Source organism: Diadema setosum, chromosome 9 (assembly GCF_964275005.1).
Source record: "Diadema setosum chromosome 9, eeDiaSeto1, whole genome shotgun sequence".
Lineage (NCBI taxonomy): Eukaryota > Metazoa > Echinodermata > Echinoidea > Diadematoida > Diadematidae > Diadema > Diadema setosum.
The window spans coordinates 26,358,433-26,494,966 of NC_092693.1; the positions used below are offsets into that span (position 1 = coordinate 26,358,433).

The 136,534-nt window shown below is 38.1% G+C and overlaps 2 protein-coding genes and 1 long non-coding RNA gene across 3 annotated transcripts; 2 read left to right on the forward strand and 1 right to left on the reverse strand.

Moving 5' to 3' along the window:
- Positions 1 to 29,362: 29,362 nt before the first annotated feature.
- Positions 29,363 to 119,052, reverse strand: LOC140232569 (uncharacterized). The gene is made up of 3 exons (XM_072312663.1): positions 118,100 to 119,052; positions 45,028 to 45,172; positions 29,363 to 31,017 (listed from the first exon to the last, which is right to left on the reverse strand). Exons 1-2 carry the CDS (start codon positions 118,985 to 118,987, stop codon positions 45,050 to 45,052), a joined length of 1,011 nt encoding a protein of 336 aa, XP_072168764.1. The 5' UTR covers positions 118,988 to 119,052; the 3' UTR covers positions 29,363 to 31,017; positions 45,028 to 45,049.
- Positions 65,929 to 68,000, forward strand: LOC140232634 (uncharacterized). The gene is made up of 3 exons (XR_011901497.1): positions 65,929 to 66,104; positions 67,187 to 67,279; positions 67,862 to 68,000. It is a non-coding gene; the product is annotated as an uncharacterized lncRNA (long non-coding RNA).
- Positions 119,053 to 123,476: 4,424 nt separating the features above from the next.
- Positions 123,477 to 124,447, forward strand: LOC140233263 (uncharacterized). The gene is made up of 2 exons (XM_072313375.1): positions 123,477 to 123,652; positions 123,697 to 124,447. Exons 1-2 carry the CDS (start codon positions 123,477 to 123,479, stop codon positions 124,445 to 124,447), a joined length of 927 nt encoding a protein of 308 aa, XP_072169476.1.
- The last annotated feature ends 12,087 nt before the right edge of the window (positions 124,448 to 136,534 follow it).

Below are 136,534 nucleotides of genomic sequence, written 5' to 3' on the forward strand. Positions count from 1 at the left end.
GATAATGGATTTGTTATTGGGTTTCTGGGGGGGGGGGGTGTTAAAACATGACCAGAAGAAATCTATACAATTTTATTTCGGTAGTTAATCATCATGATACCCCACTTATTACTTTGATAACACTATAATTGATTTAGCAATGTTACAGTTCACTGAATTATGTTAATGGTAATGTTTCATCGATACATATTTTCTGATTTTGCTATTCATGTATTTGTTATTTTGTCAATTGTAAAAGTCATATTAGTTTGTTATTTTGAAAATTGTGAAAGTCATATTATTTCGTTATTTCCTCAATTATGAAAGTCATATACTATTTGTCGAAAATTTATTGTAATCCTTTTTGTTTGGATCAGATCAATAAATTGAATTGAATTGAACACATGGGCGCCGGAGCGGGAGACAGAGTGGGCCCTTGCCCTCCCCCCCAGAATTTTTCTTCGGGGGGAACGAATGTGCCCCCGGAAGGTTAAGAAATAATTGATAAATCAGTCAATGAAAGACAAGATTAAACAATACGGCACATTTGTTGTCTAAAACTTGTCAATAATATAACTGAAAACTGCAAAATTTTCGCCCCTGCTGGACGGGGCGCTTAAAATTAATGTATTTTAATTTTAATTTAATTTTTATTCCAATGCTGACGGTGTCGTGTTTGATGTTCTTAACTTTCATTTGTCGCTAAAGCAACTGTCGCTGGAGCATTTGTCTCCGGAGCAAATGTCGGAGGAGCAAATGTCGTACCTGTCTGTACCTTCAGACCTTATTTGCATCAAATATCCTTTGAGCAATTGTCATCGGAGCAAATGTCGCTGGAGAAAATTTCGTACCTGTGTGCACCTTCAGACCTTTATATCATATGACGTCGGAGCAAATGTCGCCGGAGCAAACATCGCCAGAGCAAACGTCGCTGGAGCAAATGTCGCCGGAACATTTGTCGTAGGAGCAAACGTCGGAAGAGCAAAGGTCGTACCTGTATCTGCAGACCTTTGCATCATATGACGTCGGAGCAAATGTAGGAGCAATTGTCGCCGGAGGAAATGTCGCTGGAGCAAATATCGCCGGAGCATTTGTCGCTGGAGCAAATGTCGCCGGAGCATTTGCCGGCGGAGCAAATTTCGGCAGAGCAATTGTCGCGGAGCATTTGTCGCATTTTTCGGAGCATTTGTCTTTGTCGCAACAAACGTAACTTCTGCCTATGAGTGCGTTTATCCTGCGTCACATTTCTATCTAAATATTTACAGCTAAATGGTTCCCACATGTCTTAGATTTTGATTATGTATTGTATGTATCACGCACAAACACACTACACACACATGTATGCACTGCATGTAATCTACTTCAACAGAAAACAAATACACACAAACCCCAGTATTTTCTTTTTTAATGTGTCTCATTTTAATCAGTGACAAAACTGAAATCGCCAAAATTGCTTTCTATATCTTCCTTAACAATCTCTGCAACATAAAAACCCTATGTGATGATTATTACAAAGTACATAATTGACAAAATCTAATAAAGCATGGTTTAATCATACAAGAAGAACTGCACAAACATATTTTATCATAGACTCGTAGGCACAGTGTGTTTCTTTTAACTATCAGCCATCTGTGTCTGATTTTGCCAGTTGCAGTTGTTGTGGTTTTCCAAGACGACATTAGCGGTGGGCCTGGTGGCCTCGTGCCACTAAAAGTCGATGTCGGGCCACCAAATTTCCTTCTAGGTAGCCTGATTGGGCGTCTAAAATTCAACAGGAATTTACATACTTCTTTTTATTTTCAGAGGATTATTTTTCTCTTTTGGGCTCAAATATTTCATAGTTGAGGATTTTACTGTCCTGAACAGGCAACCAGAGAAAAAAAAGTTAGTGTTGAACTCTGCTTTCTCACTTACTTTTTGACAAAATTTCATGGTTTAGAGAGGAGAGAATAACAATGACATGGCAAAAATAATTGGTGAAGAAGTAGTACCGGTAATCATTCCCTTGAGGGTTGTTGAGCACAAAAGACTGATAATAACAGACATCTGATTTGAAGACTACTTAACAATGTAAATATTCCTCGAGGAATGATAAACGCCAAATAAATTCAAATAACAACAACAAATGACATTTTCAGTGAAATTGTAGACAGCTGTGGAAAATGGATATTTGTGGTTTTAAATAGTGTGTGACCACACTGTGATAACATTGAAATTGGTGAAACTGCTTCCTAAAGAGTCATTCTAAACTAACAAATAACAAAATGCAGGTGAACTCATAATCACTATATTTCATATCTGTATAAAATTAGTTGGATTTTACAATCTGACATGATGACTACCATGTAAACTAAATTGGCCAAACCACAATGTCACTGAAAGGCATGACTATCTTTAATGCCAGTGTTTGGGGCAACAGTCATCTGTGACATGAAAAGATACAATACAAAAAAGTCATGTGACCTCACACCAGTACACACTACTTATATGACTGAACAGTAACATATTAAAAACAAAACAGAACAAAACATGTCATTTACAATCCAGCAGAGATAAAACGATATATACGAACAGCATTAGTGGTAGATAGTATGACCAATTTTGCAGTCTACAGTCACATCCTCAACTGCAAATGACTACAAGAGATCATGTGTCGAACAGTTCAGAAGCATCAGAGGTATCACCACAGCACATACTGTTGATTGTTCATGTATTTACAACCCTTCAATTGTTTCGAATTTTAGACCTACCAAGTCTCACACATCACCTTAAAATCTCATGTCAAGCTGCTTTCTGACATTGGTATTTCTGCAATTCATGCCACTGTTATGTTCTGCAAATAATTATAGAGTGTAAAACCATATCTTTCTTCAAATAATCACTAGCTGGTGAAACAATGCATATAATTTCATGACAATACTTAAATCTCTTTTCAAAAGATGGGGAAATTAACCTTTGACCGCATGGTCAAATCTTTCCCTACAGAATTGTTGTGCAGAAATGCATGTATAATACCTAATTTGATTAAGTTTATGTATTGAGTAATCTCTAAGGTATGAAGAAAAAGTGTAATTTAAGCATTAAATGATAGGATTTTAGCACTCTAACCTGACCTTTGATCATTGACTTTTGATCATTGCCAGGCAGTATCCCATGCATATGCACAAAGTTTCATGAAGATACCTTAAGCCATTTTTAAATGGAGAAACATGAGACATTATAGCATTTTCACTAGACCTCTGACCTTTGACCCAATGGCCAACTTTTTTCCTAGAGAATCTTTATCTGATAATACATGTATATGCTAAGTTTCAAGAAAAAAAACAAACCCTCAGGCATTGCATTGACATGGGGGAAATGGGGAAATAGTAAAATTTTAAGAATTTGACTCAGTGACCTTGACCTTGAGCATGTGCTCTCAAAAGTTGATACACACAATTTTGTCGACTCATACATAACTAAACAGGGTGGCCCAGAAAGAACGGAACACCTAACATCTTTAATTTCAGCAATATTGTTGCAAATATGTCATTGTTTTGCATACTATTCGAAAGGCCATTCCTTTTCCAATAGCATGACGCAAAGTTCTTTAATTTTGTTTAATGCGTTATTATTTTAAGACCATTTTTGTCAACCCTTGCAATTTTCAAAATGTGATAATTTTGCACTCTCAGAGATAATGAAACCAGTGAGAATTTGGCTTGCCATAAAACCAGTAGCATTCACAATGTGTGGAATGTGGGGCGGAAGGTGTTATTGTCATTGTCCGTTATCATTGTGAATAATGTGAATGTCATTGTGAATATCATTGTGAATGCTACTGGTTCTATGGCAAGTCAAATTCTCGCTGGTTATGGTATCTCTGAGAGTGCAAAATGATCATATTTTGAAAATTGCAAGGGTTGGCAAAAATGGTCCTAAAATCATAACACATTAACCAAAATTAAAGAACTTGGTGTCATTCTATTGGAAAAAGAATGGTCTTTCCAACAGTGTTCAAAATAATGACATATTTGCAACAATATTGCTGGAATTAAAGATCTTAGGTGTTCCGTTCTTTTGGGGCCACCCTGTATCTATATCAAATTTCATTGGGATACCTCAAGCAGTTCTTCATTTACGTTCTCCACAAAATTGATTAAGGATAGAAGGAAGGCAAATGGACAATTTTGAACCTGGATGCCAGAAAATGTGAATAATACAACTTTTCAAGGGTTTTCTATAATGAGGAGTCCATTTATAACAACATTTTCCATTTTGACATGATGTGAGCTAAGTGTCTTAATCATGAAAATTAGGATAATGAGCTAATTTACATATGTACACAGTCTAACAAATGATGGCATGACATACTACAATGTTGTATGTGTATGGCATGGAAAAGTTGTTCAGTAGGATCTTTGTTTAATCATGTTGTAGATTGTATTGAGGTAAATTAAGCTTGGTGGCCACCTTGGTAGCCTTGGGCAATTAACTTTAGAAATCTTATTGGCATATTCAGCTAATTAGCATAATATGTATTATGTTGTTAATTTCAATCAAAGAAGCCTGAAAACACAGATAATACAACTTTTCAATGATTTTCTATGACATGGAATCCATTTATACTGACAGTTGCCATTTTCAAATGATGTGTCTCAAACTTGTAAATTAGCATAATGAGCTAATTTGCAGACATACACAGTGTAGTAGATGGTACCATACATGTATATATGACATGGAAAAGTTGTTTTGTACAAGGTTTTTGTTGATTTATTTTCTACAATGGTGTTGAAGTAAATTAAGCTTGGTTGTCACCTAAGCAGCCTTGGGCAATTATCTTTATTAGTCTAATTAGCATATCATGTAATTAGCATTATGTGCCAAATGTTTGCTAATTTGAATCCAGGAAGCCTGAAACAACATGGGGCAGGAACTTATCATTGATAAGCTACCTCTGATGATAAGATTCGTCATGTGGACGCGCATAAAAATTAAGGGGACAAGAGCTTATCCTCGAAGTTACTGAACATAACTAGTGTTGGGTAAAGCCTAGTATTTGGCAGTATCTATAGAAAAAAGTTTATTAATGCATTCGATGCCCCACAATGAAATGGATGCTTCCACAAGAGTAAATTTATGAGCCATTAGAGTCACCTGGTCTACACAGGTTCATTCTTGCTTTGAACATGAACACCATAATTTGTTATGTTGGGCAAAGTTATGCATTATGTGGCCTTTGATGAATGAAGTGCCTAACCAACAGTGAAAACAAGGCAAGTGCCAAAATGTGTCTCGCCCATTCGTGTAGAAGAAATTAATGTTTTTCTAAATCCCGGAAATTCATTGACCCCGCCTATGACCTTTGACCTTGTGGTGACCTTCAACTCCCCAAGGGACATTTACCAGCCAAGTTTGGTCACAAACAGACAATAGGGATCAAAAGTTATGAGCCATAATCGAAACGCGCCGTAAAAACTTAACATTAGGCCCTAAAAGTTTGTTGACCCCTACATGTGACCTTTGACCTTGTGATGACCTTGAACTCCCCAAGGAACATCTACCATCCAAGTTTGGTCACAAACAGATATATGGATCAAAAGTTTTTGAGCCATAATCAAAACGCGCCGTAAAAAACTTAACATTGGGCCCTAAAGTTCGTTGACCCTGTCTGTGACCTTTGACCTTGCAGTGACCTTCAACTCCCCAAGGGACATCTACCATCCAAGTTTGGTCACAAACAGACATATACATCAAAAGTTATGAGCCATAATCGAAATGCGCAGTAAAAACTTAACATTGGACCCTGAAGTTCATTGACCCCTGCCTGTGATCTTTGACCTGGAGGTGACCTTCATGTTTGGTAAAATGTGTAACTTTGTATAACCACTCTTCTCTCCAAGTTTGATTGAAATTAAAGTCCTCAGTAGAGAGTTATTCAAGTTTTTGAAGCGTTACGGACAGACGCCGCAGGCGATCCCTTAGTCTCCCTGCACCTCCAGTACGGTAAGCTCGACAAAAAGGGCAATTGTTCAAATGTGCTTGTGAGCTAATTATTAGTTGGCTTATTGCCCTCTTACAGGTACAATAGAATGCCTGACATTCCCAAACAGGAGTTATATTTCACCTCAGCTCTGTACGTGTCTAGAAAATATTGTCTTTCATAAGAGAGGATATTATCTGTTATTTATTATTTATTATATGTTATTCCCAATGTAAGCATTAAGTGGTGATGAATAACAGTATTTGTATTCCTTCATTCACTGCAAACTAACTACATGCTTGTACTGGAAATTACAAAATTAATAGTTTATTCATTTTTGAATGAACATTACATCGCTTGCTGTCTTTGAAATACTGGGTTGTATGATGCACTCTATTGTATGCCAACAATATAGATGTTCACCATCACATCAGATACCATTTGTACACATCAGGCAATGTGCACGTTTGCATATGTGTGTGTATGTGTGTGCACTGCTAAATCAAAATCGGTTGAAACTATGCGAGAGCCTAGCCAGGTGTAACAAATAAATCATAGCGCAATTATAGTGATGAAAGTTTTTTAATTGTGCAATGTCTAAGCTTTATTACAAATATCACTATCACCATACATATTAATACCGAATTACAGTAAATTGGGATATTACCAGTAATTCCAATTTTGAAAATATAATGTGCATGGGCACACAAATTGCAACAGGATTGATGAAATTTCACCCACTGTCTGCAAACAACAACAATAACTTACCCAGTTAAAAAAAACCCAACAAACTTGAACAAATACTGTACAGGAACAAATTCACAGGAAAATGAACTACAAAAGTAAAGAGGTACAGAAAATGCAGTTAAGATAATTCTGCTCATATATCCCAGCCTAAGTATACCTGAGGCTACTCCTAAAGTAAAGACTTTCATCCTGGGTGACGTGAAAGGCACCATATGCACAGAAAATGTAAAATAAAAATATCATAAACACTTTTTACATACTCATCGCTTACCTAAATGCAGCTGTATCGGTAGCTGAACAAACGTTGAAATAATGAACTCTTTCAAAAGATGACATATTTGTGCACCTTTCAAAAACTTAATGATGAGATGATGTCTCCGACATTCCCTTGCCCATCTCCAAACACCTTGAGCAGTCTGTTAAAAATTAATTCACTGAGACTATATCAAAGCTCATGTAGTCCTGCTTGCATTTGCATCACATAATGTAGTTTTGTCAAAATAAAACCCTTGGAAGTAATTGAACTTTTCCAATCATTTCACAATAAAAGATATGGATATGTACTGAAACATCCAAAACTGACAATGACAGCAATCAACATCATCAAAACAAAAAATCAATCAGCAGAATCAAAATTTTTAAACCCACACAGGTGTACAGAGTAATGGTACTCAATACAACCATTTAAGTCGTTTCATTAGCCTTTGTACTTTTTATCCACACTTCAATGCTACACGTATGTTTGCAACATCTTTGAACTCAAAACAGTTTCTTATCTCTCCCTTTTCTTGAAATAAAAATAGTACACTGCAACCTAATCGACTCTACTTTTGCTATCCAAGAATTCAACTGAAAAAGGTGATGTGCCAACTGAGGTCCTGACCACATCAAGCCTGATACATGTGCAGCATCAATTTAATCATATCTTTCCTGGTACACAGTACACTTTGTTAGACTATAAATAATTCTTTTCTTTCCAGTTTAATATCTTGCCCATCACCTACCTTTGGTTATACATATCACAGCACTTCACAAAACCTATAAGTCAAAGTCAAATCTCTATATTTCTGACAATTTCTACAGATGGTAAACAAATTAAAATACTGTTCGAATGCTTCATGATGTAGTGTTCTGTTGTTTATCACATTAACTGGCACTTAAATGATGAATATTTCTATTGATATATATATGTATATGTATATATATATTTATATATTTACAAGAGGATAACAGTAAGTCAACTGCTGACTCTTTACATTGCATGGAGTTGACTTTGCAACTTTTCCTCTACTTTCATATATTTCTTTTTCAACATAATTGCTCTATTGCACACGCACACATGTAGAATAATATATATATATATATATATATATATATATATATATATATTATTTTTTTTTTGCTACGAGACCATCCTAGAGTTCTTTTTCCCTCACTGATATTTACATAAGTAAACATGAATGCCAATGCATACTGCAGACAATAACTAAGGACTTGCAAATTTGTGAATTCTTTTTTTTAAGCATCTACAAATGTTAAAAAGTGTGACAATTGAATATTCTGCACGCTGTCAAACCAAATGATGACCGAAGTAAGATACAATGCCTGCTCAAGTGATTAACACTGAGTTTGCCAGAGCAATTTATGAAAAACAGAGGTCATTGCCCTGCAGGCATGCAGAAAATTGACTGCATCTGTTTGTATTTAAGAACTGCTGGCCTTCCTAATAAATCTGATTCTATAAATCTGATGTAACCTTCACCTGACATTTTTCTTTTTTTTTTGTTTGTTTGTTTGCCCCTGACTGACAATTTCCATGGATTTTCCATAATCTTGTCAGCAATATTAGATACCACCCTACAATTTCACTTTTAAACTCTACTACGAGACAAATAAATGTGATTCCTGTTTCTCTCATATTGTCATTTTGTAGTATTCAAATTGAATGATCATAAGTCAATAATTTGCACACTCTATTCTGCACAAGCCAAGTATGTGTTTTCCACTTGGCAATGCATGGTTCCACTGATACAGTAAGTTGTCATGATAAAGTAATGAGCCCACATGTCATTTAGCCCATGAGTCATACAGCCCACAAGTTCGACACTAAGTGAACAAAGCCCATGGGTTCGACATCAAGTAAAATTGACTCACAAGTTGTACAGCCCTTGAGTTCTACACTAGGCAAATAAAGCCCACGAGTTCGACACTACACAAAAAAGGCTTGTATGAGACAAACACTACGCAAGAGGCTCATGAGACAACATTAGGCAGAGAAGGCCCACAAGACTGACAGAACGAATAGTGCCATCTATAAACCGATGAAAAGTGTGTAATTGTACAGGGAGTCATGATAGTGGCATACGGAAGAAATGAGTAATGAGAAAGGGGAGTTGCTAGGGTGTTGCCGCCTCAGTTGCCCTCCCTTACCCCATGAAATTTTCAAGATCTTTGTTTGTACATGTGCGAGTGTATGTGCAAAAATTAATAGAATTCACTTTAATAAAGTGTGCACCAGATCTTTCCACTTCATTTCCAAAAATGCAAAAGCACCATCATTTGTGTAACTCCTCTACCTTTTTAAGTATTCTTGCTCCCACTCCCTTACACACACACACACACACACAAAGATAAGTGTACAGCCATGGTTATGACAGTCTAGTGGGATCTTCAAAGAAAATGTGACTGCTATTAATATCAATTTTTTTTTTCATATAGCCTCATTATAATAATTTTTGGTGTGCTAGTTTATGACAGTTGTTTATGAAGTAAAAATTTAACCTTCACCATCCATCTTTATTCTTTATTTCAGGAGGTAGAGGAATTATCCCCAAAAGATGTCCTGTCCCTTCCTGCAGAACATACACTCAATCAGAGAGAGAGAGAAAAAAATATATATATATAATGATGTGCATATTCAGGTCAGCCTATAAAGAAAAATGTCCAGTAGTGAAATGAAGTCTACAAGGAAATCTTTCACAATATAGTCAACATCATAGGCACACCTGCTTTACATGATCTAGAGGGGCGTAGTCATCAGCAAAGGTGTCGATTTAGTATGAATTCACAGAAAATAATGTAATCAGCTATCAAGGTATTTGTTATGATCCAGGAAAAGAAGATGTATCCATGAAAACAGCTATTCATTCCTTCAAAAATTACCATTTTGAGGAGAATGATTACATTACAAACACAAGCCAACAAATCAGGGATGCATAGCTGCAACATAGTTTCATTAATTAAATTTCATACATTATAAATAGTAACAGAGACAAATTGCTTCTCTAAAACTTCTTAGTGGTTGGGTAGGATACCTAACACTTAAAGGTCCAGGGAAATCACACTATAAAGGCTTTTGTAAACATCCATATAACTGTAAATGTATGTAATCAACCCTTATATTCCTTGGGAAATCTCAGATTTGAGCAAAAAATGAACAATACCACCCAGATTTTGAGGATTTCATGCTTACATAGCCCCACCCCGAAAAGAACTAAATTGTGAAGGTGGCCTGTGACGCATCATTGTGATGTCATGTTGGGGATTCTTAGCCATTCAGCTGTGTGGTTAAGTCCTACAAATTGTGTGACCTTTCACAATAGATGTTGAAATGATGACAAACGGCACTGAATTCTTTTTTTGCATCAGTTTTCATGCAAAATTAAAATATACTTTCCATTTCGTATTGCAGTTTGGTTAGATTATGAGATTTTTAAGGGTTTCAGTGGGCAGATGATTTGTTTAGTAGACTGAGTACAGTCATTTCTTGAGTTTGGCTGGCGAGAGTCGAGCCAATCTTGCGAAGCTTTGTGAAAAAATGTCAAAAAATCATGACTGGTTTACAAGTCCAAGGTAATCTCCGTCCAGCTTGCTATGTACAGCCAATTTGTAAATTAACTTGCATATGTTCACACACTGCTACATAGTGTGCGCTTTATAGTATCACATGTTTGTTGTACACTGTCGATCTAGCTGGGTTGGCTAGCTGTGTCTGCACGTGTAAGGATCATTAATTTGTTCTGCGACCAGCCAAGTAGGTTGTTTTTAATTGTTGTAATATCCTGGGGTGATATTCTGAGGTCTTAATTAAGTGTGTAAGTTTGTAATCAAATCAGAAAGTTAATGGCTCCTTAATCACGGGCAATATTGGTATTCTGAGGACTTAATTGCCATGTGGTTAAGTCCCCTATAATCATCTTAGGTTCCTCCCATCTAATTTTTATTCCATCCAATCAGACGGGTTGTTAGAAGCCAAAATGATGATTATGCGCACAAATATGCTCTCAATGCGCATTCCTCCTCACCCACTGTAATTACAACCAAAGAACTTACTGTACACACTCCGGTCTTTGATAACAACCCTTCACTTATGCACAGAAAGATCTCATCCTCTTTGCTCACATAAAATGACCAAATTCCTCAAAGATTGCCTACATTTTTTTTTTTGTTCGGCACAGTCTGCTTGCAGTGCTTTTACTACTGCAAACACCAACATAAACAGTGCTTACTCAGTCGAGACACTGCAAGTATCAATTTCATTTATATTTTCTTCACATTAGATTTAAATTTTTTTTTTTCAAACTTCTGTTGTCAAGCTTTCTTACAACGTAGTTGTGATCCTTGGACAATTTTGGAACCAGCGTAGACTTTCTTTGTGACTCGCTCTGACTGCTGCATCAGCACAGCTTCTGACTCAAAATTGTATAAGGTCTATAGCCTCTAATCTAGGTCTATTCTAGAACTCCTGATATTTGTTTGGCTGTATGGTTATGAATGGATTATTTTCTGTTATGTCGAACCTTTTAACAGTCCTCCAACACACACAAAAAATGTACATGTAGTAAATAAAAACGTCCTTATTGGCAAAGATTCAAAGACAAAAAAAAAAAGAAAAAAGAGCGTAACATATGTACAAGGACCTACACAGTGCATGCTCTTCAAAATTGCCAGAAATGAGTGTGAAAATCAAAATCAATGAGGAAGATTACTTATGATGATTTGTATGACCAAAAAAAAAAATGATATGTTCTTGATTTCCCTGGACCTTTAACTAGTGGAGCGATGGGTGTCGGTCTCATGGGATGACCCCAAACCAAGTTGCTACTGCATATCACTTGGAAAAGATGATGAAATATTCTAGGTACAAATTGTAGCTGAGTGGTAGCAGCATCACCTCATCCTCTTTACACATAGGATTTGGACTGATCTGCATGTTTTGAGGAAGCATGGTATTTTGAAAATCCATGGATTAAGTTTCTGTCATAATTTAACCATTTAAGTTCCCTAAGCTTGAAATGCTTTTCATCAGCATTCAGACAATTTCTGCAAACTTAACTGCAAACAGTATAATAATAAGCCTCAGACCAACAAGTCATGGTAACACATAAGGGATTCAGGGAATGATCTCTATTCATTGGCAATTGTGGTAGTTTCCACGTCACATCTGTACCAGTCAGTAGAGAATGTAATTCAGAGGACATGACAATTGGTGAACAAGCACAGTACAGGTAAATGATACTGCCTCCTTTTTGTTTGGAACTCAGTTTTCCAGTGCAATTAACTTCAATTTTATGAAGTAGACCTCCCCTTAAATTGACAGTTTATGTCTGGCTAAATGGTTTACAACTTATCAGAGTTTGCTGCTAACCACATACAGAAATAATGGCACTTGTATGAATATGCCAGGAAGTGACTGACTGAGATCTTGTCATTTTTTTTTTTGACAAACCATTTCATTCATTTGTCAATTCAACCTTTTAAGCAAAGTTACTTTGCATTTTAGCAGACTTTGGGCCGAATGCATAAAACAAGCAATTGCTTCAAGCAAAAGCACAAGCTTGTCTAGCAAAAGGTCTAGCTCAAGCAATTGCTTAAATCTATATGCATAACCTTTTGCTTGTGCTTACACCTCTTGCTTGTCCCGCACAAGCAATTGCTTGCGTTTTCAACAAAAGGGACATCATGCCTGTGCGAACACAAGAACAAAGGCGAGTGTGGCAGCATGTATTTGAAAGGGTATGTGTGTGCGGAAACATTTCCTGACATAGCAAAGGAGCTATGAAATGACAATCATAAATGCACACACACATCTATACACACACACACACATACTGGCAGATTCCCATCACTGCTTATAGTAGCCTGGATCTGCCAGATCGCACGTGGAGAGAGATCTCTTTGCTCTCCACCGAAGTCAGACATCCTACCTGTTTTTCATCACATTTTGCATGCTAACCACAGGACATTCCTGACGTTGAAATGAAAAACTTTCTTACAATACTTAGGAGTAATTTCTTGTAGATTTATACCACTCCTGCACACGTGTGGTCTTTCTTTCATGAATATGAAAATGATACTTAAAAGGGAACATCCCAGTTAAGCAAAAGCTCAAGCTCATTTTATAGAGCTTGGAAAATCGTAAGTAATTGCTAGCAAGAACTAGCAAAAGGTATGTTCTATGCATATGTTTTTAAGCAAATGCTTGGTCTCTAAGCAACAAGCAATTGCCTGTGCTTTCTAGTGAAAGCTTCTGCTCTCAAGCAATTGCTTGTTTCTATGCAGACAGATTCGAGTAAAAGGCTAGCACAAGCAGTTGCTCGCGTTTATGCATCCTGCCCAATGTCTTAAAATGTTTTACTCTTGATAAGAATCTATAGCCAAGCAAAAGACCTAGGGGTCTCTCACTCACTTGAGTAACTTAAGTTCACCTTCCACACATACCTGCAGATTATTAGTTAACAAGAACACATGAAACTTTGGGGAGCTTTTTGGACCTCCAAGAGAGCAAGGTATCCACCATTTGTATTATCCTATCACACTGGTAATTATACCTGCCAAGTGTTTAGAAAATTTCATGATATCTTTCGAAAAAAAAAGAAAGAAGAGAAAGTAAAAACATGACCCTACTTTTGGTCCTGGCCCAAAGAGGGCCACCTTGGATCTGCAATAAACAGCATGAAAACACACTCAATGTACCTTGTATTCACTGCTAGAGTACTTCTGTTTTTATAGAAGACTTGTTATAAAATCTCTAATTTGGGGGTTCATGGATCCCAATTGGGACATGGTGCCTATTTGTATAGATATACACTCCATCATCCCAGGCAAAGGTACTTGCCAAGTCGGGTAAAAATTTGACTACAAAAAGAAGATGAAAATGTGAATGTACTCATAGGAGGCTAGTAGCACTAACCAAATTCTATCACTTCTGGCTCAAAAGAAGATTTTGAAAAAAATATTTGTACAGAGTACTGAATTGCTGATGTCACAGTCTTTTGTTACAGCTTGGGCAGGAACCGGGTGCATGCATAAAGACTCAGGCCAAGTGAGGTTGTTTAGAACTAGTTCCCATGGTAAAGAATGCCTAAGACATCACACTTTGGTACTTTGGTACTCCCAGGGGGCATGGTGCCCTTTTAAACAAATAAAGATCCAATCACCCTGAGTTGGGATGTCACATGGCAATTTTGGTGAAAATCTGTCATAGGGTTTTCAAGAAATAGCTGAAATGAGAAAATTGGGCCCTATTTTGTACCCCCTCCCAGACCCTGAAAGGGACATCCACCATAAGCAAATTCGAAACTGAAGTCACCAAGAAAGTACTTACTCAAAGCACCATGCTCTATCACTTTGGGTCTAGAGAAGAAGATTTTTTTTTTGAAAATACCTTAATTTTGGGGCTTTTGAGCCCCATGCCTATTTGAACAAATGAAGAATCTATCCACTTGTGGCAAGATTGGTGAAAATCTGTCATGAGCACAAGCACAATGCACAAAACACCCTGAATAACAGATGATGAATGATTGCAATAGCTCACATGACTTGCACTTTCTCTCTGAAAATCACTTTCACAAAAGAATGACTTAAACTAGAAATGTTGCTACGGCAACTGGTGTATGCCTCCGCCATAATGCATGGTTCTCCTAATAGGTCTATAGTACAATGTCTTGACAATGTGTGATGACAGTTTCACACAATTGGCAAAATATTAAAATGACAGGTTTGCCACAAATGTGCTGAATGTTCACTTTCCTAGAACTAGGTTCAATTGGATGAATGATTAAAACATCAGAGTGCAGGTATTTGGGGGGACTGATGATTTTTACTTGACTTCTGGCTCTTTTATAAGTTTATGCATTGAGTAATTTTCAAGGTATTGAGAAAAAGTATAATTTCAGTATCAAATGGTAAAATAGTATTATCTAAACCTGGCCTTTGACCTTTGACCTCACAGTTCCAAAGAGAATCACTGTTAGGTAGAACATGCATAAATATGTAAGTTTCATGATAATACCTTGAGTTACTTCTGAGATATGGAGGAAGAAGTGCAATTTAGCATTTTCACTTGACCTTTGACCTTTTGGCAAGAAACTTCCCACAGAATATATATTGGGTTATACATGCATACATCAACTTAAAAAAAATCCTTCAGGCATTGCATAAATACAAGGAAAGTGGTGATATTTTGAGGAGTTGACCTTGACCTTTGACCCCTGACCTTTGACCCATGACCCCCAACTTCCCTAGATAATCACTGCCCATCGGTACATGCATATATACTAAGTTCCATGAAGATACCTTGAACCATTTGCGAGATATGGAGAAAAACATGAATTTCAACCTTTTTTTCACAAAATAACCTGTGACCTTTGACCTTTGACCCCGTTACCCTGAAATCGAAACAAAGTATCATCCCCCCAGGATATACCCTCATACCAAGTTTGATGCAAAACCACCTCATGGTTCTTGAGATATCGACAAAAACAAGGCAAGTGCCAAATTGTGTCTCACCCATTCGCGTACAAGGAATTAATATTTTTTATAACACCCAGAAGTTAATTGACCTGCTTATGACCTTTGACCTTGTGGTGACCTTCAACACCCCAAGGGACATTTACCATCCAAGTTTGGTAACAAACGGACAAAGGGATCCAAAGTAATGAGCCATAATCGAAACGTGCCATAAAAACATAACATTGGGCCCTAAAAATTTGTTGACACCTTTCTGTGACCTTTGACCTTGTGATGACCTTTAACTCCCAAGGGACATCTACCATCCAAGTTTGGTCACAAACGGACATAGGGATCAAAAGTTATGAGCCACAATCAAAACGCGCCCTAAAAACATAACATTGGGCCCTAAAAGTTTGTTGACCTGTCTGTGACCTTTGACCTTGTGGTTACCTTCAACTTCCCAAGAGACATCTACCATCACCCAAGTTTGATCGCCATTGTAGCAACATGTGCTGAGTTACGTGTGATAAGAGAGTCTTGCAAGTAAACTTTAACGTATGACCTCAAATGACCTTTGACCTTATCATGTGACCTCTTACGGCACCATAACATGAAGGTACCTCCAGTGCATCCATCACCCAAGTTTGATTGCCATTGCAGCAACATGTGTCGAGTTACGTGTGATAAGAGAGTCTTGCAAGTAAACTTTACCGTATGACCTCAAATGACCTTTGACCTTATCCTGTGCCCTCCAACGGCACCTTAACATGAAGGTACCCCCAGTGCATCTATGACCCAAGTTAGGTTGTAATCCAAGCAACGTATGTGAAGTTATTTGTCAAAAGAGAGTCTTGCAGGTAAACTTTAACATAGAAAAGAGAGTCTTGCACATACTCTTTAATATATGACCTCAAATGACCTTTGACATCATCACATGACCTCCGACAACACCATAACATTAAGATACCCCTAGTGCTTCTATCACCCAAGTTTGGCTGCCATTGCTGCAACAGTTGCCAAGTTATGCATCATAAGAGAGTCTTGCAGGTAAACTTTAACATTTGTGACGGACGACGGACGGACGACAGTTGGATCCCTTAGTCTCGCCTTCACCTTCGGTGGGTGAGACAACAAAACGGGACGGACGTACGGACGGACGGACGACCCGAAAACATAATGCCTCTGGCCACTTCGTTGGCGGAGGCATAAAAAGTATGGACTATTTCCTAGACTGCAATGAACGTCACAAATCTATTGAGAAAAGAAATGAAATTTTCAGCATTTTATGACAGGGAGGTTGGACAGAGTGTACAATACTACAGTTTTCTGCGCCAATTAGCACTCAAAACACACAAAGGTTAATGGTTAAGGCAGTCATGGAAAGCATATAAAAGAATTAGTTTTCTTGTAGCATTAATATAAAGAGACAAGATACATAAGACACTCGTTGAGTATTCTGTCCTGCTCATGGAGGAAGAAATAATATCACATTATCTTGGGGTCTTTTTAATCATATCTCCATTAGATAGAATTATGTGCTGCTGACCAAAGAGAAAAGTCATCAAAAATACAAGATGTATCTTCCTCCTATTTAGACACAGAAATCTTAACTTGCTTCCCAAAACTCATTTACAGGGAAACAAATGTATTTGGCTAATTGTGCAAGTAGTGACTATTAAAAAGAAGGTGCCAATCTTTGATGGTTTAAAATGGTTATTGCACACCTGAAAAAGACCAAACCATTTTAGAATTCACATTATTTCACAAAACGCAGGCATGAAATAGAGTACAAGACAGAGAGAGAGAGAGAGAGAGAAAGAGAGAGAAAGGAAAATGGCTGCGGAGCACAGTAGCATTCCTCACCATTTTGTGTATTCTACTTACAATGTACAATGACTGATTTTTCTTGTTCAACTGTATATACCTGCTGCATTTAAGCTATGAGAGAGCCTGTGTATGTTCATTGTACTATATTATGGTACAAGTACAAGAGATTCAATTTTTTTTTTGGTGCTCATTTAGTTTATTTTCGAAAAGATGGGACAACTGGCTGTCAGTGCTCAAATAAACCAGCACATTTTAGGTGTAGAATGTGTTGACAAGAAAGGGATCGCAGGGAGTGTTTTGGGGATTACCTTCGCTGGAGTCAAAATGAGATCACCAACAAGGTGATGTTTCTCATTCTGGCAGCATATGGATCATTATCGGAAGTCCCTCACTTGCTCTGGTCGCTGCCCAAGTCTCTGCACTGTTGAATAATGCCATGCCGGCAACTTGGGATAATACACGCACGTAACAATATTATCATAGGAAGCCTCTAACACACATCTGTACAATTTTGCACAGTGTTCATATACATTTTGCACTGTGCAAATAATCAAGATTATTTCAGAAATGTCACACTTAAGGGGTGCGCAGATTGTGAGTTGAATCTCACTAATATTTGCGATTATTATGTCCACACACATAAAAAGAGAAAGGTTTTTGCCTTGCAACTATTGGTGACTGTGTGAATGAGCCTATCATTTGCAGGTAACTAAAATAATGCTACTATTATTTGAAACTCTTTCCCCTCATTTTTTCCTTGAGCCCTATTCATTATCACTTCAGGAGAACAATTTTTAGGAACAGAAGCATGGTACAAAACACCTGTCCAAAAACAACTAAACAATAAACAAACATGAGGCACCCAGCAATTACTGTTATAAAGGGGAAGTTCTTAAAAGCGATCATTAAAATTGCACTTCTCTGACTAGTTTATGTCACAGTCACATACAAACATGGATCCTCAAAGATCTACACGGTGATCCGGGGAGATCTGGTGAAATCTGGGAAGATCCAGGATAGCTTCGACCTCGAAGAAGTGTCGACGAGCATTGATATGACTGTACACACGGTATCAACATGGCAGCTACACGGATAAGGCCAGAAGAGTGTGGCATCTACACGGCATCTACACGGCAGCTACACGGCAGCCACATGGACCATCGCGGACTGCTCTGCCAACACGGCATTGCCCGGATGACGCCGGATGTTTTTGACCTCCAAAAGTTGCCGTATTGGCCTCCCGGATGTCCGCAGATCTACACGGACATACACGGATGTCCAAGGATGTCCAAGGCATCAACATGGATCTCTCCCCAGATCACCCTGGATTAGATCCGGGGTGGTCCGGGGTGATCTGGGATGTCTATGTGACTGGGGCATTACAGTTCTTTTCAAGGTCAACTTTTGCAGAGAAAATGGTAGGAGTATGGACAACTTTTTCTTATATCAAAAACACAGGGTATAATAAGATTTGAAAAAGATATCAATTTACTTTTTCTTTTCAATAAGATATATGAAACATAAAATCTAATAATCCAACACCCTCCCACTTCATCTTAAGATATTTCCACAACACTATAAAACTTTTACTGATGAACATCTGACAATGTGAAACACAGGCAAATCTTTTTTTTTCGTGTGTGTGCATGTGTGTACCCATTCTAAACATTCAAAGACAATTCTTAGTAGCCTGACCATGCCTTGCAACACTTGTGTACAGCGACAGAGCTGCATGTGCATGGGTAACTTTCTTTGTAGTTGAAAAGATATCCTTCATCACTGCGAACACTTCCCCAAGCAGCGGTATGACTCTAGGATGGCAATGCAGTAACTATAGCACATACAATGGTGCGAACCAAGATGGATGACAAAATCATGATTGAAAAGATGCAATTTATGCTCATCCATGATATTGAAATCATGGAGATATATTTTGGAGACAGCATTAGGGAATTTGATCAAATCAAAACAGAAATTAACTAAACCAAACCAAATAACACAAAATTGTTCCTACCTTTAATTAAACTGTTACAACCTGGTACGGTACTAACCAACACGTGTGGAAAGACCTAGGTTGTATCACCTGGCAAAACCTTTACCACCATTTCTTTGTTAGTGCACTGGAATATTTTTTCTGACAAACTGAGCCCATTATAAATTTTGTGAAGCATGAGAAAGTAATGTTCTTTGTATTCTTTTAATCCTTTTTTTTTTTTATCTAGCAGTCTATACACATTTTTTTGTTTGTTAATTGTGCTGAATTTTGAGTGGTTTCCCTAAATAGCAAGCTCCTTTCTTTCCTTATCACATCAGTCTCTTTCCTATTATATGCAGTGAAAACAGGGTTATTTTTCTTTTTGAATGAAAATTCATGTGAGTCAAGATTTCAAATCAGTATTATTCACAAATTCCTGCTTATAATTCAGCCCAATATCAGGTGTACAAACAGAAAGAAATGGATTAAAATAACACAGTAATTTGCATGTTTTTTTTTTAATGCAACTGCTATTCACATTCCAAATGTCCTGACTGACTGATATTTCAACTCACTCTTGATAAGCTGACATGGAGTGCACTCTGAAAAATGCAGAGTTAAAATTAGTTTATCCTGTTCACGGTTTGTGTTGTTTGATAAATTTTTAATCAATTTAGAAATTTCATAACCAGAAAAATGTGTCCCACAAAAACTGGCTGGGTATTCAGACATTGATAAACATGGTCACAATGCATGTGAATCTTATACTACTTTAACAAATAACAAGAGAAGTGTGAAATAAAATTGACTGATTCAGTACTTCAGAAAAGAAATACCAAAATGGCAACTATTTTTATTTCTTGTACACATGTGTACATCACGCCGGTTAAGGTTTTCTGAGCAGTTAGCAATATGCAGCTTGCAGTGATAAGTGCACAAGTACACAGTACTTGTGCAGCCTGCCCGCAAGAGGAATTTTGTACGCAAGCATGCATGGTATGTTATGTTGCATGCATGCTAACTCTTGCATTATATTAGGAGTATAAATGAATTTGGTGTCATGGAGTTTTTTCCTTATTGATTAGGCATTTTAAGGTCGTATTGAGAAGTGCAAAGGTAGAGCGAAGCTTTCAGAGTTTGCTAATGACTATTCAGAAAAGTAATTATCAATACTATTCTCCTCATATATTTCTTTAATGATTTTAGGCTGGTATGATTCATGCTAAGTCCGAGATATGAATTTTGTATTTGTTCCGTGTTGCCCACAGTGATGTGTGTGAAAGTTTCATGATCTAGAACTCTTGGAGTATTGCAGGCCTACACTTTAGTCTATATACCCCTGTGAAATTCTGGATATAATGCTATATGTCCCACTAAAATTTAATTTTGTCATATTATCTTCAAAATTTTGGCCTAGCAAATATACAGGTAAGGGAGCAATTGTCAAGTTGATTTTGTTTTGTTTTTCTCCAGACTTGGCATCTCCTTGAGCACTAGTCCCTATCCCAGCCACGCTAGACGAAGACTTCAGAAGGTGTAGACTAGAACCTCTATCTCTAAGTTGGGTGAGCCTATACACAATGTAGTAAAAATTCCCTACATTCGCATTGCATGGCAGTTATGCACATTTTTAGTTAAAATTTGTGAACAATGCTGTAATATGTGGAATGGATGATTAAAAAGGAAATTAACCTGTCTTATTAACATGCAGATAAGTTGGTCAAGCCTTATGTAGGCTATACTCTTCCCATTTCAGATAATGGCACAGATTGGTCCAGTACGGAAGCAACAATTTTTGGTGTAATCTTTGTCCTTTACCGATAAGATTAAATCATCGATTTATGTTTTATCGACATCATCATCCAGTTCAGCTTCAATGAGGTTAGTTACAACAAAAGGTGAGCTTTACTCATTGTGGTTGTTAGGTGTTTCCTTTGCTGTGAGATCAATTAAACTCTGCTGAGATGTTCACTTTATCGCCTGATACCTCGATTGGTTCATCATCGGAGCAGGGCTGGACACATTTTGTCATCATCATTGTAACAGGGAGGGGAATTCCTCCTGACCCTACTACTAGTAGTATTACTTCTGCCTACTGGCTTACATGAAAGGACAAGTTCACCTTAACATATGTGTGAATTGGGTGAATGCAGCAATATCGGCAGAACACATCAGTGACAGTTTGAGGAAAATCAGACAATCCTTTCAAAAGTTTTGTAAAGTTTTGGTGCAGTTACTGCTGGATGACAAGACTACAGTTTATGATGTCACATGAATAAAACAATGTAAAGAAAATACAAAGAATTCCTCAAAATTTCATTTTTGGGAAAAAGTATACATTTCCTCGACTTAAGGGGAATATCATTCCCCCTGCCTTCTGAAAGGGGCAAGTTATGTTCTTTTTTTAATTATGTGACAAAAGTGAAAATATATTAATTTTTCTTTTTCTTGTTTCATGTGACATCACAAACCTTAGTAATCTTCTCATCCAGTGATGGCAGCACTGAAACTTTAAAAATTCCTAACTTTTGAAAGAACTGTCAAATTTTAAGACTGGAACAAATGTTGTTGAGATTGTAGCATTTCTTTTTTGCAGGATTCAAGCCTGGCAATCATCCATATCAACATGATCCATGTGAATTGTTATGAACGGATCCTCTCCTAATTTTGAGGGACCCATCAGTACCATCACAGCTTTACTTTATACCACCTAAATGACTCACTGGATGTACGGGCTGTGATTCTGAATGAATTAGTGTTTATCTTCAATAGTCTTTTTAAGGATAAGCTAACAGACTTTCAGACTCTCTAAGGTAATTACAGAGTGGAGAGTGCCTATAGAAAAACTGTTGAAGCCGTTTTCATGAGGATTAAATTTTTGTGAATCAGTATTGATCAGCTGCGAATCTAACAACAAGCGAAAATATTGCAAAGAGAGAGACATTGGTGAACTTACGATAAGCCATGGTGTCAAATCGTGCAAACATCTCGTGAAAATGTCTGTGACCTCATCACTGGAAAAAAAAATATCTGCACATGAAAATAACAGCTCTTGCAGAAGACCACTCTAGACTGAGAAAACCTCTAACTGTAAGTCTTAGTTTTGCCAAGTGTAAATCAGTACATCTATTTTTTTTTGTGTGTGTCTAGTTGTAAATAAATGCATGTTTGTACCTCACAAAATATGGACATGATCATAAGAATTGAATATCCTAATATAAATAAAGCAAGAAGGAAAAAGATTCTTTGTGTTGACTTGTCTACCTTTATAAGTGCCTTGTGGTAGCTCTCAATTGGACTTGTTTTTATCTAACACATATATACTCTTGGTTACTGTAAATCTTGATAGAACACTGAGTTTAATATCTTATGCCAAGAAAAACTGTGCCACTTTTCATCCATTATACATAGACAAGTCATTTCTACCATTGCAACATACTTGTACATGACCACTTTCCCCAGAATCTCCTTGATCAGGACGAGGGAATTATAGCAGAGCTAATTTTCCTATTTGGGTATCTCTACAAAACATAAATCATGTCAGTGATTCTTCCACATTGCATGCTTGCTAGGCTCTTGATCTATGTTTATTTCATCCTATCTATCATATGGAATGATGCATCACGTTGTTTGCTACTTTGCCTTTTACCCGTGGTAGAACTGTACAAATTACCATTTAAAGTAGTCTATATCAATCAAATTGGCTACCCATGAAAAATGACCACGCTGTGTGATAAGATTTAATGACCAAGTTGATAGAGGTTATGAAAAAAATGGACCATAAGTCAGGCAGGGCCATTTTGAAATGACCCTGTCATGGTCAAAATGTAACCCCATCACAGGGTCGTTTTGGGTGACCCCCCCCCCTCCCCCTGGATTAATGCCTAGTTGATCCCCCACACAGGGTCATTTTTAACCCTGCATTTTCTAGAGTGTGATCTTCAGCATGCCAAAATTCTGTTGCATATATCACTCCTGCACTAAGAATAACTCAAGTGAGGAAGCTGCACAAGGTCTAGTTGGTACCAAGATAGATAAGCAATTACAGCTTTGTGTTGTCTTTTTCTGAAGAAAGTCTATGTTTCCCTTTAACATAAGGCTATATTGTCTGGAAGAAAAACAGAGTCTTTACTGTAGGACAGATCCCAGGAAACTTTGTTCTGAACACCATGCCATTCATGTTAGACTCACTACTGCTTGAGTGAAGACAGACTAGCAAGAATCAAAGAATGAAGATAAATACCAGGTATTTCTTATTTTCAGCCACTCTGTGTATGTGATTCCAAAAGGTGTGTGCCCCAATATGGTGAAGACTTAGTTATGCTCTATCTGTAGCCCTGTTTTAACAGACTTTACTGCGACAATGTCTGGAGAACAAAATTCTTTGCCTTAGGAAATTAAATCACAGTATAGAGCGAGGGGTACCAATTTAACAGACACTGAAAACCTTAGGCAGGGCTCGACACTAACGGTGGCCCGGGGCCACCAAAAACGCATGTCGGGCCACCAAAAAAAAGTCGGATGTTTGCCTTTTACTTTTGGAAATGGACAGCGGTAACAATCAGCTCCGTAAGATGCTAAAATAAATGTCAGATGTTTGCTTTTAATTTCAGAAATGAATAACGGTAATATTTGAATCCGTATGATACTAGAATAAATGTCGGATGTTTGCTTATACTTTTGGAAATGAATAACGGTAAGATTCATCTCCGTAGGGTGCTGAAAATAATGTCAGATATTTGATTTTGCGTTAGGAAATAAATAAGGATAACATTTGGCTCTGGAAGATGCTGAAATAGATATTGAATGTTTGCGGTGACGTTTGGAAATGAATACTAATAATATTCAACTCCGTACGATGATAAAATAAATGCCGGATGTTTGCTTTCACGTTTGAAAGTAAATAGCAATAACATTCAGCTCCGGAAGATGCTAAAATAAATGTTGAATGATTCCTTTGACATTCAGAAATGAATAACAATAATATTCAACTCTGTATGATGATTAAATAAATGTCGGATGTTTGCTTTTACTTTCGAAAGTAAATAGCAATCACATTCGGCTACAGAAGATGCTAAAATAGATGTCAGATGATTGATTTTATGTTCGGAATTGAATAGCAGTAATATTCTTCTCCATACGATGCTAAAATAAATGTCGGATATTTGCTATTACATTTCAAAATGAATAACAGTAACATTCAGCTGCGTTTGATGGTAAAATAAATGTCTGCTGTCTGCCTTGACGTTCAAAAATGAAAAACAGTAACATTCGGCTCCGTACGATGCTAACATAATTGTCAGATGATACATTTCACTTTCAGAAGTGGACAGCAATAACATTTGGCTCTGTATGATAATAAAATAAATGTCGGATGTTTGCTCTTAAATTTGGAAATGAATAACAGTTATATTCTGCTCCGTACGATGCTAAAATAAATAACAGATTGTTGCTTTTACATTTGGAAATAATTAACGGTATTAATCGGCTCAGTTAGATGCCAAAATAAATAGCGAATGATTGCTTTCACGTTCGGAAATGAATAAGGATAACATTCAGCTCCGTAAGATGCTAAAATGAATGTCAGTTGTTTGCTTTTACATTTGAAAATGATTAACAGTACAACATTCGGCTCCCGTAAGGTATTAAAATGCTAGTAAATGTTGGATGATTGCTTTTACAATCAGAAATGAATAACGGTAACTTTTGGCTCTTTACAATGCCAAAACAAAATACCGGATGTTTACAAATGTCTGCAAATGCTCCCACTTTATCATTTCAAATGCAAGTTTTGACTACTTAATAGGCATCAACTTTTATAATAATCTATAAGCCCATTTGCTAAATCTTAGAACTCACAATAACGGTAAGATGATTGAATTGTCTATTCATTTATTTTAGACATGGGTACCTGTATCACTTCAGTAATACTTAATATTTATTTTTATATATGTTTAGTAGGACCGATTTAGTTTTTCTTGATTTTTTTTTTCCAGGCCACCAGATTTTACTTTCAAGCCAACAAAAAATAAAAATCAATGATTTTGGAGGCCCGATTGGGCCACCAAAAATAAAAGTTAGTGTGGAGCCCTGCCTTAGGTGTCCACAAAAGGGTTGTATCCATGGATGCAACTGTATACCCCACCCACTGGTCAGAGCCACCTATTGTACGAGATTGTGCACATACAATCACTGATCTCAACTACATAGAAATCATGCAGTGATTACATAATCCATGCATGTGATCGGCACGCGGCATGTCAATCATTCTCTGTCTGCAATGATGCACATGCATGTTGAGTGTATCAAAGGAACGTTACCACAGTTGCGTTCTAATAGACGGGTTGTTGGAGCAATGTCGCAGTGAAGTCAGGGTAATTGTGGGGCAATAACCGTAGCTGGCTATAGGGGTAGAATTTGGCAAAAATTAACACAAAAATGTCCATGCAACATTTTGTGGGGACTATTTTAACAGGCAAGGTAAAAAAAGATTACGTGGACATTACCTGGATGTGGTCGTGATAACTCTAGTGTGAAAGGCTCTGTTAACCCATTGAGGACGGACTGATTTTTCTACAACACGCATTTCCCATAGACACCTGCCCAAGCATACTCGAGACTCATCCTCAATGGCCCGAATTCACGAAGGTGGTACAAATGAAACCATGGTTTAAACCATGGACAAAAACCATGGAAGGCCAAGTGTCGCATGGGATATTTCGCTATGAAATCAGTCATTTCGTCGATGAAATGATTATTTTGTGAAGAAATGACAACATTTTGTAACTAAATGAACATTTCGTCCACGAAATGATAATTTCGTTAACGAAACAGTCATTTTGTCGACGAAATGACCAATTTCGTAACGAAATATTCTGTTTGACACTTGGCGCTCCATGGTTTTTGTCCATGGTTTAGACCATGGTTTCGTTTGTACCACCTTCGTGAATTCGGGCCAATGGGTTGAAACCGGGCTTTAGTTGCACTGGCAACAACAAATTTTGCTCTCTTTGCTTTGATGTCTGTGAAAATACAAAATTGGATGTGACATCTAACAAAAAAAAAACAACAACAAAAAAACAACAAAAAAACTTAACATTTACACAACTACATACAAAGAAAGAACTTTAATCAATAACATGAAATACAGTGGAACAAGTTATGTCATAACTATTTCATTACCTTGAAATGAAATCCCCCCCCAAAAAAAACCTGGAAATGTCGCTATGGCGACTGGTATGCTTCTGCCATAATGCATGATTCTCCTAATAGGTATATAGGACATGTGGACAATGTGTGATAACAATTTCAAATAAATGGCAAAATATTAAAATGACATGTTTGTCACAAATGTGTTGAATGTTCACCTTCCTTGACCTAGGTTTAATTGGATGAATGGGAGAGCATGTATTTGGGGATTTGAGGACTTTAACTTGACTTTGACCCTTTTATAAGTTTATGCACTGAGTAATTTTCCAAGGTATTGTTACCGTTGACCTTTCATCATTTGACCTTAAAATTCATACGAGAATCACTGTCAGGTAGAACATGCATAAATATGTACTAAGTATGAAGACAGCTTGAGCCACTTCCGAGATATGGAGGAAGAAGTAAAGTTCATCACTTTCACTTGATCTTTGACCTTTGACCTTTTAAGCAAAAAACTTCCCAGAGAATCTCTATTGGGTAATACATGTATACACCAAGTTAAAAAAAAAAAAAATCCTGGAGGTATTGCATAAATATGAGGGAAAGAGTAACATTAAGAGTTGACCTTGACCTTTGACCCCTAAATTCCCTAGATAATCACTGCCAGTCAGTATATGCATATATATATATATATATATATATACAATGTTTCATGAAGATACCTTGAACCATTTCCAAGATATGGAGAAAAAGTGAAATTTTAACATTTTCACTTGACCTTTGACCTCATGACCCGAAACTCTCACCAGAGCATCTTTATTGGCTTGTACATGTATACACTATGTTTCAAGAAAATATCTTCAAGCATAGCATAGATATGGGGGAAATAGTCAAATTTTGAGCATTTGACCTTGATCTTTTGACCTTTGACCTTGAGCATGTGCACCCAAAAGTTGATAGGCACAACTTTACCCCCTCATACACATACACGCCAAGTTTCATTAGGATACCTTAAAATGTTTTTTAGTTACGCTGTCCACAAAATTGATTATAGACGGATGGACGGACAGAAGGACGGACAACCCGAAAACATAATGTTTTCACTTTGTGGCAGAGGCATAAAAACACTCTCATTGTAAGACAACATTTAAAGGGGTGATTTGGTTGAGATGGGAATACAGACTTTAACAGTTTGCAAGTTACTGTAAAAATGGATATTTTTGTGTGACTAATTTTTCGCACTTGGCCGGGTAAGAAGAGTTTCGCATGTTTTGAATTCTATGGAATCAAGGCATAAACTACTGGACCATATGGCAAGCAAAAATATTCATGTGCCTTTACTTTCGCGCTAGTTTCTTGGTGTGCAAAATGCGCAAAAATTTCAACACCACAAAAATTTCCACTCTTACAGTAATTAGTAACTACTTAAATGAAATATCAAAGATCATTCCATTGTAAGAGGAATTGAAAGGATTTTTTTGGACAAAAATCTGTTTTGAAATGGCTGAGATATCAAAAAATAAAGTAGAACAAAATAGTCTTAATAAAAGATGGGACCCATGTTTTATTGGGACAGCTTTTCTTCATTTTTGGATATCTCAGCCATTTCAAAACCAATTTTCAAGAAATAACTTTTAATTCCTCTTAGAATTGTATGCTCTTTAATATTTCATAAAAGTGGTTTCTAATTGTCTCACAATAATTTGAAACCTGAATCTCCATCTCAAACAAAACAATACCATCTCCTTAAGCCGTGTCACATAGACAGTTATCAAAGTGGGATGGCAACACTAACACGCGAAAGTGCTTTGCAGTACTGTAAACGTCAATATTTTTGCGTGATTAATTTTTCCCGCTGAGCGGCTAAAAAATATATTCACGGGTTGTTGAATTTGTGCTGCATAATTGTCAACCCATTCACAATGTGCAGAGAATATTGTGAAGATATTTTCGTGGGTTTTAGAATTTGCACTAGCCAGAAGTAGCGTGAAATATGCAAATTAAATTAATGTACTTTGAAAATGTTTGCATTTGTAGTAGTCCAACATTATACATATATTGTCATAGAAACCAATCTCAGGAAAAGTTCACCTTCATGGAACTGTGGATTAAGTGAATGCAGCAATAAGCAGTAGAACACATCAGTGAGAGTTTGAGGAAAATCGGACACTCTGTTCAAGAGTTATGAATTTTTGAAACTTTCTGCTCAGTCACTACTGGATGAGAATACTACTACAGCTTGTGATGTCACATGTGTAGAACGATATAAAGAAAATATACAGAAAATTCAACATATTTTCTTTTTTCTCTCATAATAAAAGAACACTTGACTTGCCTCTTTCAGAAGGCATGGGGAATAATATTACCCTTAACATATGCTAGTGACAAGTTGATGAAATATGTAATTTTTTTCATAAAATAAAATTTATGAAATTCTCTTCAAATTTTCCTAATATCGTTCTACACATGTGACAGAATACACTAAAGTAATCTTGTCATCCTGCAGTGATTATGCAGACACTTTAAAAATTCATAACTTTTGAATGGATTGTCAGATTTTTCCCAAACTTTTACTGATGTGTTCAACTAATATTTTTGCATTCACTCAATCCACATGTATATGAAGGTGGACTTGCCCTCTAATCCATTCCTTCTGCAATTCTCTGAGAACCTTCAATGCCCCAAAAGAGATTCTCCGAGGTGATAATCTGCCTGTGCAAAAAAAAAAAAGTCAAGTAGTATATGTATTCCCTTTCCATGGTCAAATGCATGTGCCATCAAACAATGAGAAATATTGACTGGATGTGATATAAAGAGAGCATGTGCTGAGCTCACATATTCTTTTGTTATACAATATAAGGGCAACCAAAATGGGGTAAGCAAAGTCAAAATCTTGTGAGCTCAGCCTCAACTGCTACAGTGCACTCCCGTTATAATGAACATTCGGTTACAACGAAGTAAAAAGTCAGGCCGCAACACTATCCATTCTATGTATTTTCATTGTTTATTTGTTCGGTTATAACAAAATTTTGATAAAATGAAAGAAAACTGCCTATCCCGGGGACTTCATTATAACGAGAGTCCACTGTATATGCATCTTCATATGAGTTTTGTAGCAAAACAAGCACATTACTACAATGGAAAACATAAATTAGGCTACTTTAAGACAATTTTAAGACAGAAATAGAACAGACATTGATAGTGGAAACTCTCATCTTTTGATTAAAGTAATTTGTCAACTCAGTATTATACTAAAAAACATGAATTCAGGCCACGAATGCAAACATACTTATATAAATTTTGGGAGCCTGGTATACTAAGTTCCCGTCCATGGGCTGATGCTGCAGGAATCTGGTATACCAGGTTCCCATAAGGAACGGATTAATAACCCTCTATAGATATAAGCAAAAGCTGCTTCAGCATGTGACCTACTGGCTATATTTCCTTCTTTTCTCTCTTCTCTTTCTTTCTCCACTTAAAAAAAAAAATGATGCAGTGAAGATTAAACAAAGTCTCCAGGAAATCTATAAAGGAGACTTCTAGCACTGAACACTTGCTTTATGATGAGACGGTTTCTCATCTTTTCTTTGTTTTGTTTTTTTTTTCCTACCAGCATGCATGAACAAACAAGAGCAACTAAGTATCATAAAATATCTGCATAAAGTGCATGTACACACAGGTAAGTCGACAGAGTCTGAGCTTGTCTGAACACTACCACTATTTCTGATTCTAATTTTTTTTTTTTTTGGTTCTACAAAAATGGAAACAAACAATGCTCACATTTTTATAACATTCATGTTTTACATTTTCTTTGAATTTCAAGGTATTCTTTCTTGCTTTCAATTCATTCTTTCATCACTGTTTCATCCAAAATCAGTTCATTGGTATGCAATTATTTTGTGTATTACAACAAACTTCCATATTTTACACTCATTTATCACGGCAACATGGTATCATTCTCTGTCCTCTATAAGGTCTTGTTCCTCAGACACCCGCACATCTGTGTCCTACATATGTGAATATGAAGAATGACATAGGCACAATAAGAAAAATCTACCATATCTAGTATATGGTGACTATTTGAGAGCCAGTCTAACAGGGGGTGCAACCATTTCTACATAAATGACACTTACGCATCATGCCTTCCCTTTTGTAGTAGCAAAAGATAACATATTTTTATATTATCATATCAATGTCACTTTTTCTCAGCAAATGACAGTAGAAGATAGATATCCTCACAAATCTCTAGTATAAAACTACATGTCGGCTATCCTGTAATGTCTCAATCAGTGTGTAGTCTGTACTGGCTTGTCATGAAAATTCTGCATAAAGAAGACACATAAATGCATGTGTATACAAATAATGTATTCAAAGCCATCATACATAAAAAAAGTTGACAATATTATGAGAAATGAAAATCAGCAGAGATGTCATATAAATGCTATATATCAAAAACTAAAGTCGAATAAAAAAAAAAAATCCATTTCCCCCCGACAAGGCTCTTCTTGTTCAATTTAAGTCCAAAACCATTTGGCAATCCTGTTGGTGGATGTGCATGGTTGTTGTGTCGTGGGTCCTGGATCTCGTATGGACCTACCATAGCCAGCCTTCCCCTCAAGAGGAAGAAATCAGTGATGAGGAGTTCCTGCGAGATATTTGGAGGATGAGAACAGAATTCAAGGAACATGAATAATCACAAATTAACACATTAATCAAGAAGGTGGCAGTGAGGAATACATGCTTGAATATACCTGACATGTGTGGGATTGACTCCACATCATGAAGACTGTAGGTTTTCATGTCTCCCTGAATTAGGCTTCCTTGGTTATGATCTGAGAATCCTTTTTATGATGTGGATTATCTTTAGTGAGTACATGAAATATACACTTGTGCAATAATCCAAAAGAAAAAAAATGAAAACTAGAACTGTCACTGAAGGTGATTATACCCCTGCTCTAGCAGCTCAGACTCCTAAGAAAAAGAACTGAACCAGGGTTTGATAAAAGGCTCTCTTTGTGTTTGTGTGTGTGTGTGTGTGTGTGTGTGTGCATGAATGTGATTCATAAGGTTTGGTAAAATTGTGGTTATCATGGCAACACATTGTCTGGCAAACACAAAAATCAGGTGTCCACATCTACATGTATACCTCAATGTCATTATGTTCACAAATTTGATTTCAATTGCTTTGTAAATGTGGAAGTAGTTCACTTCACAAGATTTTCAAGAAAGCATGCAGATACCATGGCAATGCTTTGTCAAGTACAAACATAAAGATTGTCTTGTGTAACTACATCTTAGATCATTATACATACTAAATTTGAAATAAATTGTGTAAAAACTGTGGAAGTAGTTTGCCCCACAAGGTTTTGGGAAAACTGTGGTTACCATGCACGGCAACATGTATGTTCGGTATCGAACATTCTATCTACGAGGTGAGCTTTACTTACCTATCCATATAATAATTGCCATTCTAAAGCCAATTAGAATTGCCCCGGGTAGCTTAAAATTTCTTTGAACCCCTGTTGCCCCGGCAAATGCTAGGGAAACCCCTCACACACGCCCCTATATAAAGGCCCGTGTGCCCGTGATCTTTTACTCTTTCAATGCCAGCGTACAGGCTGAAACTGCAGAGGGGGAGAAGGGAGGAACCCATAGGTAAGTAAAGCTCACCTCTTAGATAAAATGTTCGATACTGAACATACATATCTACTTCCTTTCGCTTTACTTACCTATCCATATAATAACTGCCAGATTCCAACAGATCTGGATGGAGGGACTGCGGGAGAGGCCTCATTTGTAAGGAAAAACTTCCCCCATCTTACAGACCATAACTAAGTGAGCTGGCTCCTCGTTGGGGCAATGTGGTTCAGTCAAGGATGGGAACTACTTCTTACTAGGGCAAGAGAGGATTGCAGAGGCAAAGGTAGCCTCACTTGAAATCACATCTGATAAATAGCAGGATGTAAATGTGTTAGGATTAAGCCAGTAAGCAGCCCTTAGTATGTCTTCAAGTGGAACTCCCTGAAATAGGGCCCACGAGGAAGCCGTACCCCTAGTATCAGGGGCCCGAACTTTCTGGGTGAGGATGATAGTCGTACCCCCAGCTTTGATGGCCTGCACTATCCAACGTGAAATGGTATCAGGGGAGACAGGCCCATGGGGAGAGTTGATACTGATGAACAGATTATCTGAAGTACTCAAGTCATTGATTCTGTGTAGGTACCATTTCATGGCCCGTACTGGGCACCATAGTCTGTCCTGGGATATTGAGGACAGAGTCTTAAGAGAAGGAATGAAAGTTTCACCTGGAGAAGAATTCATGGTCTGGTTCTTAGCCACAAATTAAGCATGGGGTATAAGCCTAACCCCATTAGTTTCCAAACGAATATGTCCAGGTTTAGTTGAGAGAGCATGCAGAAAACTGCGTCTTCTCCCACATGCAACTGCTATGAGGAAAATGGTTTTCGTGGTTAAATTAGCAAGAGAGCTGCTATGCATGGGTTCAAAGGGGGCCTTAGACAGGGCACGCAAGACTCTCGATAAACTCCAAGATGGCCCGGACTCAGTTTTTTCTGGGGAGGCCTAGACAGAGAAAGAGATTTCATTAGTCTAGACAGGTGTGTTGATGAGCCTACCATCTCTCCATCCCCAAAGCCTTTATGCAAGGCTGAGATAGCTGATTTGTAGCCTCTGATGGTCAAGAAGGCTAAACTTTTATCAAATAGGTGCAGGAGGAATTCTGCAATTTCACCTACAGGTGCTGTGGAAGGATCTACCTCCTTATTGTTCCACCATTTAAAGTAGTATTGCAGTCTAGAGTCATAGTATATAGGTAGTCCTTGTTGTCGATCTAAGGAATGTGGAGGATAGCTCTGCAGCCCTTCCAGAAAGGCCCGCCTGGAATGTGATTTTCCTGAAATGGCCCATTATGTCAGCTTTAGATTGGGCACATTGGGATGATGTGTTGTTCTGCCTGGTTGATGGAGGAGGTCTTCCCTGTCTGGGAGTATGACTGGAGGGAAGATCAGGAGGTCTACCAGTGTGGGGAACCATGGGCGTTCCGGCCACCAGGAGGCTATCAGAAGAAGGGTCGCTTGTCTGCTTGCACTTTCTGTAATACTCTTGGTATCAGTACAAATGGGGGGAATGCATATCCCAGAAAGTTGCTCCACGGCATTGTGAAGGTATCCATAGTTAGAGCTGCTGGGTTGTTGTGTTTTGTGCAATACAGTGAAACCACATTATAAGGAGGTCCGTGGGACCGGCGACATTACCTCGTTTTAACCGTACGCATAAAAAAAACAGACAAAAACAAAACAAAACAAAACATACGCATGACGTCATATACCCATCAATGAAACTTAAGAACATCCTTTGCGTTCGTATTACACAATTATGGATCACTATTATTGAGAGAATAAAGGGAAATTATTTGTGAATTAGACGATAAAGTAGGGGTTGAAATGAGTTAATTCTTTATTTTTCTTCTGAAAATCTCTTCGCATAATAGTTGCGCATTATGTTTTTGTGAAGTATGGGCCTGTTATATTCGTGATTCTTTCTACATCTATCTCTTCCTCTTGTGTTGAACCACTCTGAAAGAATGATATTTTTTTGTTTGTGAAATACAGTGTAAAATGATAATGAACAAAATCAGATTGTATAAAATGCGTTTGTTAAGTAAAACTTTTTCTAAACAACAGCGCAAATAGAGTAACATACATGCATTACTGTAACTTGCGAGGTATTTTACGCTGTATGTGCCCAGCGGGAATTCATGCGATGATTTCATGCATCATTTCGGCTGTAATCTTATACAGTACAATGTACGTGACTACGTTTGATCGTTGCGCCCGGATTTATTAAAAATGCTTTCTTTATTTTCTGCCAAAAATCTCTTCGCATTTTGTACATCCATTCTTGAAAAAATATGCGACAGGATTGAATTTGGAAGGTTGTGATCCTTTTTATGCAAATCCGTTCCTCGTAGATCATTCTGAAATAATGATAATAAAAAAAATCTTCATTGTGAAATGCAGTGTTAAAATTTTGATAATGAACAAACCCAGATCTATTCAAAGATGCGTTATTCAACTATTTTTACGCTATTGTCAACCGTTGAGATCGCGATGATTTCAGAGTAACATACATGCGTCGTTTACCGTACCTTGCGAGGTATTTTACGCTGTTGGTGCCCAGCTGAAATGCGATGATTAGGCCCTATACGTTCATGAATCATTTCGGCTGTAATCTTAAACAATGTATGATCGTTGCGCCCAAAGGGATTAAAAATGCGTTCTTTATTTTCTTCCGGAAATCTCTTTGCGTTTTGTACATCCGTTCTTGAAAAATATGCGACAGGATTGAATCTGTACATCGTAGACCATTCTGAAATAAAGAAAAAAACCTCCATTATTAAATGCGATGTTAAAATTGATTGTGATAATGAACGAACCCAGATCTATTCAAATTGTTAAATGCGTTGTTTCTTTTACTGAACACCGATTAAGTATCTTAAAACTTTTTACGCTACGGTCAACCGGCGAGATCGCAATGATTTCAGAGTAACATACATAAGTCGTTTACCGTAACTTGCGAGGTATTTTACGCTGTTTGTGCCCAGCGGGAATGCGATGATTTCTTGAATCATTTCGGCTGTAATCTTATACATTGTATGATCGTTGTGCCCGAAAGGATTAAAAATGCGTTCTTTATTTTCTTCTGAAAATATCTTCCCGTTTTGTACGACCGTTTTTGAAAAATATGCGACAGAATTGATTTGAAAGGTTGTGATCCTTTTAACGCAAATCTGTAGGCCTACCTATAGTAGACCATTCTAAAAGAAAGAAAAATCTTCATTATGAAATGCGGTGTGAAAACTGTCATAATAAACAAACCCAGATCTATTCAAATTATTGAATGCGTTTGTTTCTTTTACCGAACACCGGTTAAGTATCTTAAAATATTTCTACGCTACTGTCACCCGGCGAGATTGCGATGTCATTAATCATTTCGGCTATAATCATACTCATATTTGCTAACCAGCAAAAGAACTGGAAGTTGGAAGTAAAAATGGAAAGGATAATGATGAGTTGCACACGCATTCCAATTTTTCATTTTTGCATGGCCATGAGTGTCGCTACGTGAAAAGTTTTTGAGTGCGTTATCTTCTTCTTTTTCTCGTTGCGCTGTGGTTTCGTTTTTGACCTAATAATTATCACGCACGCGTATCTCGCGAAAAAGAAAATCGAATAATTATGTTCAATAAGTTAGTAGGAACATCGGAAGGTAATCCAGTGTCTTATTGCGTGGTTTAGAAGTAAACGTGGAAGGAAGGGTTCTCTGCAAAACGGGAAAAAGACATGGATAGCGTGAATTCGGTTTTCCATGTTTCGTTTGTCGCGTGTTTGAAAGCGGTAAGTCAAGAAATGGAACCTCGTTATATCCGATCAAATTGCTGTTTTTCTTTATCATGATGCACCGAAACTATCCTCGTTATAACCGGAATCTCGTTATAACCGATTCGTTCTGCCATAGGTTTGCACGCAAAGGAAAACGGGACCGACGCGATCACCTCGTTATAAGCGGTACCTCGTTATAACCGAACTCGTTATAACGGGGTTTCACTGTACACTGGCAGCTGCCTGTTCAGAGTCAAAGCAAACAGGTTGACTTAGGAAATTCTAAATTTGTTGAAGATCCGTTTGACAATGCTTGGATTGAGTTACCACTCTGAGGGGAGATAACTTCCCCTTGACTAGAAGTCTGCCACATAGTTGTCTTTTCTTGGTATGTGTGAGGCTAATAGTCTTGTTTCCACAGTATCACACCAATTTAGAATCTCTAGGGTTAGACTGCACAAATGTTTTGATCTTGTGCCCCCCTTGTTTGTTTACATAGGACACTACTGTGAGATTGTCTGACTTTATCAGAACTGCTCCATTCTGAACTATGTCTTTGAAAGCATACAGAGCATTTTGCATCGCCTGCATTTCTAAAATGTTTATGTACCGACATTTTTCCTTTTCTCCCCAAGTTCCTTGAACTTGGTCCAAGTTTAGCACTGCACCCCACCCCGTGCTTGATGAATCTGTGAGAATAGTCAGGGATGGGACTGGGGGTATGAAAGGCTTTCCCTCCTGTAAGGCATTTGGGGTAAGCCACCAACGAACAGCCTGTGTCATATTTCTTGTAAAAATGATAACTTTTGTCATTGAGTCCCTTTGTGGGCGATACTGACTTAAAAACGCCATTTGGATTTTTCTCATCCTCCTTCTGCACTCTGAGACTGTGTCCATGAGGCTTGTGAGGCCCAAAAACTGTAGCCAGTGTTTGGCCTGTGCTCAAGTTTTGCTCGGCAAGAACCCCCCTACTTGATGTACCTTGTCTATTCTGAGGGAGAGGTTGAGCAAGGCGTAGCTTTAGGTCGAGTTTGGCGCCCAAGAATTTCAGAATTTGAGTGGGTTTGAGCTGGGACTTCTTGTGGTTTTTAAGAAACCCTAATTTGGTAACCAGATGTAGCATTATGTTTAAGTGTCTGCAGTGTCTGCATGTCTGCAGTGTCTGCTACCACTTAAGCCAGTTGTCTAGATAGACGAAAATTCTGATGCCCCTTTGTCGTAAGTGGGCTGCGATTGTCTGTACAATTTATGTAAATATACGGGGTGTATAGTCTTGAGACGTACTGAACGGCAGAGCTGATACTGGTTCATTTTGTTTCCCACTGCAAAGCTGAAAAGATGCGGTGCAGCACGAGCAATGGGGACATGAAGATAGGTGTCTACTAGATCTATGGATGCTGCCCAGTCATTTGTTGCATGTTTGTTACAAAAATTTTCCATTTTGAATGTTGAGTTTGCAATGCAGCGGTTTAGCATTTAAAAAACTAAATGTCTGTCGTTATCTGTGACCATTGCTGGGCAAATACTTTGAATCTGCCCCCTACTGGGGTTTGCCCTGAATGCAATTTTAGATAGTCATAACTGCAATGAGTGGTCCTGCTGAGGGGTGGTTGACTGCATTTTAGGGGGGCTGACTGATGGCCCTGAGGTCTTCTGAATGGTCTTCCACCACACTCTCTACCTTATGGCCTGTAGGACTGATTGTACAGTTGTCTCTGATATGAGAAATCTTGAGAATAACCACCTTCACAGAGGGCTCCTGACTGCGGAGGTATTTGCTCCCTTGAGGGCCGAAAGGGGCGGTTGGACTTGCTCAGTTTGTATTAGGTCTTGTCTGCTGTGCAAGCTATTGCCGCAATGTTGTCATCCAGCACATGCTTAAACTTTCCAGCAAAAAGATTTTCTAGCTTGAGCTGTTCTATTACCAGAGCTCTGCAGATTTTGGTGCACAGTAATGGTGTTCGGGCAGCTGTTCATACTGAAAGTCCGAGATACGGAGAAGTAGGTCAGATATCTTTTCCTGATCTTCTTTGTCGATTGCTAGGCGGTCTGATTCCCTTTGGGCTGTGATCAAATAACTCTGATACGCTGCCAACCTCATTCAATTGAAGTTAGTTTTATGGGCACATGCATCTCCCACGTGGAATGCTGCCTCTGGGACTATGGGGGTGCTAAATATGGCATTAAAGTCCTTGTTGTCGAAGAGCAAGTCATGTCAAAATGAGCATGGATCCAGGGATGAGTGAGCCAGTTTATTATAGCATGCAGCAAAAAGGGTGTCAAGTTTCACTGCGCTGGGTCCCTGACTATGAGCAGACAATTCAGAGTCCAGGTAAAATATAGGCTTGGCATCATTGTTTCCCTCAGCATTGGTACACTCGGCCTTTAACTGAGGGCAGTACTTGATTAATAAGTATTTCAGCGGCTGCCTGACCATCCCTTCTATCTGCCTATTTTTTTTTTTTTCATTCTCGGAGGGAGGTTGATCATTGGTAAAATGGCTTTCCCGACTATCTGATCTGACAGAGTGCACTGAGTGAGAGGATGGGAAACTTGTAAATGTACCATGTAAATGTACCATGTACCATGTAAATGTAATTGCCCAGTTTCTCGAACGAGAAGCTATTTTGGGTGAGTGATAGCCAAACTCATCATCGTATAATCACCGAAACTAACAGTTATTTGGTTCGCGAGAGTTGTGGCGAGACCTGATATCTTAATTCCCCTTCGCGACGGCAGGGGGAAGTCCTATCTTGGATTTGGCTTCGTGATTGTCTGTTATGGGCTGAGTCAGTGTGAGTGGTAACCTCGCGTGTATGAAGGCAGACATGTCCGGGGGAAGCCGGAGCTCGTGATACAGTGGCTGACGCAGGGTTCCGGGGGCCTGTGGAATTGCCCGTCTATGCGGGGAAGGGTCCCCGGAGTGTAGCTGACAGATTGCTGTAAGGCTGGGAAGCCTGAGGAACCTGCAGAATCGCCCGCCCATGCGGGAAGGGTTCCTTGGCTTTGCCTAAGTCAAATTGTCTGTAATGCCTGCATGAAAAAATTGCAGGCCGCTGTGGGGTCAATCGAGCTGACTGGTGAGAAATTTGTACTGCTAGAAATTTCATTAGCAGGCTGATATGTGTTCGTGGACTTGCTGGTGCCTACCGACTTAGTCAGCGCGGGGCCAGGTTTGTTTCAGTTGACTTCGTGGCAGAAACAACCACTGTCTGAGAGTCAGATTTTTGGGCCGGTTTGGAATTAAAACGAGGTATGCTTTTCGATTTGTTCTTGTTCTTTTTCCCTTTTGTAGGGGGAGGTTCAGAGGCAGGAGTAGTGGGATGTTAGGTCTTTTCTTCCCGCCCTGCCCTGCTTTAGCTGTGGGTACGATGTTGGACCTCGGATTCGGTTTATCGCTGTTGTCTGCCTCCAGAGTTGAGCGGGGAGGCAAAGACCATGAAGAGTTCGGCATGTTGCACTAAATGGGAAGCAAACAGGTTGACTAATATTCGGCTAAGCAGGAAGTTAGAAAGTTCAATAGTAGAAGAATCAATCTCCCTGTATAATATATGACCAAAAAATCGGGAAACGGATGTATAAAAGATAAATCTTATCTGTCTTTGGAGAGCTCCTTCGGTGGGCATGTGACACTTCATGTGCAGCAGAATAAAGAGGAAGAGATCACGCCTGCACGGGCCTTGATGGGGGAGTGTGTAAGGGGTTTCCCTAGCATTGCTGGGGCAATAGGGGTTCAAAGAACTTTTAAGCTACCGGGGGCGATTCTAATCGGCTTTAGAATGGCAATCATTATATGGATAGGTAAGTAAAGCAAAATGAAGTGAAAAAAAAAAAAACATGTCTTACACATCTACACTTCAATGACATAATCTCCACCAAAATTTGATTTCAACTGCTTCAAAATTGTGAAAGTAGTTCACTTTAAAAGATTTTCAAGAATACTATGACAACGCCTTGTTGGGTACAAACTCAGAGTGGCTTGCATAACTACACCTATAGATGATTATACATATCAAATTTGGAATAAATTGCTCAGATACTGTGGAAGTAGTTTACTTCACAAGGTTTTGGGAAAATTGTGGTTACTATGGCAACACTTTCTCAGACAAACACAAACGAGACTCGGGGGGGGGGGGGGGGGGGGTGGTCTCGTGCTCACCTGAGTATTACAAGTTCACCTTCCATGCATTCTTGCAGACTTTTACCTGAGATGGAGTGGGGGGGGGGGGGCTTTGAGAGCTGGGGCATAGTGTCCATTTGCATATTCTATCACAGGTTGGAACTAGAAATGTCGCTATGGCGACTGGCATGCCTCCGCCATAATGCATGATTCTTCTAATAGGTCTATAGTACATGTGGACAATGTGTGATTACATTTGCACAAAATTGGCAAAATATTGAAATGACATGTTTGTCACAAATGTGTTGAATGTTCACCTTCCTTGACCTATGTTTAATTGGTTGAATAGGAGAGCATGTATTTGGGGATTTAAGAACTTTAACTTGACTTTGACCCTTTCATAAGTTTATGCATTGAGTAATTTTCAAGGTATGGAGAAAAAGTGCAATTTCTGTATTGAACAGTAAATTGTTATCATTTTCATCTGGCCTTTGACCCTAAGATTTATAAGAGAATCACTGTCAGGCAGCACATACATAAATACGTACTAAGTTTCAAGATAACTTGAGCCACTTCCGAGTTATGGAGAAAGAAGTACGTTCAGCACTTTCACTTGATCTTTGACCTTTTGACCTTTGACCTTCTTGGCAAAAAAAAAAATCCAAGAGAATCTCTATTGGGTTATACATGCATACACCAAGTTTACAAAATAATGATCCTGCTGGCATTGCATACATAAGGGAAATAGTAAAATTTTGAAGTATTGTCCTTGACCTTTGAACCCTGACCTTTGACCCCATGAACCCCAAATTCCCTAGATAACCACTGCCCGTCAGTACATGCTTATATACTATGTTCCATGAAGATACCTTGAACAATTTCCAAGATATGGAGAAAAAAGTAAAATTTCAACATTTTTACTTGACCTTTTGACCTTTAACCTTTGATCTCATGACCCAAACTTTCACCAGAGAATTTTAATTGGGTAATACATGTATACATTAAGTTTAAAGAAAAATCTTCAGACATTGCATAGATATGGGGGAAATAGTGAAATTTTAAGCATTTGACCTTGACCTTTTGACCTTGAGCATGTGCACCCAAAAGTTGATAGGCACAACTTCACCTCTTAATACACATACATGCCAAGTTTCATTAGGATACCTCCAAAGGTTTTTTAGTTACGCTGTCCACAAAATTCATTACGGACGGACGGACAACCCGAAAACATAATGCCTCCGGCACCACTTGTGGCGGAGGCATAAAAAACACTTAAAGCTCTATCACTTCTGATTCTAGAGAAGAATGTAATTAAATATTTCTTACTTTAGGAGGTTTGGGCCCCCTAAAGGCCCCCAAGGGAAGCATGGTGCCCATTCAAACACATTGAGATCATATCCCCCTAGGAATGCTACTTGCAAAGTTAGGTAGAAATCCATTATGTTGTTTTCAATAAGAAGATGAAAATGTACAATTTAGGCCAGCATTTGAATCCCCCCCTTGAGTCATGGGGGCAGCCCTGGATCTGCAATGAACAAACTTGGAACTTAAGTCATCAATGTACACACTCATAGTATTAACTTTGCTTTATCCCTTCTGGTTCTAGAGAAGAAGATGTAAATATTCCTTAATGTTGGGGGGGGGGGGGGACTGGACCCTAAGGGGCCCCAAAGGGGGTAGCATGGTGCCCAGTTGAAGAAATTGCAATGCTTATCCCCTGGCATGCTAGGTTTGGTGAAACATTCATCACAGGGTTTTCAAGAAGAATATGAACATGTACAATTTCAGTCCCCATTTGGACCCATCCCACCCCACTCCCCTGGGTCCCAAATTGGGGGGGGGGGGGGGGGAGGGGGCACCCCTGAGTCTGCCACGAACAAACTTGAAACAACAGTCATCAATATACTGACACATTGTATGAACTTAGAGTAATCACTTCTGGTTCTAGAGAAATTTTAAAAAGATTCCTTACTAGGGGGTGGGTTGGGCCTTCCTGGAGCCCCCAGGTGGGGCATGGTGCCCACTTGAAGGAATTGATATTCTATCCCCCTAGGGATGCTACCTGTTAATTTGGTAAAAATTTGTCACGGGTTTTCGAGAAGAAGATGAAAATGTACAATTTAGGTCCCATTAGAACCCTTCCCTACCCCCTCCCTTGGGTTCCAAGGGTATTAAAGGACAAGTTCACCTTCATTAACATAAGGATTGAGAGAATGTAGCAATATTAGTAGAACACATCATTGAAAGTTCGAGGAAAATTGGACAATCCGTTCAAAAGTTATGAATTTTTGCAGTTTTTGTGCGTCACCGCTGGATGAGAAGACTACAGCAGTGTATGATGTCACATGCGTACAACAATATAAGGAAAATATAAAGAGAATTTCACAAAATTTCATCTTTTGAAAAAAGTACACATTCCCTTGACTCATTACTGACATATGTTATGGGTAATATTATTCTCATTGCCTTTAGAAAGAGGCAAGTCAAGTGCTCTTTTATTGTGCGAAAAAAGTGAAAATATGTTGAATTTTCTTTACATTTTCTTTATACTGTTGTACTCATATGACATCACGAGCCTTAGTAGTCTCCTCATCCAGCGGTTCCAACACAAAAGTTTTAAAAATTCATAACTTTTGCATCGATTGTCCAATTTTCCTCAAACTTTCACTGATGTGTTCTACTAATATTGCTACATTCTCTCAATCCTTATGTTAATGAAGGTGAACTTGTCCTTCAACTTAGCTCTATCACTTCTGGTTCAAGAGAAGAAGATTTTTAAAGATTCCTCAATTTTGGGGAATTGGGCCCTTGGGGGCCCCTCAGTTGGAGCATGGTGCTAATTTGTACAAATTGAGATTCTACCTCCCTAGCAATGCTACCTGCCAAGTTTGGTGAAAATCTATTATGGGGCTGTCAAGAAGATGAAACTGTACAATTTCAGTCCCCATTTGAACCCATCCCACCCCACTCCCCTGGGTCCCAAAAGGGGGGGGGGCACCCCTGAGTCTGCCATGAGCAAACTTGAAATAACAGTCAATATACTGACTGATTGTTTTAACTTAGCTCTATCACTTCTGGTTCTAGAGAAGAAGATTTTTAAAGAATCCTTAATTAAGACTCGTTCGCAATAGCTCACTTGAGCCTTTGGCTCAGGTGAGCTAAAAAGTTACGTAGCACCCTGCTTGTCAGGTACAAATACAAAGAGTGTCTTGTATAACTACACCTTAGATCATTATAAATACCTAATTTGAAATAAATTTCTTAAATACCATGGAAATAGTCTGCTCCACAAAGTTTTGGAAAAAACTGTGATTACCGTGGCAACACTTTCTCTGACAAACATACAAAACATGTCTTATACTTCTACATCTCAATGCCATAATGTCCACCAAAATTGATTTCAATTAATTGCTTCAGAACTGTGGAAGTAGTTCACTCCACAAGATTTAAAAGAAAATATGCAGTTAGCTTGACAATGCAATGCCAGTTACAACACAGTGTCTTGCGTAGCAACAGGCCCACGCCCCATTAGGCCCCCTCCCCTGGGGGGGCACCCCTGATTCTGCCATGAACAAACTTGAAACTATAGTCATCAATGTACTAACTCATAGTATCAACTTAGCTCTATCACTTCTGGTTCTAGAGAAGAAGATATAAAAAAAAAATTCCCTAATTTTGGGGGTTTGGGCCCCCTTAGGGGCACCTAGGTGGATAATGGTGCCTATAGGCGTGTCTTCATCAGCCCGAAGTTCAAACTAGCGGGACATTTTGCGGTCTGAGAAAATAGCCCGATACAGCGAATGTGCGTCTTCATCAGCTCGAACAGCCTGCTTCGGGAAATTAGTCCGAAAATTGACGCATGCGCACTTTGCAGTATTACTCTGTCTGGCTCGCGGTTTGAAAGTGGATTTCCCCGCTCAAAATCTCCTATATCACCGTATGTACGATTCTACAACCAGGGAGGTGAGCAGTACAGCAAATTCTCTCCAAAGGGATATTAATAACGCTACTCTTCCTTCTGTCCAGTGAGGCATCTTATATGAAATTAACGAATTGCAATGTTTAAACAAATCCAAAATGCACACAATCTGCAAGAATCTTCAGCTAAGGTAGAGTGGACCAGAAGAAGAAGTTTACAAAAAAAACAGCTAGCATGCACGGCACTGAGTTTTAATAAGGAGGTGAGAGAAATCACCTCCCTGGTTTTAAAGATGACAACAACAGTAGGCCTATAGTACACACATGTGATCCTTGAATACACCGTGCGTGTAATGTACTATACACAATCACTAGCTGCTTGTACATGCGCTTTCCATTGCCAGCTGGCTAACCAGAAGCGTGGAGGGATCGAGAAAATTTCGGGCTGATGGAGACGCACCCAAGATAGTGCGCTATTTCACGAATTAGCGCTCTAGTTGACGAACTAGACCAAGATTTTGGGGGATATTTTCCCGATCAAATAGCGCGCTATCTGCGTCTTCACTACACAGATAGCGCGCTATTTTGACATCGGACTAGTTTGGTAACCGCAAGATAGCGCGCTATTTTGAAACTTCGGGCTGATGAAGACACGCCTTATTTGACCAAATTGAGATCCTATCCCCCTAGGAATGCTACATGCCAAGTTTGGTGAAAATTGGTCATGGGGTTCTCAAGGAGAAGATGAAAATGTAAAAAGTTTACGCACGACAGATGACGCACGCTTGACGGTGGATAAAGAGCGATCACAAAAGCTCACTTGAGCCTTCAGCTCAGGTGAGCTAAAAACGTGTCTTGCACATACACACCTCAATGTCATCATGTACCCTAAGTTTTATCTAAATTGCTTCAAAACTGTAGGAGTTTGTGATGGAATATTTGCAATACATGGCAGACAGCCCGTCCGACCACACGCTGATTATTCCTATGTACCCCCTTATACACTTTGTGTATGGGGTATAATGAAGTCATTCAACACAAAATTATCCATTCATACAGATTAACATGTGTAATGTGGCTCCCTCCTGATCAATATAAGCAGAATATGATAGAGATATAACTTGGTGAGAAAAAGCAGCCCTTCATTAAATAGCTTGTCAATTTGCAGTGAGCGAAGTAGTCCACTTTCACCACTACAAACAACCTGGAAACATACCTTGATATATTGTTTCTCAAAGTTATGGCCAGCTATCCCAGTTTCCTTCCTCTTCCATTTGAAGGAAAAGGCTGGTAAAGAGCACTGTGAAACCAACATTTAGGACCAAGACCAGGACAGTAAGCCCCTTGCTGGCAGCCCAGTTCTATGGTGTTGAGAGAATAGGAGAGAATGTAGGATCAAGTGGTTAAAGAGTTGCAGATTATACAAATTGCACATAAAAATACGAAGAGTTCCTTTCTGTGAGGTGCTAAATCCACTTTCTATGGTACCCCATATTGGGGATACCCCATATTAGGATTAAGAAAATGTGTCTTGGAATAAGCTGCATGTCTACATTGTACAATGATTTTCCAAAAAAAAATTATATTCTTGGCAATTATTCCAATTCTAGCACCTTTTGGAACAGAAATTTCAACATTGTGATATGCAACATATAAATGTTACAGTGACTAGTTTTTGTCAATTTATGTATTTTTCTTGGATGGTTTGTTATCTCTACACATTCTCCTCCAGTCTCTCCAAAGGATTTATATAAATAGATGTGAAAGATAGTAAAGTATAATCATCAAGTAATATGTGCATGATTCATCTGTGAAGCTACACAGCTAGGAGAGCTAGCCAGCCTGGCCTTGCTCTGGGGTCAAAGTGCAGCCAAGCATGAACATGAGTTCCTGATTAGACCAAGTTGAATTTAGCACCTTTCACAACAAGCCAGAAATGGCTAATCTTTTGGCATCCCGAAAACAAACAAAAAACAAAACAAAACAAAAAGAAAACAAACTAATTTTCATTTCTCATTGCCTGATTTCTCCATTTTCTCACAAGAATTACAATACTTTGAAGAGTTTATTGTGTATGATCACTAAACATGAATACTTATTTGTAAAAAAGTCCAATTTCAGAAAAAATGGATTCAGCAGATTTCAGAAAGGAACTCTTCATACAGGAAAACAATACAAGAGATGTTGTTTACACTGAACCATCACATATTTATATGAGAGTTTGTAGTGCTCACTCAATACCAGGTATATAACAAAGACAGACATATGGAATAAAGACATGAATAACTCTTAAAAAATATGACTAAAATGAGTAATGTGATAATGGAAGAGTCATCCAACATGCTCCAGAGGTAGGCCAAATATATAATGCCTCAAAAGGTTGAAATCTACTCTCAGTTGACATGGCTATACCGTATGTTCCCCAAAACAATTACAACGGGACCTCCACAATGATAACTTTAAAGATAATAAAAAGTTTTGGTACCTCAAAAGTTTCCCTGAATTTCCTTGTCTTGGTTTGTGTTTTACGTTAAAGTACGTTGTCTGTGAGAATTACTCGCCCCAAAGTGCTCTCATGTCTTAGTAATCATGCAATAATGGTTTCGTACCAGAGCCGTCGCCGTACAGCGTCGATAAATATTGTACGAAACCACTGACTGCGACCAGCAGCGTGCAGCCCATTGTACGCATAGCTAACTGCGACCAGCAGCCCCATACGCATAGCGTCATGGGGCTTCGCATTGTAACATTCAGGATCATGACAGAATTAGTGTCGCGGGTAAATGTCAATTTAAAATCCCAAAATTTCTTCGATTTGAACACTTACCAATTAAGTTGAAGTATTGAAAACAGACTTCGAACAACGTTTGGTTCTGCCAATAGTCCCTTTCTTTTCGAATTGATGACTGAATGTGACTCGGTCGAGAGGACCTTGGGAGAGCTACATACACCATGGACCGATGCATACACCATGGAATTTTTTGTAGGTCCATGCATACACTGACTACTACGGCCAGCGCATGCGCACACAAACATCTTATCCGTTGATATGGGATTTGAAATTTGTGCGCATGTGATGTGTTCGCATGCACTGGCTGTAGTATTCAGTGTACATGGTGTATGTAGCTCTCCCAAGGTCCTCTCGGCCGAGTCACATTCAGTCATCAATTCGAACAGAAAGGGACTGTAGGCAGAACCAAACGTTGCCCGAAGCCTGTTTTCAATACTTCACCTTAATTGGTAAGTCTTCAAATTGAAGAATTTTTGGGATTTTAAGTTAACATTTATCCCGCGATACTAAATCTGTCATGATCCTGAATGCTACAATGCGAAGCGCGATTACGCTATGCGTATTGGACTGCTGGTCGCTATGCGTATGGGGCTGCTGGTCGCAGTTAATTGCATGATTACTAAGACATGAGAGCACTTTGGGGCGAGTAAGTCTCACAGTGTTAGTTATATGGAAGGTACTTTAACCTGAAACACAAACTAAGACAAGGAAATTTTTGAGGTACCAAAACTTTTTATTATCTTTAAAAACAGTGAATCAATCCAAATACAATTCAGGATATGAAACTATAACTTATTACCTACATCTCACAGAAAACTCCATCTGATTTGCTTCAGTGGTCAAAGAGAAATTGGGATTTTTGTAGAGCATGTTTGGAATCCCTTACCTCCAAGTTCGTGCACTGTGTTCACACATGCAGTTCCATGTGCATCCAAGTGCTAAACTTGGAAAAACCTGACCCATGACATGCTTTTTAACAATCCACATTTTTCTGTAGTGACTACTCACCCAAATTGGGCGGGGTTTCCTGCAAAAAAAAAAAAAAAGAAGCTAAGATTTTTAGACTCTGAAATAGCATTCAGACAGTTTGATCATACTGGAAGTTATCAATGCGAAAATCCGATTGTGATTTTCATTTTTTTTTGACATACTGTACACGGCAAACGGTGCCAGCACAAATTTGACAGACCGAGACGGGAGTCCAACATAGCAGTGCTGGGAACAATTGTTGACAACATGGAAGTTCAAATCAGGTAATGAAGAACACATTACCCCCATGTCTTTAGTTTGTCAAAAAAAGAAAAAAGAAATCAGAAAAGATTGTTTCATCATTTTTGTTGCACTTAATCAGGATTCCCGCTAAAGCAGTTCATGATTAATGGGTGAGCCCTGTACCAAGATTGAAACTGATCAAGTTTGTGATGGGAAATGAAAAACTGACAAGATTTAAATTTACAGTTGATTAAAGTAAATCTGATAATATTGGCTGATGGCTGATGAAGATGGTTGGAAAGGAACACTTTCCTACAGCGCATGAACGGGATTTAAAAGTGATTTTGCTTACAGGTTAATCTATTGATATTGCTGTTTAGCTAGGGGAGAATAGCTTTAATTGGGTTGTATTTTGTAGAAAACTGCTTGACCTGCGATGACATCATGCAGTCATCTGTGGGCAAGCAAGTAACTCTCCAGGAGAAAATTATGAAATAAAAACATCGACTAAGATATTTTCAGACATACATTGTACGTAGTTTCTGGTATTGTGATTCCCGAAAGGTATACTCAAGTTTATTTTGCTTTGTGGAAAACTAAGATTATTTTAGATCAAGTATGATAATTAGAAAGAAAAGAGTGATTGGGTCAGAAATCTTCCTTGGGTCGGGTCGGAGAGATTGTGTGACTTTCATTCCCTCTAAGAATGGCCAGAGGAAGAGGACACGTGTTGCATTGGAGGAAAAGGTAAAGTTTTGGACGCTCATCCCTATTTTGGAGAAAATCATGAATTAATTCAATATTTCAATTTATAAGTGGATAGAGAAACGTCCAGTAATGAATTGTGTCTCAGCACATTGTTTTAGAGAGTCTCTTCAGGGAGAATTATGACATTATTAGGTGATAATGGTCTACTGTATTGCATTTTCATTGTACATTAGTTTCGTATACTGTAAAGGTGGATATTTTTGCACGACTAATTTTTCGTGCTCAGCTGGGTAAGAAGAGTTTCGCACGTTTTTAATTCCACGGAATGAAGACATCAACTACTGGAACATATGGTCAGCACAAATGTTTGCGTGCTTTTATTTTCACGCTAGTTTCTGTTTGTGCAAAGTGCGCGAAAATTTCAACACCGCAAAAATTTCCACTTTTACAGTACGATACTGTTTTCCTTGTTTGGTGAGAATTCCACACGTTAGAATGAGTTTGTTTTAAGTTGTCGACCATAGGTGTTGATATTGTGTTTTGTAATTTTGCATCAAGAAGTGATAATGGTGTTCAAAAGTTTCCGTCAACGATGATGGGTACTAGGAGTGAGCGACTACCATCTTGGTTATGACTCATGCTCTGTGTACTTTATCAAGTCGCTTTCGGACAATGGAGAGAGGAAAAAAGAAGAGAAGCAGGGAGCGAGTGAGAGGAGAAGAGAGATGGAGGGAAAAAGGGAAAGAAAGGTTTGCATCAGCCTTAGCGAAGGTGGTATGGCAAAGTAGGAAGAGAATAAAATTAGGTCACTTGGCAACAGTCACAAAAGTTGATTTATGTTTTATGTCCAGTTACTCACGAGGGATTTGCCTCGCCCAAGAGAGTGACCATAGGCAGGCAAAAGTACAGATTTTGGTCAGTAGTTAGTCAACAAATCATAGCCTGTTCACTTTGCCGATAAAAATGCCTTGGCAAACCGCAGTTGAGGAATTGTAGAGGAACAAAGAGAAACAAAAGACACTCTACGTACAGTGAGGGGCATGTACGCTTCACTGCTTCGACAGTTTTGGTCACATTTTACATTTAATGTAGTAGTTATAATCATGATGCATCGTACTGTGAGATGATTAATTTGTGTTATCGTTGTATATTGCAGCAGGTTTGTACAACATGCTCTGAAAAGCAAGAACTCGTAACACACAGTTTCCCTTGTTGGATTCAGGTATGAGTAACGCTGTATAGATGTTTTGCATTATGAAAAGAATAAATTGAATTAAATTAAACAAATTATTTATGCATTCAGAGGGAGATGTGATTCTTCCTCTGCTTCGTTCTGATGAGTCATGCATTGGTTTTTGGTTTTGTTTAAATATTATCACTGATTAGATTGGGAAATTTGCACGAAGTAAAGATACATTGATATTGCATGGTTGTTGTTCAGATCAAAGAAAATATAACTGATGTAAGTTATTTGTGGTTACTAATGTGACTAGAATCTAAGGGGGGGGGGATTCAGCAATGGTTAACAGTAGCGTTGCAGTTGAAGGTTGGGTAATTAGATCGCATGATCATATTTTGCATATGTTGTTATATGTGTGTGTATAGTAGGCCTACTATTATTGTCTCGCTTGCACATAGGATTTTGGGTTCACCAGTTGAGAAGCATACATTGTAGATGGAGGTTATATGAGATACATGTGTAAATTATGATTAATTTTTGCCATTTTGCCACGATCCTCTTTACAGAACTTAAAAGCGGTACGCATTCCAGGGTGCCAGGGTTCGACCCTTATAAAAAAAAAAAACCCATGGTTTTACAACCATATGGATGGTTTTACAATGGATCGATGGTAGTCCATGATTTTTTTAACCATGGTAAATGTGTGGCAGAAGTGTGGTAATACCATTGTTAAAATCCCATAGTTATGATAACATTTTCATTTTACGACGGTTTTACAACCATGGTTTAAAAAAATCATCGTTATACCACAGTTTTAAGAAATTAAAGAAACAATGGTGAGAAAACCACAGCAAAACCATCGTGCTACTTTGGTAAAAATGACATAATAATATAACAATGGTTGTCACCACGGTTTCACAATAGTATAAAAACAATGGTTAGGAAACCATGGTGTAACTCTTGTTCTACTAAGGTTGAAAACCATTGCTATAAAACCATGATTTCATCGTGGTTTTATGATAGTGTAAAAACGATAGTTATAAAACCATGATTTTAACCGTGGTTTTATGATAGCATAAAAACACTAGTTATAATACCATGGTTAAACTTTCGTTTTACAAAGGTTGAAAACGATGGCTATTAACCATGATAGTAACCATGGTTTTATCATATTTAAAAAACGATGGTTATATAACCATGACTTTAACAGTAGTTTAATGAAAGTGTGAAACAGCGGTTTTAAAACAATAGTTATAATTCCATTTTACCAAGGTTGAAAATGATGGTCATACACCAGGATTTGAATCATGGTTTTATCATAGTGTGCAAAGGATGGTTATGAAACAATGGTTCTAACCATGATTTTATGATAGTGAAGAGGCGGTTAAAAAGCCATGATTTTCACCATGGTTGTATGATAGCTCATAAGAACAGTGGTTATAAAACCATGGTTTAACTTTTGTTTACCCACGGTTGAAAAAGTGGTTATACACCATTATTTTAACAATGGTTTCAACCGTGGTTTCATGATAGTGCAGAAAAATAGTAATAAAACCATATTCTAGAATTTCTAACCATGGAACCTTGTATGATAGCATAAGAACAGTGGTCATTAAACCATGGTTAACCTTTCGTTGTACCAAAGTTTAAACCACGTACACTATAATTATTGAATGATGTCGATTACAAAAATCAATATGAAAACTCATACTTTGACGGCCGCAATGCCAATGTAAGTCATGACGGACATTCATCTAATGCAACCACCTGTTCGGCTTCAACAGGTGTTATATGTAAACAAACAGTAGTCTTACCATTGCAAGCAAAAAGCTGCTTCACTTGGTTGATTTACAGCATTCCTAAAATGCAACATCTATTCACTACGGAATAAAGCACGTAAAAACCTTAAATGAGATTACATACTCGTGAAAAAGTAAAAAGGTAGTAACCCATTGCCGCCCGTTCATTCCCCGTAGCTTTGACATGTACACACAACAATAGAAAACTATATGAATGCAATTGGCGTGTAGTAATTGTGTACGATGAGTGGGAGATCCGGGTTGTTGATATGAGGAGCACAAAAAACATTGACACATAGAACAAAAAAGTTGTTTGCACTAAAAAAGTTTTTAAAAATGTATTTTTCGATTAAAAACCAAAAAATTAATGATTAAAAGTTTTCTTGATAATAATGTAACGTAAGATGTCATGTGCGTGTTGTTGTTGTCGCTGATTGAACCTTATGTGTATGTACTGCTGAACCGTTATTGACCGCGACCGCTCAAAAAATACACACGGTGTGAGTATGTACAATTTTCGCTGTTCATTTCAAACGTTCATGATGATCTCTGAGTCAAACATCTCGATGTACAAGCCATCTAATATTTTGAGAAATGGCAAGAAAAAGGCCCCTAAGAAAAAGAGGAACTGCTCCTTTGGGATTCTATGAGGAAGGTTGGTCAACATAACTTTTAATACATTATTAGTAGACCTAATCTTAGCTAAAATAATCAGCAGCAAGATTTGCATTGATTGTCCCGACTGATCCGGGGGCTGGCAGCGGTCCTGCTGTGCAAATTTCGCATGATCGTATCAATATTGTGGGCTATCGATGGGGATAATACTTCGCATGGCAGGGCAAGCATTTTACTTTGGGTTTGGCTTTACTTTTAAGCCAACTGAATATAATACATATATATATTAGAGTCTACAATATAGAAACCTACTTGGGTATTTATTTATTTATTTTTAACAGACTCGTCTAATGCCGTTAACGTTTAGTCGCCGTTAACCATACACAGCCCAGCCTGCCGCCCCAGCGTACGAACAGCGTCTGGTCGGGCTACGTCGCCATAGACCCTTAACGTTACCACTAGTCGTTAGCTAGACCGTCTCACACTAGAAGTCTCTAGTGTTCAAACAACACTACATTACCAGTTAGACTGGTCTGTATCTGAGAGTGAGACTGTGAGAGTATGACATGAGAGCTCGAGAGTTTGGAATGAGTTGTTCTAACTCAGCTACTGAACTGTTAGTGTTACTGTGCTACGTAAATTCTACAAGACGGTAGTCGGTAGTTTTAACTTGTTAACCGTTAGGCCTAGGCATACCTCATATTGGGTGATATCAGGTTCGGTGCAAACTACATCAACAACAGTTTTCTGCTAGTGGTAACTGCTCCAGTGAATCAAAGAGTATACTAGTAGAAGCTACGCTAAGAGGGCTTACATGACGAAAATCACTCGTTTGAAGAGCTACACCCCAGTAAATAATGCCAGTGCATATCTTGGCAATCAATGACTTAAAGTCAAAGATATAAAACACCTGTTTCTTGACCCTGGCCTAATCTAAGCATCAGTCATCGCCACAGCGCCACAGGAGGGGGGGGGGGGGGGGGGGCACCGCGAGAGGAGGAGATTGTTTTGGTTTTGGCATGGGCCATGTAGCTCCATGGTGCGTGTGTGTGTGTACGTGTGTGTGTGTGCGAGTGTAGACATTCAGCGTATGCAGACAGAGCATGCCTGTACTGTAGTGACCGGAACTATTGTCATTCCATTTTGCTCTCACCTTCTCCCTCCCCCATCTCTCCCCCCTCTCCTAGTTTGCAGGCACAAACCCTTGTTGGTCGTATAGGAGTCTGCATGCACCAAGACTAATACACACACCACTACACTGCAGCCTCTCCCAGTTGGGAGAAGCTTCAACACAGGGCCTATGGGACAGTGCCAAAGTGGTGCATGTAGTAGTCTTGGCGCAGACTCCTTTACGACCAACAAGGGTTTGTGCCTGCAAACTACCTCGCTCTCCCCCCCCCCCTCTCTCTCTCTCTCTCCCTCTCTCTCTCTTTCTCAATCATCCAGTCAGCAGGCTGATTGTAACCAGGGAGGTAGTCTCACCTCCCCGTTGTAACTCACTGCCAAATAGCACATTGTCAGCACCGGCAAACTGGCAACGCTCTCCTTCTTATTCCTGTATTTTCGTTATTTACGGGTCGATTTTTTTCGTTCGAAATGTAAAATGGATGATCATAGAATTTCTCAATAGAATATAAAATTGAAAACTTTAGAAAGGATAGAGAAAATTGAGTTCACTTTGAATGGTCTGCCACAGGCAGATATCCTTATCATGCTCTTACGTAATACGACAGCTGCTTTCTCAATGATCCAGTCAGCAGGCCAGGGAGGTAGTCTCACCTCCCCGTTGTAACTCACTGCCAAATAGCACATTGTCAGCACCGGCAAACTGGCAATGCTCTCCTTCTTATTCCTGTATTTTCGTTATTTACGGGTCAATTTTTTTCGTTCGAAATGTAAAATGGATGACCATAGAATTTCTCAATAGAATATAAAATTGAAAACTTTAGAAAGGATAGAGAAAATTGAGTTCACTTTGAATGGTCTGCCACAGGCAGGTATCCTTATCATGCTCTTACGTAATACGACAGCTGCTGGAGTCATCAAACCCTGGCTTGGCCTCCAGGTTTGTCACGCCTCAGCAGAAAGTTTATTTGCAATGGACAAGTACTTCGACTCCCGCTCTCAAACGACAAATAAACGCACCCCACTGTGGACTAAATCCGGCTGGGGTTTCGCCTCAAACGAGAGATTGACGGCATGATCCCGCGAATCCGCATAGTATGCTCATGGGCGAAATACGGACGCCAACGCCATTGCGCCACTGAAAGCAACAGACCGATAGAGGGCATATATTACATGATCATAATATCAGTGCCGTATCACTGGGCCCTCGTATTTCTGTCTCCCTTTCATTTTTTCCCTTTTTAGGAGGCATACAGGGGAAGATATGTACATGTACTTAGGATCTTGTTTTGTTGTAAGAAGTATCATTCCTGTCTGACCATGAAATGTATTTGAAAAAAATGTCATTTACTTTCCAATCTGCAGTCCCACAAAGTTTGAGCTGAAGTAGGTAGACCAAACTATGTTTCGGGAGGGAGAGAGAAAGAGATAGACGGCGTTTGTCAGCTCAAACACAAACTTTGAGGGACTATAGATTAAAAAGTAATGACATTACTTCAAATTTCTTTTAACGTATCAAGAGAAAACATACTTTTTGTGATATTTTGAGGTCTGAAACGCAATTCTACCGCTGTGTGCTTCCTTAAAATGAAGAAAATGAAAGGAAGGTAAGGTTTGCTCCATAGGCTCACGTGTTAAAAAGCTCGCGGTATTACTACTAAAATGGTCGCTGTTGGGCTTCATGGCGTACTACACCCGTTTGCGTGCGAAATCGCGAGAGTACACCCTCTTAGCTTCTATACTCTTTGATCGTGTCTCAGCACAAACTTTAGCACTGGCAGCCACTGGGACTGGCGATAAAACTGAAGTGAACTTGAAGTCCGTAGGTGCTGGTAGGATGACCTCAAAAATATGTCATAAATTTCTGGTTGCTGATGCTGGGCAAACCTGTGAAAGATTTGTCTGTCCGGTGGAGGAGTCTTTTATTTTTTTTGACATTACTTATGGCTCTCTACCTCCTGACTATGTCTATAGGAGGGGATCCGAAAAGCCAGATGCAGTCTCTGCTCTGTGGAACAATCCCCGTCGACGAGATACAGACCAATCTTTCAGTCAAGTCCTGGGCTTGGTGTTGAAATCAAAGAATGTCGTCTGCTGAACCGAGCTCCGCCATTAGTGTAAGAGTTAGGCCTGTACATGTACATTTTATGCTAATGCAATGGTCACCCACGCCACGAAACGTAGGCCCTACACAAGCATGTGGCTACATAAATCTGAGCCTGGAAGCATAAAATAAAATATTAAGTTAGTTGTGTTTTAAAGAATGGTTGCAATATGGGGCATTTTAATCTGTCTTCCTCACTTTGTGTCTAAAAACTAAGCAGTCCTGCATCTTTTAATATTCGAGTGTAATCATGCGCCATCTCACGGACCTCGCGATGCTGTGATTCCAACACCTATTGCTGGGGATCAATAACTTTGATTAGTATCACTTAGTTAATCCGACCGTCGGTGTTGGAGCTCAGTTTAAGTCAGTCATTTGGGAGCTAGCACTAGCACTGATCTTGAAATCCCCCAATGGCAAAGGATGCTGTATTTTGTAATTTGTATGTTATACCAGTATTTCATTCACCTAACTGATTGTTGTGTGATTTTTCTGGCTAACCTTATTTCTCTTCTCTCAATCATTAATACGTGTATTAATGTTATGTCGTGTGTTTTTTTTTTTTTCCTCATCAGAATCAAAGATTGATTGTGCAGGTGGCTGATGTGAGAAGGTGTTTCCACAGAAGACTTGAGGTCCATCCATGACCATTGATCGTGCTGTCCACTAGCTTGCTCCTTTCATGGGTACAAGCACATGATGCACATGCAGCGCCTATTTATATCAATATGTGTACATGGCATCCTTCTGGCTGAATTCTGGTACAAAGAAGTGGATCATCTGATGTCATGTTTTTTCCCGCTTGACCATGTCATCGAGGAGAATTAAGGTATTCCTTTTTCTTTATTTCTTTATTTCAACTCAGTATTAGTATGGTTCAAGAGGAATTTGAGCATATCGCTGTAACATACCCAAATTCTTGTGCAACATCCTCAAAAACCAGCAGCATGCTATGCGACTTTGTAGAATATTTGGGAGTCTTTTATTCTAGCAGTCATTTGAGAACTAGCACAAGCACCAAACTTTAAATCATCCAATGTTGTATTTTGTATGTTACTTCATTTCCCACTTAAGTGATTCCTGTGTGATTTTTCTGCCTAACCTTACTTCACTTCTCTCAAGCATCACTATTATCGTTATGTTGTGTTATTATTTTTTCCTCATCAGAATCAATGATTGATTGTGCCAGTGGCTGACACGAGAAGGTTTCTCCATAGAAGACTTGAAGTCCATCCATGACCATCGATCAGGCTGTCCCCTAGCTAGCTGCTTTCATGGGTACAAGTACATGCAGCGCTGATTTACGTCAATATGTGTATGGCATCCTCCTGGCTGAATTCTGGTGCAGAGAAGTCCATCTACTGATGTCATACTTTCTCCCGCTTGTTCATGAAGGGTGAGGTATTCCTCTTTTTCTTTCTTTCTTTTTTCAACCCATTATTAGTATGGTTCATGAGGAATTTGAGCATTACGCTGCAATATACCCAAATTTTTGTGCAACATCCTCAAATACCAGCAGCATGCTATGCGGCATCCTAAAATATTGGCAACATGCTCAAAATAGAATGTGATCAACTTTTGAAAAACATCAAATTACTCTAGGCAATTTGTGCACAAAACATGATATGGATGGAATGTTGAATGTAATGGCTTCACCTGTATGTGACACTTAGGGGTTAAAATGATTGTAAAAGTACACTGTCTTTTGAACAGTATCTCTCCAGCACTTTAGAGTGATGAAATGATGAGTAGTTGTACCACATCAATCTAATCCCATTCTTCTGTTTTTTGCACGGTAGCTATTCTGTGCAAGAATTTTGTGTGTCGAGTATTTGCACGAGAGGCTTTTTTTGGGGGGCGGTATCCAAACTCATCATCGGAATAACCACCCAAACTGATTGTAGGATCGCGAGAGTGGAAGTGAGACCCAATATCTTCCCTCTCTCTCCGACGGGGGGAAGTCCTATCACGGGTTCGGCATCGAGATTGTTGAAGTACAGGGGCTGAATCGGTATGGGCCGCATTATCGCGTGTAGGCAGGCCGACGGACCCGGGGGAGGACGGAGCTCGCGATACGGTAATTGGGGAGAGATTCCGGGGGCCTGTCGCATTGCCCGCCCGTGCGGGAAGGGATCAAACCCCATCTCTTAATTTCATTCGATTTGATTTTTGAATATGCAGATACATGTAGCTCGTTAGCTGGTTAGAAGAAAATGCAACCTTAAATCAAAGGAAACAATATTCTAACTGGAATCAGCTCAGGACTGTGCTTGACAGGACTTGTAAGATTCTTCCTAAATTTTGCCGTAATAATCAAGATCTACGGTGGGCATTACAAAATACAAAGACAATACTTGTCAGAATCAATGTAATAACTTGCAACTAACATGTGTAACTTAAACAGAAATCCAAGTTCAACATAATTAAGGCTTCACCCAAGGTTTAGCACTGGCAGGATATTATTCATTAATCTATTGTCGTTGACACTGTCAATGACAATGTTACAATTCTCACAGACAAGGACAAGGTCAGAGCCCATGGCCCATATGGAACACAAAGCAGTCTAACCCATGCATATCAGTGTGTTACAGCTTGTGAGTATGAGGCTGTGTGTACTCAAGAAGATTGCATGTTCATGTATCAGTCGTTAGTGATAATGATAAATGAGTGACATTGCGAAATAAATAATATATCATGTTATCCTGCTATTAGTCTAAATGAAGCCTTTACCCTTAAACTGTAACAGCGTTCATTGTTACAATCTATTTCAAAAATGAATTCTCGAACTTTGTTGTCATGCAAGTGTGTGGTAATATTTCATGGATAAAAAGGAGGAACTGGAAACATAATACCCTAAAAATGTAGAATGCAAATTTAATACTAGTTAAACATAATGATACTAAGTACTATTTATGTGCAGAATACTGGCAAATTTGCATTTGGATTTTGGAGGAGGCCTATTGTCACATTGCTGATTCAAAATGTTTTTGTTAATATTGGTTTTCTATAAGAATTCTTGCAATCTGCATTGATTTTATACAATGAAACTTTACATTAGTAGTACAATTCAACAATTTTAAATTGAACAAAGTTAGACACTGCCTTCCAATGTTGACTGAGAAGGCTTTTAAAAAATTTATATAGAACATACAACTTTATAAAAATACAGCACATGAAACAAATTTACTTTTGCTGATGTGGCATATGCAGGAAGTGGCCTTTTTTTTTCAAAACTCATACTTTCCAGTGAAGTAATGAAATCGTTTTTGTCAATTTGTTTGTTTTAATTTCATATTTACAGGTATTGCTGCTAGCAGTGAGCATGAAAAGTGCTTGTAGGAATGGAGGGCGACTGGAGGAGCCATGACATGAACTACACTTGTCGGCAACAAATGGGAGCTTCGTACATGTAGGGCAGAACTGATGCGAGACACATATGTACCAGCCTGCCCTACCACTCATGCTGAGAAAGGCACATGTATGATGATGACCAATACTCCCCTTACAAAAAAAAATTGTATGGTACATGTATGGTATGGCTCTATGGTGTATGGTAAATCTATGGTACAACTCTATGGTAGATGATTGCTCTATGGTATACCATATAGTGTAAATATATGGTGGGAATATTGCATATATGGTACATCTGTATGGTAGATGCTTGTTCTATGGTATACCATATGGTGTAGACACATGGTGAGTAGACTGCATATGGTACATCTCTATGGTAGATGCATGTTCTATGGTATACCACATGGTGCAAATTTATGGTGAATAAAGTGCATATGGTACATCTGTATGGTAGATGCTTGTTCTATGGTATACCATATGGTGTAGATACAAGGTGAGTAGACTGCATATGGTACATCTCTATGGTAGATGCATGTTCTATGGTATACCACATGGTGCAAATTTATGGTGAATAAAGTGTATATGGTACATCTGTATGGTAGATATGCGTTCTATGGTACACCATATGGTGTAGATACAAGGTGAGTAGACTGCATATGGTACATCTGTATGGTAGATATGCGTTCTATGGTACACCATATGGTGTAGATACAAGGTGAGTAGACTGCATATGGTACATCTCTATGGTAGATGCATGTTCTATGGTATACCACATGGTGCAAATTTATGGTGAATAAAGTGTGTATGGTACATCTGTATGGTAGATATGCGTTCTATGGTACACCATATGGTGTAGATACAAGGTGAGTAGACTACATATGGTACATCTCTATGGTAGATGCATGTTCTATGGTATACCACATGGTGCAAATTTATGATGAATAAAGTGCATATGGTACATCTGTATGGTAGATATGCGTTCTATGGTATACCAAATGGTGTAAATATATGGCGAGCAGATTTATGGATATGGTATATCTCTATGGTAGATGCGTGTCTTATGGTATACTACATGGTGTAAATATATGGTGAGTAGAATGAATATCGTAGATGCTTGTTTTATGGTATACCACATGGTGTAAATTTATAGTGTATCATAGAATGCATATATATACGGTATATTTGTATGGTAGATGCTTGTTCTATGGTATACCACATTGTGTAAATGATGGCGAGTAGAATTATAGAATGAATATGGTACATCTGTATGGTAGATGCCTGTTCTATGGTATACCACGTAGTGTTAATCATGGTGAGTAGAATAAATATGGTACATTTGTATGACAGGTGCTTGTTCTATGGTATATCACATATGGTGTATATATTATGGTGAGTAGATCGCGTATGGTACATCTGTATGGTAGATGCTTGTTCTACAATATACCGTATGGTGTAGAATATGGTGAATATGGTACATACAGACATTTCTGTTATATATACTTCTCTATGCAGCTCATATATTAAAATATTTTTTATTGTGTTACATCTTTTTCATGACTCGGTTTTTGTTTTCATACAGGTAATTAACCATGTGAACAAAATATGGCTGTTAAGTATAGTGTTGGTTCTATGATGGTAATAGATGCATTGTAGTTATATGGTAGATATTAGGTGCTAACATGGGACATTGTATGGTGACTGTGGTAGATATCTGTGGCAGATTAATGCGTCATTTGTGTTAGCTGTTTTGGTTTATGGTAGATATATGGTAATTATATGAACGAAGTATGATTTATGTATGGTGTTTATGGTGTATGCATGGTGGTTCTATAACTTCTATGGTGGGTAAATGGTGCAATCATACCACCATATGCCTACCATATAACCATCATACACCATATATAAGCACCATACATATATCATACTAGTATCATACATCTACCAAATACTACCATACTTCTACCATATAATCACCATACATAAAACTACCCCAGAAGCACCATACAGCTACCATCATGACCGCCATGATACCTACACCATATAACCACCACTCATCTACCACAGAAGTACCATATATCTACCATTTATACACCATATAACCACCATACATACACCATATAGCGACCATACATACCCCATATTACCACCATACATGTTCTATTATGACGACCATTCACCATCCCTGATACTGTTTAGTGATAGCAGACACTCGTCGCAAAAAAAAAAAAACGTCTTTTATTGGTCGTAAACAGGTCAACTGGTCATACGTCGTGTTAAGACATATACAACATCTTTATGACGACTTTCAACGGCGAATGAATTGCACAACTAAAATAGTATGCTGTGACATTTACGTCAGTTATTGACCAATAAATTACCAGTGTTTTTCTCCTGCTTTCATGTCGGGATTAAGACGCCAGTTTTACGTCGCTTTTTGACCAGAGCTAATGCATTCCCGCAACCAGATAAAGACGTCAATTTCACGTCATTTATTAACCTAATCTAGACGTGTTGTATAAAAGGGTTAAAGTTTACTGTATATGTACATATTTCACTCTAAATCTTTTACCAAACCTTGGTAGATCTAAAATACTTGTCAAAATGGAGAATCGTTACATGACATAGCCAGAGCTCGACACTACCGGTGGCCCGGTGGCCCGGGGCCACCAAAAACGCGCGTCGGGCCACCAACATTTCAGAAATGAAGATTTTGGTGGCCCAATCGGGCCACCAAAATGTCGGATAATTGCCTTTACTTTTGTAGATGGACAGCGGTAACAATCGGCTCCGTAAGATGCTAAAATGAATGTCAGATGTTTGCTTTTTATTTTGGAAATGAATAATGGTAATATTCGGCTCCGTATGATACTAAAATAAGTGTCGGATGTTTGATTTTGCGTTCGGAAATGAATAAGGATAACATTCGGCTCCAGAAGATGATGAAATAAATGTGGAATGTTAGCTTTGACGTTCGGAAATGAATACTAATAACATTCAACTCCGTACGATGAGAAAATAAATGCCGGATGTTTGCTTTTTATTTTGGAAATGAATAACGGTAATATTCGGCTCCGTATGATACTAAAATAAGTGTCGGATGTCTGGTTTTGCGTTCGGAATTGAATAAGGATAATATTCGGCTCCAGAAGATGCTGAAAAATGTGGAATGTTAGCTTTGACGTTCGGAAATGAATACTAATAATATTCAACTCCGTACGATGAGAAAATAAATGCCGGATGTTTGCTTTTACGTTAGAAAGTAAATAACAACAACATTCAGCTCCAGAAGATGCTAAAGCAAGTGTCGAATGATCCCTTTGACGTTCGGAAATGAATAAACATGATATTCAACTCCATATAGATAGTAAAATAAATACCGGATGTTCACGTTCAGGTGAATAAGAATGTCTCATGTTTGCTTTTATGTTCGAATGTATATAGCAACAACATTCAGCTCCGGATGATCCTAAAATACATGTCAGATATTAATTTTGCTCTGACGTTCGGAAATGAACAACAATAATATTCAACTCCATAGATCACTGTAGATAGTAAAATAAATACCGGATGTTCACGTTCAGGTTTGAAATAAATAGCAATAACAGATCAGCTGCGGAAGATGCTAAAATAAATGTCGAATGATCCCTTGCCCTTTGACGTTCGGAAATGAATAACAATGATATTCAACCCCGAATGATGATTAAATAAATGTCGGATGTTTGCTTTTACTTTCGAAAGTAAATAGCAATAACATTCGGCTAAGGAAGATGCTAAAATAAATAATGTCAGATGATTGCTCTTGTATACGTTCGGAAGTAAATAGCATGTTATATTCTGCTCCATACGATGCTAAGATGAATGTCGGACATTTGCTATTACATTTCGAAATGAATAACAGTAACTTTCAGCTGCGTTTGATGGTAGAATATTTAAAGGACATAAGGATTGAGAGAATGCAGCAATATTAGTAGAACACATCAGTGAAAGTTTGAGGAAAATTGGACAATCTGTTCAAAAGTTACGAATATTTTAAGTATCTGCGCAGTCACTGCTGGAAGAGAAGACTACTACAGTGTATGATGTCACATGCGTACAACTATATAAGGAAAATAAAAAGAGAATTTCACAAAACTTTAGGCCTACTTTATTAATAAAGTGCACATTTCTTCGACTTGCTGCTGACGTATGTTAAGGGTAAACTATTCCCCCTGCCTTCTGAAAGAGAGAAGTGGAGTGTTCTTTTGTTATGCAAAAAAATTGAATATGTTGAATTTTCTTTATTCTTTCTTTATATCGTTGTACTCATGTGACATCACAAGCCATGGTATACTCTTTTCATCCAGCCGTGACTGAGCAGAAACTTCAAAAATTCATAACTTTTTAACGGATTGTCCGATTTTGCTCAAACTCTCACTGATGTGTTCTACTAATATTGCTGCGTTCACTCAACCCACATGTCTATGAAGGTGAACTTGTCCTTTAAAGTCTGATGTCTGCCTTGACGTTCAAAAATGAAAAACAGTAAAATTCGGCTCCGTACAATGCTAAATTGTCAGGTAATTCATTTCACTTTCGGAAGTGGACAGCAATAACATTCGACTCCGTACGATAATGAAACAAATGTTGGAAGTTTGATTTTTTAATTTTAAAATGAATAACGGTAATAGTCTGCTCCGTACGATGCTAAAATGAATAACAGATTATTGCTTTTACATTTGGAAATGATTAACGGTTTCAATCGGCTCAGTTAGATGCTACAATAAATCGGGGATGTTTGCTTTCACGTTCAGAAATGAATAAGGATAACATTCAGCTCCGTAACATGCGAAAATGAATGTCAGTTCTTTGCTTTTACATTTGAAAAAAACAAAACAATTAATAGTAACATTCGGCTCCCTTATGGTGTTAAAATACTAGTAAATGTTGGATAATTGCTTTTACAATCAGAAATGAATAACGGTAACTTCCAGCTCTTTATACAGTGTAATGCCAAAACAGATGTCGGATGTTCACAAAATAATGTCTGCAAATGCTCCCACTCTATCGTTTCAAACGTAAGTTTTGACCACCTAAATAGGCATCAACTTTTATAATAATCTATAAGCCTATTTGCTAAATCTTAGAACTCAGAATAACGGTAAGATGATTGAATTTTCTCTTCATTTATTTTAGACATGGGTACATGTATCACTTGAGTAATACTTAATATTTCATTTTCTATGTTCAGTAGGACCGATTTAGTATTTATGTTTTTCTTGATTTTTTTTTCGGGCCACCAGATTTTACTTTCGGGCCACCAAAAAATAAAAAAAATTAATGATTTTGGTGGCCCGATCGGGCCACCAAAAATAAAAGTTAGTGTCGAGCCCTGCCATAGCCATATACCAATTGATAGTCCCCTTCGCTCTGCCATCCCCTGGCCGTGCGCGCCAAAATTAAAAAGCACAGCTCGTACGTTAACCGCCAGCGCGCGGTATGCGCAGCGCAGTGCCATTGTTCGAATTGTAACCGTTAGATGTCCCCAGCGCAAGCGATTTAAGGACACGTCTCGAAAGATCGGAGATTGAATGCCAAATTTGGAGACTGGAAGTGGAAAGGTGAACTGCATAAAAGCATCTGTTCGCTGAAGAGGCCGGTTTCATCAAAGAACTAACAATTCCACGTCAAATTCGGTAAGAATTTATTTGATGCCTGTTCTCCATCCACTCGCACTCGGCAAATATTCTTTTTACTCCCACAGTCCCATATATGATTTTCTGTGTTGGTGCTTAACTGCGACCAGCAGCCCCATGCATACACTATGCGTATGGGCTGCTGGTCGCAGTTAGTGCTTAAATTGGTAACCAACATAGATGTGGGGGCAGTTTCTGTCAAAATGAAATCACATTCTGCAGTAATTTACAGTGCAACTGCAAGTTTATAAGCCCGCTTACGCAGAAATAATCGACTTAAGTGATCAAGATCGGTGTGTTGAATATGCAGGCTATACATGATGTACCGATGTAGCTCGTTAGCTGGTTAGAAGAAAATGCAACCTTAGATCAAAGGAAACAATATTCTAACTGGAATCGGCTCAGGACTGTGCTTGACAGGATTGTGCTTGTTAGGACTTGCAAGATTCTTCCTAAATTTTGCCGTAATAATCAAGATCTACTGTGGCATTACAAAATACAAAGACGGAACTTGCAACTACATTGTACATAAGTCATAACATGTGTAAGATGTAACTTAAACAGAAATCCAAGTTCAACATAATTAAGGCTTCACCGAAGGTTTATAGTACTGGCAGGATATTATTCATTGTCACAATTAATCTATTGTTGTTGACACTGTCAATGACAATGTTACAATTCTTACAGACAAGGACAAGGTCAGAGCCCATGGCCCATATGGAACACGAAGCAGTCTAAGCCATGCATATTAGTGTGTTACAGCCTGTGAGTATGAGGCTGTGTGTACTCAAGAAGATTGCATGTTCATATATCAGTTGTCAGTGATAATGATAAATGAGTGACATTGCGATTGCAAAATAAATAATATATCATGTTATCCGGCTACATGTATTTGTCTAAATGAAGCCTTTATAGTGTTCATTGTTAAAATCTATTTTAAAAATGAATTCTCTTTAACTTTGTTGTCATGCAAATATGTGGTGATGTTTCGTGGATAAAAAGGAGGAACTGGAAACATAACACCCTAGAAATGTCGAATGCAAATTTAATACTAATTAAACATAATGCTACTACTATTTGTGTGCAGAATACTGTCAAATTTGCATTTGGATTTTGGAGGAGGCCTATTGTCACATTGCTGATTCAAAATGTTTTCGTTAATATTGGTTTTCTATAAGAATTCTTGCAATCTGCATTGATTTATATAATGAAACTTTAGATAAGTACAATTCAACAATTTTGGATTGAACAATGTTAGACACTGCCTTCCAATGTTGATTGAGGCTTTTAAGAAATTTATAGAGAACACGCAACTTTATAAAAATACAGCACATGAAACAAATTTACTTTTGCTGATGTGGCAATTCAAATGCAGGAAGTGGCTTTTTTTTCAAAACTCATACTTTCCAGTGAAGTAATGAAATCGTTTTTGTCAATTTGTTTGTTTTAATTTCGTATTTAAAGGTATGGCTGCTAGCTGCAGTGAGCATGAAAAGTGCTTGTAGGAATGGAGGGCGACTGGAGGAGCCATGACATGAACTACACTTGTCGGCAACAAATGGGAGCTTCGTACGTGTACGTAGGGCAGAACTGATGCGAGACACATGTACCAGCCTGCCCTACCACTCATGTTGAGAAAGGCACATGTATGATGATGACCAATGCTCCCTCTGAGCCCCTGACCCTGAGTCCTGGAGGCTGGACATCATGGCTTGTTTGGGTTTTGTACATCACAGGTATGATACCACACGAGCACCCATAATTCATCACCATCAATTACAATTCCGGGGGCGGGGGGCAACTGCCATTGCAACGTGGACACCATGCTCGTTCATGAACTTTCAAAATGGACCCTAAATGAGTACCGGTAATGACCCTTCGATTTTTTCCACCGTATGAAGTATTCGTATTCAGATTTTCATGAGTTGTAAAATATATTCCCTGAAGACATATCGAGCTATTGAAAAGCGAACCCTTTTTTCAAAATTTCTGTGATTTCGATACCCTTTCCACTGTTCGCGCATGCATTGCCTGACCGTGAAAAAAAAAAAAAAACCTTTTGCATGTTTTGTTGAATGAGCATGGTGTCCACCTTTCAGTGGCAGTTGCCCCCCCCCCCCCCCCGAGGGACAATTTTACATGTTTAAAAAAAAAAAATCTATTGAGAACATATACAGTAATGACCGTGGTAGTACGTAATATAAGCATAAAATCGACATGCAAAATTTGCATTTGATTTGACCCTCAAGAAGCAAATAAGTGCACTTATGACTCTGTATTTTGCAATATGCTAGGATTCACATCATTTTCAGTGAAAGAGCATTTGAGTTCAATTAATATTCAACAAAAATATGTGCAGAATAGATTAATTCATTTTTTTTTTGTCATACATGATGTACAATGTATTCATATGATGGAAATGTGTTATGTGAAGCTTGCTTTCAACTTGCTTGATTTTCCCCACTTTTATACTCCAAAAAGTGTGCCTATAATTTGATTTAAAGAGACTGTAGATATGAATTTTAGACTGATATTTGTAATAGAAAATGTATTGTTTTCTGTAACTTGCTTTTTATTGCTTAATGAATAGTATGGATCTTTGAATCGTTAGTTTTTTTTTTTTATTGAATAGAAAGGGAAAAATATAAGCCTCTAAAGCTTAATTCATCTTCCAATATTTCTTGGAAAGTGATCCATAGCCCATGAATCACTCTCCATTGCTCACAAGAAATATTGGTAGATGAATGGCACTTGTGTACTGTCTTGTGTGGTGTCAGTCACAATTTGGATCACCTTTTCACTTTTATCTCTGGCACAGAAAATCATGAAATAGCCACCAGGAGGTGTCAAAAGGCAACAGATTAGGTGTGGATTCCATGTTGGAGGCAACCATCAGCAATAGAAGAATCAGGTGATTATCACATTACTGATTCTAAAGCACAAAGATAGTTTTGGTAAATCTGAAAAGTTTTCACAAATTTCCTCTCCTTGCAAAGTCAGATCATTATGAAGAGTATTTAAGCCAATGAAAACATATACTTTTGTGTGAAGATTGTAGTAACTAGAGGGTACAGGTGTACCAAGTCATCCATTTGGATGATCAGTTTGTCCTACCTTGATAGGATCAAATTCATTAACTGCATAATGGCATTTGAGGAATATTAAGAAAAAAAATTCCACCTTTGAGAATTTTCCGTGCCTGATTTGAGCAATCAGTTTTTGCCTTTGCTCCACAACACTTGCCCGACTTTGACTTGCCCAGGGCAAGCGGGCACATGCTTACCTAGCACCTTGCCCTAGAAAATTAGCAATGATGGGTAAGAAGAGTAATGAATATGTTAACTTAGATGAGCATTAATTTTGTGACTCATGTTAAATTGACCCAAAACTCCTGTGTTGATACTCAGTATATGGCTAAAATGTAATTTATAGTAGCAAAAAGAAGTTCCACCAGTATTTCAAATCTTCATTTCACATCCCCTTCTTTTCCCAGCACTCTAAGTCCAGCAACCAGCTGTGGCATCCCCAACATGACTGGTCATTTCAGGATCCAGAGCAAGCCCCGTAACAAAATTCGCAAGTAACAAGCTAGCTTTACTCAGCACCCTGTACTAGCTGTATCTTGTCTCCAAGGAAGCATCCAATGGAAATTGCTACGTCAGTGTGGAATAAACAATTTTGCAAAAAGGCTGGAACAAAAGTCAACACCCACAACCTATTGTAGTTAGCACGTCTACTTGTGTGTGGTTTCCCAATAGGGAGTTTAAGATTTCAGTGAACATGCACTAGTGGACGGAGTCGAGATCATGTCTGCCTGCAACAAAAGGGCTACTGCGCATGTGCCTCACTCTCAACAGTACGTCGATGTGTTCACTCCTTACCTGCCAATTTCACGTCATCTCAGACGGGTGAACGTCGTCCACTGCACCATGTAAACGTAGCCTTAAATGACGCCATCGGTTCATGTCGACTACAACGTATGTCAAGGTGCAATCTTAACTCCCTAATATACAGTCAGTGAAATGCGGACTTCTACGCCTGTCATATGGCTCTCACATGCCACATCGCAGCAGGTATACAACCAACACAGATCACTTGAGACCACTTCTGTGCTCTTGCTTGCAGCAGCTCAGCCGCTGCCCCGGCGAATTGCCAATGTTACAGTGTGAAAATTCGGACATCTACAGATTGTCAATCGTATGATAAGCTTTTTATGAGAGGCTTTCAAAATGTTTGATACACGTGGATATTTTATCAAGCCAAAAATTGGAAGTTTGTATCAGAGCTTTGGAAGGTGAAACAGTAACAGAGTATATCAGCAATAACATGAATTCTATGCTCAGTCTTGTGGAGAACCGCCATTTCATGTTCTGAAATTGTGGGTAATCACCCCCCCTCCAGTGACATTGGGGGCAAGGGGGTATACAGTTTTTAAAATTATATTTTATTATTGTCTAAAGTAAGCATGGCTAGATTTTCCCTTTTCATTTTTAAAAAGCAGAAAATTCTGTAAAAACAAAAAACAAAGGAAAATAGGAAATGTGCAAAATTTGTACGAATTTGTGTCATGGATATCAATTACATCATTTGGAAGATTTTTTTTCTACAGAAAACCTGAAGGAGTTCTATTTTTCATTGATTTTAGATGAAATTCCAACTTTCCCTAAAATTCATAAGAAATTTGCATATTGAAATCCAAATGTTGAAAATACTGGTCTTTTTTTTGAGGGGGGTGGTTAAATTATTCTACTCTGTATGTGTAAATTTTCAGGTCTTTCAGTTGATTCTAGTAAGCAATATACTAGTTAGACCTTCAATACATGTGCTTGGAAACTGCTATGTTAACAGCAAAGTGTATTTTTAAAAAATGTTTTCCTTTTTTCAAGATATAGAATGTATGTGTTTTTCTTGTGTTCATGATTGAATTATGTAAGTACGTTTCTAATCAACTTGTGTGTATTTAATTTTTTGATGCAGTATTGTAGTCTTTGTCTTGTGTTAGTGATTGAGTGTCAGTTTATGAGGTGGTTTTGACAGGTGTAGTTGTAAGACAAGTATGCTCATTACACTGAGTACTGTAAATTATACATTGATATACTGTAACCATAGAACAATCTGTCTTTTTGATGCATTAATGCTGTCCCACTCATTTTACATGATAAATAGAATTTAAAATAAAACAATTATTGACACCGTAATGATATCACACAGACATCTTTGTGAACATTTATACATTTTAAAATGTTTTCAGAGTATTACGACTTATTCTGACCAGTAACACGTCTTAATGAAGTCTTTTCATGACCAGTAACATGTCCAAAATATGCCGTAAAGGCGTCTTGTCATGACTTGTAACAGGTCTTAAATACATCTTAATGACGTCTTTTCATGCCCGTTTAAATGTGTGAATTATGTTTTAAACATGTCATACAATGTATTATGGTCAGTAACTGGTCTTAAAGACACCTTGTCATGACCAGTGACAGCTAAGAATTACGTCTTTAAGACGTCATGTTATGGTCAGTTACTGGTCTTAATAACATCTCAAATACGTCATTTCATGACCAGTAAGACGTAATGACGTAAAAATATGACGTCATCACGACGTCTCGCGTTGGTGCAAGTTTTAGTCTTATTTGCGCCGTTATATGACGTCTTTAAGACAACTTACTGGTCAGGAAAATACGTCTTTAAGACGTTTTTAAGATGTGTTTCTGCTATTAGGGATATAACCACCATACACCATATAACCACCATACATCTACCACAAAATCTTCATGCTTTTACCACACAGTGCTTCTATGGTAGATGTATGATGGCTATATGATAGATATATGGTGGTTATATGGTAGATGTACGGCTGTTATATGGTGTTTTTTGGGATATGGTGGTTATATGGTACATGTATGATACCGCTATGGTAGATTTATGGTGGGTATATGGTGCTTCTGAGTTAAATGTATGGTGGCTATATGATAGATATATGGTGGTTATATGGTAGATGTATGGCTGTTATATGGTGCTTTTTGGTATATGTATGGTGGTTATATGGTACATGTATGATACCGCTATGGTAGATTTATGGTGGGTGTATGGTGCTTCTTGGTATATGTATGGTGGTTATATGGTACATGTATGATACCGCTATGGTATATATATGGTTCTCCTATGGTAGATGTATGATGTTTTTGTGGTAGATTTATGGTGGGTATATGGTGCTTCTGTGGTAGCTATATGGTAGATATATGGTGCTTTGCTGTATGGTGTATGGTGGTTGTATGGTAAATATGTGGTGCTTCTGTGGTAGCTGTATGGTGGTTATATGGTAGGTATATGGTGCTTTGCTGGATGGTGTATGGTGGTTGTATGGTAAATATGTGGTGCTTCTATGGTTGCTGTATGGTGGTTATATGGTAGGTATCTGGTGGTTATATGGTAGGTATCTGGTGCTTCGGTGGTAGATGTATGGTGGTTATATGGTAGGTACATGGTGCTACTGTGGTAGTTATATGGTAGGTATATGGTGCTTTGCTGGATGGTGTATGGTGGTTGTATGGTAACTATATGGTGCTTCTGTGGTAGCTGTATGGTGGTTATATGGTAGGTATATGGTGCTTTGCTGGATGGTGTATGGTGGTTGTATGGTAAATATGTGGTGCTTCTATGGTTGCTGTATGGTGGTTATATGGTAGGTATCTGGTGCTTCGGTGGTAGGTGTATGGTGGTTATATGGTAGGTACATGGTGCTACTGTGGTAGTTATATGGTAGGTATATGGTGCTTTGCTGGATGGTGTATGGTGGTTGTATGGTAACTATATGGTACTTCTGAGGTAGCTGTATGGTGGTTATATGGTAGGTATATGGTGCTTTGCTGGTTGGTGTATGGTGGTTGTATGGTACTTCTATGGTGCTTCTGTGGTAGCTATATGGTGATATATGGTGCTTTGGTGGTGGTGTATGGTGATAATATGGTAGATGTGTGGTAGTTATATGGTAGGTATATGCTGCTTGCTGGATCTGTATGGTGTTTAGATGGTAAATTTATGGTGGTTCTGTGGTAGATGTATGGTTAACAATATATGGTAAGTGTATGGTGGTTATATGGTAACTGTATGGTATTTTTTTATGGTAGATGTATGGTAGCATAAATTTGCATAAATTTGTCCCAAAAATGTAAATGAGATGTATGGTATTTGTATGGTATATGTATGGTATATGGGTGGTACATGTGTTATGGTATGTGTATGGTATATGTATGGTACATGTGTATGGTGTATGTATGGTATATGGTATTTGTGCTATGGTATTTGTGATGTATTCATATGGTATTCGAATGGTATAAGTCTATGATACCATACAATACCATTGTATGGTATGGTACCATACATTGTATGGTATTTTTATGGTATACCATAGCAATTTTTTTTGTAAGGGTCCCCCTGAGGTCCTAACCCCGAGTCCTGGAGTCTGGACATCATGGCTTGTTTGGGTTTTGTACATCACAGATATGATACCACATGAGCACCCATAATTCATCACATCAATTACAATTCCCGCGGGGGGGGGGGGGGGGGGGGGGGAACTGCCATTGCAATGTGGACACCATGCTCGTTCATGAACTTTCAAAATAGACCCTAAATGAGTACCGGTAATGACCCTTCAATTTTTTCCACCCTAAACAAGCATTCAGATTTTCATGAGTTGTAAAATATATACCCTAATCCCTAAAATCTAGTCAACTAATTGCCCCATCATACATCATCCTTGGACCAAGTTTGGTGAAAGCTGCTTCATCCAGTTTTGAGTTATAATAATAATAATAATAATAATAGTGGCTACTTGTATAGCGCACAGGTCCACTTTACAGTGCTCATGGCGCTTCAAAAATGAATAGATATCATATATTTACATGCATATACATATTCAAATATTTCAACAAAGAAGAAAATGGTAAACAAAAACAAATATATAACAAACAAAGAATACAACATATACCAATTAAATATACAATATTGATCCAACATTAATGACATACAGCAATTACAATCCTCAGTATGAAAGGAACAGATAAGTTTTAAGTTTGGATTTGAATGACTCTGTAGATGACAATTCCTTTAACTGAAGAGGTAACTGATTCCACAATTTTGGTCCCATAACAGAACAAGAGACCCGCGGGTCTAGTGCTCACCTGAGTATCGCAAGTTCACCTTTCACGAAGTCACTAATCTAAATTATTCACAGCTCTACTAAAATTTGACCAGGCATTCTCAAGTAGAAGATGAAAATGTACAATAAGGGCCCAAATTTTTTAAGATTCCTTAATTTGGGGGGATTGGGGCCCCCTGGGGCCCTCTGGGTGGGGCATGGTGCTCATTTTGATAAATTGAGATCCTGACCCCCTAGGGATGCTACCTACCAAGTTTGAGTAAAATCCATCATGAGGTTTTCAGGAAGAAGATGAAAATGTACAATTCAGGCCCCCATTTGGACCTTCCCAACCCCTGCCCCCAAGAGGGGCACCTCTGGATCTGCTATGAACAAACTTGAAACTACAGTCAATCATGTACTCACTCATAGTATTATCTTAGCTCTATAACTTCTGATTCTAGAGAAGATTTTTAAAGATTCCTTCATTTTGGGAGGTTTGGGCCCCCCTGGGGCCCCTGGGTGGGGCATGGTGCCCATTTTAATAATCTGAGATCCTAACCCCCTAGGGATGCTACCTGCCAAGTTTGGTGAAAATTGGTCATGGGGTTCTCAAGAAGAAGATGAAAATGTACAATTTAGGCCCCATTAGGACCGCTCCCCACCCCCCTCCCCTGGGTCCCAAGGGGGGCACCCCTGATTCTGCCATGAACAAACTTGAAACTACAGTCACCAATGTACTAACTCATAGTATTAACTTAGCTCTATCACTTCTGGTTCTAGAGAAGAAGATTTTTTACAGATTCCTTAATTTTTGGGGGTTCAGGCCCCCCTGGGGGTCCCCTGGGTGGGGCATGGTGCCCATTTTAACAAATTGAGTTCCTAACCCCCTAGGGATGCTACCTGCCAAGTTTGATGAAAATCGGTCTTGGGGTTTTCAAGAAGAAGATGAAAATGTAAAAAGTTTACGGACGACGCACGACGGACGCCGGACGAAAGGCGATCGCAATAGCTCACTTGAGCCTTTGGCTCAGGTGAGCTAAAAAGCACGATCACCCCCATCCATGTTTTACTCTGGGTGTTTGGAGTAACAATGTATCTGATGATGAACGTAGCCTTCGTGTCGGATTGTATTTTTGAATAGAATTACCGGTACGTACTTATGTATAAGGGGGAAAAAAGAATGAACTGAATGATGTACTAATAACAGAATCTTGAAAATAATCCTTTTTTCTACAGGTAACCAATGTAATGAACTGGTGATACGGAATCAAACTTATTAGTAAAAGTTAACAATCGGGCAGCAGAATTTTGCAACCGTTGAAGTTTTGTGACATCTTTTTTTGGAAGATTACACAACAATGAATTCGAAAAATCCAACCGAGAAGAAATCAAAGCATGAATAAGTATCTCAGCTGCAGATTTAGACAATTATATTTCCTTATGAAACTTAAATTACGCAACTGATATCGAACATTCCGCTGAATATGAGTTACATGACTTCGAAATGACATTTCCTGATCAAATATGACACCTAAATTACGGGCTATTTTCGACGGAGTAATGCAAGTGCTACCGATGTTGACATGACATGATTGATAATCAACTTTACTTAACATATGCTTTGAGCCCAATAACAGAAACTCAGATTTATCATCATTCAGTTTAAGGCCATTGGATGTAAGCCAGATTTTCAAGTCCTGCAAGCATTCTTCGAGTTTTGCAATGGCGGATGACAATGAAGACACAGTGGGTTTAACAGACAAATAAAGTTGTATATCATCCGCATAACAATGATAACTAATACAATGCTTGCGAAATATTTTACTAATTGGTTGCATATACAGAGAAAAAAGCAGCGGGCCTCCAACAGAACCTTGAGGTACACCAAACTTTGGGTTATCACGTAAACAGATAAATTTTAGGATTTGACCTTGATCTTTGACCTTTGACCTCTGTCCAATTTCACTCAAAAACTAATCAATTGTCCCATCATACATCATCCTCAGACAAAGTTTGGTGAAATTTGCTGAATCCAGTCTTGAGTTATCATGTAAACAGGTACAATTTAATGATTTGACCTTGACCTTTGACCTTTGGCCGATTTCACCCAAAATCTAATCAAGTAATTGCCCATCATACTTTACACTTGGACAAAGTTTGGGAAAATTCCAGTCAATATTACTCAAGTTATCGCGTAAACGAATGCGAACGGACGTATGGATGTACGTACGGATGGATGGACAACCCGAAAATATAATGCCTCCGGCACCACTTCGTGGTAGAGGCATAAAGAATCTTTTACGTGTTTTGTTGAATGAGCATGGTGTCCACCTTTCAGTGGCAGTTGCCCCCCATCCCCCCCCCCCCCCCGGGACAATTTTACATGTTCAAAAAAAAAAAAAAAAAGTCTATAGACAACATAATACAGTAATGACTGGTAGTACGTAATATAAGCATAAAATCGACATGCAAAATTTGCATTTGATTTGACCCTCAAGAGGCAAATAAGTGCACTTATGACTCTGTATTTTGCAATATGTTAGGATTCACATAATTTTCAGTGACAGAGCTTTTGAGTTCAATTAATTTTCAACAAAAATATGTGCAGAATAGATTAATTCATTCTTTTTTCATACATGATGTACAATGTATTCATATGATGGAAAGGTGATATGTGAATCTTGCTTTCAACTTGCTTGATTTTCTCCTTTTATGCTCCAAACTAGAAATGTCGCTAAGGCGACTGGTATGCCTCCGCCATAATGCACGATTCTCCTAATAGGTCTATAGTACATGCAGACAATGTGTGATTACATTTTCACAAAATTGGCAAAGTATTAAAATGACAAGTTTGTCACAGGTGTGTTGAATGTTCACCTTCCTTGACCTAGGTTTAATTGGATGAATAGGAGAGCATGTACTTAGGGATTTAAGGACTTTAACTTGACTTTGACCCATTCATAAGTTTATGCATTGAGTAATTTTCAAGGTATGGAGAAAAAGTGCAATTTCTATAGTGAAAAGTTCATTGTTACCATTTTCATCTGGCCTTTGACTCTAAAATTCATAGGATAATCACTGTCAGGCACAACATGCATAAATACGTAGTAAGTTTCAAGATAACTTGAGCCACTTCTGAGATATGGAGGAAAAAAGTTAGTTCAGCACTTTTCCTTGATCTTTGACCTTTTGACCTTTGACAAACAAACAAAAAAAAAAGAAGAAAAGAGAAAGCTTCCAGAGAATCTCTATTAGGTTATACATGCATACACAAAGTGTAAAAAACAAAAGATAATCCTGCTAGCATTGCATAAATGAGGGAAATAGTAAAATTTTGAAGTGTTGCCCTTGACCTTTGACCCATGAACCCTAAATTCTCTAGATATTCACTGCCAGTCAGTACATGTATGTATACTATGTTCCATGAAGATACCTTGAACAATTTCCAAGATACAGAGAAAAAAGTTAAGTTTTGATATTTTTACTTGACCTTTGACCTCATGACCCCAAACTTTCACCAAAGAATCTTAATTGGGTAATACATGTATACACTAAGTTTCAAGAAAATATCTTCAGGCATTGCATAGATATGGTGGAAATAGTGAAATTTTACGTATTTGACCTTGACCTTTTGACCTTTCACCTTGAGCATGTGCACCCAAAAGTTGATAGGCACAACTTCACCCCCTAATACACATACATGCCAAGTTTCATTAGGATACCTCAAAAGGTTTTTTAGTTACGCTGTCCACAAAATTCATTACGGACGGAAGGACGGACGGACGGACGGACAACCCGAAAACATAATGCCTCCGGCACCACTTCGTGGCGGAGGCATAAAAATGTACCTATAATTTGATTCCAGGATTATATCTGTATCATATTTCTCCGTTGTTTGCTGCAAATATTTTTCTGTATCAACGCCTTAGAGCTCCTTGATATAAACACTGCAAATATTTTTCTGTATATGCAAATATTTTTCTGTATCAACGCCTTAGAGCTCCTTGATATAAACACTGTATATATATATTTTTTTCTTCTTCTTCTTTCTTTCGAAACGATGATACAGTTATAGTAATTTGATCTATTTTGTAAAAAAAAAAACATATCATTGTGTGTGTGCTCTATTTAAATACTGTACATTATTTTGGGTTGAACCATGATATGGATGTGTCTGTGCGTGGTTGAAGGTGTGTGTATGTGGTTGAGTGTGTGCACGTGGATGAGTTAGTGTGTGGTACACGCGCGCGTGTATTGTGTAGTTATTTGAGTTTGTCTGAAGAATATGAGGTATTCATCAATATCATATGAGCTCCCTTGTGGAGACGTAATGAGCTCCTTTATGGAGACAATATGAGCTCCTTCGTGGAGACTTTATGAGCTCCTTTGTGGAGACAATATGAGCTCCCTCGTGGAGACGATATGAGCTCCCTCGAGGAGACTTGGTATGCATTTAATATTCTTGTTTATATCTCTTTAAGATCTATAATGTTTGTTTTATGTTATAAGTGCTGTCTGGGGCAAATTATTTGTAAAGGGCCCCATTTCTCTCTCTCTCTCTTCTTTCGATCTTTAAAATAACAACAACAATTTGATTTAAAGAAACTGTAGATGAATTTTAGACTGATATTTGTAATAGAAAATGTACTGTTTTCTGTAACTTGCTTTTTACTGCTTAATGAATACATGGATCTTTGAATTGTTAGTTTTTTTTTTATTGAATAGAAAGGGAAAAATATAAGCCTCTAAAGCTTAATTCGTCTTCCAATATTTCTTGGAAAGTGACCCATAGCCCATGAATCACTTCCCATTGCTCACAAGAAATATTGGTAGATGAATAGCACTTGTTTACTGTCTTGTGTGGTCTCAGTCACAATTTGGATCACCTTTTTCACTTTTATCTCTGGCACACAAAATCGTGAAATAGCCACCAGGAGGTGTCAAAAGGCAACAGACTAGGTGTGGATTCCATGTTGGAGGCAACCATCAGCAATAGAAGAATCAGGTGATTATCACATTACTGATAATAAAGCACATAGATAGTTTTGGCAAATCTAAAAATTTTTCACAAGTATTTTTTTTTTTACAGAAATTCCAGTATTTCATCCTGATTATGAATACAAGGCATCAAGCAGTAATGGTTTACTCTGAATCTCTTTTTTTATTTTTTTATAATTTACATAATTTATTTGAATTATTTTGCAAATTGTTCAGAGGGCCTCCGATCAAATCTATACACGTTATCAATGCACTTTGCAAGATGTATTTTTTGTCAAATTGTTAATCTTACTTCGGCTCAAAGTGTGAAAGTTGTTCAAAAATACTTAGGATTGTGTCTTATCAACTGTAGAACAAGTTATATTTTTAAAAGTTTTCTTTGCCAAAACTATCTTTGTGCTGTAAGTATTGGATTTGTTTGCGACAATAATCATTTATTTTCTACATGACATCAGTGGCGATATAACATGGTGACCAACCAGAAAGAGGGAAAACACTATTCTAACCTCGCACATGTGACAATGCTGAGATAGACCAGCGTTATTTTTGAACTAACCAAGGGAATTATCATACAGCTCCATTAAGTTTTTTTATAAAAATAATTCAAAGTAACAGCTTTTTATAGTACTTGATAACTGATTCAAATAAATTTGACATGAATTGGTTGTTAGCTGTCATAAAAATGATTGCTTAAAGTCACTACAGTGTATAATGTGATGAAATGCACATCCACACCTACACACTAACAAACAAGGAAAAGTAGAAATTATGCGGTGCGTAATATATATCCCCGCCGGAAGTAGCATTTTGTAGCAAAATGTACAATATAGGTCAAAAATCAAGGTCAAAGGTCAAAGAAGTCAAAGGTCAAAATTCTGTGTACAAGTTTTGAATTCCTCACCTAGTGCCATCACATAAAGCAAACGGAATCGAAATCGGGTTAGAAATGGCGAAGGAGTAGCATTTTGTAGCAAAATGTACAATATAGGTCAAAAATCAAGGTCGAAGGTCAAAGAAGTCAAAGGTCAAAATTCTGTGTACAAGCTTTGAAGCCCTCACCTAGTGCCATCACATAAAGCAAACGGAATCGAAATTGGGTTAAAAATGGCAAAGGAGTAGCATTTTGTAGCAAAATGTACAATATAGGTCAAAGGTCAAGGTCAAAGGTCACAACTGAAATTCTGTGTAGAAGTTTCAAAGCTCCCATGTAGTGCTATCATATAAAGCTAACAGAATCAAAATTGGCACATAAATGACAGAGAAGTAGCAAATTGAAGATTTTGATCACACACGGACGCACACACCGACACACACACGTACAGAGCCCGTTTCATAGTCCCCTGCTCGAACTTGTTCGGCGGGGACGAAAATCTTGAAATAAATTTAAAAAACTAGTAGTCTTTTAAAGACCAGTCTTCACTGCCTGAGTTCTACTTGAATTTCCTCTCCTTGCAAAGTCAGATCATTATGAAGAGTATAAGCCAATGAAAACATATACTTTTTTTGAAGTGAAGTTTGTAGTAACTAGAGAGTACCAAGTCATCCATTTGGATGATCAGCTTGTCCTACCTTGATAGGATCAAATTCATTAACTGCATAATGATGGCATTTGAGGAATATTAAGAAAAAAAAATCCACCTTACTTTGAGAATTTTCCTTGCCTGATTTGAGCAATCAGTTTTTGCCTTTGCTCCAAAACACTTGCCCGACTTTGACTTGCCCAGGGGAAGCGGGCACATGCTTACCTAGCACCCTGCCGTAGAAAATTAGTAATGATGGGTAAGAAGAGTAATGAATATGTTAACTTAGATGAGCATTAATTTTGTGACTCAAGTTAAATTGACCCAAAACTCTTGTGTTGATACTCCGTATATGGCTAAGATGTAACTTATAGTAGCAAAAAGAAGTTTCCACCAGTATTTCAAATCTTCATTTCACATCCCCTTCTTTTCCCAGCACTCTAAGTCCAGCAACCAGCTGTGGCATCCCAACATGACTGGTCATTTCAGGACCCAGAGCAAGCCCCGTAACAAAATTTGCAAGTAACAACCTAGCTTTATTCAGCACCCTGTACTGTATCTTGTCTCTAAGGAAGCACCCATTGGAAATCATTACGTCAGTGTGGAATAAACAATTTTGCAAAAAGGCTGGAACAAAAGTCAACACCCATAACCTATTGTAGTTAGCACGTCTACTTGTATGTGGTTTCCCAATAGGGAGTTTAAGATTTCAGTGAATGTGCACTAGTGGACGAAGATGAGATCATGTCTGCCTGCAACGAAAGGGTTACTGCGCATGTGCCTCGCTCTCAACAGTACGTCGACGTGTTCACTACCCATATTTAGAACTCCTAACCCGCCAATTTCACGTCATCTCAGACAGGTGAACGTCGTCCACTGCACCATGTAAATGTAGCCTTAAATGACGCCATCGGTTCATGTCGACTATGTCAAGGTGCAATCTTAACTCCCTAATATACAGTCAGTGAAATGCGGACTTCTACGCCTGTCGTACACAGAGCGGTTGAGACTGCACTTGTGTGCTCTTGCTTGCCAATGTTACAGTTTGAAAATTTGGACATCTACAGATTGTCAATCGTATGATAAGCTTTTTATGAGTGGATTTCAAAATGTTTGATACACGTGGATATTTTATCAAGCCAAAAATTGGAAGTTTGCATCAGAGCTTTGGAAGGTGAAGCAGTAAAAGACTATTTCAGAAATAACATGAATTCTATGCTCAGTCTTGTGGAGAACCGCCATTTCATGTTTCAGTTTTTTTCAGTTTCAATAGTTTATTTCCATCATCACAAAGAAAAGAAAAGAAAAAGTTGACATAATCCAAAGTGATACAATTTTTTTTCATTTCTCTTACACTCGTCCGATAAAGGATTTTTTCAATACAATATAAAGTATATTATACATGAAATAAATATAATATATTATACACGAAATAAACACAATATAAAGTATATTATACATGTTCTGAAATTGTGGGTAATTACCCCCCTCCAGTGACATTGGGGGCAAGGGGGTATACAGTTTTTAAAATTATATTTTATTATTGTTTAAAGTAAGCATGACTAGATTTTCCCTTTTCATTTTTAAAAAGCAGAAAATTCTGTAAAAACAAAAAACAATGGAAAATAGGAAATGTGCAAAATTTGTACGAATTTGTGTCATGGATATCAATTACATCAATTGAAAGATTTTTTTTTTTTTTTTTTTTTTACAGAAAACCTGAAGGAGTTCTATTTTTCATTGATTTTAGATGAAATTCCAACTTTTCCTAAAATTCATAAGAAATTTGCATATTGAAATCCAAATGTTGAAAATACTGGTCTTTTTTTTTTTAGGGGGGTGGTTAAATTATTCTACTCAGTATGTGTAAATTTTCAGGTCGTTCAGTTGATTCTAGCAAGCAATATACTAGTTAGACCTTCAATACATGTACTTGGAAACTGTCATGTTAACAGCAAGGTGTATTTTCAAAAATGTTTTTCTTTGTTCAAGATATATGTGTTTTTCTTGTGTTCATGATTAGATTATGTAAATACGTTTCTAATTAACTTGTGTGTATTTAATTTTTTGATGCAGTATTGTAGTCTTTGTTTTGTGTTAGTGATTGAGTGTTAGTTTATGAGGTGGTTTTGACAGGTGTAGTTGTAAGACGTGTAATAGTGCGATGCCTTTGGTGGTTTCATTTGTTTGCTAATTTGTCCGTTTTTTAAGCTTCCATGAAATCAACTGTGTAAGTGTTCAGCACAAGACAAAGGGAAGACTTAATCCGGGCATTCCCGAACGCTGGCTACATGGAGCGATGGCTTCGTGGTCGATTGGGTGCGGTGAAGTTGACGCTATTGTGTTCGAAACAAAGGCACTAAACAAAAGACTTTTAAGTTAGTGTTCCCGAACGCGGACGGCATGGGCGCATGCCAAGCTCGAGCCAAGCTGGCTACTTAACAGATAAGAAGGCATGCCGGACGCGAGCGAACGCTCGTGATATTAAACAGGCCCGTAGCCAGGATTTTTCAAGGGGGGGTGCGGTCACTAAAAAAACGGACCTTCGGTACCAATACCAATGATGACACACACACACACACAATTATATATATATATATATATATATATATATATATATATATATATTCTTTGGACGAACGAACTACAAAAGTTGTATAAGAATTTGCGTGCGAAGCGCACCGCAAATTGTGAATTTTGACTGTTTTAATGACGTTTTAAAGTTTCGAGGAAATTTGTATTTTTGTCTGTTGCATGTAATCGCGTTACGGTATTTCATCTAGGAAATAGTAAAAACTCATTTTGCCAGGAAGTTGCAAAGTTTAATTGTGTTCGAGACTCTGCGCGCGTAGCGCGCAGCAAAATTGAGAATAGAGATTTTCCTGGTGTTGTTTTAACTTTTATTTTTTCTATTGTATACCCGCATTAGCAGGCCTGAAGCCTGGTATGCGAGTTTGTCAAAAACGAAAATAAATAAGAAAATTTTAAAAACAAAATGAATTGTAAATGTGAACCATTTATATTTTGCCTCCTTGTGGTAGAATATTTCCAGCATTTCCGAACTTTCAAATAATCATTTTAGATTTAATAATATTAAAGGTAGTAGATCCGATTCGCAAACATCTCCAATATCAGTCAAATGTCATATTAACCATCATGCTAAGAAGGTTTTCTTTGTGAAATTTGGAGGCCAGTGAAATTCAAAAATCAAACATCCGTTAGCCATTGGAAGAAGTTGAGTGCAAATTCAGACCTCAGGCTTAGTGCTCAGATGTTTTCCTATTTGATTTGATCTGTCTTACTGTGCACACTAAGATACATACTGGAATGGTTATTTCTTATTTATTAAATTATAGTAGCATATTTGGTTACTAGCTGTCTCTAGGCATTTTCGAATTTGGGCTGCAAAGAGATCCACTACCTTTAAGTTAGAAGAGAGATAAGTAAATAATGATAAAATAAACAAACAAAAAAGAATGAGTTTCTTTTGTAATACTATCTGACAAACCTTTTACTTTACCGTTTTACTTCATAGCTCAGCACTTTCCATTCTCTCTCATACCCTCTTACCCATTACATTTAAATGAAATACAACTAAAATGAGTTTGCGTGCCTGCATAATACTCTTTGGAAATTATAAGTGAAAATGTTCTTAGGTTTTGGCTCACTTTAAAATGAGAACCAATAGAACTGTCACAACATGAGAAAATGTATAAGTAATAATCAACAGTACATTTCCGAATTTGGCCTGCAAAGAAATCCGCTACCTGTAAGTTAGAAAAGAGATTAGTAAATAATGATAAAATAAACAACAAAAAAGAATGAGTTTCTACCGCCGTATCCAGAACAGAGCCTGAAACGGTGCAGGCTCAAGAAATCGTTTGTACTATAATACGTCTTGAAGTACTGTGTGATACTGTTGACTCAGACTTCTACAAAGCTGTAAGTGAGAATTGTAATCCAATCCGACTCATTACCTGAGATATTTATGAAAATATATCAATAAAGAATGTAAATTAAATAACGATGCGTCACAATGCAGTCTAACGCTCTCACAATGCTATCATACATAGGGTTTTTCACTGACTGTTTTTACTCCGGAGCTCTTGCAATATTCAGGCTTTTGTAATACTATCCGACAAACTTTTTACTTTACCATTTTACTTCATAGCTCAGCACTTTCCATTCTCTCTCATACCCTCTTACCCATTACATTTAAATGAAATACAACTAAATTGAGTTTGCGTGCCTGCATAATACTCTTTGGAAATTATAAGTGAGAATGTTCTTAGGTTTTGGCTCACTTTAAAATGAGAACCAATAGAACTGTCACAACATGAGACTAGAAATGTCGCTTTGGCGACTGGTATGCCTCCGCCATAATGCATGATTTTCCCAATAGGTCTAGATAGTACATGTGGACAATGTGTGATTACATTTTCACAAAATTGGCAAAATATTGAAATGACAAGTTTGTCACAAATGTGTTGAATGTTCACCTTCCTTGACCTAGGTTTAATTGGATGAATAGGAGAGCATGTATCTAGGGATTGAAGGACTTTAACTCGACTTTGACCCATTCATACATTTAGGCATTGAGTAATTTTCAAGGTACAGGTGTGGAGAAAAAGTGCAATTTCTGAATTGAATAGTAAATTGTTACCATTTTCATCTGGCCCTTGACCCTAAAATTCATAAGATAATCACTTTCAGGTAGAACATGCATAATATGTACTAAGTTTCAAGATAACTTGAGCCACTTCCGAGATATGGAGGAAAAAGTTAGTTCAGCACTTTCAATTGATCTTTGACCTTTTGACCTTTGAGGCAAAAAAAAGAAGAAAAAAAAAACTTTCCAGAGACTTTCTATTAGGTTACACATGTATGCATACACCAAGTGTAAAAAAAAATAACCCTGCTGGCATTGCATGATGGGAGGGAAATAGTAAAATTTTGAAGTGTTGCACTTGACCTTTGACCCCATGAACCCTACATTCTCTAGATAATCACTTCCAGTCAGTATATGTATATACTATGTTCCATGAAGATACCTTGAACAATTTTCCAAGGTATGGAGAAAAAAAAAGAAGTTTTCATATTTTTACTTGACCTTTTGACCTTTGACCTTTGACCTCATGACCCAAACTTTCACCAGAGAATCTTAATTGGGTAATACATGTATACACTAAGTTTCAAGAAAATATCTTCAGGCATTCAATAGATATGGTGGAAATAGTGAAATTTTATGTATTTGACCCTGACCTTTTGACCTTTGACCTTTGACCTCATGACCCAAACTTTCACCAGAGAGTCTTAATTGGGTAATACATGTATACACTAAGTTTCAAGAAAATATCTTCAGGCATTCAATAGATATGGTGGAAATAGTGAAATTTTATGTATTTGACCTTGACCTTTTGACCTTTGACCTTGAGCATGTGCACCCAAAAGTTGATAGGCACAACTTCACCCCCTAATACACATACATGCCAAGTTTCATTAGGATACCTCAACAGGTTTTGATAGTTACCTTGTCCACAAAATTCATTACGGACGGACGGAAGGACGGACGGACGGACAACCCGAAAACATAATGCCTCCGGCACCACTTCGTGGCGGAGGCATAAAAATGTATAAGTAATAATCAACAGTACATTTCCGAATTTGGCCTGCAAAGAAATCCGCTACCTGTAAGTTAGTTTCTAACGCTCTCACAATGTTATCATACATAGGGTTTTTCCCTGACTGTTTTTACTCCGGAGCTCTTGCAATATTCAGGCTTTTGTAATACTATCTGACAAACTTTTTACTTTACCATTTTACTTCATAGCTCAGCATTCTCTCTCATACCCTCTTACCCATTACATTTAAATGAAATACAACTAAATTGAGTTTGCGTGCCTGCATAATACTCTTTGGAAATTATAAGTGAGAATGTTCTTAGGTTTTGGCTCACTTCAAAATGAGAATCAATCGAACTGTCACAACATGAGAAAATGTATAACTAATAATTTGTTGGAACCGTAAGCAAATGCCAGCTGAAGGCGAGTAGGCAAGTGTGTTTAAAAGCATTAGATTATGCACGGAGATCGTACAGTTACTTGATAGATGATCTTTTCTCGAATGTTGGTACTAGCAAAGGGGCTAGAAAAAGCAGCTATTATAATTCGTTAGGCATGCATAACGGCCCAATGAGTGTTACAAGAGAACTGGAGTAAGACAGGTCTTTCATTTTGTTTTGTCTCTCCTGATCGTTCGTAAGAAATGCTAATTCATGACCACCTTTTCACAATTTGATTGGAGCATGCATTCATAATGGAAAATAGTTGACATAATAATCTATCCCCAGGCATTATCATGCCAACATGTACTTATATATACATGTACTATATCTTTGTGAGACGTAGATATAAAATGTCTCAGGTTTTCGATTGTAGTAATTTCGAGGAAATTTCTTTAATTTTTATCATATATGTAAACTTGAGGCTATTAGATTTTCATCCACTTACCTCTGTTCCTGTGAAAAAATGCAAGTGTCAACCTCAATGTCATCCACGTATCGCACGTACTCGGGCGGCCAGTGGAAAAAAAAAAAAAAACACCTGTCACACGCGCCAAGGGCCATGGCATGCAGTGCCAATAGCTCGCACAAATTGATACATAACATTTGTGTTTGTGTGCATGGACGATCCGATGGTTCATACAACAAAAGGGTTTCGTACAATTATTTTTAACATTGTTAAACGTACTCTTCCACATTTACGTAGCATATAATGTGTCTTTATATTCATTTGGATTGTTATCTTGAGAATTGCTAAAAACCGTTATTATGAAAAAGTGGACCTTTCAGAATTTGGGGGGGGGGGGGTGCGTACGCACCCGACGCACCCCCCCTGGCTACGGGCCTGTTAAATCTGTCACGCCTAACTGGTCTTAAAGACGTCTTGTCATGACCAGTGACAGCTAAGAATTGAAGACCTGAATATAAGAACGACCCAAGTCCAATTTTTGGCCAAATTCAGTTTGACATGGGAAATTGTAGCTTATGCATGGACTCCTCTTGTGTATAAATGATAAATCCTAATTACCCCCGGAAGTGCCTGAAAAGAATGAATTAAATCTTACATGAATAAAGACGTTTTTAAGACGTGTCTCTGCTATCAGGGATATAACCACCATACATACACCATATAACCACCATACATCTACCACAAAATCACCATGCATTTACCACACAGTGCTTCTGTGGTAGATGTATGTGATTATGCTTCTGTGGTAAACGTATGGTGGCTATATGATAGATATATGGTGGTTATATGGTAGATGTATGGCTGTTATATGGTGCTTCTTGGTATATGTATGGTGGTTATATGGTACATGTATGATATCGCTATGGTATATTTATGGTGCTCCTATGGTAGATGTATGATGCTTTTGTGGCAGATTTATGGTGGGTATATGGTGCTTCTGTGGTAGCTATATGGTAGATGCTGGATGGTGTATGGTGGTTGTATGGTAAATATATGGTGCTTCTATGGTTGCTGTATGGTGGTTACATGGTAGGTATCTGGTGCTTTGGTGGTAGGTGTATGGTGGTTATATGGTAGATACATGGTGCTACTATGGTAGTTATATGGTAGGTATATGGTGCTTTGCTAAATGGTGTATGGTGGTTGTATGGTAAATATATGGTGCTTCTGTGGTAGCTGTGTGGTGGTTATATGGTAGGTATATGGTGCTTTGCTGGTTGGTGTATGGTGGTTGTATGGTAAATATATGGTGCTTCTGTGATAGCTGTATGGTGGTTATATGGTGCTTTGCTGGATGGTGTATGGTGGTTGTATGGTAAATATATGGTGCTTCTATGGTTGCTGTACGGTGGTTATATGGTAGGTATCATGTGCTTTGGTGGTAGGTGTATGGTGGTTATATGGTAGATACATAGTGCTACTGTGGTATTTATATGGTGCTTTGCTGGATGGTGTATGGTGGTTGTATGGTAAATGATGCTTCTGTGGTACCTGTATGGTGGTTATACGGTAGGTATATGGTGCTTTGCTGGTTGGTGTATGGTGGTTGTATGGTAAATATATGGTGCTTCTGTGGTAGCTGTATGGTGGTTATATGGTAGGTATATGATGCTTTGGTGGTGGTGTATGGTGGTAATATGGTAGATAAATGGTGCTACTGTGGTAGATGTGTGGTTGTTATATGGTAGGTATATGCTGCTTGCTGGATCTCTATGGTGGTTATATGGTAAATATATGGTGTTTCTGTGGTAGATGTATGGTAAACAATATATGTTAAGTGTATGGTGGTTATATGGAAATTATACGGTATTTCCTTATTAGGCCATGGGGTGAGCTGACTTTTCGCTTGTTTCGTTCCGACAACTGCGGCACTAAAATTTCTCCACAGCTACGTGTAAACAAATAACCAAAAAGGCTACAGGAAAAAGTTTGACACAAACCCTCCTGTAGTATTTTGGTAATTTAGGGGGAAACAGTGAACTTTTTTGTCACTGAGGAGCTGAATATGTACACTTTGCCGTGTACGATATTCATTCGCGAACGATCATGTGATGTATGTTGTCCAATCCGAATCGAGAATTATAGTTTACGAGTCAAAATGGCCGCCCCCTGTGAGCCTGTCGATCGCGTCTACGTCGTCTGCTCTGCCGAAACTTTTAAGATGCGTTATTATGCATGTAACATCGATGAAGTTTGAAAATTTCACGGCTTGTTAGATAGACGAAACCTATTTTGTGTGCCAAAGAGTGGATCAAATTGAGTGGGTGAGACCGTGAAATCACAGACCAGAACGAAGTGATTCATCTACTCAGGGGGACTGACTGCAACCTACATAGGATAATTTACAGGTTAGTTTACGTGCGCACAGTCGTAGCAGTCGACACTGCAGTGCAGTCTCATATATGGCTATGCGTAATGTTAATGACCATGCATGATGACTACAAGTACAACGTTAGCTATGTTATGAACGTTGCTTGTGTATGTTATTATGGACGCTAATGCTGTAGCTTAGCCATTTAGTAGCGTGTCTGTTACATTTTAGATAAATTATCTTGAATTTCACCTTGGCATGGCATAGCGCCGTTATAATGTAGCCTAGATGAATTTTACATGTTGTTCTATGTACAGCCCAGGATAGGTTGATGTAGCTGATTGGTGATATTGTTTTGTAAAAATCTTGACACACAGGACTGGATTGAAAAAGGTCTAAACTGCATGTAAATTTGTATTTTCATAATCATGGCCATGGAGTATTAATATTAAAAATCCATCCTGTCTCTCTCACCCCGAAATTGGTGAATCCCCCCTCAAAACACACATTTAGCATCTCATTAAATTAACTTATTAATATTTGATATAAATAGGTCTAAAAAACCAACAATGACAATAACATAATTCCAACAATTAAACTCCCTGAAACATATGAAACAAATTATAAAGCAGTGGGTGGTGGTGATAGTGAAAGGCGAAGGATTACTAGTATTAATGATGATAAGGCAGTTGTATTCATAATTATGATAATTGATATTGCATGTGATCAGGTGCTGAAAGCTGTAGATGTCATTTAAAATCAGTAATTGCACTGCAAGTACAAGTTGAAGTAGTTGATGATGACAATGATCATGAGGTGTTAATGATTACCTGGCATAGTACTAGGGCCTATTGGTAATTACAAGATTCAAATATTGGCAGTCAATAGTCTACCATACATTTAATGATATATTGAGTGTAATGTTCAACCCCTCCCCCTAGCGTTTAGCCTTTTTTTCCCCCTAACAAAATCCAATGGCTAATCATTGCTGTTCATTTCTCCATTGTATTAAATAGGATTCCATGAAACGTGCTACAAGAGGTTTATAGATAGCAAACGCCTGAATCTCGCTAGGAAACGAAAGCTGGAGGAGCCTGGTCCGTCAGCAGGAGCATCTGTTTCCTCCCCTAAGACGCTCACATCAAGATCAAGATTTTCTTCTGGAAGCTCTTCAGGTTCTGCTGTGTTGCCTGTAAAATGCATCATTTGCAACAGAGTCAACCTGCTCATTACTTGCCAAGGGAAATAGGTCAATATGATTAATATTGAAGCATGAAAACATTGTCATGTTACTATAAGTTGTCCTTGATAAAATGGAGCAATATATGTACACCACTGAAACATTCACACACATACACAAAGAACTTCAGTGCAAAGTTCAGAAACAACAGAATGTACTATATATGCACCAATGCTTTGGTCAATGTGATTAATGTTCAAGAATTGACATCTTACCAAAGTTGTGCATGATAAAATGTCTTTGTAATACAGATTGCTTCCTGTATTTTGAATGCCAATGTTTATGCAACATGTTTTGACTCCTTGCCTCAGTATGTGATTGTTCGCCCTTTAGCAAACATTTCTGCCCACTATTATGATTTGATTAGGGTTGAATTATTCTAAGAACAAAGATGTTTTCCTAAGTGTGGTTTTTTTCATAAAACTGAATGAGTACGTTTAAAATTTGTTTCTCCCACTCTGGGGGAAAAAATGTGTAACTATTATTAATACTGAAACAGAATGTTCATGTAGAAAGGTCAGTACAATGTAGGTGTGAGTACAAAATCAGTTTGCTAAAACTAATACCAGCCAAATGAAAATTGTGCATAAGTTGAGTCAGGTTTGCACAGATCCTCTGATATTGGAAGTTAATTGCAATGTTATCATAATTTTTAATGCCAAACCTGTTTTATATATATATTCTCTCCAAGATTTTCAGGTACACATTGCCTCCAATACAGAATCCAGCAGTTTTCACTCATGAATGGGTAAACTATGATATTGCCTTTATTTTATATATTGGCATTTTTCAAAACTTTTACACCCTTTCAAGGATATTTGGACCATGGAATGTTCCAGGAAATTTATTAAAACTAGAAAATTTGACTAATTATCATTTTGAGCTATCTTACATGAAAGCAGGTAGTGTCCCACCAACCTAATGATAGCAATGAAAACTTCAGGAAATTTTATGAAGATTAAATTTTCTAAAGTACTGTAATATTTCATGAACAACGTGATTGCTATGTGATCTAAATAATATTTAAGCTTCTTAAGAAGAAGAAGAAGAAGAAGAAAAGAAAAACATGTTTACTGATAAACAATATGATATGTTTAATAGTAATGTCTCATGTGTGTAAATGAGTTTGTATGTGTGCGTGTGAGTGTATATAATATGTCAGCATTTTTATGCACCTGTGTATGTGTAATGCACTGATCAATACATGTATTATATCATTGTGTGTGTTCATGTTTATGATAATCTTTTTTATGATGCTGATGTGATAAATGGCCAAGGCATGTAGAACAATATTGTAATACACTTGGGTATCTTCATAACTATGTGTGTGCGTATGTGTGTGTGCATGTGAGGGTGTGTGTGTGTGTGTGTACAATAAGATTCTCCCACATGCAGGCGGACACACACACAAACAAACGCTCTGATTTTTTTTTTTGCCTTGAATGATTAGTCATTTGATTAATAACATGTCTTTGAACAGAATATAAGGCATTTGCCTTGACCTCTGACGGTTAGTCAGTGCTCTCTCTCATTATGGTCTCGAACCACTTTGCTCTTGTCCTCCTTTGCATAGCCAGCATCAGGAAAAGCTGAAACATGAGATATAATGCAACTATTAAACCAAAACTTCTTTTTTTCTAGGTATATGGCTAAAAGCAGTGCTTTACAAATCTGTATATGTATTTCAGCTTAGAAACACTATGGGAACTATACTGCGGCTAGCAGCCCCATACGCATAACTGCGGCCAGCAGCCCCATACGCATAACTGCGGCCAGCAGCCCCATACGCATAGCGTCATGGGGCTGTGAACTGTAGCATACAGGATCATGACGGATATTTTACTGCGGACAAATATCAACTTAAAATCGGGAAAAAATCTTCAATTTGAAGACTTATTAATAAATTTGAAGTATTGATAACAGAGTTCGTGCAAGGTTTGCTTCTGCAAATAGTTCCTTTCTGTTCAAATTGATGACTAAATGTGACTCGGTCGAGAGGAAACTGGGAGAGCTACACTGAATTGACGGCCAGCGCATGCGCACACAGACATCATATCCAGTCAATGGATTCGAAATTTGTGCGTAGTGATGTGTGCGCCTGCGCTGACCGTCAATTCAGCGTAGCTCTCCCAGATTCCTCTCGACCTAGTCATATTAAGTCATCAATTCGAACAGAAAATGACTATTTGTAGAACCAAACCTTGCACGAACCCTGTTGTCAATACTTCAACCTTACTTGTAAGTCTTCAAATTGAAAAATTTTTGTTCGATTTAAGGTTGACGTTTGTCCGCGATACTACCCTGTCATGATCCTAAATGCTACAATCCACAGCCCCATTACCATATGTGTATTGGGCTGCTGGTCGCAGTTTATAAACTATGGATTTTTGCAAAAACTACAGGATATTTTGAGGAGAACTTTTTACTGTATATTTAGGATGTACAAAACATCACATTTCCGCATTCAGAAAGTAGTGCCAGTGTTGCTGGAACGAAACCCATTTTCTAAGCCTCTTTTTCAGCTTCACCCCATGGCCTATATGGTAGATGTATGGTAGCATAAATTTGCATAAATTTGTCCCAAAAATGTAAATGAGATGTATGGTATTTGTATGGTACATGTGTTACGGTGTATGTATGGTATCTGGTATTTGTATGGTATATGTATGGTATTTGTGCTATGGTATTTGGGATGTATTTATATGGTATTTGAATGGTATAAGTCTATGATACCATACCATACATTGTATGGTATTTTTATGGTATACAAAGATACTTGAAATGCTGTATAACTACAAAAAAAAAACCATCAAAATGGACAAGATAGTCAATAAATAAGTGCCTCATATCAGACTTGATATGATTTCACTATGAATGGCTTTCTTGTAAATTGAAAGTCGCAAGTACGTTTGTCTCATGACATGAACTTATATGGTATATGTAAAATACTGTATATCCCCCAAAATACAAAACGGACTTTCTACAATATAACTTTAAAAATAACAAATCAAACAATATATAATTTTCAGGGTATAACGCTATATCTTATTACACGGGAATCCCGTTATAACAATATCATCGGTTCCTCATGACTTTTCTTGTTATATCTGGATTCTCGCTGTATCCGAACACTTGTGGAAAGTACACTTTATATAGATATGTTCTGTTAAAATTGGTAATTTTTGGTAAAAAATATATAATTTTCAGGGTATAACGCTATATCTTATTACACGGGAATCCCGTTATAACAATATCATCGGTTCCTCATGACTTTTCTTGTTATATCTGGATTCTCGCTGTATCCGAACACTTGTGGAAAGTACACTTTATATAGATATGTTCTGTTAAAATTGGGTTACATGCATTGAATATGTCGATATCATGCTGATGAACAGAAAACAGCAAATGCAACTGGAAAAAATGTGAGAGCATTCTCGTGACAATTACAAAAATGTATATATAATTTTTTTTTCTTGACACCTGTTATCGAATGTTTTAGATTTGACAAATCACATGATCATGTCGTAGGGACCTACCTTTTGTTATCCATATGCTAATTATTAATCTGCACATCTGAGAAGAGAGAGACGAAGAAAAAATTATACAGCTAGGGAAGGTCATCGCGCTATCAACGCTCCATTTAGTGTAACTCACGTAGATGAAAGCTGTGACTTAACTCCGAATTTACCTTTCATTCTATGACAAATTATTGATATAAATCACGTGTATTATGGTGAAAGTTTACATCACAATTCATACTCTCATTCTTTATTTCCTTCAAGGAAACCGTGCCCAACATCCTATTTTCCCTTGCTATTGCCACTGCACAGTGCGATGTGCAAAACGCGTACCCAGATGACTTTTACTGCCAGAGAGCCATGTGCTTCCAGCTTGTTCATGTTGTTGTGCTGCATCAGGTTGACAGCACGGACACATCTAGGATTACTCAAGGAGAGGTAAAATCATGAACGAGGATGATCAGGATGACTTGCCAACAACATAAGTTTATGTGAATTTTGTAAATAATTACTTCAACTGAATAGCTTCACATACGTATGTACACGGTGGTGACTGTGACTGTGCAGCTACTCATTCGTCTTTCATGGAAAATGGTTGCCATTTCTGTGCTAAATTCAAGAATCTGCAGTACCACATCTGTTGACGTTTGAGGTGTTGTATAAAACAAATAGTGTATGGTCTTTACTTGTGCAATAGAACAAGATTTCGCACTCGGTGAAAGATGAGGTGCAATATTTAACTTGGCTTCGCCTCGTTGAATAGAGCGCCTCTATCTTTCACCTTGTGCGAAATCTTGTACCATCGCACTCGTGACCATTCACTATTTGTATAATAGCGCAAGGTTATAAATTTGGCGCCGACTTTCAATTTTTCTCATTTGACTGCAAGCCGTCATGGAGGTCACACCAGCCAATATTCCCTTTGCCTTATAGCTTCAAATACAAGCTGTGAGAGATGCTCAGATAGCACTGGTCCTGGTCCCTTTTGAATGGGCTAGGATGGTCCAATTCTAATACGTTAAATAATTTTACAAACTCAGAACTTAGTACTTTGACACAAGTATAAAAATGAAAATAGAAGATTTTGACCTAGTTCCTCTTTTGTGGGTTTTGAGCTGGGCGTTCTCATTTGAAATGAGCAAAATGATGTACTATGTAATGGCAACTATTAAAAATCTCTCAAATGAAAATTATTTCTGAAAGGAATGAAATAAAAAAGTTTACTCGGAGCGGAGGGGGCTGCTTCCTCTTCTTCCCAGTTACTGTTGACAAAGTGTGCATTGCCTTCTGCTGTGCCTTCTTCATTGGGTGTCGGGAAATGCTGACATTTCCCTGTTTCTCATCAGAGGAAGAGAGGTTCGGCAGTGGGGATAGGATGGGGACCTCACCCCTCCCCTTCTTGTATGCTTTTTATTGAAAAAAGAATGTTAGCAAACGAATGGCAATGTATTGTTCATCACTGAATAAATGTATATTTTGCTCACTGATAGTCTCATGTGCCATATCTCAAGTCAAGTGTTCAAAACCTGAGTAAGATAAATAAATTGGCAATTTCTATTACTTTCATTTAAAATGCTGTTACCATGCCAACACAATGTTTGACATCAACAAAAATTGATGTTCGCACAACTATACATAATAGCCATCACACACATGTGCCAAATTTTAAGGCAAATGCTCAAAAGCTGAGGGAGTTACACACTGTAGCTGAATTCACAATATCATTGCATGATTTTTATTCAAAATATGGAACACATTTTTCAACAATGAAAAAAAAAAATTAGCTTATCTAGGTAATATAGTGGTAACATGTGCCAAATTTGAAGCCATATGCTAAAAAACTGAGAGTTAGCTGAATCTAAAATTTTGTATGATTTTTATTCAACATATACTGTAAAACGTCGCAGGGGCGACAAGACCTCAGATCCACAAAATGTCAAATGTTCAGGAGAGCAAAAAAAATATGGCAGCCAAAGCACTGTATCCAATGGGATAGACATTCCTTTGACATGATGTGGTGGCTTCATTTTTGGGGTAAGACATCTAGGATTTGGACAAGACATCACTTAATTGATTACCTGACCATTTATCTAAAAAAAGTAATTTTCACCAAAATTGCAGATACAAGGTCTTGTCGCTGGGTGATAAGTGGTTATTTTCACGAGGGTTTAATTTTCGCGAATTTCGCGAATCACAGTTGGATCGCAAATTTAACAACACACGAAAATGTCGCCATACACTAGAGTAACAATATATGCAAGATAGCGTTGGTGTCAATTCGCGAAATCAACATCTCGCCAACATCTCGCGAAAATGTCTGTCACCTTCTAATTCGCGAAAATAACAGTTTATACAGTATTGTTACCATGGTAACACATTGTTCAACAATGATGAAAGATGAAGTTTGCACATCTCTGTACTATGGTGGTCAAACATGCCATTTTTCAAGCTAAATGCTCAAAGACTGAGTTAGCTGAATCCATAGTATTTTTATATGATTTTCATGCAATATATGCTGCTACCATGGCAACATATTGTTCAACAATAACCAAAGAATAAATTTGAACATGTATGTATAAATTTGAACACATACATGCTGTCACATGTGCCAAGTTTTCAAGCCAAATGCTCAAAGACTCAGTAAGTTAGCTAAATTACCATGGCAACACATAGTTTAACAATGATGAAAGATTATGTTTGCACATCAACGTACCATAGTGGTCACACATATCACATTTCAAGCTAAATGCTCAAAGACTGAGGGAATAAGCTAAATCTACAATATTTTTGAATGCTTTTCAGTGAAGAATGCTGTTACCATGGCAATGCATCAGTCAACAATGGCAATAGATAAAGTTTGCACATCTGCGTACCATAGCAGTCACATGTGCCAAATTTCAAGCTAAGTGCTCAATGACTGATGGAGTTAGCTAAATCCACAGTATTTCGGTATGATTTTCATTCAAAATATGTTACCATGGTAACACATTGTTAAACAATTATAAAAGATTAAGTTTGCACATCAATGTACCATGGCGGTCACATGTGCCAAATTTCAAGCTAAATGCTCCTTAAAGAAGCATCACGAAGAGTCAAAAATGGGTTTAATTGACTTAAAAATCATATTACTGTTGAGGGGAAGGTCCACAGATTAATTTGAGCACCTTTTTTCTTCAAAATATACTCACGCCCCTCGGTAATATTGATTTTTGTCCAGGTAATTATTAGCCCGCTGATCGGCAGTGGGGAAATTGATCACAGTTGAGCGTAATATCTGTGACGTCACATCGGAGACCATTCTCTTGCCGGCTTTCAGCTGTATCACACATGTGCACACAATCCCTGTATCAGGTCTGGTTTTGTTAACAAAATGTCGGACAGAGTAAACGAGGAAGTCGAGTTACTGAACTTGGACATTGAATTTAGTGAAGAGAGTGACAGTGATTCTTACGACAGTGATGATAATAATAATAATAATAATAATGACATTTTTATAGCGCATATAACAAATGAATGTTCCCTATGCGCCTTGGCGAACGATATAGTTCGTCCCATCACCCTAGTAGTCGATGATTATTTGCTTACTAAATTGTCCTTCCCGTGTCATTTTCTATTCGATCAAGATACTTCGCTAACAACTATCAATATCGGTGGCTGGCCATAGGGAAGTTTTTCTGAATACAGTAGTTTATACTTACAGATCTACTAATTCTAGTGAGTATTAGAAAAACAGAACCCGTTTGTGAAAGACGAATGTTGAAAAAAAAAATCTCATGAAAATTCCACAAATGTGCCATGTGAGAGCACAAAATCAATATCAGATGAAAGATGAAAAATGATCTAAAACCCTCACCAAAATCTGAATTATGCCTGACAAGAACCAGCTGCCATAAATTTCATTGCCTATATGCCATCACTCAGCCTACGCAGTCACTTATCAACTAGGATAATGTTTATCATTCTTGAAAAAAGAATGGTAGCCTTAAATGCAGGAAAAGATGACAGCAAAATTGTTTTAAAAGAATGATAACGTTAAAAAGCATGAGAAATATCCGAGCAAGCTCCAACATAACGTAGACATACTGTCGTGCAGTCTGGGGCCCACGGACTAGTAGTAGTACTGTCGTAGAGAAATATGGATCAGCACCGCCATCGGCACCGATATGGATATGCCTAGGCATGGCTTTTTGCTCATTACAGTCTGCTGACATTCTAATCCTTTGAAACAATATTTTATAGGGCAAACCCGGAGATTAGGGGTCCATATCCAGAATAGTCAATACACGTTATACCCAGTCCACCCGACGCCTACGCTACGCGGCTCCGGGGTTGCAAGCACTAGAAATCTAGACCCTCTAGATCTAGTCTATCTATAGTCTAGCGATACGGTAACTACAGCCCTGTCGCTGTACACAAGTGTATACTTGCGTACAGCGACAGGGCTGTGTATAGTTAGCGATATGGTAGCTGTGCGTATGATTGTGAGACTGCACTGAAGACTTGAACTGGAACAGCAAACAAGATTTGAGAATTCATTGAATTGATTTATCTTGTTTGCTGTTCCACAGCACTTCAAGTCTTCAGTGCAGTCTCACAATCACACGCACAGCTACTGGGCCGGATGCATAAACGCTAGCAATTGCTTGTGCTAGCCTTTTACTCGAATCCGTATGCATAAAAACAAGCAATTGCTTGCGAGCAGAAGCTCTTGCTAGCAAGTACAAGCAATTGCTTGCTGTCCGCAAGCAATTGCTTAGAGACCAAGTATTTGCTTAAAAACGTATGCATAAAACATACCTTTTGCTAGTTCTTGCTAGCAATTGCTTACGATTTTCCAAGCTCTGTAAAATGAGCTTGAGCTTTTGCTTATCTGGGACGTTCCCTTTTAAGTATCATTTTCATATTCATGGAAGAAAGACAACAATTGTGAAGGAGTGGTATAAATCTATAAGAAATTACTCTTAAAGTAGAGTAAGAAATTTTTCATTTCAACAACGGGAATGTCCAGTGGTTAGCACGCAAAATTTGATGAAAAACAGGTAGGATGTCTCACTTCGGTGGAGAGCAAGGAGACGTCTCTCCACGTGCGATCTGGCAGATGCGGGCTATTGTAAGCAGTGGTGGGAATCAGCCAGTAATACGAGTGTGTGTATAGTTGTGTGTGTGTGCGTCTGTGTGTGCATTTATGAGTGTCATTTCATAGCTCTTCTGCTATGTCAGGAAATGTTTCCGCACACACATGCCCTTTCAAATGCATGCTGCCACACTCGCCTTTGTTCTTGTGTTCGCACAGGCGTGACGCTATTGTTCGAACCCAAAGCAATTGCTTGCTGAATGCAAGCAAAAGGTATGTGCACAAGCAAAAGATTATGCATATGTATTTAAGCAATTGCTTGAGCTACACCTTTTACTAGACGAGCTTGTGCTTTTGCTTGAAGCAATTGCTTACAAGCAATTGCTTGTTTTATGCATTCGGCCCACTGTATCGCTAGTCCGTGGGGGGGGGGGGGGGGGAGTAGCGGAGGAGACACAGGCTGGGGCCCACGGATTACCGTATCGCTAAAGCATAGTCTATAGTAGACTAGCGTCGGGTGGACTGGGTACGTGTATTCTGGATACGGACCCCTGATCTCCGGGTTTGCCTTTTATAGTAATATCAGAAAATTTGGAATTTGAGAACGTACCTCTGACAAAAATATTTCGTGATACTGTAGATAGTTAGTTTTGGCTGGAGATACGGTAGGCCTACAACTAACAGCCTACTACTGACTAGTACTCGACTGTGCTCACAACACATCGCTGATCAGTCTGTCAGTGCAGCTGGAGCTGAAGAAATAGCATGTTTGCAGGCCGATAATTTCTTCATAAAAAGTTTTCAATACACAGAAATATTGGGAAAACATTTCCAAACAGTTTCCAAGGTGAGTCAAACCCTGAATGAAAAATCAAATGGTGCATCTGTCGATAAAACTATGAGATGCAAACGAGGTGAATATGCAACATGTGCGGGAAAATGAATGCGAGTTTGTCTACGTGATGGCCGCCTGACCGGCTGTGATGAAAATTGTCTCCGATGTGACGTCATTCTATTCTGCTCCTTTTTCTCCCAAGTCGACTGGCGATCCACTAGTCTCACATTAGGGTCTGAATGGAGTGAGAAAATTGCGATTTCTGTCTCCTCATTACATTTTTTGACTTCTAAGTAATTTAATCTTGTTCATCATAATTCAACCTTTCCAGACATGTATAATTTGTCCATGATATCCATTCTTAGTGAATTTTGCTTCGGGGCAGTGCTTTAAAAGACTGAGGGAATTAGCTAAATCCACAATATTTTCGTATGCTTTATAGTGAAAAAATGCTGTTACCATGGCAACGTATCTTTCAACAATGACAAAAGATTAAGTTAGCACATCTACGTACCATAGCTGTCACATGTGCCAAATTTCAAGCTAAGTGCTCAAAGACTGATGGAGTTAATCAAATCCACAGTATTTTTGTATGATTTTCATTGAAAATATGCTGTTGCCATGGCAACACATTGTTAGACAAGGATAAAAGATTAAGTTTGCACATCAACGTACCATGGCGGTCACATGGGCCAAATTTCAAGCTAGATATTCAAAGACTGAGGGAATTAGCTGAATTTACAATTATTTTTGTATACGTTTTAGTAAAAAAAAAATTCTGTTACCATGGCAACGCATTGTTCAACATCAACAGAAGACAAGTTCTGCACATCTACATACTGTAGTGGTCACATGTGCCAAAATTCAAGTCAAATACCCCAAAACTCAGGGAGTTAGGTTAATCCACATATTTTTGTATGATTGGTAAAAAAAAAAAACTGCTGTTGCCATGGCAAAGGTGTCTTGCACAACTACACATTACATTGATCGTATGACGATCTCAATTTCAAGTGAATTGCTATAAAACTGAGAGTAGCTTGATCCACAATATTTGCTGGATTTTGTAAAAATTTGCCATTAAAATGAAAGAGTAGTTCGATCCACGAGATTTTTTGTTGGGGGGGGGGGGGGGAACCGGGGTATAAAAGGTCATAATATCATCACGCACCTGTAAAAGTGCTCTATTTCACCAACAGTAGGCTGGTGTTTACATTATAGGCCCTATAAATGTTTCTTTTTTTTTTATGCCTCCGCCAACGAAGTGGCTGGAGACATTATGTTTTCGGGTCGTCCGTCCCACCGTCCGTCCCGTTTTGTTTTTGTCGATATCTCAAGAACCGTGTGGTGGTTTTACATCAAACTTGGTATGAGGGTATATCCTGGGGGGATAATACTTTGTTTGGATTTTAGGGTCACGGGTCAAAAGTCAAAGGTCACAGGTTATTTTGTGAAAAAAAGGTTGAAATTTCATGTTTTTCTCCATATCTCACAAATGGTTCAAGGTATCTTCATGGAACTTAGTATATATGCATGTACCGATGGGCAGTGATTATCTAGGGAAGTTGGGGATCATGGGTCCAAGGTCAGGGGGTCAAAGGTCAAGGTCAACTCCTCTAAATATCACTACTTTCCTTATATTTATGCAATGCCTGAAGGATTTTTTTAAAACTTGCTGTATGCATGTATTACCCAATATATATTCTGTGGGAAGTTTCTTAACAAAAGGTCAAAGGTCAAAGGTCAAGTGAAAGTGCTAAATTGCACTTTTTCCTCCATATCTTGAAAGTAACTCAAGGTATCATCATGAAACTTACATATTTATGCATGTTCTACCTAACAGTGATTCTCTTTGGAACTGTGAGGTCAAAGGTCAAAGGCCAGGTTTAGATAATACTATTTTACCATTTGATACTGAAATTATATTTTTTCTCAATACCTTGAAAATTACTCAATGCATAAACTTATAAAAGAGTCAAAAGTCAAGTAAAAATCATCAGTTCCCCAAATACCTGCACTCTGATGTTTTAATCATTCATCCAATTGAACCTAGTTCTAGGAAAGTGAACATTCAGCACATTTGTGGCAAACCTGTCATTTTAATATTTTGCCAATTGTGTGAAACTGTCATCACACATTGTCAAGACATTGTACTATAGACCTATTAGGAGAACCATGCATTATGGTGGAGGCATATCAGTCGCCCTAGCGACATTTCTAATTTTAATCTAACTTACACACATTGTGGAACTAAATCACTGATTCCCAGAATGTTTCTATGGTCTTGAAAAGTCATTTTTATTTGTGTTTATCTACTTTTCATCATTCCTATTCAAAACAACTTTGAGCGGAACTGCGCATTATTACCTCCGCCAAGGGAGGAGGTTATGTTCTCGTTATCCTTGATTTGTTTGTTCGTTAGTTCGTCCGTGTGCAAAATAACTCAAAAAGTAGTTAAGAGATTTGGATGACACTTGCAGGAAAGGTTTAGAATGATACAAGTAACAGATATGATTAAATTTGGGTAGTGATCCGAGAATTTTTGGGAAATTAATTTATGAAGAATTTTTGATTTTTTGGCAGGTAGGGTCAATGAACTTAGGAGTTCAGGCTGTGCATATTTGAGGTTTGCATGCGCGCATTGAAGTGCATACGGGGTGGTACAGTGAAACCCCATTATAACGAGGTCCGTGGGACCGGCGATATTACCTTGTTATAACCGGTACCTCATTATAACTGTACGCATCAAAAACAAAGAAAGACACAAGCACGACATCATATACCCATCAATGAAACTTAAGAACATCCTTTGCGTTGTTATTACAGCTTTACACAATTATGGATCATTATTATGGAGAGAATAAAGGGGAATCATTTGTGAATTAGACGAAGAAATAGGGGCTGAAATGAGTTAATTCTTTATTGTAAATCTTGTTTGTTAAGTTTTTTTTCTAAGCACCTGTGCAAATAGAGTAACATACAGGCGTTGTTTACCGTAACTTGCGAGGTATTTTTACGCTGTTTGTGCCCAGCGGGAATGCGATGATTTCGTGAATCATTTCGGCTGGAATTTTATACAATGTATGATCGTTGCGCCCGAATGGATTAAAAATGCGCTTTTTATTTTCTTCCGAAAATCTCTTCACGATTTGTACAACTGTTCTTGAAAAATATGCGGCAAGATTGAATGCAGGTTGTCATCCTTTTTACGCAAATCTGTACCTTATATACCATTCTGAAAGAAAGGAAAATCTTCATTGTGAAATGCAGTGTTAAAATTGTGATAATGAACAAACCCAGATCTATTCAAACTAATAAATGCGTTTGTTCCTTTTTTTAAATTTAGGTTAACATGCGTCATTCAACTTTTTTACGCTACTGTCACCTGGCGAGATTGCGATGATTTCATAGTAACATACATGCGTTGTTTACTGTTAACTTGCGAGGTATTTTACGCTGTTCGTGCCCAGCGGGAATTCGATAACTTTATGAATCATTTCGGCTGTAATTTCATACAATGTATGATCGTTGCGCCCAAAGGGTTTAAAAATGCGTTCTTTATTTTCTTCCGAAAATCTCTTCGCGTTTTTTACATCCGTTCTTGAACTGTTGAATGCGTTCGTTTCTTTTTCCGAACACCTATTAAGTAAGTTAACATGCGTTATTCAACTATTTTTACGCTACTGTCACCCGGCGAGATCGCGATGATTGCATTAATTATTTCGGCTTTAATCATACACACTCATATCTAAATTATCATTTGTTAAATGATAATGAACAAATCTAGATCTATTCAAACTAATAAATGCGTTTGTTTCTAATTCTGAACACCGATTATAAGTAGGTTAACGTGCGTTATTCAAGTATTTTTACGCTACTGTCACCCGGCGGGATCGCACCGACTTCACTAATTATTTCTGCTTTATCCATACACACTCATATTTAAATTATTATTTGTTAAATGATAATGAACAAATCCAGATCTATTCAAATTAATAAATGTGTTTATTTCTTATTCTGAACACCGATTAAGTAGGTTAACATAAACGTTATTCAACTATTTGAACGCTTCTGTCACCCGGCGGGATCTCGATGATTTCATTATTTCGGCTTTAATCATCCAAACTCATATTAAGTTTGCTAACCATGCAGCAAAAGAACTGGAAGTCGGAACTAAAATTGGAAAGGATATAATGATGAGTGGCACACGCATTCCAATTGTCCATTTTTGGCCACAAGTGTCGCTACATGAAAAGTTTTTGAATGTGTTATCTATTTTTTTTTTCTCGTTGTGCTGTAGTCTGACCTAATATCACGCACATGTTTCTCGTGGAAAAGAAAATCGAATGATTATGTTTAATAATTTAGTAGGAACATCGGAAGGCATTCCTGTGTCTTATTGCGTGATTTAGAAGAAAACATGGAACGGTTCTCTGCTAAACGGGAAAAGACGTGGATGGCGTGAATTCGGTTTTCAATGTTTCGTTTGTCGCGCGTTTGGAAGCGGCAATTTAGTCAAGGAATGGAACCTCGTTATATCCGATCAAATTGCTTATGTTTTTCTTTATCATGATTTACCGAAATTGTCCTCGTTATAACCGAACTCGTTACAACCGTATTCGTTCTGCCATAGGTTTACACGCAAAGGAAAACGGGACCGATGCGATCACCTCGTTATAAGCGGTTCCTCGTTATAACCGAACTCGTTATAACGGGGTTTCACTGTACTCTAGTTTCTGCTAGGGCAAGGTGCGCCGTGCAGCTGAGGGTTTCTGACATAACAAAGGCTTCTATATTGGGAAATTGGGCGACTTTCAACACACATATTCTATCAGTGGTGGAAATGAGCTGCATGCTTGGCGGAAGTCTGCGCTCTCAGAGTGCTTTTGTAGTTTATAATTGTGAATATTCATACCTGTTCATGACTGTATGATGTGATAGGTTCCTGCCAATATGCAGGGCTCGACATTAACGGTGGCCCGGGGCCAACAAAAATGAAAAGGAAAAAAAAGGCAATTTTTTTGAAAAGTATGTCAATAAATTTGTAACTTTTAGCGTCGGAAATGCATAAATGCATGCAGTGAGTGTGCGACTCATTAAAAAAAAAAAGGACTTTAATGTTTTTTTTTGTTTTTTTTTGCCACCAAATTTTTCTCTCAGGCCACCAAAAATTTGAAATTGATGATTTTGGTGGCCCTATTGGGCCACAAAAAAAAAGAGTGAGTGTGGACCCCTGCAATATGCATTATGCATGTTAGACCTACTGTGTGTGTAAGCAATGAATGCCCAGCACATGTGCATAGAAGGTTTCAAATCCATTGGGGGAAGCGGTTGCTGTTTTCACTCATTCCCTGCTTGACCGAATCAAGAAAAATCATCACTTTGGACAAAAAGGGACTACTGGAGGAACCAAATGCTCCATGACGCCTGTTGTCAACAATTGAAATACATCTGTACGTAGTTAAATTGAAGCAAATTCAAGTATTTAAGTCGGACTTTATGCACGATACTACCCTGAATATGAAAAATCCTTCTATCTGCAGCCAGGCAGCAAAGCATCCAGGCTGGTCGTAGTTACAAGGAGCCATGCATGCTGTCAGTGCACATGTACGTCATGTGTCTTCACTGCATTCATTAGGTGATACAAGTATCCTCTCGGATCACCTTCTGTATCTGTACAAATTTTTTCTTTATTCTTTATTTCTTTCTCCTCAAATCTTGTGCAGAAGTGAGTTAACTCAAAAAGTCCTTTGACTATCCATTTTAAACTTACAACATACATGTATCATGTGATGCAGATGACAGATCTAATGTATCAACATGATCAGTCATCAGTCATCTGTGACATCAGTATGATGTATTATCTCAAATCATGTGCTCAATCGTATCTTATAACTGGAATGGAAATTTTCAATGAAATTTACAAGTCGTAGAGTTCAAGTCAAGTTCTAAGCATTCATGTCTTTAAAATTTATTGGCAGATGGTATATGTGCGTGTAATTTTAACATGCTCCAATTGAGCTCAGAATTGTTTTGCACACATTTCAGGTCATTTGAAGCATTTGATAAATAAATCGATGAACGTATAAACGCGCATGCATATGCACATGTGCAGCTTGTATGCAATAAATTTGTTTCATTTTTTTTAAAACATGGATTGGATGTCTAAGACATCAAGAAATGATTCTATCAAGTTTCAAGTCAATCCGACCCAATATGACATTATACAGGCCTGTCAAAGTTGAAATGCATCAGTGGTGATATACTGTAAAATGAGGAATGTTCGCATGCATTTCAATTTCGCGAATTTTGCAAGAGCTGAGTTTCGTGAAATTACAATGCATGCTAAAGATCTTGTCTACACTATATGCTTTGAATGTTATAGGCAACTCGCGAAAATGTCATGCTGCAAATAAGGTTGTCGGCTCCCATTCGCGAAAATATTGTTCTACAGTACAGTGCAAATATTTTTTAAAATGCTGCTAATTTTAAATCCATTTTAGCTTGTTAGGATGAACAATATTTTCTTTACATATTCTGAAAGCTGATAAGTTGCTGCATTTTATAGTACAAATGTCCTATTTGGCACACATGTTCCTCTGTACAATCGCAATTTTTCCATCTATAGAGACAATCTGTATCTATGCAAGTAAGCCTTAATTTGCATAATTTATGCAAAAATACAAATAAAAATTATAAAAAAATATATGTGCATCCAGCGGAAATACCTAATTTGGTAGAAGTATTCCATAGAGTATGTCGAAACAATTCCTGCAAAAATTGATTTCATACCTATGTAAATGAATATAAAATTTGCATAATTACACAAGTTATTGTGCAAAAATCTGCATTTTTGAAATAATTTCTAAACTATTAAGCACTGGATCTTGTAGTACAAAGTTTGAACCTGGGATGGATGTTCATTGGGTCAAGAGTAAATGATTTATCTGAAGAGACAAACTGTCTCTTTGCAAACAACCTGTTATTTGCATAATATGCATATCAATACCTACACATCTATAGATAATCAGAACAAACAAAAAGCCTTAATGAAACTCCCCTTAAATCTCATCCTAGATAGGTATAACCCGTTAGAAACACTTTATAAAACAAAATGAGAAAAGAATTTGAATAATTGAACCATCATTACCAGCTAATTTACATAATTACTAAAGAAAGTAACGTAAAAACATTATCATTTCTTACAGTCTAAGAACTGTATTTTATGATGAAAACTACCGAAGTAGTATGCATTTCCTTTAGTCAAAAGGAAATGGTTTGTAATATCATAACACTATTTGTGTATGCAAATACCACCTAATTAGCATATTGTGCATATTAATACCCGAATGTACCAGAAGTCAATGGTCAAGGTCGACTTAAGAAATTATATTACTTTACGCGATAACTCAAGACTGGATTATGCAAATTTCACCAAACCTGGTCCAAAGCTGAAGTATGATGGGGCAAGTGATTAAGCAGTTTTTAAGTAAAATCGGCAAGAGGTCAAAGGTCAAAAGGTTCAAGGTCAATGCTAAAATTATTATTTTCCCCATATCAATGCAATGTCTGAAGGCACTTTCTTCAGACTTATAGTGACTGCATACAATGTACTACCAAAATAAGATTCTCCAGAGAGTTTCAGGTCAAGAGGTCAAAGGTCAAAGGTTAGGTGAAAATGTTAAAATTTCACTTTTTTTGTCTGTATCTCGCAAATGGTTCAAGGTGTCTTCATGGAACTTGGTACTGGCAGGGATTTTCTAGGGAATTTAGAGGTCATTTGTCAAAGGTCAGAGGTCAAAGATCAAGGTCTATTGGGCCCTCAAAATTTCACTATTTCCCTCATGTTTTTGCAATGCTTGTAGGATTTTTCTTGAAACTTAATATATACATTACCTAGTGGATATTCTCTGGGAAATTTCCTGCCAAAAGGTCAAAGCTCTTATGAAAGTGCTATATTTCACTTTTTCTTTCATATCTTGAATGTGAATCAAGGTATCATAAATCTTAGTACATATTTGTGCATGTTCTACTTGACAGTGATACCTTTGTTGATTATCAAAAAAAAAATGTTAAGCCCTCCCCTCTCAAGTGTTTTTGTTTCCTCTTGATAAGTAGGAAAGGACATGGAATTCAGTGACATGGTATAGTCATCACCATCATTACATTTAATGTGTGGGTCGCATGGAAGTTGCACACAAGTCCCCTGACATTCTTGCCTTTTACATTTTCACCCGTGTATGTATTTCTTTTAATCTAACCTCTGACATCTTTACACTAAACCAGAAATATTTTTTGGAAAAAGCTTCAAGATCATGTAGGTCATGATCATCTATACAGGTATTAGCTGATATGTGGTGGAATATAACATTCTTTGGACCGCCAGGGAGTTACATTATCAAAAAGGGAAAACAATCACAACCAGGGAGAATATGACATTTACGATTCTCGTAAACAGTAGCGTGTGACGATCTGTTGACAAATCACATCCTAGTAATTGTAAAAGCCATCGAATATACTCTTTTATGGCTATGAACATATTATTTCTGCTTTGATTTATGGTTGAAATTGACTGATCTTAAGTCAGAGACTGAGATTATTTGACTTAAAGTATAACATCTCCTATATTGTTCATATGACAATTTTTGCATATTATTGCCTTATCAAAATGTTATTGTGTATAAATTTCCTAGCATAGTTTCCATGCCATAGTAGCTCATAGTATACTGAGTTAACATTTTTTTTTTTTCAGAAACAGACTTTGTTTCTAACTCAAGCTTGTAAGTTCTTAATGTGTGCAGATACCTTTGCATCCACATAATTTGCACAAGTTTATAATCAGTTTGATGTAAAAAGCCTCTTTTTCGCTTGGTTGCCTACAAAATACAATGAAAATCAGAATTCACACTTTCACTATGGTAGTGTTTTTTGTAATGATTTTCTAACCATGACCTCAGTTGTGTACTGTTTGCGAGGGAAAAAACAGTCCTTTTGTAAGCAAAATTGTTCCGATTTGCATCTGTTCATATGTAGGCCCTACTGTTAGATTTGCATAATCATATTTAAAGAGTGTCACTATCGATTGCTATTTCCCACCCTGCAAAGCATTTATGCAATGAGGGAAAATTGATAGCAAAAATTATTTCAAAGATCAATATGTTTTGAAATTTCATGTCTGGTGTACTTATTTACATGATTTATGCATAAAATACCTAAGTTAATTAAATAATATGGAAACAATTTAAGCAACTGAAAAGTGTTGTTGTGAGAATATTGTCTTATTCTATTGGCTTTTTGGATATTAAGTTCAAAGCGATTTAAGACATTGTCACAATAAGGCTTTTTGTTTGTTCTGATTATCTATAGATGTGTAGGTATTGATATGCATATTATGCAAATAACATGTTGTTTGCATGGAGACAGTTTGTCTCTTCAGATGAATCATTTACTTTTGACTCAAGGAACATCGATCCCAGGTTCAAACATTGTAATACAAGATCCAGTGCTTAATAGTTTAGAAATTCTTTCAAAAATGCAGATTTTTGCACAATAACTTGCATAATTATGCAAATTTTATGTTTATTTACATAGGTATGAAATGAATTTTTGCAGGAATTGTTTCCACTTACTCTATAGAATACTTCTACCAGATTAGGTATTTCTGCTGGATGCACATATATTTTTTAATAATTTTTATATGTATTTTTGCATAAATTATGCAAATTAAGGCTTATTTGCACAGATACAGAGTGTCTCTGTAGATGAAAAATTTTCAGTTGCCCTAGGGAACATCTGTACCAAGCAGGACATTTGTACTAGAAAATGCAGCGTTTACCCCCTTAGCAAGTCTACTAGTATGGCCAATGCTGGCAAAATGATTAAGAGGTATCATATTTCTCTATAAAGGAAAAAAATGAATTTTCAAAATGATGACATAAAACTTCAAGTTCACTTGAGCGTATCTCACTTTTTAAATCCTCAGCTGATTTCAACCAAGATTTTGATTTATAGTACAAATTGTAGCTTGTTAAATGCTCTTTCTAGATGTAACCTCAGATTTTGAATTTGATGTCATCACCTCAAAAAAAAATTGATTGAAAGTATAACCTTGTCAAATGTGACCATTTTATGTGTTATCTCTGCGGGGAGTGCATTCTTTTTTCTTTAAATGAACATTAACATGTCTGTCTTTATGAAGCACTAGCTCACTTATCCTATGGTGAATTTCTCCCAGGGGTCGAGAGACAAGTTTTTCTCCCGTTTAAGTGTTTTTCCTGCTCAAGCGATGGCCAGTATTGGCCTATGCAAACCACACAACACGAAGTCAAGTATGTGGGCATTACATTAAACCATGCACAGTTATCAAACCGGACAATAAACACAGCGTCAAATACCTGCACGCTACGACACGCAAACCCAAAATGGCGATAAGAAATGATACGGCATGGCAATCTCATAATTTACGCATTATCGGAACAAACCTTCATTCATTTGATCCACAAAATAACCCTCTTTTTAGAGTCGAAAATATATAACGTAAAGTTCCATGTTTAGATGCACCCGTGTATGAGATGCAACCCAACTTTGGGACTTACACACACACACACACAAAAAAAAAAAATGGATTAGCGATTGTAATGACAATTTGATGGTATGGTGCAAGAGACAACTTGGCCTGAGCAGACTTCCTTCTTTTGATATCCCTCGCCCTGGTCGGATCCCATGAATGACAGTAAAAAAACAAAAAAACACTGTAATGATTAAACAACAAACCACTTTCTAACAGCCATGCAGGTGTCTCACGTAAGGTGAAGAATAAAATAGAGGGAAACTGACAGTCTGACATCCAACAAGCATGACAGCCAGCCACCCACCTGGCCAGACTGGTGCAGTGGTAGAAAGGATTTGCGTATCCATGCTTGTAGATTGGAGGGATAGGGCCCTGGGAAAGGGGCGATTAGAAGCAGACCCTGCACACAATGGACAACTGTGTGTGTGATCTCAAAGCTGACGTTTCACACAGAGCACTGCATGTGTTGGCACACACACACACACAGTGTTGTAACCGGAATTTTGTTATAACCGTGTTCTGTTCTGTAGTTGTTTGGTGTAACAATGCATCCGACGATGAACGTAGACCTCCGGCTGACTGTATTTTTTTAACCAGAGTCACATACAGTCAAACTCGGATACCTCGAATTCGTCGGGACTGAAGAAAATGGTTCGACATACGCGAATTTCGAGGTACGCGTACGTCGAATTTTCTTTGACGTTTATCGATGTTCAACATGGTGTCTGTTATAGTGCCTACTGATTGTTTGCATGCTTGTCAACTTGAATTGAATCAACTTTTATATGAATGAATTGAGTGAAAATCGGAAATGAAATGAAAATTTCAGAAATAAAGATTTTGGTGGCCCGATCGCGCCAGAAAAAAAAAGAAAAAAAAAAAAAGAATCGGATGTTTGCCTTTACTTTTGAAAATGAACAGCGGTAACAATCGGCTACGTAAGATGTTAAAATAAATGTCAGGGGTTTGCGTTTAATTGTGGAAATGAATGACGGTAATATTCGACTCGGTATGATACTAAAATAAATGTCGGATGTTTGCTCATACTTTTGGAAATGAATAACGATAAGACTCAGCTCCGTATGGTGCTAAAACTAATGTTAGATATTTGATTTTGCGTTCGGAAATGAATAAGGATAACATTCGGCTCCGGAAGACGCTGAAATAAATGTCGAATTTTTGCTATGACGTTCGGAAATGAAAAACAATAACATTCAACTCCGTACGATGGTTAAATAAATGTCGGATGTTTCCTTATACTTTCCGAAGTAAATAGCAACAGCATTCGGCTCCGGAAGATGCTAAAATAGATGTCAGATGATCGTTTTTATGTTTGGAAGAAAATAGCAGTAATATTCTGCTCCATCATGTCCATATGATGCTAAAATAACTGTCTGATATTTGTTTTTAAATTTCGAAATGAATAACAGTAACATTCAGCTGCGTTTAATGGTAAAATTAATGTTTGATGTTTGCTTTGACGTTCGGAAAAGAGTAACAATAATATTCAACTCTTGACAATGATGAAATAAATGCTGGATGTTTGCTTTTACGTTCAAAAGTATATTGCAATAACATTTAGCTCTGGAAGATGCTAAAATAAATGTCGAATGTTTGCTTTGATGTTCTGAAGTGAATAACAATAATATTCAACTCCGTACGCTGATAAAATAAATGCCGGATGTGTGCCTTTACGTTCGAAAGTAAATGTCAATAGCATTCAGCTCCAGAAGATGCTAAAATACATGTCGAATGATATTGCTTTTACGTTTGGCATGTTTGGAAGTGAACAGCAGTAACATTCTGCCCCATACGATGATAAAAAAATATTGGATATTTGCTACGGTACATTTCGAAATAAATATCAGTAACATTCAGCTATACGTTTCATGGTCCAAAATGTCTGATGTCTGCCTTGACATTAAAAAATGAAAAACAGTAACATTCGGCTCCGTGCGATGATAAAATAATTGTCAGATGATTCATTTCACTTTCGGAAGTGGACAGCAGTAACATTCGGCTCCGTTCGATAATGAAATAAATGTCGGATGTTTGAAATGAATAACGGTAATATTCTGCTCCGTACGATGCAAAAATAAATAACAGATTGTTGCTTTAACATTTGGAAATGATTAATGGTATTAATCCGCTCAGTTAGATGCTAAAACAAATAGCGGATGCTTGCTTTCACGTTTGGAAATGGATTAGGATAGTATTCAGCTCCGTAAGATTCTAAAATAAATGTCGGTTGTTTGCTTTTACATTTAAAAATGAATAACGGTAACTTTCGGCTTTTTACAATGCTAAAACAAATGTCTGATGCTAACAAATGTCAGCAAATGCTCCCATTTTCTCATTTCAAACGTAAGTTTTGACCTCCTCAATATAATGGGCATCAACTTTTCAAATAATCTCTACGCCTATTTGTCAAATCTTTAAACACAGAGTAAGATGATTGAATTTTCTATTCATTTGTTTTAGACATGGGCATCTGTATCACTTCAATAATGCTTAATATTAATTTGTCTATGTTTAGTAGGACCGATTTAGTTTTTCTAATGTTTTTCCTGATTTTTTTTTTTTTGTTACCAGATTTTACTTTCGACCACCAGAAAATAAAAATCAATGATATTGGTGGCCCGATAAAACTTAGTGCTGAGCCCTGTGTATTCTATTCTTCATTGTGATCGGCCTATACTTCCAGATTTTCATAATCGCATTGCTGGAAAAAAAAAGTTTCAGTGCTTGCGTTCTTGGGGAAGTAAACTTCGTGAAAGGCAAAAAAAAAAAAATACATAGTTTAAAAAAAGGCACTACGAGGGAGATTGATGTTTTGACAGTGGAGCGTGATTAATGGCAAAGATATAACTGTCAACGTAAGCAGGTGCGCCCCGACGGTTGAGAAATCTACGCGCACGGTATGACTGTCTCGATCAAAAATCAAAACACAGTGGTTAAAGAAAAGCAAATGATGGGGCAGTGCGAAGTGCTATCGTAAAGCACTCCATTGGCACGGGTGCTATGTGCATACCATGTACGTGTGTTGGTAGGTGTTGGGGATTTTCCTTGTCAGCTGTGTATCGGGTATTTCTTCTTGGGCGCGCGATTGTTTTGGTCTCAGAATACATGTATTTACAATCGAGTGTGAAAACATTTGTGACATGTCTTTGCTGTCCACGCGCGCTTAATCGGAGATGGCTGAGTGATGTTTACAATTTCGATTCGAGCAACATGCTGGGAAAAACAATAAGTTAATTAAGATCGGGACATTAGATTTCCCTTCGACGTAACCGAACTTCGAGTTATCGTTTTTCGAGCTACGCGAATTTTAATAAACGGAAACTCCATCGGAACAATCGGGACTTTCATTTTGCCCCCGAGGTAAGTGATATTCTGCTTATCCGACGTCGAGGTATCCGAGTTTGACTGTAGGTATACGGGGAAAAAAAAATGTACTGAATGATGTACTAATAACAGAATCTTGAAAATAATGATTTTTTTTTTTTCTACAGGTAACGAATTTAAAGAACGGAGAATTGGTGATTTGGAATCAAACTTATTTAGTAAAAGTGAAGAACCAGGAAGCAGAATTTTGCAAACATTGAAGTTTTGTGACATCTTTTTTTTTTTTTGAAGATTACACAACAACTAATTAAAAAAATCCAACCAAGAAGAAATCAAATCATGAATAAGTATCTCAGCTGCAGATTTAGACAAATATTTCTTTATGAAACTTAAATAACGCAACTGATATCAATCATTCTGCTGAATTTGAGTTATATGACTTCGAAATGACATTTCCTGATCAAATACAACACCTATATTACGGGCCGTTTTTGATGGAGTAATACAAGTGCTACCGATGTGGACATGACATGATTGGCAATGGACTATACTCAACATATGCTTTGAACCCACTAACAACTAGAACTATCACTCAATGTGATTAATACCCCCACCTAACACTGAGGGAGTTAGCTCAACCAGCAATTACTTTGTATGCTTTTTACTGAAAAAAGAATATAGAAATCATGGCAATGATGCATTGTTCATCAATGAATTAGATGTATATTTTGCTCACGGATAGTCACATGTGCCATATCTCAAGTCAAGCACTCAAAATCTGAGGGAGTAAGATAAGTAAATCGGCAATTTCTATGATTTTCATAAAAAATGTTGTTACCATGGCAAAAATAATGTTTGACATTAACAAAAAATAGAGTTTGCGCAACTATATCACAGCTGTCACATGTGCCAAATTTTAAGTCAAATGCTCAAAAGCTGAGTGAGTTAGCTGAATTCATATTATCACATAATTTTCATTCAAAATATGCTGTTACCAAGGCAACACATTTTTCAACAATGACAAAAGATAAATGTTGCACCTCTAGGTAATACAGTGGTCACATGTGCCAAATTTGAAGCCAAATGATCAAAAACTGAAAAAATTAGCTGAACCAAATTATTTTATGATTTTCATTCAAAATATACTGTTACCATGACAACACTTTGTTCAACAATGACGAAATATGAAGTTTGCACATCTTCGTACTATAGCAGTCAAATGTACCAAATTTCAAGCCACATGCTCAAAGACTGAGGGAGTTACCTGAATCCACAGTATTTTTGTATGATTTTTCAATCAAAATATGCTGTTACCATGGCAACGTATCATTCAACAATGACGAAAGATTAAGTTTCTACATCTATGTACCGTAGTGGTCACATGTGCCAAAATTCAAAGTAAATGCTAAAAGACTGAGGAAGTTAGCTGAATCTACAGTATTTTTGGATGCTTTTTAGTAAAAAAATGCTGTTACCACGGCAACATACTGTGTAACAATAACAAAAGATTAGGTTTGCACATCTACGTACTATAGCAGTGACATGTACCAAATTTCAAGCCAAGTGCTCAAAGACTGAGGGAGATAACTGAATCCACAGTATTTTTGTACAATTTTCATTCAGGATATGTTACCATGGCAACGCATTGTTCAACAATGATGAAAGATTAAGTTTGCACATCTACATACCATAGCTGTCACATGTGCCAAATTTCAAGCCATATGCTCAAAGACTGAGGGAGTTAACTGAATCCACAATATTTTTGTATTCTTTTTATTGAAAAAATGCTGTTACCGTGGCAACACATGACTCAACAATGATGAAAGATTAAGTTTGCACACACCTATGTACCATAGTGGTCACATGTGCCCAAGCAAATTCAAGCTAAATGCTAAAAGACTGAGGGAGAAAGCTGAATCCACAACATTTTTATGTTTTTTTAGTGAAAAAAAATGCTGTTTTCGTAACAATAACGAAAGATGTGTTCTGCACGTATATATAATGTAGTGGTCAAATGTGCCAAAAGTCAAGTCAAATACTCAAAGAATAGGGAGTTAGCTGAATCCACACTATTTTTGCATTTTTTTAAGTGAAAAAATGCTGTTACCACGGCAACATATTGTTCAACATTGACAAATGATGTGTTCTGCACATCTACATACTGTATTGGTCACATGTGCCAAAATTCAAGTCAAATACTGAAAAAGCTCAGGGAGTTAGGTCAATCCACATATTTTTGTATGATTGGCAAAATAGCAAACAAACTGCTGTTGCCATGGCAAAAGATTTACTCTCAAACAAAAAGATGGTGTCCTGTACAACTACACATTACATTGATCATATATCCCAAATTTCGACTGAATTGCTATAAAACTGAGAGAGAAGTTTGATCCATAACATTTGCAAGATTTCTTTAAAATTTGCCGTTGCCATGGCAACACATTATGCAATACTAACGACAAAGGTGTCTAGCACATCTTCTTTTGATAGTGGTCATGCATGCCAGATTTGGAGTTAATTGCTCAAAAAAAAATGAGAGAGTAGTTCGATCCACAAGTTTTTATGAAAATATGCCATTGCCATGGCAACCCATTATGCGATACTAACAAAAAAGGGGTCTGCACATCTACCTTTGATAGCAGTCAGACATGCCAAATTTGTGGTCAATTGCTCAAAAATAAGAGAGTAGTACGATCCACATCGTTTTGCAAGATTCTTTTTTAAATTTGCTGTTGCCATGGCAACACATTATGCAATACTAACAAAAAAGGTATCTTGCACATTTTCCTTTGATAGCGGTCACACATGCTAAATTTGGGGTTAATTGCTCAAAAAATGAGAGAGTAGCTCGATCCACAAGTTTTTATGAAAATATACCAATTCCATGGCAGCGTATTATACGATACTAACGAAAAAGGTGTCTTGCCCATATCCCTTGATAGCAGTCACACATGCCAAATTTGGGTTCAATTGCTCAAGAAATGAGAGAGTAGTTCGATCCACAACATTTTGCAGGATTTTTTTTTAAAATTTGCCGTTGCCATGACAACAAATTATGCAATTCTAAAGAAAAAGATGTCTTGCACATCTACCTTTGATAGTGGTCACACATGCCAATTTGGGGTCAATTGCTCAAAAAATGAGAGAGGAGTTCGATCCACAAGATTTTGCAACGGACTGACTGACTGACCGACTGCCTGACTGCCCGTCCAACCGACTGACCGACCAACCAGCCACCTGACCTCAGAGTGATTCCTATATACCCCATACATGCTATGTGTGGGTGGGGGTATAAAAATTCAGATTTCTCATCATTCAGTTTAAGGCCATTGGATGTAAGCCAGATTTTCAGGTCTTGCAATTAACATGCTTCAAGTATTGCAATGGCGGATGACAAGGAAGACACAGTAGGTTTAAAAGACAAATAAAGTTGTATAGACCACAAACACTATGTAAACTGGTCTAACTGGTCTAACTCGAAGATAGACCAGTTTACCATCTGACAGCGATGATTTAAAAAATCTCAGTTAAGAAGGTTATATGGTTTATGTAAAAAGATCTCCAAACGATATTACCGACAATGGGCTAACTCAAAGATAGACTGTTTTACCATCAAATCTGAAGGAAAAATACAAAAAAGTACCAAGATAGCGGAAATTATCTCTAAAACAAAACATGATGGGATTTTCTCGATGGCACCATTGGAAAGAGCACCCTCACATGTCCCGGAAAGTGAATTTACCTCAAAAGTCAAATTTTCGAGTTAGACCGTTTTACCATCTGATGGCCAAATAGTGTGAATGACTGTGTCAAAAGCTGAGCTCATATCAGGCATGATAAGAGCAGTGATGCTACCACCATCAAATTCTCTGAACACATTATCTGTTAAGTTGACTAACAGTGTTTCCACAGTATGACCAGGGTTGTTAAGCAGATTGAAATGAATCAAACAATTCGTTATCTTGTAGATATGTTGTCAATTGTGAGAAAACAACCTTCTCAAGCAGTTTACTCAAATCGGATAAATTTGAAATAAGGGTAGTATTTTTGCAGACACTCCTGATCTAAGCCTGGTTACAGTTGGGTGAATAACTTTTGTTTTTACACACCTGTGGAACTACACCTAATCTCAGGCTAGCATTTATGATTCTTTAGATAACAGGTGCTAAAACTCTGCTACACTTTTTAAAGCCTTTGTACAGTAGTTGATTTGACGTCTGAATTGTTGCTCAAAGCCACAAAGGTGACTGATTTTCTCAACGAGACATCTTAAATAATATTTAGCATCCTAACAGTGATCATAATGGATTTTGAGGGTTGAAATTACTAAAATTACATGATCAATGAAGTGCTTCAAAATCTAATTTCGCCAGTTTCTTGTTTGATTTTTTTCTTTCGAATAAGTACGAATCACCGTTAGTTCAACAGCATATTATGTTTTGTGTTTGTGCCAGTCAAGAAACTTTTCATGATATCCTGATCTGATACATCCCGGTTTTCCGCCCAATCAAGAGCAAGCGAGACACGACGCTACTACAACTGTAAATACGCACAGCAAAGCTTCATCTAATTTGTCAGAATTGACAAGTTTTCAAGCCTGATTTATTTCTATATTTAATTGTATTGGACGGACCGGGTCAAGGACATGTAGAATCTCAATTACCTTATTCTATGTGCATGCCTGCCAACACCGGCCAGCAAAAACAGTAACATTAATAAACTAAGATACCAGTGTATTTTCAGACGAAGATGAATTGTGCAAGAGTTGCAGATAAGCATTCTCTCCGAGTTGAATCAGATATATTATTATTTCGCAAGGACAGATCTGGATCATATTACTGTGTTCACTCGCCGCACTACACTGCAGCAAGCTCCTGCAATGTATAGCGAAGGCAGCAGCAGCACCAGCGAACAGAATTCATATGTCATATACATCAAAATCTAGCACAGGATTCTGCACAAGTTTTGACGACCATCGGTCTGTAAGATTAGAGTGAAATTTTTACTGTTCAACTATTTTTGAATTCTTTTCCTTCATGAATGTGACACTCCAGTTATTAATCACCAGAGATTTTTTGTGCAAAATGATGAGTTCAGCAGCTATAGGCTTACTCCTGTATTTACATTTAGTGGACTTCCTTAACTCTGTTTGCCACGTTGTACATCCCACGTGTGCCACATTCTGAGACTGCAACATAATGAACACTTATTGAAAACTTTTTTTTACAAACCTATGTACACTATAAAGTCCTATTTATGACAATGATTATGCAAGAAATGTAGAACAGTATAATTGAGAGAAAATTGCAAGCTTTGTTGTGATGTAAATTTTGAAACAAAGCTACGATTGGGATGCTGTCAATGATTAACTGTCACGTGGCATATTGTGCTTTATCAGTCTGTGTGCAGTTGCACCTTTCGAGCAAAATATACGAAAGTTGGCCTGCTGTTGACTTAGTGGAGCATATAAACCTGGCACCCAAAGAGTAAACTTAGTGTAAATCCCTGGAAGTGAGTTTTCATGTACTCTATGCATTTAAGGTGTATATATAAAGTGCTAAAATATGAAATACTTGGATGGATATGCTGTGCAGACTATGAATACACATGGAGTTTCATATTTTCTAACAATAGGAAAACTTACCATTTTTGCTGAGTGAACAACAAGGGCACCCTCCCCATCCAGCTCAGGATCTCGTACCTCATCTTCCTCCCCTTCTGGTTTGGGCTGGTACTTGATCCCACATGTTGCTGGGAATTTGCCCTGGAAAGTGCGGTAGTGGCCTGGAGGGGCTGCATCCACCTTGGTTGCCAGGTCAGCTGTAAATTTACTCTTCTTTTTCTGCTTATGTTGCAGCTTCAACTTTTCCTCCTGATCAGTCTCATCCCCAAGGTTGTCATCAATATAGGAATCATCTTCCTTGTCCATGTATGACTCATCTTCATAGTAATCATCCCCATAATCATAGTGCGCATCGTAGCGGTTGTGCCCACTATGATTGTATGCATCATCAAGTCCCTCTTGCCGTGTCAGCTGTCTCCTAGGTGGTGCCCGCTTTTGGTTAGACATGGCCTCACGCCGAAGTCTGTCTGAGTCTGATGTGGTACTGATGCCAGAGTCTGGTGTTAGGTCTGTCAGTGATCTGTCACTGTAGTGTCGATTCCGGTCAGAGTAATGATAGTCGCGACCATCTGGGCCATAGCGCTCATCCATGCTGTGGTATTCTCGGTGGTGGTAGTCTCGTAGCATCCGCCTCTCAATCTGGGGGCTTGAGTCAGAAGGATTGCTCTGCTGTGAGTTGCCCATCTTATCTAAGGTGTGTAAATGTCGGCGTGGGACTGGGCTGCCGTCACAGAGATTGCCTGTGGACCGTGCCTCACGCATGCTGCTATCATTTTGTGGACTAGCACCCCGTCCATCCCACTCATTGGACATACCACTTGGGATGGAGTGGTCACTTGACTGGGATGATACATGTGATCCTTCTCGATCTGGCCTACCACTACGTGACTTGACAATAGTTCCCCTCATCCGACTTTTGCGGTCAAATCCACCGAGATGGCGGCCGAAAAAACTTTTTTTGCGGTCCAACTTGATGTCTCCTCCATCGCTCCCTGCAAGGTAAAATAGAATAAAGAAGGAAATTAGCGAAGACAAAATACGCATGATCTTTTTTCTTTAGTCATACAATTGCAATAAGTTTTAACCAGACTTTCTCTTAGCATGAAATGATATCACTGCATTCATCAAGAAGAAAAGGGCAGTGCTTGAACTGGCCAACTTCACACAGCAGGACACAATTCAATATAAATTTAAACACGCTGTGCAGTGACACTATTCCATAACCTTGTAACCACTGAAAGAATTTTCAGACACATATGGATCCTATGAAGTTGTCACATACTCTCTAGATCTTTGTTGCATTGTTTATGAGAAGGGAATTGTTCATTGCCTATGACTGTATGATAACAAATGTATTTATTAAATAGGAGCTGTTGTGGCTAAATGGATATGACTATCAATCACAATGTCCCTGGCTGTAGTCACATGGCTGCAGCTGTCATGCTCTTAGGGCTGACATCCACTAGAGCCCCGACAAGACAACAAAGGTTGCAGAATCAAATTCTGTCATTTTGGTATTCTTTCCGCATCAAACACGGAAAAAGTGTGGGAATCAGCTTGTCTGGGACATTCCTAGGAATCTTTGCGGACTTATTGCAGACATTCCAAGGAGTACGTGTCCTAGGAATTACTCAGGAAGGGCCTGAAATGCCTTGGAATATGTTGATCCTAGCCAGCCTGCATGGACACATGTAAAGTCACACCAAAATCATGAACTAGGACAATCGCAATGATTTTCCTACAACATAAGTTATATGTGGAAAATATAAGGAAAAAATGCAAGGATATAAATTTGGCACCAACTTTCGATTTTTTGTCATTTTACTGCTAGCCATCATTGAGGTCACACCAGCTGGAATACACTTTGCCAAATACAAGCAGTAAAAGATGCTCAGCTAGCACTGGTCCTGGCCTTCGATAGACCAAAATTTCGGAGGACAACTCATTTAAAAAAAAAGAAAAAAATGTCTTACAGGAGTCTTTTTTCTACCTACTATTAAAATCAAAAAAAAAAAAAAAAAATTGAGATATTACCAGAATTTCTGGACCAAATACATTTTTTGGACATGTACTTCTTTCACCATGAAATATGTATTTTCTTTGATGCATCTGCACAGCATTCCTAAGCAATCAAAATCTTCAAATTTGCTTTTATCTCTCTCTCTCTCTTTAAAGGGGAAATCCAGTCCAAATATAAGTTAGTCTGATAAAAGAGAGTAAAGTATTACGAGTTAAACGGTATAATTTTGATTGAAATGGGATGAAAAATGAGGAAGTTATGACATTTTGAAGTTTCACTATTTTTGGGGGAAACAGTCCTTGAACGGTCATTATGAATATGCATATGGAAAAGTGAGCATGTCATTCCCTCACAACTTACCATATAGCTTGTACATAAAATTTTGAAATTTCCAGTTTTTCATTCAAACGCAATTATGCCCAAGGCTCAAATCCTTGTAGACCTAACTGATCACGATTGTGAAGTTACTCAACCAGGAATAACATCATGTTTCAGACTTCAGTGACAGAAATAATGATTTTTTGTAATTTTTTGTGTGCATAATCAATGGAAAATTATGAGGTTATGACATGGGTAGCTCACTCATTTGCATATTCATATCCACTGTACAAGAACTGTTTTGCAGAAATTAGCAAAAGTTCAAAATGTCATAACTTTCTTATATTTGATCTGATTTCAGTCAAATTTTTACCCTTGAATTGGTAAGATTTTACTCTTTTTTTTTTTTTGTCAGACTAACATATATTTGGACTGGATTTCCCCTTTAATTTATGCAACTGCATCTCAAAACCATCTCTTATTTCAATCAATTTTGGAATGGGTTGGAATGGTCCAATACTAACGAGTAAGACAATTTTGTCAAGCTTAGAGCTGAGTACTTTTCAATAGAACTAAGTATAAAAATGAAAAATTTGTTTTGAGCTAGTTCTATTTTTGTGGGTTTTGAGCTGGATGGTCATATATGCAACAAACAAAATGATGTACTAGTGTAATGTAATGGCAAACATTTAACATCTATCAAATGAAAATGTTTTCTGAAAAGAGTGAGAAAAACAAACAAACAAACAATACTAGGAGCTAGGGGCTGCTTTCTCTTCTTCCTACATGTAGTTACTTTTGACAAAGCTACCACTGCCTTGTGTTTTGCCTTGTTCTTCACTGGGCGCTGGAAAATGCTGACATTTACCTGTTCCTCATCACAGGAGGAGAGATTTGGCTGTGGGGCTAGGATGGGGACCTCATCCCCCTTCTTTGTCTTTTTGTGCTTAATAGGCATACCATATTTGCCAGCGATAAGGCCACAATGCCGGATAAGCTGCATCCCAACTTTGGTGATGAAAAACAAAAAACAAAACAAAAAAAAAAATCGGAGGGGTTTTGTTCTGATCAAAACTTTATTACTCTTCAAAATTATTTTGATGAATTTTATTTTTGTAATTTATACATTTTTTCCACATGTTTCCTAGTGATAATTTATGTTTGTTTAATCTTAAGTTTTGTTTCTGGCTGATGAAAACTGCATCAGGATTTTGAATGATATTTCAGTGTGTAGGACCCTAATGTGAAGAATGACTGAGCGTGTGTACACACACACACTATTCAATAGCTGAGTACCTTTGAGTCTTTATTCACAAACACTGTACTATTTAACAGCTGAGTACAACATTGCATCAAATAATGCTCAGGACTCAAAATAAGATTTTTGAGGGTCACGGCTATTTTAAAAGGGCACTTTCATCTTGAGGCAAAGTGCACTTGAACCCCCAGAATTTCAAGGGGCATCAAGGCTATTTGAAAGGGTAGCTAATGTTAGGATTAGCTGTATCAATAAGGTTCCTTGTTGTTATCTCCCTCTGCAGGTCTGGTGGGGCTTAATGTATGCCAGTAGTTAGAGATAGTCAAGATAAGGAACTACCTTTGCAAGTACCGTACTAGAAAGTCCCATCAAGCCATCTACTTTTCATGATAGCAGAGCGAGGTTACTAGAACATGTAGACAGAATCAACAGTAGACATGGCTGACAAAGTAAAGGACAATTTTGTGGCCCCACCAGTATGGAAGGTGGATACCACCTCATACGAAGATTGGAAGTTTGATGTATCACTGTGGACTCAATTCACCGAGACAGAAAAACGTAGACGGGTTTCCTGTTGTACAGTGTTCTTCCTGCAGACAAGAGAGTCAACGAGAAAGTGAGGCTGGCCATGCAGAATGGAGAGATCTCCATAAATGATGATGATGCAGTCAGTCAGATCTTTGGTGTACTAGACAAATGGTACAAAAAGGATGACCTCAGTGTTGTCTGTGAAACGTGGTCTTCATACAAGAATCTACAGAAAAATGACACTGAAAGCATGGATCAGTTATTGAATGAATATGAGAAGAGAGTGAAAGAGCTCAAAAAGGAAGGAGGTTGTTCTGGCTATGCAACTGATTGACAGTGCTGGTTTGGAGAAGAAGGAGAAGCAGATAGTTCTTATTGCGGTAGACTACTCAAAGAAAGAGGAGATGTATGATCAGATGAAAAATGCCTTACAAAAGTTCTTTGGTGAACAAATGATGCAGAAACAAAGAGGCACAACTTACAAGGAAGAAGCTGTGTTCAACAAGGGGTCAGAAGAAGCCTACTACACTCAAGGAAGAGGTACAGGCTGTAGAGGTGGTTATCGTAGACGAGGAGGTCGCTGGCCTAGATGGGGAACTCAGCCTGGTAGAGGACGTGGACATGACTACGAACAGGAGAGAAACAAATCACAAAATGAAAAAGGATCCAACACACTGAAAGGAAGTTCAGTGAGGAAAAATCCATGTGATGCAGATGGAAACTTCTTGAAATGTCCTGTGTGTGAATCTATCATACACTTCAAACAGGACTGCCCTCACATCAGTACAGGCAAATCAGAAAATGTCATGAGAACTGAAAATGAAGAAGTATACAAAGTCCAAGACTATTCTGATGAAGACCTGGCTTCACTGTCCTCAGACGAGAAGATGCATGTGAAAATTCGAGCCAGCGATACAAAGTTCAAGATTGGAGGAGAAAGTACAGTCAGATCAGATGAACAGATGGAGTTTCCATGCACCATTGCTGGTCAGAAGACAATTGTGACTAATGTGATAGAAAGTGACATTCCACTGATACTCAGTAAGCCAGATATGAAATGGTTGGGATTCACTCTGAACATGGCTGATGACACCCTAGAAGTCAATGGAAAGAAGCTAGACCTTGATACCACTTCACTGGCCACTACTATTTACCACTGAGAGATGTGAGATGCAGATTGAAAAGGTGAATATGGTTCTAGAAAATACAACCCAGGAAGAAGAGAAAAAGATGATCACCAAACTTCACCACCAGTTTGCTCACCCCACGGCAAAATGCTTGAAAGCTATATCATGAAGGATGCTCTTGAAGATGACTATGCCACCCTCATTGAGGAGGTCAGCAACAAATGTGAGGTGTGTAAGAGGTACAAGAAAACACCACCTCGTCCTGCAGTGAGTCTGCCTCTGGCTAGACAGTTCAATGATGTGGTAGCCATGGATCTGAAGCAGTTTGCGAAGTGTACTTCTTGCATTTCATTGACCTGTTCACTAGATTCAGTAAGAGCAAAGTGATCAGAAGAAAGACACCCAAGGTGATTGTAGAAAGCATCCCAACGGAGTGGATTGCAGTCAGATTCGGGCCACCCAAGAAATTTCTGGTTGACAATGGAGGAGAGCTCAGCAATGCCGAATACAGAGAGTTGACAGAACAATTGAACATTGAAGTTTGCACCACAGCAGCATACTCGCCATGGTCAAATGGCATTTGTGAAAGAAACCACTATGTTGTGGATATCTGTGTGCAGAAGATGATGGAAGAGGACCCTCAGATGAACCTGGAAGTCACCCTTACATGGGCTGTAAATGCAAAAAACTGCCTGCAAAATCAGAGTGGATTTAGCCCAATCCAGCTAGTTTTGGGAACAAATCCAAACCTTCCTTCAGTCTTGAACAATTGCCCACCAGCACTAGGAAAAGTCAGTGAAGCTGTGGCAAAACATCTGAATGCCCTTCATGCTGCCAGAAGAGCCTACACAAGGTCTGAAGCTTCCGAGTGGATTCACAGAGCCCTACATCACAACTTCAGAGTTCCAGAATTCCTGTTTCAACCTGGTGAATGTGTGTACTTTAAACATAATGACAGTGACAGGTGGCGAGGTCTGGGAAAAGTGATAGGACAGGATGGCAAGATTGTCTTCATCAGACATGGCAGTCAACTAGTCAGAGTGGCATCCCGTAAGTTGATCAAAAGCAATCACGACACTACATCTCCAGATGACATGAGACAACAGAAGCAAAGATGACACTTGAATCAAACAAACTGAAAGTGGCAAACTGACTGTCCTGGCAGAAATGGATGATAACGAATCTGTGGAAGAAAATCACAACAATGATGATGTCGATGTGTCTGTGCTAAATGAAGGAAGTGACAATGATAGTGCCCAACAACAAGAGGGAATTGAAGAACAGGTTGATCAAATGAGAAATGAGGAGAATGCACAAGTGCTTATACCCAAAGTGAATGCAAACATAAAGTATCGACATCCAGGCACTACAGAATGGACAAAGGCAAAATTCCTGAGAAAAGGAAAAGGAAGAAACAAGTATGATGTCAACATAGAGACTGATAAGCACAGATACGGCATTCACCTTGATCAAGTTGAATTTGAAACAATGTCTAATGGAGAAAGAGAGCAACCAGCAGACACTGATCAAAGAGGACAAGCTGAAGAGGCCAATGTCGTCTTCATACCTCCTAATCATCACAATGAACCCAAAGTCATAGAGGCCAAACAGATGGAACTTCAAAATTGGAATGATTTTGAAGTGTACTATGAAGTTGAGGATCTTGGTCAGCAGATTTCTGCTGAAATCTTGGTGATTTCTGAGAAAACAATGCCTGATGGAAAGAAAGGAGTAAAGGTTAGGTTGGTAGTCAGAGGATTTGAGGAACAAGACAAAGTCCCTTCTGACTCACCAGCTGCTTCAAGATCCACATTCAGACTAGCCATGGCAATAGCAGCGAGTGAAGGATGGAAGTGTGAGAGCATAGACATCAAGGCGGCTTTCTACAAGGCAGAAAAAAGACAGAGATATCTATGTCACACCTCCCACAGAAGTACATCAGAAGGAATCCTACGGAAACTAGACAAGACAGCATATGGCTTAGAAGATGGATCCCGCAACTGGTATCTCAGTGCCAGAGAAGAACTAGTGAAGCTTGAATGCAAACAGTCAGAGCTGGATAAAGCTCTTTTCAGATGGTACAGTTCTGGGAATATGGAAGGCATTTTCTTGATGCATGTAGATGACTTCCTATGTGCTGGAACCGATGACTTCAACAGGAGAGGCATTGATCCCCTTGTTCAGAAATACAAGGTTGGAAAGCGACAGATTGACAATTTCCAGCATGTTGGGCAGGAGATCTCTCAAGACGGCAATGGCATCAGAGTACAGCAAAAAGCATATGAGGCAGAAATGGAAGAGATACCCATCACATTCATGAGAAAAACTTGAAAAACCTCCACTCTGAACAAAAGTGAGATGCATAACTTGAAGATGACGGCAGGTCAGCTCAACTGGATGGCAACACAAACTATACCAGACTTGAGCTTTGATGCACTGGAACTAAATATGACTAGAAACAACCCAAATGTAGACCAGCTGCTGAGAGCAAATAAAAATGTGCGACATGCCAAATGTCAATGAGAAGGGATACTTTTCCCACCACTAGGTCCTTCTGGTGGGTGGAAACTTGCTGTGTAGTGTCATGCATCCTGGGGCAACCTTTGTGACGGAGTGTCAAGTGCCCAGGGTCATGTGATCTTCCTCCATGGACAAGATGAGAAAAGTTGTTCTGTGAGTTGGATGTCAAACAAAACAAGTTCACCTTCCATGCATTCTTGCAGACTCTTACCTGAGAACATTGGAAACTTGTGGTGGAGGGTAGCTTTAAGAGCTTGCATGCTAACTGTCAAAGTTTGGTGAATATTCATCAAGGGGTTTCAAATGATTATGAGCATGTACAATTTACATCACCATTTGGACCCATCCCACCCTACTTCCTTGGGTCCCAAGAGGGGGGGGGGGGGGGAGGAGGACACCCCTGAATCTGCCATGGACTTGAAACAACAGTCATCAATATACTGACTCATTGTAATAACTTGTAGCTCAATCACTTCTGGTTCTAGAGAAAATCTTATAAGATTCCATAGGGGGGGGGGGGTGGGGTGGGGGGACCCCTGGGGGCCCCTAGGTGGGGTATGGTGCCCATTTGATGGAATTGAGATTCTATCCCCCAAGGGATGCTACCTGCCAAGTTTGGTGAAAATTCATCATGGGGTTCTCAAAAAAAGATGAAAATTCACAATTTGGGGTCAAATTTAGGCCCCCTGGGCCCCCCAGGTGGGGCATGGTGTCCACTTGATGGAAATTAGATTCTATACCCCTAGGGACGCTACCTGCAAATTTTGGTGAAAATAGGTTAAGGGGTTCTCAAGAAGAAGACAAAAATGTAAAAAGTTTACGCACGACGGATGCCAGATGCCGGACGAAGAGCGATCGCAATAGCTCACTTGAGCATTCGGCTCAGGTGAGCTAATAAAGAGGAAAGTGTCAAGCACTCTAGCAGCAGAAGCATTGTCCATGCAGCATGCCCTTGATGATGCAGTCTACCTTGGAAGTCTGATAACGGAGATCTACAATGACAGCTATGCAGAGAACATGATTCCCATCACTGTATATACTGACAACAAGTCTCTGCACCAAAACATATACTCCACGAAGCAAGTGTATGACAAGCGTCTGAGAATCAACGTGGCTGATATCCAGAGGATGTTGTCGTCTGGAGAAATCCGTGCCATCGAGTGGTTGCCGAGCAAGCTGCAACTGGCTGACTGTCTGACCAAACGGGGTGCCAATAACAGACTGCTTCTGGAGAGTTTCAAGAATGGTGAACTGCCAATGGACCATTTTGACATTTGAGATTCCCAAGGAATTATAGGAAAAGCACCTAAATGTCTTATACATGGTTTTGAATATGTGACATTAATAAGACTATGTTTTGTGAAAGAAAACTGCCAGCTGAAAATGACTGAGAACCTTGGACATTATTTGAAAGGACTCTACCTGGAGTGTGATGGACATGTGTTTTCAGGATCACCTGAATAGACCCTTGTGTGTTATACTCTTTATTGTATTGTTGTAGTTTTAGATGTGTTCTTGTATTCCATACTTGCCAACTCTACCGCTGTGGGCGGTAGACTACCGCTTTTTAGAGGTTTTGACCGGCTACCGATTTTCTCTTCTGGGGGGCACACCCCTCCCACACCTCCCCCCCTCGCGCCCAAGCGAGCTCGGGCTTAGTCGCTTTGCTCCCTCGCACACTCTACCTCTTCAGGATTTCAAAATATTGGCAAGTATGGTATTCATGTATGTTATACCTCCCCAGACCTTGGTTTTAATCAAAAGAAGAAACAAGGGGGAGTGTGTTAGGATTAGCTTTATTAATAAGGTTCTTTGTTATCTCCCTCTGCAGGTCTGGTGGGGCTTAATGTATGCCAGTAGTTGGAGAGAGTCAATATAAGGAACTACCTTTGCAAGTACTAGAAAGTCCCATATAGCCATCTACTTTTCAACTAATTCTGGTCATAAGGGCACCAAGGCTATTATTTTCTAAAATGACAAGTAGCGTACTGTAAGGAACTTGTGTATTAGAATTGCAACATAAAACACATACTGTATATGCATGTGACCCGACACGTCAAAAGCAGCAACAAGTCGCTAGCACCATAGCTGAGAAAAATCACACTTTATTTGAGTTACCAGGAGAAAATCAAAATTTTGATTTTTGGCTGACTGGAAACTATATGGAGTTATGATTATGTATAGGCATTTTTTATCTTTGCTTGTAAATTTCGGTTGCACAGCTTGAGCGAGGGCGTTATGCGGCGAGTCCATAAGCTCCGCCCCTAGTAACTGCTTGAAGCCGATTGGTTGATGATGATGTATTTCACTGAAGTCGTTCACTGGCCAAGGTTAAGTTATAAAGCATGATTGATCATAAATTTTGAGTAATGAATTGTTTCTACTGAAGAGATCCATGGACTTTGGCATGGTTGAACCAAACAAAAGATAGTGTGCATTCGTCGGCTGACTTGACGTATTCATGGTACAATGCCGGGAATGTGTAACTTTAGCTGCACAATACGTCTTTTCCCAAGTAGCTATTACAATCCTTAATCTGCCCAAATTTAGGTATTGTGCCATTATAACACTTGTGCTTGTCTTGTTAAGAACAAACTGTCTATTTCTCCATCCTTTACTCTGAATATGCGGTAGCTCAAAGCACCAAAAAAAAAAAAAAAAAATCATGAACAATGCTTTTTTTCTTCTAAAGGCCCTACAGTGCTGTCTAGGGTCCCTGACCCTAGCCAGTGCTGTCTTGATTTATTAAACTTTTTTGTTGTTGTGATGATTAGATGCAACTACTCTACAGGCAATTAAGGCTACCATGATTTAAAAAGAGCATTTTGAAAAACGGGAGGTAAACAAATCATTGTTGTTCTATCACCGCAATCCCCAACTAAGCTACAGCGTTCGCCATCACGCAATGCTAAATCCCATTGACCAAAGATGCTGTGGAACCCTATTACCAGATGATTAAAAACAATATTAATTTCCAACAATTTCCCCAGATTTCTTTTTTTTTTCTGTCTCAAACACTTGTTATTCCTTGTTCTGTCCAGCATTACTGCAATGGTTGGATAATGTGAAATCAAAATGTTTGGACTTTGTGTTTAATTCCGCACAAAATATCTCTATTTCACACATGAACTAGAAATGTCGCTATGGCGACTGGTATGCCGCCGACATAATGTATGATTCTCCTAATAGGTCTATATTATATGTCTTGACAATGTGGCATGACAGTTTGATCTAATTGGCCAAATATTAAAATGACATATTATAATGTGTTCAGTGTTCACTTTTCTTGAACTAGGTTTAATGGATGAATGGCTACATTTTCTAATGGAGCATGTATTTGGTGATTTGAGGACTTTTATTTGACTTTTGACCCTCTTATAAGTCTACGCATTGAGTAATTTTCAAGGTATAGAGAAAAGTGTAATTTCAGTATTAAAGAGTAAATTGTTAGCATTTTGACCTGGCCTTTAACCTTGACCTTTGACCCTATGACCTTAAGATTCCCAAGAAAATCACTGTCAGGTAGAACATGCATAATATTAGTTTCATGATGATACCTTGAGCCACTTCCGAGATATGGAGGAAGAAGTGAAATTAAGCACTTTCACTTGACCTTTGACCTCTTGACCAAAAACTTCCCAGAGAATCTCTATTGGGTAATTAATACATGTACGCGTACACATCAAGTTGCAAGAAATGTCTTGCATAATAATATGATGGAAAAGTGAAATTTAATAAGTTGACCTTGACCATTGACCCTGATCTTTGACCTCTTGACCCCAAGAGTCCCTAGATAATCACTGCTAGTCAGTACATGCATATGAATTATGTTCCATGAAGATACCTTGAACCATTTCCAAAATATCGTCGCCGGTCACACGAACCGACGAAACACTCGATTTTGGGTCAAATTTTCGATTTTGAGATTTTCAATCATTTCGATAGTAGATATTCCATATTACATATTCTGAAATTCTCAGTGTGTAATTCGGTGGAATTTTTACGTAGTTATCACTTTTGTAGAAGTATGTAATTCCATTTGTGAAAATTATTTGTTTTCCCCATAGACGCGTGTGTTAAACAATCAGGCGATTCGACGGTTCGGTGACCGCGCGTACTAGTACGCACGGTCACCGAACCGACGAATCAGTGCGCATTGACTTGCGTGCAATTTTTGAGATTCAACAGTTCATTGACCGCGCGCACAGTGCGTGTACTATGTAATACATGTGTTGACAATGACAACGCTCAATGTACATGTACATATGGACACACATGGAAAATGACAACGTTCTTTGCAGACCGAAAATACATGCTGCAGCTCTTTGACGATTTCCCGCTTATTTGTTAACAATACCATTCAATAAAAACTTCACAAGTTAGAGCAAGAATTGAAGTCTGATGTACTACAAAAATAATTGGAAATTATAGACATGAAAGTGTAGCAACCATAAGTCAAAAATGGGTTAACTTCAAACACGATTTTCTCGAATTGTCATTCTTACGCAAACCTGAGGGATTCGTCGGTTTGTGTGACCGGCGACGATATAGAGAAAGAAGTGAAATTTCAACATTGTCACTTGACCTTTGAACTTTGTCCTCATGACCTAAAACTCTCACTAGAGAATCCTTATTAAGTAATACATGTATACCGTAAAACGAAGAATGTTCACGTACATTCTAATTTCGCAAAAGTTTGTGAGTGCCAAAATTCGTGAAATCAAAATGCACGCGAAAATTCTTGCCTACACAATATGCACTGGATGCCAGTGCATCCAGCGTGAAAGTTTTATGCTGCGAGAAAGGCCGTCGGCTCCAATTAGCGAAATTTTCATGCCGCAAAATATATCTTGTTTTACAGTACACTAAGTTTCAAGAAAATACCTTAAGGCATTGCATATAGATATGGGGGAAATAGTGAAATTTTGAGCATTTGACATTGACCTTTGACCTTGAGCATCTGCACCAAAAAGTTGATAGGCACAACTTCACCCCCTCCTACGTACATACACCTGCCAAGTTTCATTAGGATACCTCAAATGGTTTTTAGTTATACTGTCCACAATATTGATTATGGATGGACGGACGGACATTAACAAACATGTCTTAACAAATTTAATTTGTAGAAAGCAGTAGATGACAGGTTTGAGTCCCACTGGTTCCTTTTTTCCGACATGTTTGTTAATCTACAGATCAGCAGTTGCAATCTTAACAAATTTAATTTGTAGAGGGAGACAAACTGAAGAACCTCACACCTGAATCTTCACCCCCCTGAATAATATCCTTCTTTCATTTATCCCATGCCTTCTCTGCCTTGGACTACTTAACATAACAATGTCGGAATCTCGGAGCTTGGGTATTTGTTCCATGTTCATCGTGTCACTGCCGGCAACCAGGGACAGCCTGGTAGTAGTGTCGCTGCCCGGAAAGCAGTTGATGAAAGGTTCGAGTCCCACTGGTTCCTTTTTTCCGACATGTTTGTTAATTTACAGATCAGCAGTTGCGATCTTAACAAATTTAATTTGTAGAGGGAGACAAACTGAAGAAACTCACACCTGAATCTTCACCCCTCTGAATGATATCCTTCTTTCATTTATCCTATGCCTTGTCCGCCTTGGACTACTTAATATAACAATGTTGGAATCTCGGAGCTTGGGTATTTGTTCCATGTTCATCGTGTCACTGCCGGCAACCAGGGACAGCCTGGTGGTAGTGTCGCTGCCTGGAAAGCAGTAGATGACAGGTTCAAGTCCCACTGGTTCCTTTTTTCCAACACGTTTGTTAATTTACAGATCAGCAGTTGCCATCTTAACCCTATCTGTGTCACGGGCTGATTAAATCGGCCCAAAACCAGCCATGTAAATGCTTCGGCCGATCTCACCGGCCCTATTTTGATTGACAGATTACTTCAAAGGCTATGACACTACCACCCTCTAAACTTATTTGTGATTGGCTGACAGTGTAAGGAAACGATATCCAGTGTGAAAAAAAGCTTCCCCATCTTCAACCAATTAGGAAAGCCTTCTCAAAGTCCAAGAAATTGTGGTGGCCCCGCCCATGTTTATTTGCATTCAGACTGCAATGTATTGTGTACAGTTTTGCTATAGGTTTCTTGTGTGGAGAACCTATACAAATCTGTATATGTGGGACTGTAAGAGGATCGCCGTGTGCGATGAAAAGATCGTACACATGGGTCAATTTTCATCCATTTTATCTAAGTCAACATAGTAAAATATGAAGTGAAAACAATCAGGATAGGGATTTCAACATCTTTGAATTATGTGAAGGGGTATAGTTCCAGTGATATCGGCCTCATAAATGAACTGTAGAATAAATGAACACTGCACATTCAGTGCAGCAGTTGTAGCTGTTTACTCAGCACTAACAGCGGTGCACTGGGTCTCTAGTTAGCCGTGACTAGCGGGGTAGGGTGTTAGGAGCAATAAGGTTACAGTAGCCTCCTACCTGAAGCTGCACAGTCTCGGTCTCGAGCTGAGGTATGTTTGACTGTCGATCATTATTATCTAATAAACCGTTACTTTATGAAACTTATGTTCAATGTAGGTTTATCATAAAGCAAATGACTACAGTAATAGTTCAACTCTGTTTCAATGAGGAGAGTGCAAATAGAAGTCTAGCATACTCGACAGGAATGGACATTCTGAAGACTGAATATTTTCAGTGACAATTTTTACCCTTAGATTATCTTATCATTAATGGCAATATTATAGGACACAAATAATTTAAAATACAAGTAAAAGCTGTATAATCAATTAATATTTTCATCCTGACTAGATGTAAGCACGCTTTATCTACTTTCAGGCCAACATTTCATTCATAAAATCAGAAATTACGCAAAGTGTGTGAAATGTAGGTTGTACTTGCCACACATTTTTGTTCATAAAATGAAAAGTACTAATGCTACTGACGAAAAAATCACATCATCAGAAAGCTGAATAAATTCTCTACAATATTTGTGAGACCTTTTTGGGATATAAGAGCACGTTGTGTGAGAAAATGAGGTGGTAACATATAGAAGTAAGTCTTCAAAGATAATTATGTGACATAAGAGGGCATCCTACTTAAAATATGAGGGCGCCCTCACTCAGATTATTATGCAATATGAAAGTATAGACCATAAGCTTTCAAATGATGTATAACATGACGCATTAATGTCAATCATAACAATCAGAACTGGCCATCAACAATCCCATGTCTGCGCACTGCAAAATGTCTGAGCATTCTGGCTTTGTCTATGTGACAGAAATAGGGTTAACAAATTTAATTTGTAGAGGGAGACAAACTGAAGAAACTCACACCTGAAAAAGTTGTAAACTTATCCTGACATTTGATAGAATGCATGCAATTAAAAAAAAATCGCATTTAATATGTAATGTAGCAAACCATTGTTGAGAACACATCACCACTGTAGTTTACTATATTTCAAATGTATAAGGGTCCTACTTCTGAAATGATGCATGCCTGTTTACATAGCAGATCTATTGAAAGTTAACATTACAGACGATAATCGAAAATGATCAAACCACAGAGTAAGTACCTTCTGTATTTCAAAAATGTATTGCGATAATCAATAACAGAGTACAGTACAAGGCTTGGTAACTAGGATACTATCCATAAGTCGGCATTCATTGCATACTCTTCACCTGCTATCAAAGAGAAACTAATTCAAACATGAAACTAGAAATGTCACTAAGGCGACTGGTATGCCTCCGCCATAATGCATGGTTCTCCGAATAGGTCTATAGCACAATGTCTTGACAATGTGTGATGACAGTTTCACGTAACTGGCAAAATATTGTATTAACAGGTTTGTCACAAATGCATTGAGTGTTCACTTTCCTTAACTAGGTTTATTTGGATGAATGGCTACACTGTCTAAGAATGCAGGTATTTGGGGATTTGAGGATTTGTACCCAACTTTTGACCATTTTATAAGTTTAAAGAAGAAATGAATTTTAGCACTTTCACTTGACCTTTGACCTTTGGGCAAGAAACTTCCAAGAGAATCTGTGTTGAGTAATACATGCATACACTTAAGTTTCAACAAAAAATCCTGCAGGCATTGCATCGATAAGAGAGAAATAATGACATTTTGATGAGTTGACCTTGACCTTTAACCCATGACCTTTGACCCATGACCCCTGAATTCCCTACATGATCACTGCCAGTCAATACATGCATATGATAAGTTCCATGAAGATACCTTGAAATATTTGTGAGATATGGAGAAAAAAGTGAAATTTTAACAATTTCACTTGACCTTTGACCTTATGACCCAAAGCTCTCTCTGGGGAATCTTTATTTGGTAGTTCATGTATACAGCAAGTTTCAAGAAAATACCTCCAGGCATTGCATAGATATAGGGGAAATAGTGAAATTTGAGCATTTGACCTTGACCTTTTGACCTTGCGCATGTGCGCCCAAAAGTTAATAGGCCTAACTTTGCCCACTCATACATATACATGCCAAGTTTCATTAAGATACCTCTAACAGTTTTTTAGATACACTGTCCACAAAATTGATTATGGACGGAAGGACGGAAGGACAGAAGGACGGATGGACGGACAGACGGACGGACAACCCGAAAACATAATGTCTCCGGCGACACTTCGTGGTGGAGGCATAAAAAGTACAGACTAAGGATTGCAGTTTCATCTAAACTACACTGAACAGCAGAAGACAGTACCCACGTACCTCTGTCAAAGGTCGCACAGAAAAATTCACCCCCTAAAAATAAACAATTTTTGTACACAGGTATGCTGCAACATCCATTAGTAATCAAATACCCAATAGCAAGTGACTATCTTTATTACAAAGAAAAAAAAAAATGACACGCACAGCATCTTGGTCACTGAATCAAAAGTCAAACTAGAAATGTCGCTATGGTAACTGGTATGCTTCCGCCATAATGCATGATTCTCCTAATACAATGTAGGTCTATAGTACATGTGGACAATGTGTGATTACATTTTCACAAAATTGGCAAAATATTAAAATGACAAGTTTGTCACAAATGTGTTGAATGTTCACCTTCCTTGACCTAGGTTTAATTGGATGAATAGGAGAGCATGTATCTAGGGATTTAAGGACTTTTACTTGACTTTGACCCATTCATACGTTTATGCATTGAGTAATTTTCAAGGTATGGAGAAAAAGTGCAATTTCTGTATTGAATAGTAAACTGTTACCATTTTCATCTGGCCTTTGACCCTAAAATTCATAAGATAATCACTGTCAGGCAAAACATGCATAAATATGTAGTAAGTTTCAAGATAACTTGAGCCACTTCCAAGATATGGAGGAAAAAGTTAGTTCAGCATTTTCACTTGATCTTTGACCTTTTGACCTTTGAAGCAAAAAAGAAAAGAAAAAAAAAGAAACTTTCCAGAGAATCTCTATTAGGTTATACATGCATGCACCAAGTGTAAAAAAAAATCCTGCTGGCATTGCATAAATATGGGGGAAATAGTAAAATTTTCAAGTGTTGCCCTTGACCTTTGACCCCTGACCTTTGACCCCATGATCCCTAAATTCTCTAGATAATCACTGCCATTCGGTACATGTATATATACTATGTTCAATGAAGATACCTTGAACAATTTCCAAGGCATGGAGAAAAAAGTGAAGTTTTAATATTTTTATTTGACCTTTTGACCTTTGACCTCATGACCCCAAACTTTCACCACAGAATCTTAATTGGGTAATACATGTGTACACTAAGTTGCAAGAAAATATCTTCAGGCATTGCATAGATATGGTGGAAATAGTGAACTTTTACGTATTTGACCTTGACCTTGAGCATGTGCACCCAAAAGTTGCTAGGCACAACTTCACCCCCTAATACACATACATGCCAAGTTTCATTAGGATACCTCAAAAGCTTTTTTAGTTACGCTGTCCACAAAATTAATTACGGACGGACAGAAGGACAGACGGACAACCCAAAAACATAATGCCTCTGACACCACTTTGTGGCAGAGGCATAAAAATGTAACAGAATGAGCCTTACAAGTTTTACGCAAAAATCAGTTTCACAGGACGAAAAAAAGCAGTCACAAACATCAATTTTCAATAATGTGTATGTCCTCCTCGTGCCTGGACACATTCCAGGCATCTCTGACGCATGCTCTGGCCGAGCTGTCTGGCGTAGTCCTGGGGAAGTTCTGTCCATTCCTCCTGCAGAGCTTGGATCCATGTTGGTTGTTTAAAAATGTTGTCCATTCAGTGGCCATGTTTGCATGGTGGAAAGTGCTTTTGTGTGGGACTTTTGATTCAGTGACCAAGATGCTGTGCATGGCAAGTTCTTTTTTGTTATGAAGACATTCACTTGCTTATAGGCCATTCTCCAAAAAAGTGTCCAATTACAGTTGCATAAATAACAAAAATTCAACATCAAAGATTTTATTTATGTTTTATCAATTCAAAAAGTTTGATCCCTTACGAATATGAAACAATCAATGGGTAATTTTTGAAAGCTCATATTTTTTCTAGAAACATTTCCAAACATAGTCTTTTTTTACATGGTAGTACCATATCAGCTACGTTACCAGAGGTAACATCTTAGAAAAACATTGATTGTCTGCTTAATTTTCACTTGAAAATGGCAATGCTTATGTAAAACTACAAGCTTAAACATAAACAAACATCATGGAAACATTTTGGAG

What these genes read in the sequence shown, in the direction of transcription:
- LOC140232569 (XM_072312663.1), bottom strand. Translation starts at nt 118,987, where the DNA reads ATGAGGGGAACTATTGTCAAGTCACGTAGTGGTAGGCCAGATCGAGAA. An exon ending in TTGTTCACTCAGCAAAAATG is followed by an intron (nt 45,173 to 118,099) that starts GTAAGTTTTCCT and finishes TCAACACCATAG; the next exon opens with AACTGGGCTGCCAGCAAGGG.
- LOC140233263 (XM_072313375.1), top strand. Translation starts at nt 123,477, where the DNA reads ATGCTTGAAAGCTATATCATGAAGGATGCTCTTGAAGATGACTATGCC. An exon ending in GTAGCCATGGATCTGAAGCA is followed by an intron (nt 123,653 to 123,696) that starts GTTTGCGAAGTG and finishes CCTGTTCACTAG; the next exon opens with ATTCAGTAAGAGCAAAGTGA.